Source organism: Cynocephalus volans, chromosome 4 (assembly GCF_027409185.1).
Source record: "Cynocephalus volans isolate mCynVol1 chromosome 4, mCynVol1.pri, whole genome shotgun sequence".
Lineage (NCBI taxonomy): Eukaryota > Metazoa > Chordata > Mammalia > Dermoptera > Cynocephalidae > Cynocephalus > Cynocephalus volans.
Window position 1 is genome coordinate 127,731,183 of NC_084463.1, and position 144,179 is coordinate 127,875,361.

Here is a 144,179-nt window from a genome sequence, read left to right on the forward strand (position 1 = left end):
TGACTTTTATTTTTTAAAAAGTGCGAAATAAGTTGTATTGTTTTTGCTGCATGGTCATTCTTTGACTGAACAATGCAATTGATACTCAGAACTGTCCTCTCAAACTGGGTATCTGAGCTCAAGAAGTCGGGAAAAATTTTTTTTTTCCTTTTCTTATCATTTTGATGACTGATCTTAATGATTCCAGTGTGACAGTCCCTTCACTAACCAAATGCTTAATGTCACATGTTTTGATATTAGCACAGAAAGCAAATTGTGCTAAAACGTATCACCAGCTTGTTTGCCTTATATAATAAATAGCTTTATTTTTTGCCAATCAGGAAATTTATCTTCTAGGATAAATCCTGTGATTAACCTTGAGGAACTCAAACTTGTATAAGTCATTGGATTGTTTTTGAGAAAGGATAAAAGTGGCCATCAAACAGATCATGGTTTATTAGGAAAAAATAATTCTCTAATTGTAACCTGCTCTCCAAAATACTCCATCCCATGTTGCTTTTTCAGATTCAATTTTTATTCCCAAATCATTCTCAAATTGCAGCTACCTATGATACTTTTTAAACTTGCTAAGTTGTGACCCTCTAGAAGTCAATTTGGAAATATCTAAGTGTCACAGATGTTGACAGAGTAACCAAAGCAGACCTGTGACTTTATTTCAGGGAGAAGTGCCTGATGGGAAAACCAAGTGATGTTTTATTTTGAAGGATTTAGTCAGAATAGTGAAAAATGTGGTGTCTGAAAGAAAGTATTAAATGTATATTTCCTAGTCTTTTAGATGTTCCCATTATGGCAAAAACAAATAAACAAATGAAATTACAATAAATTCAACCAAGCAGTCCCACAAAGAATCCAAAAAAGGAAATGTGTGTATGTACTCCAAAAACTGAAAGCTCCAGGGACGATTAGTAATAAAATGTCTGTGGAATTAAAATAACATCAGAAAGGGTTTTTTTTTTTAAGCATAATAATAAACCGTCAGAAGTATACCACCCTGCTCAAGATTCTGCTTGTTCCCTGTGAAGAATTTCCAATATATTCTGGAACATGAGGAAAGTTCTCGTTTGCAAAAGTACAGCTAAAAGAATGGATAGGAGGAAGGCAGAATGCTTTGTCTTTCCTTCTCTCTTCATTTTGGCTGTGATAAAAAGCTCCAGGGCCTCCTGTCCCTGACCTTAGTCCTTTGGAGAGGGCCAGGGGGTGCAGGCCTGGCTCAAGCTTGCCTTTAGTCAGTGATCTGTGAATAGCTCTCGGTCCCTTAATGACGTGAGCGCAGGCTCCAAAGGGAGTGGGTGACTCAGAGCGCAGGAGGCACGGAGATTGCCTAGCAGCCATTAGCACGTCATTGGTAATCCCAGCGACACCTCTCACATCCGCGGTATTTGTCTCCATGCTCTCCGCGGAAGGCTGCGAGAATGTTTTATTTAAGGGCTCTGAGCTGCCTTCTGCCTGATGGATTGCTTGTCTGCAGGGCTTTACTAACACTTGCAGATCTTCCAAGAGGAGAGGAACGGGGGCTGCAGAATTCCTAGTATAGTTACAGGCCATTTCCATGAACACAGACATGATGCTTCTGCGCGCTGGAAACTCGGCATGGCGAATTAAAACTGGAGCCCTAGTCCTTTCACTTCATGACAGAAAGAAGCAAAGGAGAGACTCAGTCATTGTTGTGCAAAGCAGAGTCTGTTTAATTCCACAAACATCTGTGAAACATCTATTAGGAAAGTAGTATAAAATAGTGGCTAAGAGCACATATCCTGTTATCTGATGGGGCTTGATTTGAAAGCCAGTTATGTTGCTTTCTATTTGTGTGACTTTAGATGAGTTACTTATGATCTTGGAGCCTCACTTTCTTTATCTGCAAAATGGAAATAACAGTGACCTTCCCAGAGAATCATTGCAAAGATGAAGTGATGAAAGTATATCTATTAGCACTTGGCAAATAATAAGCACCTAATAAGTAGCAGCTATTTTATGTCTATTGCTGAGCACTGGGCTAGTGGGGCACATTTTAAGACATAGCTCCTTCTTGGAGGAACTTAGTGTAGGAAGAGTCAGGCAAGGAAACACAATTGTAATGTGGCATGATTAGTCTATATTTGCACAGTGGTTCTAAAATTTTAATGTGCATTAGCATAACCTGGGCATTTTTAAAAATGAAGATTTTGATTCAGTAGGTCTGGGGTGGGGCCTAAGAGTCTTCATTTCTAACAAGAACACATGTGTTAATGGTGCTGCTACTCCAAAGACTGTACTTTGAGGAGCAAAAACCTACAGCAATGTTTAAGGTACATGGGGAACAAATCAAGGAGCTGCAGACTCTGAGTCTGTTCACCTCTGAGTTTCTGCCTGTGGATACTGAGCACTTTGCACCCGTACCTCCAATTTTTCCATCTCCCTGCTCACTGCCCAGGATCTCACTCGAATCCAACACCAAACATAAATGTAAAATGCTAAGCAAAAGAAGGAGTTCAATGAGAAGCATATTTAGCCAGGGACAATGTTTGGAAAAGGTAAATCTTGAGGTAGACCTTCAAAGTGGTGGTAGACATGAGTGGTCACCTAGAAAGGTTAAAGAAAAGAGCAGGAAAGTGTGCCTTTCCTGTCAAGTGCATGAAATTGTTAGTTTAATATATTTCAAGAATGAGGGAATATGCAACAGGAGTTAAATATAGTTGTTGAACATTTGCCACATTTATGAACTTCAAAAATGTTAAGAGAACATTTTTATTTTTTCCTTTTCACACGGGAGGCTTTGGAAATGTGTACAATTAGCAGAGATTATCAACCCCAGTGGGTGGGGAGTTCCATGTGCACCTCCCACGATTTCTTACGAGTGTAACTCCAGCAAGCAACACCAAGCAAACACGGCTCTGGCTGCGCGCCTTTTGACGACTAAAGTTTCATTCCAAATCAAACCTAGAGGCAATGCTTGGGCATAATCGCAGGCATCTCAGAAATGGAGTGGTTAGGTTCGCACCCAACCGATCTGCAAATCTGTATATGGAGCTCTGGCACTTTCTAGCACAGCTTTCCTGTATCATCTGTATTCTCCTTCTATTTGTCCACACCTCTATGACTCTGCTCACTTGGATTCTCCTGTCTAGGGTACTCTCCCAACTCCCCTCACCCAACTGAATTTTAAAACCTAGTTGATGATTCACTGTTCTAGTCTAGGCAGTCTTCATCCCACACCATGTTCTTCTTTTCTTTTCAACCAGATTGTCTAGCTACAACTGTATGACTGAAGGGTCTTTGAGGGCAAATTCTATGTGTACCCTTCATACTACATAGTTCCAAGCCATCTACACTGTGGGGGCCACTGACAGTGATGGGGAGCCTTTGCTTTGGACAGTCCTGAGTTTGAATCCCAGCCCTTCTATTCAGTAGCTGTCTAACCTCAAGCAAATTTGAATAGCAATGACACAACCACACTAACAGTGTTAATAATGAACATATCCTGAGTTCTTACTGTGTGCCAGGCCATTGTGCAAGTATTTTGCTTTATCCTCTCTTATGAGGTTGATGCTGTATTGCTTTGTTAAGTGTTAACTTCTTCATCTGTAAAGTGAAGAGAGTAATTGCTATTTCAATAATAGCCAACTCTTCTGTAAATAAGATGATATATGCAAAAGATTTGTCACAGTGTGTAACACTAGTGATCATGCATGTGTGAGCCTACATGCACACAGACACACACACAAACACACACCTATATGCTGAAACTATGTACTTGTACAGTCCAAGCATCTCAAACTCATCATCTTGAAACATCTGCTTCTCTTCTTTCCTTTCTAATCTTGGTGGTCCTTATTACCACCCACCCACTCACCCAAGCCAGTAACTTAAGGTGCATCTTAGGTGTATGTTGTTCCCATAGTACCTACTATGTGCTACACACTGTTCTAAGCACTTTATTATAACAACCATATGAGGTCTGTACCCTTATGATCCATACTTTACATTTTAATTAAACTTTAGTACTCACACTATCCTGTGAGGTGTGTTCTTATTTTACAAATTTGTAAACCAAGGCACAGAGTGACTAAGTAACTGGCATATGGTCTCAGCTTGGCCACAATGCTATGCTCAGACCAATTTCTAGTTGATCACCATGTCCTGTGTACTTTCTAAATGGCTTTCTAATTCATGCCCTTCTTTTAATTCCCATTACCATCTCTTGGAACTATCGCCATAATCACCTAATTGCTTTCTGTCTCCAATTTTCGCCTTTTCTAAATCACCCTCCACCCTACAACATTGAGCTTTCTAGGGTACACATTTATCATCATTCCTTAGTTTATAATCTTTCAATGGTCGTAATTGCTCTTAGAATAAAGTCTGAGTTTCAAGACCCTCCATCATGTGGCCTCTCATCTTTTGTCTTCTACTTTTCCCATCTATACTTTATATGTGAATCAAACTATTTGCAGTTACCAGAATTTCCACTGTAGAAAGTTAGCATGGAAAGATAATAATAGCAATGGAGCCAGGTAATATATTTGACCTTTACATATGTTATTAACTCATTCAGTCCTCATAATAACCTGATGAGGTCGATACTGCTATAATCAGCATTTTAAACACAAGGCAGAAAGTGGCTTACACACTGAGGCAGAGATTGGTTAAGGAACTCGCCCAACTTCACACAGCTTAGATTTAAATCCAAGTAGTCTTGGCTCCAGAGTGTATGCTCTTTGCCAACATGCTTGGAAAAGCAAGTAGGATATGCTGATAACAGCAATAATGTATTTAGAGAAAGACCAACTCTCCACCCAGTCAGGTGCCCAAGGAAGGCATAGTCTGGTCTCAATCCTTGCAGGTCTAGATTCTGATCACAGTGCTGTTCCCACCCATACTCACGATGACCTGATGTATAAAGCCAGAATGCCAATTTATTAAGTTACAATGAGATCTATAACTCTCCATTGGATTAGATGGACCACACAAACACAAGCGCAGTATCAGAGCAGGAGGAATAAGTTTTATGATTCTCATGTGCTTCATACTTCCAGCTATGGTATCCTATTGCATCCATCCCCACTGTTGGGATATGCCTTTGAGGTGGACAGAGTACTTGTGTTAGCCTGACAGCACCCTCCCCTCCCCACGCTGGGAGACAAAGCTTGGTGGGCATGATCTACTATTACCACTGCCTTACTCATCCTGCAGAAACACCCTATGATTATGTCTTTACACATGTTAATGACCTCATCTGGTTGCAGGTATGGGATCCATTCTTTCTCTTAAAGTTCATTTTGAATATCTCAACTCCAATTCATAATACAAAGGTACTTCAAAAAGTTTATGGAAGAATTGAATTAAAAGGTAATACAAATCCTTCCATGAACTTTTTAAAGACCCCTTGTATGTGGATTTCATTTTTTAATGCCTGGAGAATAATCTTATTTCTTTTCCTTTCAAAAATGCTGGTCACTCTTACAGACTAGGTTTCTCCAAGTTTTCTCACAGCTCTGTGCCCTTACATGTACTAGTCCCACTACTTGACTAACTCTAACTCTGTGAAGCATTCTCCAGTTTTGGTAAACTGGGTTGGGTAGCCCTCTTCTTTGTGTGCACTATGTTCCTATCTCCACAAAAACATTTCTCATAAGGTACCTACTTATTCACAACTGTAATTATGTATTTGATGTCTATATTTTCTCTGTGTATCTGGCTCAAGAGTCCTTCATGAGGTTGCAGTCAAGATAGCTGGGGCTGCAGTCTTCTAAATGTTTTACTGGGTCTGCTTTTTTTTTTTTTTTTTTTTTTTTTACTGGATCTTCTTCCTTATATTTCTAGCAAATTACTGCTAGTTGTCATCAAGAGGCCTGAGTTTCTTGCTACATGGCCCTATCCATTGGGCTGCTTGAGAATCCACATGAGACAGCAACTGGCTTCCCTTGAAGTGAGTGATCCAAGAGAGCAAGGTAGAAGTGACAATGTCTTTTAAAACTCATCCTCAAGAGTCACAAACCGTACTTTCCACAATTTCTTATTGGTTGCACAGATCAGCCTTATTCAGTCTGAAAGGGATTACACAAGGGTGAGAACACAGGAGGCAGAATCATTGGCGCCGTAGAGGCTGCTACAAAAGTCTACGCTTGTCTTTGTCTGTCTTGTTGATTACAAGCACAGAGCCCAGTGCCTGTCAGCAGAAGCTCTATGAATAGTTATTGGAGCCAAAAAAGAAAGAAAGATAAAGAAGAAAAAAAGGGAAGGAAGGAGAGAAGAAAGGAACAAAGATGGAAAGAAAAAAACATAGTTATTTCTTTACCTGTGTCCCTGACCAGATTATTAGCTACTCGAGAATAGGGACTGGGATGTTTTTAGAAAATCATATTTGCTAAAGCAGTTTGTTCTTAGCTTAACACACACTAGAATCGTAATGAATATTAGTTGATTGAATGTATGAGCAATTAATACATGAATAAGTGCCGGATTAAAGTGAATTTGTCTTGTCTTCTGACTTTGAGCAAATGCTCTGTAAGGAGAAGAACTGGATCATTTCCTTCTTTACCCTTATTATGCTTATTATGGTATTGGGCTCACATTAAGCCCCTAAAAAATCCATGTTGAATTAATGCATGGATAAATGAATTGGTCATAGAAATCACTGGCTAATGAAGCTTTACAAATATTTTTTCATGTAATTTATATGGTTGGGGAATATTGTATTTCAGCACAGAAGCCCAGTTTCTTTCCTTCCTTTTCATTTCACTCTAAACGGAAAGATGGTGGCTGATATGTTAATAGAAGATACTTTTTTTTTTTTTTTTTTTGGTAAGGGATTGTCTCTGCTGTTTCCAAAGTAAATGTGGTGCCCTTAAGGTATCTATAAATTGATTCTCAAACGTAATCTTCTAAATTCACTGGTATTACTATTGGAGATGCTTCTGTTAGTCTGGGCCTTTAAAGTTTATTTCCCGTAAAGGAAATGATGGTTCCTTATTTTTGTGTAGCACTGAATAGTTTACAGAATACTTTCATATTTATTCTCTCATTTAATCCTTATAGTAACATCATAGGATGGGTAATAATATCTCTGTTTTTTAAGATTAAGAAGTTACATTTTTGCTAGGCCACGATTGTCCAGGATTGCAGTATCTTGTATGCAGCAGAGCTAGGATTAGAACTAAAGCCACTCTCTTAATTCTCAATATTTTCTCCTGAACAGGAAAATTACAGTACGTGTGTGTTTGTGTGTGTGTTTGTGTGTGTGTGTGTGTGTGTATGTTTTTGTATATCCCTTCTTTCTAGATTATGAAACACTCAGAAGTTTCCATTTTATTTTGAAAATGTGGTCCCAACCTCTGTCATCCATAGCCTTGTTAGGAGAATGAATGAAACAATGGACAGGAGTAGTAAATCTAGGAAGTGAGCAGTTTCTGTTAAAAAGGTCTGGGGACAGATAAAAATATCTCACCTGGAGGGCAGAGGCTGCCTTTGGAAGGAAACTGTTACCATAGGTGGGAGGGGGGTTAAGACTGTTTGGCAGGACAGACTCTACCTCAAGACTTTGATTCAAAGACAGGACTCTTTTCACAAGTGGGAGTTAAGAAAGAAAGAAAGAGAGGGAGGGAGGGAGGAAGGGAGAGAGAGAGAGAGAGAAAGAAAGACTACAATAAACTGTTGAACTTTCAGAAGAAGAGAACAGACCTATTGTTACTAGAGGTGGGGAAGAGGGAGAAGGAGGGGAATTAGGGAGTAACTGAGGAAGGGACACAAATAATAATTACAATTTGAACATGCTAATAATATTGATTTGATCATCACATACTGTACACAAATACTGAGAATCAACTCTGTACCCCATAAATATGTGTAATCAAAAGTACATAAATATACAAAAAAGGATAGGACTCTTGGCCTGGGGTCTTGGGCGTGTTTGATTGAAAAACAAAAGAAGAAATATACTCATATAACTTAAGAACAAGGAAGTGCATTTTGTGGTCATAAGAAAATTGCCATAAATAAAATGCTGGAATTACAGTTGACCCCTTATCTAAGGGGGATACATTCCAAGACCTACAGCATATGCCTGAAACCATGGATAGTACCAAGCCTCATATGAGTATATACCATGTTTTTTCCTATATACACATACCTATGATAAATTATAAATTATAAATTTAATTTATAAATTAGGCACAGTAAGAGATTATCAACAAGCATAATAAAATGGAACAATTATAAAAATATGGCAGCAACATTACTCTTGCACTTTGGGGCCATTATGAAGTAAAATAAGTATTACTCGAACATGAGCGTTGCGTTATTGAAACAGCTACTAAGTGACTAGCAGGCGGGTAGTATCTACAGCGTGGATATGCTGAGAAAAGGGATGATTCACATCCTAGGTGGGAAGGGGATAGATGAAGTATTGTGAGATTTCAACACAATACTTAGAACAGCATGCAATTTAAAACTTATGAATTATTTCTGGAATTTTCCATTTAATATTTTTGGACCACAGTTGACTGCAGAAAGCAAAACCATGGGTAAGGGGGCACTACTGGACAGCCAAGCATCAAGGAGCCTGGAAAATCATCAGCCATCTACTTTCTCTGTTCTTGCTTTGTTTCTGGAGGCCCACTGGCTCTCATCTCCCTCATCTCTCCTTTTCTCAGGAGATTTTTTATCCCTCTCTGTAAGACTGATCTTTCCTATTTGCTCACTTATAGTAAATGATTCATATCAACAGCCTCTGCTCTATATGACCGTTCTGCTTGGCTTGCTACAAAGTGTCACAACATCTTAGTGTTCAGATTCCAAATGCACAGAAGAGGAAACGATTGGCCAGTCCTGAGCAGGTGTTTGCCACTGGTCCAATCAGCCACGACTAAGAAGTGAGACAACACGGTATGACTATCAGTAGTACAAGGCTGTCAGCTGGGCAGACCTGTAAGAAGAAATTATGGATAGTGAGAAAATTAATACAACTTCTAGTTCATCTAAAACTCTATGAGGCCGAAGCTAAGAGAAGCAAAACCAGGATTCAGTTGAAGGGCACTGAATGGAGGATTAAAGCATGATTATTGGCAGGATGACTTAAAGTTGAACTTCTAAGCTACTTATCTAGAGATCCTTAAGTAGGATGTAAGTAAGGATAGAATTGCCCCACCAGGGGCCGAGCCCGTGGCACACTCGGGAGAGTGCGGTGCTGGGAGCGCAGGCGACGCTCCCGCCGCGGGTTCGGATCCTATATGGGAATGGCCGGTGCACTCACTGGCTGAGTGCCGGTCACGAAAAAGACAAAAAAAAAAAAAAAAGATAGTGGTTTTAGCTGAGAAGAACAGAACGCCGCAGGGGCGGAAAGTCAAGCAGATCATTAGGCTCCTTGAAGCCAGTAGAGCCAATTTCTTGTCTGGGTTAAGGCTTCTCTAAGAGTAAGAATTTTGGCTTTCTGGTAGGCCCAATAGGGAGGCTGGCTGGCTCAATACAAACAGCAACATAAAATCCCCAGGCAGCTTCTTGTCTTTGAGGAAGGTGGAAAACCCACATCTGACAAGCCACCACTATGTGTCAGGCACTTTTCTTAGGTTACTTAATTCTCGGACAGCACCCCTCTGAAGCAGTCGTTAACACTACCCCTACTTTACAAAGGAGGAAGTGGGTTTGCTAATAAATAAGCAGTTTCCTGCTGCTCAGGCCACCAGCCAGCCAGTCTAAGCCCCTTTTTAGCTTCAACTCTTCCCTTCCCTTCTCTCTTTTCTTTTCTCCCCCTTGTCCTTCCCTCTTCTCCCTCTTTCCCTTTTATTCTTTCCCCTTCCCTTCTTTTCCTTTTCCTTTCCTTTCCATTCCATTTTATTTTTCTTTTTGGAAACTTTATCAGATTGTGCTTCTGTGCCTTTTTGGACTTCCGTATTAGCTACACTCACACGATCAGTCTGATCTGTGTTTTATACCCTGCCTTCGCCTGTCCCATCGATATCGGTGATATTGCACCCTCAGCTCCTACCCACAAACCCAGGATGGCCCGCTCCTAGTTCCTGCCTGTCCCTGTACAGCTGCCTATCCCAGCTTGAGAGCCCTGTTTGGTCCAAGCACCATTGTTTTGAATGTTGCCCATTGCTATCATGATCACAGTCACCATTTACCACTGTCATGTATGGTACCCCTTTAATTTCTCAGCAGTCAACAGTTAGCATTTCTTTTCAAACTAGAAGTGCCCAAAGCATTCCTCATTATTAGCAAAAGGGTCTCAATACTCACACTTTCACTCCAGTCAGATTTGGGTTCAAACGTGATTACAGCAAGAGCAATTGTGATGATAAATCTGGCCAGCTCCTCTGTAACTCAATCAGTTGGACCTTAACAAAGGGAATTGTAAGGGCTTCGGGGAAGAGCCAGGACAGCAATTAAGGGGCTGGCCTTTAAAGGAGATATTGGAAATATTTAAGCCTTTACATTTGGGCCTGGTGGCAGAGCAAAAAAGGGTATGATCACATGTGGCACGCTGAAGCGTACTTTCTTACATGCTGCTGGAGTCTTCGTGATGTTGGGGTAGGAGACCATATTGGTGCGCTACGTAAGATGCTCTTTGTGAGTTTTTTGTTGCTTCCCCCTTTGTCTTCTTTGAAAACAATCATAACAATGTTATTACAGTGGTTAGGAAACAGAGACAACAAACCAGAGTTCCCTCCTTATCCCACAGCAGTCTTGCTCCCATGCCCTCTACTCCAACATCTCTGTAACATAATCAAGTGTAAATGTTCCAGTCCTCATTGTGTATAAACTTCCAACACTATCGATACTCTTATCTACTGCCTTTTTTCTTTATTGTCCTAGTTTTTTTTTTCCTCCTATTTCTTTGACTATTCTTTTTAAGGGTCTTCTGGGAGATTCTCATCTTATATCTGACCTTCACATAGCTCTTAATATGTGCCAGCCACTCTTCTAAGCTCCCTATGCATATTTTCTCCCTAAATCCTTCTAATATCCTGTGAAAAGTTATCTCAACTTTACAGATAAGAAAATCAAGACACTGCAAACTTAGATAACTCAGAGCTGGGGATCTGAACCTAGGTAATATAAGTCCACAGTCTCTGCTCTTGACAACTACACTACTAAGTCCTCTCCATCTTATTCCTAAGCCTCATCTTCTTAGTGTGTACTTCTCTAGGCAGTTGTGGCAATTGCTATGGCTTAAATTACCATTAATAGACTAATAAGCCCCACAATTATATTACTAATTCTAACTTTTCACCTCTAGATACCTATATTTGACAGTTATTAGACATTTCTATTGACCATCCAAAAGAGACTTCGAATGAAACATGTCTGTGTTCTTATGACTCTTTGTACATCTCATTCACATCACTTGTCACAATTGCAATTAAATAATTAACTTTGTAATTATCTGCTTCTGTCTGTCTTCTCTGTTAGAATGAAAAGTTGCTGAGGGCAGGAAACCTGTCTTGCTCATTGTGATGACCACAACTCCTAGTACAGTGCCTGGCACACTCTAGGTGCTCAAAAGTGTTTTTTGAATGAATGAATAACTGAGGATAGTAAAGGAACTTTTTAAAAAATTTATTTTTTATTTTTTAGTTCCACTCTCACAACTCCACTAGGTGTGGCCTTGGTGGGGTTTTCCTGACGCAACTCTGACCCTACATTTCCACTTGGCATCACCCTAACAAAGTTTCTATGTGGTGACTCTCCCCCTGCGACACATCTCTTCCTGGGCACCTAAGATTTTCCATACATCCTTTGAAATCAGGGTTGAGGCTCCCAAATGCTCTCTGGCATTCTGCAAGCCTGCAGACCTAACAATACATGCACGCCACCGAGACTCCTGACTTGCGTTTTCCATTACAGGCCCAGAGGCCTAGTGAGACAGAATAGTCTTGGGGATCAGGCCTGAGGTGCCCTCCACAGGTTCACTACCCAGGGCCACCTCAGGAAGCCGCTCCCAGCAATAGCACCCCAGCTGATTTTGCTGCTCCAACCATGGCTAAATTGGCCCCAGGTGTGGCTGGACCCACAGCTTTGGTAAAGGATTTTTTTAAAGGAAAATAAAGTCATTTTAAGTCTTATCATACTTTCCATTTCACAATACACAGCACTCTAATGTCAATCAATCCCTTGCGTACATTTTAAATAAATTGAATTCATAGTGAGTTAAAACTTAGTATTTTGTTCTTTTCACCTAACATAAAATCTTTAGGTTCATATGAATTTTAACATGTTAATGTTGCATGTGTTAAATAAAAATTCTCTATACTGTTAAACAACAGTATAGATCTTCTACATGAAAGGGAAAAATTTCACTAATTGTTAGAACTATAATCATTTTAATTTCAAATGCTTATGTCTGCTCTTTACAATAAAAAAAGACAGTTTATACTCTCTGAGTGTACATAGTACAGAAAGGGTATCAAAAATATGCAACATATGTGCCACTGTGCCTCCCTCCTGCTCCATGACAGGCATCTCTAATTGATAATTTCATTTTAGCTGATGAGCCTGGACATGCCTCTGACCAGTAGGCAGCCATGCCATGGTCAGTCAGTGGCAATTGACAAAATTCCATTGCTATGTCTGTTAGAGAGGAGCCTATATTGGGGCTCAGAGTCAGCAGTTACGTGTTTGGGGACTGATTCTTTCTTTAGCAAGTTAGGAAACTTTTAGTTTCTTCATCAAGAAAATGTTATCAACATCAACTTTAAGGTCTGTTGTTGGAAAATTAAATATGGTCAAACGTGTAAAAGGGCACAGCTCCAGTAACATAGCAGGAGCTCAATAAACAAGTTTAGTGAAAGAAGGATCCCTGTGACTTGCCTAAATCTTTCTCTTCCATCCATCTCTTCTGTCCAAAGGAGCCAGCCGTTCCTATTATTGCCAGTGTTGCTGCCATTCTTCCTTGCACCCAAAGGAGAAAACTGGGAGTCATCTTCTACTTTTCTCTCTTTCAACATTTATCACTATATTCTGCTAATTTCCCCTCCTCTAAACTGACCTCGTACCACCCTGACACTGGTGGTAGTTCATCACTATATGCCTGTGTTATTTCATTAGCTTACTGTCTTTCCTTCTTCTCTTCCAAGGTTTTCAACTTCTACACTATTAACATTTTGGGCTGGATGATTCTTCATCGTGAAGGGCTGTCTTGTGCACTGGAGGATGTTTAGCAACATCCTTGATCTCTGCCTACGAGATCCAGTAGTACTTTTCCAGTTGTGACAACCAGAAATGTCTCCAGACATTGCCTGATATTCCCTGGTGGGTGGAAGGGGAGATAAATTGTTCTCGATTGAGAACCACTACTCTAGTCTTATTCTTTTAAACTATTTCACCAAGCTGAGAGATAATTATCTATGAATAGTGTTCTTGCCATGACATTTCCTCATTTCAAGAACTTTCAACAGATTCCTATTTCCCAGAGATGTTAAAATCTTTGCCTAGCTGCCAAGTTCATCAATAATTGGCCCTAGTAATCTTTGTTTGTACCAGGGATTTTCAAAGTTTAATGTGCTTATGAATCATGAGGATATCTTTTTAAAATGCAAATTCTGTCTTACTAGATCTGGGTAAGATCTGGGACTCTGCTTTTCCAAAAATGTCCCAGGTGAAGCTGATGCTGCTGGTCCAGAATACTTTAAATAGCAAAGCTTTGAAAGGCCTCAACTAAGTGCTTTAATACTGGTACTTCAAAAATTTCATGGAATGATTTGTATTATCTTTCAATTCTATTTTTCTATGAACTTTTTGAAGTACCCCTTATATCTGCTGAGGATTCATAGAGGACCAGACTCTGCTAAAGAAGAGCTCACAGACTGGTAGGACAGAGAGAAATAAACAAATAATTATAATAAAAGTTGATACTTGTTATCATAGGAGTACGGATTCAATGATATGGAGATGCAAGTAAGTGAAAAATTCATTCTGCCTGGGGCTGCTGGGAGAGGGGTAAAGAGGACATACCCCCAGTGGTCAACAGAGAAAGCTCTGATGTGGAAGTGGTCTTTCATTTGGGCCTGGAGAATATGTAGGTGGTCTACCAGGGGGAGAGGAAAAGGAAGTGCCTTTCCTGGAAATGGGAACAGCATGAGCAAAAGCAGAGAGAAATAAAAATGCATAAAGTGTTGAAGTAACTGTGTTCAGTGTGGCTAGAGCCAACGTTGGGTCTAAAGAGGGTCTCTCAGTAAGCTGCTTTCAAATTAGGAAGTGCCTTGCCTGTTACACTATGTATTTTGAGATTTATTATGTTAACCAGAGGGACTCATTGGAGGTTTTTAAGTAGGGAGACAACATGAGCAGGTTTGTTTTTGCACGATCATGCTGATGGCAGTGTGGATGGTGGTTATAAAGAGGAGCATCCAGAAGTCAAGCCAGGCTTCTAGAGGTGAGAATCTTAACTAGGATGAGAGCAGTGCATGTCGTGGTGAGCTGGAGCTGACTCAGACCAGCTGATGAGAGTCAATGGTGGGCATCTTTTCCCAACTCCACGTGTAATCATGGTGGTAGCTTGGAATTGGCCATAGTGAGAATATACACCAGGAAAATTGGCAAATGCCAGAAATATTTCCCTGAGAGCCAGTTGTTAAACACTTACCAACATACCACCTGAGCAAGACAGGTGTCACAGCCACCTGGAGACGGTTTATCACGTTTCAGAATGAAGAATAAAGCTACATCACAGATAACACGCTCTCATTGGGCAATTGAGTAGACTCATTTATTCCAAACAATACATATTAATTGAGGTCCTACAATATGCCTGTTACTGTTCCAAATTCTTGCCTCCATATATTCCAGTAACAGGGTGTCATTACTAAGATAGGAAAGTTGGGGCAACGGAAGATACCTAATTTAGTTTGGGATATGGACAGTATCCAGATGGAGTTTTTCAGCCATAAATGTACAGCCATATCCTGTGTTATACTTTGTAAAGCATTTCACATGCAATTTTAATTAAATGTTTATAATAATTTTGTAGGGCAGATGGGAGGCATATAAGTATTGCCCAGATGAGAAAAAACTAGGGCTCAGATATTTGAGGAGATTTGCTCAACGCCACAGAGCAAGTTGGTGTCAGAGTTCAGGATTTGAATACTGGGTTTCTGACAACTAGCCTAGTCCTCCCTCCACAGTGCAGACTCCACTGTCTGCTTAATCACTGTTATACAAATGATCACTACAAATGACATGATGAGGCAGTTATGGAAACCTTCCCTTGCATGCTAATGCCATTTTCACCCTCAAAGTGCTTCCCCAACTGTGATCTCAGTTACTGCTCACAGCCCTAGGTGCTACTCCGTGATATTCGTTTGGGCTTGTTGCTAGGTGCAGCCGAGTTGAGGAGTCACAGGCGCCCCGCTCCCAGGGCTGCAAGCTGTGGTTGTTCTGATTATGCAAATAGTAGTTTTGCCTTCTGTTGCTCTCAGAGACAAGCATCTCTAGTTCTTGTTTCTGCTTCTCTTGTATCTGCTCTCGATTCCTTTCCATTTCATTCATTTCTGTCTCAAATGATATGCCGATATCTCAAGGGTTTACTAAGTAACAACAGTGAAGAAAAAACAGTAAAAAACAAGTGGCAGTAGAACAGATATTTGTTGAATCCTGAGTACAGTATCCATAAAAATACCCTTAAAACAGGAAATGTTCCAGACTGGTCCAAAATATATTCCATTATTTAAAATACTAAGTTCTTAATATTATGCTATAACATTACAAATAGAGAAATATAAGGTCTAATGCAATGGATTTAGGAAATGGAGGCTACGATCGCTTAAGAGCCAGGGATTAATAAAACCAAATGCTTCTCGAGTCTGGGATTATTAAATGCTTCTCTATAGGCACCTATGTGACACCCAGACAGAAGAGGAACTATTTCCCAAATGGCATATCACGCTAACTTTCCAAAGTGCAGCTACTTTCACATAAGTAGCTTTTCCTTTTTCTTTTGTAAAAGCATTTTTGTGTGCACATGAGTATATGTCTGAATATATATTTATATATGAGACTATATATATAGATATGAGTGTATCTAAAGCAGCTACAGTAGTGTTGCTTGGCTGAGTAGGAGGTGATACAGGACTGTGCTATTAGTGAGCGGGAGGTAGGAGGTGGCTATGGCTGATGGGCAGGAGTGTGAGGTAAGCGCAGGGTAATACTGTCTGCAGGTATTTTTAGATGTCACCAGAATGAGAAGATGTTGGTTGGTGGTGATGGTCTTTCTTCTTCTAGAACACAGTGATGAAACATGCATAATAAGAACATAAGGATTACCAATTTGGAGCAGACCTTTTGCCCATCTAGCTTAGAGCTATCGATGACAGAGGCATCAACAGCTGTGTTGTAGGAGAGTAGGTTTTTCATCTTTCTTGGCATCCACCGTAAATGTTAGAGACTATGACCTCAAAATCCTGGGTTTCCCTTAATAAGTCACTGTCAGTGTGTCATCTCTTCATCTATTTCAGTCTTTTAAATAAATTTTGGCCTGGGCTATTTCTTGGGGAAAAGTGTTTCTTGGATTGGGAAACTTAGCTATTCACTGCATTCAAGTCTCTAACTGATCTTTAACTTGCTGAGTTTTTTCCCCAAGCTTAAGGGGGCACACAAATTATAGTGCTCCAGTGTTCGGTACATTTCGTAGGATTTTAGCTTATCATCTTGTTTTCCCTGTAAAAGAAATCCAACTGTAATCAAATGAGATTATGAAGATGAAAGAGTTCTAGAAACTGTAAAATTTCTATAAAGTTACCATCAGCTTTACAATTTCACTGTTGCTTTACTCATGATCAAAACCTTAGGAGTCCAAACATTTTCTAGATCCTAGTCATTTTGTCAAATAGCTACCTAGTTACATGACATTGTTTTAATATCTAAATGCTACATTCAATGGAGGAGGCTCTTTCGGACCTACATCCCCAAGAGGAATAAGATAATTTAAAATGTTCATTGGGACAAACCAATCTTAGCTTTTTTCAGATCACATCTGACATTCCTCTGAGAAACGGGCAAGACCAAATCTCTTTCATCTGGAAAGCTGATATCTGAAATACAGTGTTTAAAAGCCCTTTCTTCTTTTCTTTCAGTATGGGAATATTCTAAAGTGTCCTAGGAGAATTTAAACAAATAACCATGTTAGAACAGCACTTTGAAAAGCAAGTTACTCATAAATATTAGTTGTCAAAGTACCCTTCAAGTAATTTAGTGATGTGTTGATATGCTTACTCCTTTTACTTTCACATTCAAGTATTGCTTGTTTTTACATACAATCTTTCTATATCTTTGTTTGCCACAGTTGTAATTTACATATGTGTGTGTGTATGTATATAACTTAGTTTTTCAAGACTTGTTTTGGGCCCTGTATATCTCTTCCTGTGTTTCCCATTTCAGTAAATGGCACCTGCCTCCAAAGAATTACTCATGTTCAAAACCTACAAGTCTTCCCCCTCATATGCAATCACTTTCCAGGTCCTGTAGAGTCCATTCATTTTTCTCCATCTGCTCATCCACAACTTCAGTTCAAACTCTAATAATCTCTTGTATGGTCTCCAGCAATAGCTTCCAGCTGGCCTCTCTGCATCCACTCTTGCCTTTCTCAATCTAGTCTCCAGCTGGAGTAATTAAAAACAAAAATACAAATCTGCTGATGTTAATTTCCTCCTTAAAAGGTTTCATCCTGCTTTTAGGTTGACATCCGTTACTCTTACGATAGGCTGCAAGATTGGCAGGATCTGATCCATATCCTGCTCTCCACCTTTGCTCCCCTGTGTCACCAAGTCATTAATCCAGCCTCATAGACCTTCTCTCTTTTCCCCATCATGTCATCAAACATTGATGTTCCCTCTTCCTGGAATGCTTATCTTCTCCTCTCCCCCATGCATGCCCTGACACATGGGCACACACACATCCCTGTAATCTCCACCAAGCTAACTCTTTCTCAGTGTTTTAGGCCTCTCCTTAGAAGGAACTTTTCAGGGAGGCCTGTGTTGACTACAAAATTCCCCAGGCCCCCAGTGTAAGTATGTCTTCCAAGTCTTATCTGCTAATAGCTCCTTTCTAATTTCTCATTAAAACACTCAACACAATTCTAAATATATAGCATCTCTGTGATTCTTTTATGCCTGTCTTCCCTACTAGACCATGGGCTCAAAGAGAGCAAAAAACTCATCTGTCTGGTTCATGTTTATATCCCTAGCACTTAAGATTGGTCTTCATACATTGTAGCCTTCCACTCAGTAGTTATTTCTTGGACTACTAAATGATTGCTCTGTAGATCTTACAGTGCCTTTTCTAGTGCAATCTTTTTCTAACCTTATTGTTAGGCACTCAGTAGTATCAAGTTAATCAAGTGGTTTCTCTTCCAGGTAAATACAAAAGTCATATGCCTCATATCACACTACCATCACACTGTAGGAAAATAATATAAATATCACCAGCTTACACTTGGAAAACCTCCATCCTAATTGACTTTGTTTAAAGATATCTCAGAAATCCATAAGAACTATTGCATACTACCATGGAGAATTTTTATAGATTTTTTAAAGACCATTTGGCCTTCTCATTCTACTGTTTGGTCAGAAAAAGAAATCGAGTTTATCTACATAATGGTCTTTTAGCTAAGAATTATAACATTATTTAACATGCATGAATCAATCCCTAAGACTCTAGCACTTATAGCACTGGAAAACATATTTGGTGCTGTCTTTTGGAATTAACTCATCCTAGCAGGCCTTGTAACATAAGTGAGTGAATAAATAAAATAAGGAATGTGTAAATTTAGGGCAAAAAAGGCAAATTAGGAGGCAAAGAGTATACTCCTATCTGGTTGCCAAGTTATGGAATACCTAATGCCCCTCCAACTCTAAAAGTCTATTGGAAAAATAAATGCCACCAGTTTCCTGGCCAGACCTAGATGAGGGACACTGAATAGAGAGTTCATTACCTGGCAGAACTTCTTTGCCCCCAATCAATGAAAGGCAGTTACAAAATTATGTCTACCCCAACAGGACTTGGTACTGTGCTGAGAAGGGGTATATTGACAGCAATAAGAAATATAGAATTACAGAAATGATGATGAAGCTCTTTAAGGAAAAAATAATTTTAAAATCTTCCTTAGGCAAATTTAAGAAAATATTTAGTCTGTATTATATGGTATCAAACTCTGGCTTCTCAATAATTAGTATACATGGTTGAGAAGAGGCCAACTTTCTTTTTTACAATAGTCAACAAGGCTGTCAGGATCTGGTCCACATCCAAGAAAACTGTATTTCTGAGTAATCTTTTCTCTTTTCATCTTCTTTCACCTTGTTGATTAAAGTTTACTGAAGTAAAAATTTCATCTGGTCCTAAACTAAATCTGCCTATTTCATAAAGGAATTATACTTTGGGTTGATATTTAACTAGAGGTGACAAGAAAATATGTAGTGGAAGAGACATCCAATTTTATGACAGAAAATCTGGGTTTGAATTCTGACTGTTCCCACAGATACACCATCTTGGCCTATTAATTAATAATTTCTGAGCCCTCAGTTTTTTTTCCCTAAATGAAGGCTGATGCTGGAACCTGTCTCACAGGGTTATAATAAAACTTTAATGTGATAATGAATGTAAAAAGTACTTGATAAACTGGAAAAGAGCTCTAAACTTGTTGGTTAGTGTTGTTTTCAATTAGCAATATAGAGTTTATACCACTGGCAATTACTAGGGAATCTGAACGTAGATTTAGCATCAGCCACATGCTTTCTTAAGACAGCTGACATTCAAATAAACATGTCTATTATCAGTGGAACTGGAGACTTTACATTCTATCTCTGTATTAAGTAAAGCAAAGTATTTGAATTATATTATTTCTGTTATTCTGCAGAAGTGTTCTAAATGACTTTTAATTTAATGATACTCTCTGCTTTTGTAGAGATTTGATGTGAAAATTATCTGCTTACATAGACTTTCTCCATCTTTTGTTAAAGTGGGGTTAAAGATAGCCCCTGGACGATTGTTAAACAGCATCCTTTTTACTAGTTTTACATGATAAATTCCTCCTTCATTCCAATTCTAGGGAAAGTTTGACTCCACCTGAGTTTGAAATCCTTTCCTATGACAGGAAATGAGCTTCTATATAACTCAATGTTTTTAAATTTTTGTCAAATTTAGTAGGCTGTTTAGAGCCAAATTTTGTGAAATTTATCAGGAATGTTTTCCCAACTTCCTCATTTAAGTGTACAGGAACATCTTTGCCTTGAAACTGCTCTTGGTTAAGGAGAACTGGAGATTGCTTTATGTTACATTCTGTATTAGCCAGTAAGTTGTCTTAAGTCCCCTTGAATCAATGGGGGTATACATCTTAAATATGTGCACGAGGATGTTATGAATCAGATTTCTTTTTTTTTTTTTTTTGTCTTTTTTTGTGAGCGGCCGCACCGCGCTCAGCCAGTGAGTGCACCGGCCATCCCTATATAAGATCCAAACCCACGGCTGGAGCACTGCTGCACTCCCAGCACCGCACTCTCCCGAGTGCGCCATGGGGTTGGCCCAGGTTTCTTATATCTTAGTGAGTGATCGCATTGTGTGTATTCAATTCACTATCTCTTCAGAACTCAACCTGATACAGAGAAAATTGAATGTACTGTGTAGTGAGTAGCTTTACAACAAAGCTTTACTACCTAACAACAACAACAACAAAATTTGCCTACATTCCAGATAAATTTCATGGTTGAGCTCTTCTATCTCTTTCAATTGCCCTTTCCACCCTGCCACTTTAAAAAGCCACAAACATTTGGTTTTTCTTTTCTACTTCCACAGAAAATTCACATTTGATGTCTCCCATATCTCTCAGCTCTGGACAGAGGTCTCCTGACTGGGCATCCTATGGGAAACCTATGACAGGTGGGAGGCAAAGCAGAACTGGGCTTATTCTACTCGTCCTCTCAAAAGTCAGCATCTTTAGCTGGACTTTCATGTCTTGCTAACAATCTCCCAAGGCCATATTCTTTTAAGTACTTGTGTTTTAAGTAAGATAAAAGAGAATTTGATCCATCTGAGTATGCCTAGAGGTTTGCATCATACTGAGGCCAATCTTGTCAACTTTTTAGATTCTCCTTTCTTGTGTCAAAGGATTCAAGGTCTAATAAAGACCTATCTAAAAAAGAAGCTACATCCCATGTGGTGTTTAGAAACAATAAAAAAAGGATGTTTTAATATGTAAGAAAGTTTTCACCTATATTATTTAAATCATTAAATATTTCAGAATAAGGTACTAGACACTTAGGTAACAAAAGTATATCAGTCATATAGTCCTTACCCTTAAAGAGCTCACTATCTCATGACTGTCATAGCTATCTGTACCTAGTTCAATAGTTGCCACATAATAGGCACCCAAACAATGCTTGTTCTCTTTAACAAAATAATTAGATGTTTAGATTTGTATAAATTTGAGATTAGCATACCTATAGTATTTTATAGAAAAAAATTGAAACCTACATTCCTATATATATTAAGTCTCCAGATGTCCTATTAGGGAGTTTAATAGTTGACTAGAATTTGCATTCAGTTTTAGATTAGTCCCCCAAACAAAGAAGTATTCACACTATTCCATTAGTACAAAGTCAAACCCTTTTGTTTTTTCCCTGAACAGAACGGATATGATGGAAATAATTTGGGCAGTTAGTCTCTTTTGCAGCATGGCAAAATTTCCTCCAAAATGCTCAGCTGTTACCACAGATACTTTCTGAGTAGCCCCATCTCTATCAGTTAGTGTTGGCAAGTGCAATACAACTCTTGAGAGTGATTCTTGAGAATGTGTACTACTCCCTCATTCATTCAATCACAGGAGGAAATGGTATGATCTCCACGGTCACAGTAAGCACAGAAGAACTTTGTGAAGAATGTGCATAGTATATTTAGGAGACTGGTTGCATGTGCACGGAAGGTTTCTTTAGAGACATAATTCATTGAGTCATAAGTTTTGAAGATAACTCAAAAACTTGATAGTTTTGGAATTTATACAGATCTTTTCAGATTTCATGCTAAACTTTAGTAAATGTCACTAGTAGAAATAATCAGTAAAAGTAGGATGCTCAGTGTAAGTGTTCCAAGCACATTCAATTAATGGACTTAGAGAGCTAAGTACTTTATTTCAGTCACACTAGATTAGATTGCATTGTTTTTACATTCTGAGACAAAACTCAGAATGTAACAGCATTCTGAAACAGCATACTGTATGGGGTAGTTGCTTTCTTGGTTTTGCCCCATCTGGGCACCATAATCTTTGCTGTAATAGTTAAGCAGTAGTTCTTTTAACAATTTCAGATATAAAGGTGATATTATGTGGAGTGGTTTTGAACTCAGGACTTATGAGGACAACAAAACAAACTGTGTATAAATGAATAAATATACATGCTAGCCTGAAATTTATATCTATCTGTAGTTACATAGTGAACTTAACTAATACTTATATCTAACAGTTATGAAAACTGTTGAGTGCTTATCTCCTGTGTGCTCCACTGGTTTGTGCCTTCTCATACCAGAGCCCTAATTTTTATTCACAGAAATGATTTGGTATTTTTATGTGTGATTATTCAAAGTTTACTTTTATTTAGCAAGTCTGTATCTGGTGTGGTTAAGAACAGGGGCTTAGGTTTATTGCCTAGTTTGGCCATTTACTAGCTATGTAATGTTGAGCTAGTCAATTAATGTCTAAGCTTCATCCTACATGCAAACTGGGAATCCTTATAGCACTTAGCTCATTGTGTGGTTGTGAGAATTAATGAGTTGGTACATGGGCTTAGTACATTTCAGCATTCAATAAGTGTTAACTCTTATTATTATTATTTTCTGTAGAAAATTAATGACTTAAACCCTGAAAATGCTTTCCCAAATGCCTCCTTTTTGCTATTTATGACCCTGAAAATGATCAGAGCAGCCCAGGGGTTTTCTCTTTTATGGTTTCATGCCATGGCCATTGTTCCATCGACCATTCTGTGAAACTTCATTCTCATTTAAGGCCATCTTTGGGTAATTTAAATCTTTGCACAATTTATTTATAAAACTATGAATTTTTCTGAGTTCATTATGTTCTGTGTTCTGTGGACAAGACACTCTCCAGAAAAGCTAGACTTGGGTAAATATGTTAGTTATTTTAGGAAATTCTCATTTAACCCTATATCTAAGAGAGAGAGCCCTTCCTATGAAGCTGGACCTTTCAGCTGCTCTTTTATTCAAGTAATAGGTTTTGACACTCATTCTATAGTAGATACTCAGTCGAGGTAATTTACTTACCTGCATGTGGATGTCTTCTATTTTGGTGTCTGAGGCAGACTCTATTTTCTGTAATAATTTTCTAGGACATCACAGTGCTTCCCCAATCTCACTCCACATTCTCTAAGAACTCCTCACTTGTCCCACTGAATTTAAGACTGCCTTAGATAACCTCATTCTTCTTAGACTAAAGATGATTGGTTATTTCAGGGACTCCTAGTGTATATGGGAGGAACACTGAGGGTGAGTATAGAGACAGCTTATGTAAAAATTTTCAAGAACCTCCAACCTGCTCTCTTTCCCTCCTTCTTTATCCCATTATCTCTGTTATTTCTGGGATTATCATGGATGTCACTTTGTGTGTAAATAAAATATTGAATATTACGGTGATCAAGAGTTGACACATTCTGTATACTTACTGGGTCCCTTCTCTTCTCTGTGGAAATAGGGCCACTGAGGGAAGGGGGGGCCAGTGGTCAAACTGAAGCCCCTTTGCAAGTGAATTTAGACTCTCAGAATGAGCTAAAATTTATTTCTGAAAGCAGAGTTGAGAAACACATGCACACTTATGGTACAGTGACTTGTCCTGGGCCAGATACCCACTGGAGTCATTCAGGGCATATAATGCCCAGTTGTCTTTGAGATGGAAGTCTGTTCAGGGGTTGCAAAGTCTCCAGGCGAACATGTTGAGTACGGGTTCATGTAAGCATTATAGAACCAAGGAGAAAGATCACCTTTTGTCTATGCTTTCTGAAGTACTAAATAGACAAAAGCCACATCCACAAATTTCTCTGAGATAAGGCTTTTTCTTCCCTTGTCTTCTGTTGAGATTGCTGAAGGTCAAAATCCTTAAGCTGCTAGGAACTCTTTTACTTGACAAAATGGTTCTTTGAGGCACTACCTTGGATCTTTCTGATCTTGGACCTTTGGCTTCATCTTTAGATTATGTCTTCCTGAAAGTGTCCTGGATTTGATCTTTGCCCAGAAGCTATTTCTTAATTTTAGTGTCATAAGTTGTCTGGAGAGGCTAAGAAGTCTCTAACCCAACAATTTTTGACTCCTTTTCAAATCGTTCCTTTAGCTTTTCTTTCTCTGTTTGCATTTTACTGTAAACAGCAGAAGAAATGAGGCAGCATCTTCAGCACTGCCTGGAAATCTCCTCAGCTAGATCACCCAGTTCTTTAGGTACATTTCCTATTTATCATTTTACAAAAGCAGACAGTGCTTATAAACTTTCTGCCATTACATAGCAAAGATCCCCTTTCCTTCAGGTTTGAGTACTATTTTCTTCACTTTTCTGTAAGCCCTTAGCTCCAGCCTCCGCAAAGGCTTCTACTAACAGATTCTTCAAGACCCTTCAGTATTTCACTGACATTTTTCTCGAATTCCCTCCACCTTCCATCCACTGCCCATTTTCTAAGCCACTCACAATTTAGACCTTTGTTATGGTAGCACCTCACTCTTGGTACCAAAATCTGTGTCAGTTGTCTGTTGTTGCATAACAAATAACCCTAAAACTTGGTAGCTTAAACAACAATAATTATTTATAGTGTCATAGGGTTTCTGTGGGTCAGGAATCTAGGAATAGCTCTGCTGTTTGGTTCTGGCTCGATCTGTCATTAGGCTACAGTCAAGATGCCAGTTTGGGCTGTGGTTTTGTGAAAGCTGGATGTGGCTGAAAGATCTGCTTCCAAGCCGGCTCAGTAACATGACTTGTCACTGGAGGCATTGGCTCCTTACCACATAGACCTCTCCACAGGGCTGCTCGAGTCTACTCATGACGTAGCAGCTGACATCCCCCCAGAGGGAGTGCTTCAAGTGAGAGTAAGGCAGAAGCCATTTTATGACCTAGCCTTGGTGGTCAAGCATCATTATTTCTGCAATAATCTAATGATTACACAAGTCAGCCCTACTCGTTCTGATAGGGGATGACATAAGGGTGTGAATACCAGGGGGCAGAGATAGTTGGGAGACATCTTGGAAGATGGATATAACCGGAGGTAATCTAGAGATTAGTAATAATAAGAAGCCAAGCAGTGGTGTGCTGATAAACAAGCTCTCTGAAGAATAAAGTAAAAGAAAAATACCCTGATTTGTAGTGTTTTTCATGATGTGAATACTTCTACTATGATCAATTTTAAGCTACAATGGTTTAACAACAGGCTTGCAAAATTCCCGTATACTTAACGGTTGACTGTCATGAGTTAGCAAGAGCCAACTCCAGCATAGCAAGGCCAGAGAGGCAAAGGAAAGAGGCTATGTTCTTGGTAGCTAGGTATCGAGGCCACCTGAGAAAAGCTAAAAACCCAGTAGCTTATGAAGTATAAGTTGGAGCCTCCATAACTGCTGGAGAACCTGGTGATACGGGGGCCTTGAGAATGTAGCCTGCAGGGGTAACTTAGAGTAGAATAGGGGAAAGATGTCTGAGGGCAAGCAAGGTTAGGACTGGCTTATTTAGGTGACAAAAAATGGAGAAGCTGGGACAAATCTATAGAGAAAGACAGCACATTAGTGGTTACCTGGGACTGGGGGTCGGAACAAGAATTGACTGCAAATGGACATGAAGAATCTTTTTGGTTAATGGAAATGTTCTAAAACTGGATTTTGTTGACGGTTATACCACTCTGTAAATTTACAAAAAATCATGGATTTTAGTTGAAGGAGCAGGATTCCATCCAGACTTCTCTGATTCCACCACATCATGTAACTATGGAGATCAGAAAAAGAAGAGGCTACCCTTTGTGCTATGTTTGGTATTTTAGACCTTAAAGTGGCCTCAATGATACCCACTTCCTCATGTTTGCACCTCTTCTTGATTGTGGGCAGGACCTGTGACTTGCTTCTAACCAATAGAATATGATAAAGGTGATGGGATGTTAATCCCATTTAGAGGCTATGTTATATTATATAAGACTCTATCTTGTTAGAAGACTCAGTCTTTTTCTCCATGCTGGCTTCAGAGAAGAAAGCTGCCATGAACCATACAGTTACAAGGAATACATTTTGTCCACAACCTGGCTGAGTTTGGAAGTGGATTCTTCCCTAGTCAAGCCTCCAGATGAGAACACAGTCCAGCTGACACCTTGATTGCCTCTGATACCCTGAGCAGAGGACCAAGTTAAGCTGTTCCTGAACTTCTGACCCATAAAAATGTGAGAGAATAAATGTGTGTTGTTTTAAAATGCTAAGTTTGTGATCATTTTTTATGACACAATAGAAAAATAATAAACTCCCCTTTGTATATAGTTATATCAAAACTTATGGTTATATTTGTGTTTCTGTTGCTTATAACAGAATATGTGAAGCTGGATAATTTATAAAGAAATGAAATTTATTTCTTACAGTTTCAGAGGCTGGGAAGTCCAAAGTCCAGGGAACACTTCGGCTGATGGTCTTGTTCTTGGTGGTGACTCTCCACTGCAATGCAGGATATCGTATGATAAGAACGGGCAGAGCAAGAGAGAGCTAACCTGCTCACTTGCTCTCCTTATAAAGCCATCCATTGAACCATCAACCCATCCCTGAATGAATAGACCAATCCATTCACTAGGGCACAGTCCTCACAATCTAATCACCTCTCAAAGACTCCACCTTTTAATTACCCACCCTCTTCACAGTTACAATGGAGATGAAATTTCCAACACATAAACTTTTGGGGGACACATTTAACCCATAGCATATTTATGGTTAATATTTATGCTATTATAATTTTATAAACACATTTTGCACTAGAAGGATGTGGTATTCTATAATTAAATTTTTTTCTTTCAATTTTTTTTTTATTTTCCAGGATAAATGATTGTATTGATTTTCTTTGATTTGTTTTCCTATATACCAATCACTAATTCATGTACAAGCCCTCTGTAAATCTATATCTATATAAAATCTATTATCAACATGGTCAAATACATCAGGCAAACTATCAACTTAATTGTTCTTCCATTTTCATTCTCTCTCCTCAGTTTCACCCCAGAGAGCTTTCCAGTTATCATCAACTGCTGAATTCTGAAATGTCATGAAGATGTGTCAGGTAGTATTTCTCTTTTATTCATTATGTTGGGCACCCAGTAGGAACTTTCAGTGAGGAAACATGTCAGTTCTGGGGCATTTAGTTTTTATTCTTTCTCTCTTTCTCTCTTTTTTTGGGGGGGGGGGTAATATCTTTCTCCTCATTTTCTTTTCAAGTGGGAAAACCTTCAAATTCCATTTTTGCTCTAGATCTCTCTCTCTCTCTCTCTCTTTTTTTGGCTTCTCACGGATTTCCTTCCTACAATTATATTCTGGGGTTGAGGAGTGCAAATTAAGTTACTTATCTGCTTTCCTCTTTAGGTTTCAGTATTTTAGGATCTGTTGAATCAGTTATCACTCATCCATCTGCCTTCCAGCTTCCAAAATGTTGCTGTTTTCTTTTTCTTTTCTTTTTTTTTTTTTTTTTGGTTAGCTTAGCCTTTTTTAAAAGATCACTTTGCTGTCATTTCAGTGTATTTTTGGGAATAGAGAAGCACAAAGTCTTTGTTCATTCTAATATCTTTAACCAGAATCTGACCTCTCTACATTTCACTTTCCTGTTATCCTCTAATAATAATCCTATGAGGTAAGCAGGGCAGATCTGATTGTCTCCCTTTTACTGATAAAATACTTAAGATTCAAAGAGCTTAGGTGACTTGTTTGGGGTTACTAAACAGGCTGTGTAATGTTCAAGTTGCAGTAGTTGTAATTTGTTGTTCTTTTCATCTTTAACACATTGCTTCTCAATTCTGGCCAATAGACTCAAAAGCTAGTAAATTTGGAAGTGGTGTTCTATTCCAGGGTTTCCCAAAATGTACACCACAGAACACAGGTCCCAGGAGAAGCTCTGTAAAAAAGAATTCCACAATCAACCTCATTTGAGAAACACTCTACACTAATGGGTTTCCTTAATTCCATGACACCATTAGTTGTAGGAAATAATTATTAAGGTTTAATAACATTTTGATGAAGCAGCAGATAGGATGAAGAAAAAGCATATTATGCACTATATTATAAGAAACACAAAGAATTTGAAAAATGTAAAATCAATATATCTTCTTTCCATAGCCTTTCTATAGTCTTTCACATATTGAAGACTTTGAAAATGGTCATAAAGACACCTGTTATGAGTAGTTAATTCATTGTTTCTCACTTAACTCCTAATAATGTTCCCCATAATTTATTTACCTAATAACAATGCTTTAAAATTCTGCTCTTTGCAGGCCACTGTGCTGTGTGCTAGATATTGGCACGATGATAAATGATTCCTGTCCCTCATGGAGTTTAAGTGAGGTAGGTGTGTCTAACAAAAGTCTTAACCTAATCTGATAAACAGTCAAGTTTACTCTGAGGAATTGACGTTCCAATTAACACCAGAAGGAGGAGTTAGCTCTTGGGAGGTTGTGAGGTTGGAGCGGGCAGAGAACAAAGAACATTCCAGGAATAGGTAGCATTGTTTCAGACTCTACATTGAGAAATGCTGAGCTAGTCCAACCTCCTTTACAGACAGTCAAATATAGCCTAGAGAAATTAAAATTAAAGAATGACAATGGTGAACGGAGTCTTAGACATCTGGTTCAATACTATACCCAGTACACAAATTACCACATCCTAGATAGATGCTCTCCCCCTTTTGAACCACAGAAGTGATAGGGAATGAGTACTTCTTACAGATTCAGAAAGATCTCAGCAATATTTCTTTTCAAGGTTTATAAAATGTTGAAAGAAAAAAATGCCAAGCCAGGGTTATTTTACATTTGTAATATTCACATAAAATAAGTTAATATTTTGGTACACATAAGAATACTATGAAGGTAACACAATGATTAAATATATAATCTCATCTAGAATAATGTCAAAAGTTTTGAATTGGGGCTCTTGTGAATGTGAGACCCAGGCCTGAGTCCCACCTCACTTGCCTACACATTTTAAGCTTTGCATGAAGTTCACTAGCTCTCATTCCATAGCTTGAACTGATAATGTAGCATCCATCCCCTGGGCTACCTGTTGGAGGTGTGTGGAACAGATCTTCTCCCTCTTACATTGGAAAACCCTTTAAATATTTGTACACATTCATTGTGGGCCCCCAAGGCTAAAATATCTCCAGTGGCTTCAGCATTTCTCAGATGCCACAGTTACAAGGACCTTTATTCTCCTGATTCATTTGAAAATATCCCTGGAAAATTTAAAGCTTTGTACTCATTTGGTTCTGTGAAGCATCTCCGTAAATACAGGGTCATGACAACTTTTACTTATTTAAATGCAAAGTCCTCACTGAACCATTTCAGACCTCTTTGCCTCATTTCATACTAACTGACAGAGAATTTCCCCCGTTGCAGCTCTATTCTGTCAGCACCTTCCAATTGTACATTCTTTCCCTGAGTAGAGAGGGTTCTTTCAGCAGAAAACAAAATTAGGTTTGCATGTTACTCTGCAGTGTGGGGTATTCAGATGGAATATGTGTACCCTGATTATATATTTCAGCCAGGCTGACTTGCCCACGGGCCATACACATACCAATCACTGAAAGTGAGCCAAGGACGCTTGAGAGATGTTTTTTTTTTGGCATTTTCCAGAACTCCCCTCACTCCTGCCCAGATTCCACTTGACCCTATCTCCTGTTGGAGGCTTAGTTCTTTTGTAGTTTTCACATGGCTCTGAATCTCAATATTCCTGTAAGTGCTTTGAGTGGGCTTGTTCTGTTCAAAATGACCTCACCTAAGGTATCCTCCCCTTTATTTTGTCCTTTTGGAACATTCCCTGCAATATCCTTCTTGTTACAGTGGCAAGGCCCATTTTGGCCATTATTGAAGACAAAAATGTACAGTGTGAGTACCTGGGAAAAGTACTCTTCCATTAATTCTAGAGAGTTCTCCATCATACCTGGATTCCTGAGACATTTTCATCAGAGACACATATTATTGCATGGTATAAAAAAAAGATCTCCATATGTAAGAATTTCATGAGGGCTTATAGAAGAAGTTCCCAGTCAAGGTCTGTACCTCTGAGTTACTTGGGAAGTGTCAGAAGCCTAGGAGACATATTTGGTGATAAACTTTGCAGAAAATTGGATCATTTTTCTCAATTCTTTATTTATTTTGCCATGTGCCTCCCACTAGAGTGGGCATAATATCTTTCCTGGATCCACTGGATATTAGGCTAGATCATTTAAATTTCTCTGGCCAATAGAATGTTAGCAGAGGTGATGCAAGCAGAGGCTTTCAATGTGTTTGTCTGGCTTGCTTGGCCTCTTATATTTTGGCTATCCACTATGAGAAGATAGTAGGATCCCCTGGTCTTATAACAAACGACTTGAAGAAGGCCTGAACCTGATCTGCCACTTGGAGCAGAACTGCCATGGCCAGCCTGCAGAACCCTACCAAGAAAATGTTTATTGTTATAAGTCATTGAGATTTTGGGGTCGTTTATTATGCACCTCATTTATTATGCACTAGCCGAGACCTGACTAATAAAATGCTCTCAGAATTATTGCCTTCAAATATTCCTTTTATTACCTCCCCTGGAAAACTTTCTGTTTTGGGTTGAACTGTTTCCGAAAGAGATGAGTTGCAGTCCTCACCTTTGATATCTTGAATGTGACCTTATTGGGAAACAAGACTTTTAGAGCTCTCTGTTAGTCCTCTCTGATGAGGTGATATTGGAGTTGAGAACTGAATGATGAAAGCATGCCATTCATGTGAAGAGCCAGGAAAAATCATTCCAGGCAGAGAAAAAAAAAAAAAAGCCCAAAGGTCTTGTTGTGAGAATGAGCTTGGCCTAGTCCTATGAACTGACAGAAAGCAAAGGAGACCAGACCGAGTGAAGTGGACTCAGATCACATCATTTGATGTTTGAGAGACAGGTGAGGCCAGATCTTCCAGGACCTTGCAAGCCATGGTCAAGAGTTCGAATTTTTATTCTCAATTCAATAGTGGAACTATTGGAGGATTTTACGTAAAGGGGTAACATGAGACTTGAAAAAAATCTCTCTGGCTTCTGCTATGGACTAGACGGTGGTGGGAGTGGGAGGAAGAGCAGGATGAGCAGGAAGGAGGCTGTGGTGGTTAGCTGGGTGAGAGGTAGATGATAGCATGAAGCAGGGTGACATCAGTGACGATTTCAGTAGCTCAGATTAGGGTAGATATTTTCAAAGTATAACTGATAGGTCTTTCTGGTTGCTTAAATGAAGGGTTGAGAGAGAATTAATGAAGACTCCGAGGTATGAGTTTTTGTAACTGTGTGTTTGATGGTCCCTTTTGTTAAGATGCAGAAGATGGTTTTGGGGGGGATATTTAAGAGTTCACAAGAAATTTTGCTCCATATTTCCCTTCAAATGTCAACTTTGGGCCTTAACAAAAGGGGCAGAAATTCTATCCTAATGTACATGGAACTCAGGTGTCAACTGGTCCTTATGGTTAAGAATAGGAGTTGATAAACTGGCTCAGTCAGTTCAGGCTGCTATACCCATGCCATACCCATACTATAGACTGGGTGGCTTATAAACAACAGAAATTTATTTCTCCTAGTTCTGGAGGCTGAGAAGTCTAAAATCAAGGCACCAGCAGATCCAGTGTCTAGTGAGGGTACTCTTTCTGGTTTGCAGATGTCTGTCTTCTCATTGTATCCTCACACGGTGAAGAGAGGAAGCAAGCTCTTATGTCTCTTCCTCTTTTATAAGGACATTAATCCCATCATGAGGGCTTCATCCTCATGACCTAATTACCGCCCAAGGGCCCCACCTCCTAATACTAACACACTAGGGGTTAGGATTCAACACACGAATTTTGATGGGGACACAATCATTTAGTCCATAGAACAACCTTTTTCTTAAAGGGCCTGTTAGTAAATATTTTAGGCTTTGCAGGACAAGAAACAAAATACTGGATATTATATAGGTACTTAATATAAAATAATTTAAAAATGTAAAATACGTTTTTAGCTCACAGGGCCACAAATAAAACCAACAGCTTGCTGGACTGGTCTCTGGAAGGTAGTTTGCTGACCCTTGGTCTAGATCAGTGGTTTAAACTACTGTCCATGAACCAAATCTAGCCAGCCACTTGTCTTTGAAAATAAAGTTTTATTGACACATAATCACACTTATTCATTTACATATTGCCCATGGGTACTTTTCTGCTACAATGTAGTGTTGAGTTGTTGCAACAGAGACCACATGCTCCACAGCCTAAAAGATCTACTCTCTGGCCGGTTAGAAAAAAAGTCTGCTAACCCTGGTCTAGATAACAGTGTTGGAGCCCCTGTCTCCTGTCTTATGGAAGGCTATTACCTTCCTTAAGTTTTCTGGAAATTTCCAGGGGGATTATAGTCTCATGGTCCTTTCCAGATCTGAGTCCTTGTACTCGCAAATAGATTATTCCACCATCTCACACATGCTCTACATGTTGTGTTACCTTACAGGGAGAATTTGATCTCGACTCCTTCATGTCCATAAGCTTTCTGCAACAAAATTCGAGTAACAAAGCATTCTTCCAGAACTTTGGGTGAGAGTTAGGCCTTGAGGATATGGAGGGGGTTTATATCACAAAATAAGAATAACTTAAAATTGATTATTGGACATTTTTCATTTCTTTTTTTTAAAAAGTCCCTTGACCACATTGGCTCACATAGACTCCAATCCTTCACCGTGATGCTCTGCTCTCTCCATTTTTCTCTCTTCTCCTTTTCCCTCCTCCACTTTCTCCATCCCCAAATTTTATTTTCTTTATCTGGTTGATTGGTTAAACTCATTTTTTATTGATTTCTGCCATTCTATGTTAGGTTTAATTTTCTACTCTCCAAGAGACTTACCAAGATTTATTTTTTTTTAAAAAAACTACTTCCTTCTTAAGAAAAATTGTTTCTAACCTTAACATAATACTCTCTTTGTATCTTTTTTTTTTTTTTTTTTTTTTCTCTCTCTCGTGTATTTTTTATTCCCACAAGGCAGCCAGGGGTGGGGGTCACTGAGCCCAAGCGAGCTGGGACACGGGACCTTCATCCGGCAGGGGGCGAACTCCGGGCTCTCGGGTCTGCCCCACCAGAGGGCTGGTTTGCAGACAGACCGTCATAGGTGCCGGGTGGAAGGCTCCGGGTGGGGGGTGGGGTGAGCACAGGCAGGGAGCTGGGGCAGGGGGCACGGGCTTGTGGAGCTAGAGAGAGCGGGACAGGTCCTTCTCTATTACCAGCGGCTCCTCCATGGGGCTGAACGGCTTCACCACGCAGCAGCCGTTCTTGTTGATGGAAACTTGGTAAAGTTCAATTTGGTGGCATTTCCGAGCACGCCCTTCCCCTTGGGCTGGATTTTCATCCACTTCCACAGCGGGTGGGCGTCATCCTTATTCACACGGATCTTGCTGCACATATGGAACTTGACATTGTAGCCAATGTCTGCACACTCCCTGGCTCCTGCCTCCGGAACTGGTTGCAGGGGAAGGCCAGGGTATCGGGAGTGCAGGTCGACAAGCTGAGTATAGTTTCCATGGGTTTTGCCTCATTGCGAGGCCACGTTGGGGACGATGCACACCAAGCCCCGGTACTTCTCCAGGCAAACCACGAGCTTGTCGATGTCCTTGGCTGAGGACTCGTGCATGGAGCGCGCACAGCGCCAGTCATCGTGGCCACACATGGTGTGGGCTGGGCCAGGTTAGGCCCCGCCAGGGCCCTGCAGAGCAGCTCCGGCTTCCGCAGGTGGCTCAGGCGGCTGAAGCCTTTCCTTATATCTTAACACCAAAATATCATGGGTGGTGCACGGCCATCCTCTGCACAGAAACTTGCTTTTCCATCTTGCCACAGTATGACATTTCTATAACTGGAGACACGGTTGGCTTCCTAATGTGTCACAGAGTGTTCGATGTGTGACCTACAGTGCACTCTGCTTTTTAGATCTTTGCGTCTCCATTTTGCAGACAAGAAAATCGAGGTTCAGACAGCTTGTGTCCAAAGTCACGTCTCTAACAAATGGGATTTGAATCTATCTTTCTGCTGCTAATTTTCAAGCTGTTTTTACTGCACCACAGAGTTTTGAATCTGGCCAGTCTTTTATAGAACACCAGATACAAACAGAGAAAATATATCATTTTCTGGGGAGCAAGAAAATAACGAAGTATTAGTTGGTATTTTAAGACACTTTCAACTGTTGAGCCAGATTGTGGAGAATGGGGAAAGGACAAATACCATATTTCTGTTCCAAAAAGGACAATAAACCACGTAAGCAGTTCTCCTTAGGTTAGTGTACAAAGCAGGTGTGGGGGAAATATGAGAAACAACTTTGTGGGCTCCAGTGAGGAAACACTTCAAAAAATATCATTTGATTAAGAGACAGCCCGCATGATTCAATGAGGAGGCGGAGGTATTGCCTTGGAAAAGCATCAGATAAAGAAATACTAAATGCCTGTAGAAGTGTCGTGGGTATGGGGGCTAAAAACAGCTTGTGGAATGGCAAACTTTCTGAAAAACATGGCAACAGCAAGTGTCCATAAATGGCAACTTCACTCTCATGGATGAGTGGGAAACAGCAGAGGGTAATTTTTAGAATGCTTGTTTTTTACGTTTGTGGAGTGAAGTGATGCCATTGGAAATATTAAGAAGGATGAAAATGTGTTGGTGACGAAAGAACACTTATGAAAATAGAATAGCACCAGGACGTGATAACCTGATGGAGATCATTTGATGACTAAATAAAGAAGATTGTTGATACTTGAAAAACAGTGCTCTTAGCCAATTAACCAGAATAGACCCCCTTTCCTCTGTATCACATTGGTGTAAAACAGTGCTTTCTGAATTGGGAGGCCTTTTGAAGTTTCCTTCATTATCTTCGGGTAAGAAAAAATCTCAGTTAACCAAATGTCTGAAGATTGGGAGATTCTGGACAATTATATTTTCTGATTATTTGTTTTATTGTTTATTTTGTTTTACAAATGTCCAAATTTTATTTTCTGCCTGTCTTATGGATGCTTTAAAACCTTGCTATGCTGCAGGATTTCTTTGGGTTAATAAAGACTCCTTTGTTGATTCAGCAAATTTTCATTGAGCACTTACAGTGTAGCAAGTTTTATGGTGAGTGTGGATGACTTAAAGATGACTATGATGGGAATCCTGTCTTTGTAACATTCAAGGAACGGTAAAGGTGGCCATAAAAGCTGAAAGAGATTGAGATAACTGCAGGCTGAAACAAAAATGTCTTCTGGAAGCTAACCTAAGAACCCTAAGATAATATCTTTATGATGATAAGACTCTGTCTTCTAAACATGGAAGGCAAAATATGTCAGGTTGAAAGCTCTAGTTAGCTACATTCTGGTTGGCTGAGTTTGGCATATATTAAAGTATAGTTATCAAATCCAGGTGCAATCTTATCAATTCTTGGAATTTTTTTTATTACTTACTTGGTCCTGTAATAGTCTGTTTCTGTTACTAATAACAAAATACCTGAAACTGGGTAATTTGTAAAGAAACTATGTTTATTTCTTACAGTTTAGGCAGCTAGACAGTCCAGAGTCTAGGAAACACATCTGATGAGAGTCTTCTTTGGTGGTGACACACAGGACATCGCATTGCAACAATGGCAGGAGCAGAGAGATAGGGGCTCTCAGAACTATGCCCATGACCACCATTTTTAATTCACTCATTAGGGCATGGTGCTCAGAATCCAATCACCTCTTCAAGGCCCCACCTTTCAATTACCGTAATAGGATTTCCCAGCCTCTTAATAGTCACAGTGGGGATCAAGCTTTGAATACCTAAAACTTGGGGGACACAATTCAATCCATGTCAGTTCCAATGGTAATAATCCATTTTCTTGGATTATTAGAATGGAATGAAATATTATCACCATTTTCTGAATAAGAAAAAGCAAGCATTCTCTTACCAAATGATATGGCCTAGGGAAACTTCTTGAGGGCCAGTCATATTCTGGAGGGAAAGGTATCTGGGAATTTGAAATTAATATCTATCTAAAAAACACTGCAAATGATTTATTTTCTCATGAGATCATAGAATAAGTCATAGTTGATGATATAAAATTGTATTTGCATTGCACCAAGTGATTTCTTTAAATTAGAAAGACTGAAATTGGTACTTTTAAATTATGGTCTATCAGTAGGACCACGTTGCATGAGGACTATTTAGCAAACTCTATATTCAAAGGACTTCACTCCCTTTTAAATTCTTTAATAAGGCAAGAGTACCAAGTTAAAGAAAGTTGTATTTTGCATTTTCTTCCCTCCCTCTTACCACTCTGTGCACTCATTTTCTTTCCCAGGAGTCTTAAATTCTTCTTCACTCAGGCTAATGCCTGTGCTTTGGACCTCTCATTTTCTTCCATTTTACACAATCTATATTCAGCTAATTGTCTTACTGGTACAGATTTTTTTTTTTTTTTGAAATCCCTAAGTTATGATAAAGTAAACTATAGCAGTTTACTCTATGTGAGACATCAAAAGACATTAACACCTACACAACACACTTAACTCAAACAAATAGGGCCTTTTGTAGAGTTTTACCACCAGATTCTATTGAATAAATGCTCATGGGATACCAACTACTTTGGGAAAGAAACCCTAAAAATGACTAGGTGAGAGTGGGGAGTAGGATCAAAAATGGATAAAATACGAACCCAGAATGCCATCAAGATGGGTATTCAAACATTTCTCTTGTGGAAGAATACAATGTTCAATAAGGTAGATGATCTAAGAGAAGATCCAAAAATTCAGTTGGAATTCAAAACTAGAAGAAATCACATCTAATCGAAGGGATTATCAGGCATGATCTTGTGGAGGAGATCATGTTCAAATTGAGCTTCGCGGTTTCAGATTTTAACAAGTGAAAAGAAGGTGAATCATTTGGATGTAAAGAACGTTGTGAGTACAAATACGGCATCAGACTTCAGGATATGCTTGAGGAACAGCTCATGGTTCAGTTTGTCCAAAGCCTTGGGTTTGGACAAAAGAAAAAAACTTTTTTTTCCTTCTCCAAATGAAAGATTATGCAAAACTTCAAAATATAGTATAAATCCAAATAACCAAGCTGCTGTAGTTAAAGGGTGTGTGGGGGTCTAGTTAAAGGGTGTGCGTGCATGCGTGTGTATGTGTTTGTTAGAAGACAACTGGAGGGAGTGTATTAGTGTCCTAGGGCTGCCATAACAAATTATGAAAAACTTGGTGCCTTAAAACAACAGAAATTTATCCTCTCACAGTTCTGGAGGCTTTAAAGTATGAAATCAAGGCACTGGCAGGGCCATGATCCCTCTGATGGTTCTGGAGAGAATCCTTCCTTGCCTCTTCCAACTTCTGGTGACTGTTAGCAAGTCTTGGTGCTCCTTGCTTGTGAAAACATGACTCCAGTCTCTGCCTCCATCTTTGCATGGCCTTCCTCCTGTGTCTCTACATCCAAATCTCCATTTCCTTATTAGGACACCAGTCATATGGGATTTAGGGCCCACCCTAATCCAGTATGACCTCATCTAAACTTAACAAATTATATTGGCAAAGACCCTAATTCCAAATAGGTCACATTCACAGGTACCTGGGGTTAGAACTCAACATATCTTTTAGGGGGACACAGTTTAACACACAATAGGGAGGCTTCTTGAGATTCTGAGTTCCCCTTGCTGCAACTACTCCCCTCCCCTAAAGTGATCATTCAGATACCCCAACGGAGCCTTAGGGCTGCCCGCCCAGAAGAAGGAAAACCACTGAGCTAGTGCCCTGTTCCTCATTGCCTGATCAATAGAATCACCTAAAGCATATTTCATATGCAAAATGAGCCCCACCCCAATCTGCTGAACCAGAATCTTGGAGTCTGTGTTTCTATAAAGTGTTCCAGGGCAGTCTTATGATTGATTAGTCAAGTTTATAATGAACACAGAGCTAGAGCAGAGGATCTTTTTGGAAAATAGACTTAGAATGCAGATTATGGAGAACCTTGATAACAGGCTGAGGAACAGTATCTTCGAGAGGTGTTTGTGATGATTGTCTTGCTGTTGCTCATTATGTCACACCGTGTTCAGGTCTTCCACTGTGTCAATACATGGGACAAGTCCCAAGAGCTAATTTCTAGGGATTCCTCCCCACCCAGGAGGCAGCTCTGGTGCCTTTGGGTTCTAAGAGCCCAGCCAAGAGCTGGGTTCCCCATGCTGTAGGAGGGCTCCAGGGCCCAAGGGTGAGGGCCGTCTGTGTCTGAGGGGTGACCTGCAGGGCAGTGGGGCTGGGAGGGCCCTTCATGAGAGGCTGCTGCGGGCCTCATTCTGCTGGCTGAGGAGGAAACGCCTGCTGCAGCAGCTGCCTCGTGTCTCCTCTTTAGGGTTGCCTCCACCTTGAGCCCACGTGTGGGAGCAAGCAAGGGAAGTCGGCCTAAGAGGAGAGCAGCCAGGCCTGATGGGCGGATGGGCCGCAGGGGAGGGAAGGCATGCTGTCGGTGACTCAGAGTCAGCAAGAGGTGGATTTCACCAGCAGGAAGTTGGATTCAGGAGGCACTGCCGGGTACTTTTCCATCCTCTCTCCCTCCCCTTCCCCCCATGATCCCATGGTCCAGGATGCCAAATGCACCGGCCAAACTCAGCTTGTTTCCTAGAGCTGCACAAACTGTTTCTACTGACTGGAGCTGGTCAAAATAAAACAACTGAAGAACCTGTCAGAATCCAATGAATGATGTGCAGCCCTGTTTGTGCAGGTGTTTGTGTGGCTGATGGATTAGAAACAGGTGTTTGTGACAAGCAACCACTCGCTCTTTCCTACCATCAATAATCCTCTGTCCCAGTCAGGAAAAGAGAAACGAAATTGTATGACAGGTGCTCTTTCAAAATATAAGTTGTGCCACCAAAATCTCACAACAAATCTTGGAGGCCGTTAAATCATTTTATAGATGAGGAAACAGAGGCTGGGGAACTTTCCCCTTCTCCTGTACTGTAGTTAAGTTGCAGAGCTGTAATTTATATCCCACTCTGTCTGTCCCCAAAGCCCATAAATGCTCAGTTAGTCCAGGTTCCCTCCCAATCAAATCCTTCTCAGTGTTGTCTCTGCTGTGCCCATCTCAATTAGGTGGTTTTTTTCTCACGTATAGTGGTTTCTCCTTTTTTCTCCCAACCTCCATGTTTTTACCTGTTCTTCAGAACTCTGTGCAATAAGGGAGCAGACATGAGAAGTCTGGAATCATCCAGTTAAATTTCATCATCACCTTGGCTATGTGAGTCAGAAATGTTTAATTTTTCTAATTCTTATTCATATGGAGGGAATAATAATAATTGTTTATAAGGTAGTTATGAGTATGTAAAAGAATACACGAAAAGTGTTTCACCTATAGGTAGCATGTCTTATTACTCAAGTCTCTTTCTTGAAAGTTCTTTCTATGTTAATCTCTGGTCCGTTTGATAGGCAGTGAGTCCCTTTGCACTTCCTGCCTGTAGGACATCCGTGCCCTATAGTGGGCACGCACTCATTTTCTGTTTGTGTCATGTGTGTCAACTTTGTATCCTAGAAGAGAACTTAAAATACAGGCATTAGTCATTGTTATTTATTTATTTTTCTCTACATCTTGTGCTCTATACTTGCTTAGATGCTCAGTAATTACAGATTGAAGGTCTTTTATCCAAGTCAAAACAACCGAACTGTTTTCTGTATGTGGGCCCAACTTCCAACTAGTGGATTATTGTTGTTATTTTCACATCATCTATGATATAAAAAGTTGGTTGCTCCTTCCATATCTCTCCTTTCTGTCCTGTTCCTCCTTTCCTTTCCTCTTTTTCTTAAGCACTTCTTGGGTACCTTCTAAGTTATTAATACTGGGCAGACTGCTGTGTTGGATACTGTCAGCAACATATACAGGGGAGCGAGAGAAGAAATGATCATACCTTGGGCCTGAACACTCGAATAGCACTTCCAATAATCCAACTAATTTCATGGTTCCCAGGGAAGATATAGGAGAAAAAGAGACCTGTAAAAGTCATACTTAACTGTTTTTTTTTCCCTTACATTGTTCTATAGTACCCTTAGCTGAGCTGTAATGCTTGATGTTGCAAGGAGTCCTTTGGAATAGACCAGTTTCCCAAAGCATGGCAATCAGATCACCTCCATAAGAATCACATTCAGAAGATATCACAAATTATGTTAACCACATCAGTTCCAAAGAAATACTATAGGGAATGCATATATATAAATGTGCACACACACATATGTGCGTGTATATATATTTATATGTGTGAGAGTTTGTGTATATATACATGTATCCAGCAATCCTTGCCCTCCTCTTGCCTACCCTTCCCTGTCCTTCAGATCCATTTTTCAGAAGGATTCATGTCAACTCTCATACCTGTTTATTTTTGTATTTATCTCCAAATTTCTAAATAACATGCTTATACTGCTATTTCTTGGCTTGTTAATTTTAGTCATTAGCTATTAACTGCCTGTGTTAAGGTAAATAAAGATTTACCTCTTTTATAATTCCCTCTTCCTTTTCTTTCTGGAGATTCATGTTTTATAGTTGTGGGAAATTTCCCCAAATTCCTTCTCTGATAAATTCATCACTTCTGTACTTTTTGAATCTCCCAGCTACCTACATTAGAGAGATATTGAACTTCCTGTTTGATGCTCTACTTCTCTTTTCCTGTTTGTTTTTCCTTCTTCTTTGCTATTTTCTCTTTGTTCTTTTGCATACTTTCTTAGAGATTTCCTTGACTCTTCTAGACTTCCTATTAAATGTTTTATTTGGGCCACTTTTAATTATCAAGAGTGCTTTCTTTTTATCTACTTCTTCTTTTTTTTAAATGGCATCCTTTCCTTGTTTGATAAAAGCAAAATCTGCATATCTTTTCTAACTGTGAGGATGTTATGGATAAGTTTGTTTGTTTCTGTTTGTTTGCCTGTTTGAAGAATCTTTTCTTTTTTGTGTGTTGGAAGCTTTTCTAAAATGCCTGCTATTCCTTAGCTGTCAATCTGTGCTTAAGTGTGAGGCAATAAGACCAATTGAAAGTTCTGTTTAAGAATGGATTGGTGAATGATTATTGGATCATTTAATGGTGACTTCTTTACATAGGAAGATCCACCAAATATCATGGGTTTTCTGGGGGTTATTCAGTTTTATAAGGGAAACAGAATCATACAATATTTTGTTTGGAAAGTAGGTTTTATAGAGTCTTATAGGCCATGGCAAGAGATTTAGGTTTACTTTCATCCTAAACATTGGCAGTCCCATGAGGGTTTTATGTAGGAGAGAAATATGACCTGATTTATATTTTCATGTGACAATTTTAACCGTGGCATATGGGAACAAGTGGTAAATCAGAGAAATCGGTAACACCAGGAGTAGTCCAGTTGAGACTGGGTGCTCCATTTCTTACCACTGTGGCCCAAATATTCCTGAGGAATCAATTTTGTCCTTTGCGAAGAGACTTGGGGGTCTATAACAGAACAGAAAATTAAAAACACAGCACAAAAGAAAACAATAATTCCTCCTTGCCCCAACTCCTTAAAAAAATGTCTAACAGATGAAGAATTACTATTTGTAGTCCTTAGATTACTTAGAATCCAGTTGACAATGCAGTCTGTTGAATTTGTTTTTGGTATTTGGAATAGGCTAACATGAAATTACCTACCTCTGAGCTGCAGAGGCTGACTTCAATGTCACGTGTATCTAATTTTGCCTGGAATTATACAAGCTAAGCTTTTTCATTCATTCATTCAACAAATAGCTTTTATAGAGATTACATTCACTATGATTGGAAGTTCTATATATCTGGTTAATTAAAAAATTAATTTATTATTACCTAATACAATTAGGTAATTCATAGCTAATTAGTTTATACAGAAGAGTGTTTCAAAACAAGGTTTTTATGAAGAAAAAACATGATTAAAAATAGTCCTTGAGAAGTGGGAGAGGATAATAGTTGAGAAGATGGAGTGTCTGACTTCAAGCCTGATGTGTCTGTCTACTTACTAGCCAAGTGCCCTTGGGGAAATGACTTAATATCCCTGAGTCTTAGTTCACACTTCTACAGAATAAGAACAATAATAATAGAATGTACTTCAGGAGATTGTTGTGAGTACTTGGGTGAAGTTATTATTATTACTTTGAGGATAAAATACTTGGAAACTCACTACTTTAGATGATATGGCTTGAGAAGGGGTCTAGTTGAGGAGGCCAGACAGGGACTTCTAAAACAATTGGAAAGCAAAAAAAAAAAAAAAAAAAAAAGTCTGTATTAAAGTAATCCATACTGCCAGTACTGAGAAAGCAGAACTAAGATGTGCTCAATTTGATATGGGGCTCATAAAGGGAAAAGTCTTGAAGGGGCTACATCTTGGCTTTGGTCTTTAAAGTATAGAACTTTAGAGTAGAGATGAAGGTAGAAAACATCCAGTTCAACATCCTTCATGCAGCCTTTCACATTTCTCACCTAGTGGGGAAGGAAGACAAGGAGGGGAAGGAAGACAGGGTAAGACTGATTAATGAGAAGGTTCCTGCTGTGGTCACTGGGTGCTTGGTTTTGTAAGGGACCTCAGGGAGATCCGGTGGAGTTGCTTTAGATTTGATATATTTGAGAGGCCAGGAAATTGAGATTTTCTGCCCATCCTTGTCAAGGGGTGCTTCTGGGGTTGGGGGTTTACTCTCCAGCTATTCTATTCTGCCTCGCGTGGGTCAGGAATACAACTACATTGAGAGAAAGCCTTTATGCAAAAATCACAGGAGCTTGAAGTAAGAAGCTATTGGAATTTTCAGGAACAATGAGTGTAGTCGGTGTATGGGCAGAGGACAAATAACATTTGCTACAGACCATCCCTTTCCTCTCTGAGATCCACTAGTTTCCCATATGAAGTTTATTGTATTCCCTTACTGATTTTTCATGGTGGCAGATGGTCACCATTTCTTAAAAAATTAAAAAGAGGATTAACGGCATAAGCTACAATACCCACTCCTGTACATGTTCATATAGCTACTACTGATATTTATCATTTCCTTCCTTTACCATCCACTAGATTCCCCTCATCCTCAGTCAACACGTAAGCTTTTCTAGGTTGCTTGCCTTATCGGGTAACTCAGACCTTTATTCCTGAGTGGTTCAAGTTTTTTATTACTGGCCCTTGTAAATGTGTAGTTGCTGGAATTAATGGCTCATGTTTATCAACAGTCTGGAAGTACCAAGAGGTACCCTGGTGAGTCTCCTGAGATCCGTATATATAGTCTTTACTATTTCAACTATGTAGCAGTAATCTTATCTTCTCATAATAACCGGGGTTAATTACTGCAGAGAACACTTGTATAGAAATGTCCAATTGTCCATGCCCATAGAAAGCCTCAAATGAACAGGCAGCAGGGATAGGTGTAGGGTTAGAAGAATTTTACTAGGTCTGATGGTAGAAGTGTCTCCCCACCCTGGAAACCAGCAGAACCTGAAATTGTGGAAATGAGAAACACAAATTCCCCTTATTGCTTACAGTCCCTTGTTGCTACCCATGGGTTCCCAGATTCTTATTTTCTATGTATTAGAAATATAGCACCATATACTGGCCATTGGTTACAAACATTTACTGCATCTTGAAAAGCAACATTCCAATTCTGCAAGGGTGGGTAGTTCCCAAACTGGTGTATTAGGTACACCTTTAGAGGCTATTTCAACATTCTATTAGGCCAGCAGCTTCCAGATGATGCAGCAGATGAAAGAAAAAGTTGATCTCATCATCATGTGCCCATTTCCCGTCTCCTTTGTCTTAAGGTGAGTCTCTTGTCTGAGGTAATAGTATATGGGGATCACAAGTAAGCAAAAAGACATTCTCTGGGCCATCAAATATTGATGCTGTTCAAGACACTGCAGGAAGGAAGGAAAATCCATATCTAGAATATTTTATCAATTTCAGTTAGTATGAATCACTGCCTTTTCTTGAATGAAGTCTGTATCTAATTGACTTACCAACAAATGGCTGGTTGGTATCATTGACGAATGGTTCTATGTCAAGGGCTCAGAGTTGGTATCTAATGCTAACAAGTTGGATATTCAGCAGTGAGGATAACTACACCAGCTTTGGTGAGTGGGACACCATGCTTTTAGGTCCATGCATATCCTCTATCCCCACCATATCACCATACAAAATCCTATGGGAACAATGTGGAGGGACCTAGATAGATGCTGCACACATAGTGAGTTTGCAACACACTTGAGGAACACTGAGCTTAGATAACTACTGTCTTTATAGCAAGCAAAAGCAAGCCTTCTCTTTGTCCACAGATAGACATAGCCTCATTTCTTTTTCTCAACATACTTATTTTGAAAGTTATCTATGTTGTTATGTATATTCATGGTTCATTCCTTTTTATTACTGAATATATTCCATTATAAGGCTATGCCATAATTTGTTTATTCACTCAGCTATTGATGGACATATTGACTGTTTCTAGTTTTGGACTCTCATAAATAAAACTGCTCTAAAAATGCACATACAAGTCTTCATGCGAATATCTACTTTATTTTCTCTTGGATAAAAATGTAAGAGAGTATGGTTGCATGACATGATAGGTGTGTGTTAAACTTTTAAGAAACTGCCAGTTGTTTCCTAAAGTGTTTGTTTCATGAGAGTTCCAGTTCTGTCACATCCTCTCCAGCATTTGGTATGGTCAGTCTTTTTAATTTTAGCTATTTTAGTAAATGTGTAGTAGTATCTCATTGTGGCTTTATTTTGCATTTCCTAATGACTAATGATGTTGATTATCATTTCTTGTGCTCATTTGCCACCTGTATATCTTCTTTGGCAAAACATCTTTTCAAATATTTTGTCCATTCTTTATTGGTTTGTTTTGGAAGTTATTGAGTGTTGAGAGCTATATTTCTGTTTTGATATTTTTGCTATGTAATTGAAGCTTTATCCTTGTTAGCTGTCAATCTGCCTTGCCTCTGGATCATTCATGGTCTCCTAGTAATCACCTTACATTTCTAAGGCTCAAGGCCCATGGTTGACATTATTGTCTTGCTTCCCATTTCAGTAAGTTTCTGCTTGGGCTATGATGAGACTTGGTCCTATATATCCTATATATCTAGAGTCATGCAGTCCAAAAGAATTTTCTGTAATGATCGAAAGTCCTATGTATTTGACTTTAATACACTATCTTATTTGAAAAATAAATTCATTAAGCCTGTGTTTATTTTTGCCCCTTTTTATTTTTATTAAATAAATAAAACACAGGGGCATAAATCTTTGTAATAAAATGTATTTCAAACATCCAGCGAGATCATACAAAATGCTTTAAAAGTATAAGGGTTCTTTTAACTGTATAGATTTAGAGGCAAAATGATGGTAGAAATTAATCTGACGATAACTCTTCTAATTAGTCAAATACATTTTCTATACTTCTCAAAGTGATGAGGGGAAGGACAGATCTTGAGGAAGACAAGATCATCTTGCAATGAGTCTATCTTAAATGAGGGCTTTGAGAGGTTTCCAGGCCACAGAAGCCTGCTTTTCTCTATCCACAAGGAAGTAGCTTCTTCTGCTAGCCCAGAGGGCTGAGGGGAATCTCAGGTTTGAATATTCTCAAGTCGATCCACCAAAATATCCTCGTTCCTGTTCTCGGGGTCCCACTCCCTTCCTTTGGGCCCCTGACTTTTATGTACGGGACTTGCGGGAGCTGTGAATTCATCTCAGTTGTAACTCTGTCATTCTCAGAATTACATCTTGGGCCTGATCTTCACCATAGTCTTCCCTCAAGCTGCAAGAAATCAAGTCCCTTTGCATGCTGCGATGGAGACCCTCTGCCTTTCACATCATGCCCTGAATTGATAGTTGGCTGATCTGTCATTTGAAGTTTCATATTCTCTATTGCCATTAAAACAAGAAACCCAGCTTCCCCATCATTATGCTTAATATTGCTTCCATATCTTTAAAATGCTAAAGCTATTGTGTAAGCCTTCCACCTGTATTCCATCCCAACCCTCAGGAGGCGAACATCTCTGTGTTGTGATGCTGCACATGCTGTGAATATAGCCAAATAAATTACTTGCACTGAAATCTTTAGGGGAAACGGGAAACCCAAAGTAAGACAAAAATTTCAGTGCAAGTAATTGTTTTATTTGGGAAGTGGTCCCAGGAAGCAATGTTAGGCAAGTGGAGAAGTAAGACAGGGAAGGGAAAAAAGCTAACATGTGTGTTTATGAGCACACTGGGAACCATAGTGCGCTTTGTAGAGACTGTCTCAGAGGCTGAGTTTGTTGGCTGTTTATCAGCAGTGTGTGGCTGCTCTTGGTGGCTTTAATGCCTCAGTACTTGAATCCACCCTGAGAATGAGAGGAATATGCTCCTGAAACAAGAGAAAGTACCCACCTAGTCAGAGTCACAGGTGCTGGCAGAAAGAGTAGTCAGGAGTCACAGGCCTGGCAGCATAAGGTCCAGTGTTCTACCCCCTGCCTGTTGTTCACCCTCATCCCGCACCATTCATCGCACCCTTAGTTCTCCTGAAGATCTGCAGCTTCCCTCAACATCTGTTTTCTTACCTCAATGCTGTGGCTCATACTGTGCAGTTTGCCTGGAACATCCTCCATATCCTGAGGCCCACCCACTGCCCTGGTGAACTTCAAACTCTTCTTTCAAATCTCATTGCAGCTGCCACTTCCTCTTGGATGCATTCCCAGCCTCCCTCGGGCAGAATTGTGTTGTCCTCCAAGCCCATTTAATAACCCTGCACATATTTCTGGTATAGCGCTGATGGTGCTGCTGTGTCGCTCTTGTTCTTCCTGTTTATCTCTCCAAAGGAACTTGGAGCAACTCAGGGGAAGGGTTTCTCTTATTTACCTTTATTTCTGAAGATCATAGCAGGAGGCCTGGTGTGGTGTAAAGAATCAAAGGCCTTTGAATGAATAAACAAGTAAATATCATATACTATAGCTCAGATCTTTTTCACAGTCTTGTGGCAAGTTCGTAGCAAAGTTAGGAGTAGAATTAATGTCTTTTAACACCCAGTCCTGAAGAAGGTGACATCCTTAGAAACTAGATGGCAAAAAAGCACAGACATGGATGTCATGAACGTAGAAATAATGTCGTTTTGTTTACTTGGTGTAGGAGATCATAGGGTTGTCTTCATGAGCTGGAAAACGTGGTTTCAGGGCCATATTTGGAGTGGGTGTTGGAACATATACAAAACTAGGCAATGGCTGAACTCTTTAGAAAAAAGTGGTGGGGCAGAGTTGCATTAAGAGAACAAGGTGTTTAATTTTCAGAACTTGCATTTGTACTTCATTATTCACAAGTCCCTTTCAGTGCTTTTATGGGTGTGGTTCGCTTATTGGCTACATTTCACATTTTTTAGCATACAGATTTCTTTCCCAATAAACTTGGCAGAACCTCAAAGTGACTAGTTTTATTTCCTTTCATATAAATGCCTTATTTATTACCTTTGTCATCACCCAAAATAATGACCCTTATAGATGCTCATTTGGGGTTCCCTAAAGAAAATCCAGAGTTGTGAAACCATTGCATTTCAACACGACCTCCCATTCCTCAAGGTCACACCAACTAAGCTTAGTTTACATTGCCTCAGAGTTCACATCATCCATCAAAGGCCTGGTCCAGAACGAAACAGTGATTTTCTGCTTACTAGCCGAAAGGTTTGAATGGAGGACAAGTTTAGGGATTGGGGATTTATCAGGACAAACTTGCTGCAGGGCTGCCAAGGTGCTGCATGTTGGACATTTAACTTGGCCTAGTGGCTGAGGTCCAAGGACTGACCCTCAGCTTTACTGCTTTAGAAATTCGGCATGTCAGCTCACAGAGGTAGGACTCATGTCACAGGAGGGTCTCAGAGAACCCAAGTTCAAAGAGACCAATGGATGACACAGAATATGCATTTACTACTTTATATTGATTGCTGTATCTCTCATGTTCATTCCAAAGCACATGTCATGGTCTCTGTCAAATTCTAGAAAGACAAATTCTAATCAGAGAGTTTGGTGAGCATGGAATCAGAGAAAGGGGAGTTTGCTGTATGATTCAAATGCTTTATGGCATCTTGACGACAGCTCTGATCCGCTATCCAATAGGTACCCAGGATGACATTTTAAAAATGCAAATCTGAACATGTCATATCTCAGCTTAGAAACTTCAGTGGTTTTGAATTGCTTTTGAAATAAAAGAAAAAAAAAAACTTGTTCCAAAAGTCAGACATGATTTTGTTTTATCTCTACTCCAGCGTCACGGCTTTCTTTTTACTTTGTAAGGCCTTCTTACCTGCTCTTCTCTTCCTCCTGTGGCTTTTCTCTTCCTAAGCCTAGTTAACTCCCACTACTCTTTAAAAAATTCTGTAAGGGCCGAGCCTGTGGCACAATCGGGAGAGTGCGGCGCTGGGAGCGCAGTGACCCCTCCCGCCGCAGGTTCGGATCCTATATAGGAATGGCCGGTGCACTCACTGGCTGAGTGCCGGTCACGAAAAAGACAAAAAAAAAAAAAAAACAAAAAAAAAAAAACCCAGAAAACAAAACTTATCCAATAAAAGTAACAGAAATTGACCTCACCGTAGGTCATTAAAAAAAAAAAAAAAAAAATTCTGTAATACATACTCTTGGATCATCTATAGTTTTTATTCATGTTTTTAATAAACAGGTATCAGTGTCTACTATGGGTACTAGGGATACATCAGAGAAGTGAACAGGACAAAGCCTGTGTTCTCATGGAGATTACATTCTAGATTTCTATGAAGAGAGCCACACAATAGAGAACAAAAACTAAAAGAAAATGTAATGTCTGTACATATACATATTCTATTAGTCAGGGTTCTCCAGAGAGACAGACCAATAGGATACGTATATAAACATATGAGAGCAAATTTATTAGGGGAATTGGCTCATACAATTGTGAAGGCTGGTAAGTTCCACTATAGGCTGTCTGCAAACTGGATGCCTGTAGTATGGCTCAGTTCAAGTCTGGAAGCCTCAGAACGAAGAAAGCCTATGGTGTGAGTCTCAGTCCAAGACCAAAGATCTGAGAGCTGGAATTGCTGCTGGTATAAGTTCTGGAACTCAAAGGCTAGAGAGTCTTGAGTTCTGATATCCGTAGGCAGGAGAGAAGAGTGTGTCTCAGCTTTATGGACAGAGTGAGAGATTTGCCTTTTCCTCTACTTTTGTTTTCTCTAGGCCCCCAGCAAATTGGATGGTGCCTGCCCATACTGAGGGCAGATCTTTCTCACCCAGTCCATTTCTGGATACATCCTCATAGACACAACCAAAAAGAATGCTTTACCAGGTTTCTAGGTATTCCATAACCTAGTCAAATTGACACCTCAAATTAACCATCACACATATATATGTAATAGCTGAAAGTGATAAACATGATGAAGAAAACTAAGTGCCATAAGGGAGATAAGGGAGGAGGAAGTTGTTGTTTTATATACAGGGCTATCAGGGAAGCTCTCACTGATAGAATAGTGTTTGAGCAGACTCCTGAAGAAAGGAAGCAGAGAGCCTTAAGGACATCTGGGGGGAAATGGTTCCAGATAGGAGGAATAGCAAGTGCAAAGACCCTGAGGGAAGATCGTGCTTTGTCTGTTGCTTTAGAGTATTTACCACATGTATTACTTACATCAATTATATATATATATATATATATATATATATATATATATATATATATATATATATATATATAGCATTATTTTATGAATACCTGCCTTCCTCACTAGACTTTTATGCTTCCTGAGAGCAGAGACTATGTTAATTTTTTTCAACATTTTATTCCCATATCTATTTTATTCCCTGTTCATAGCTTAGGGCATGATGCAAAATATACACTTTATACATATGTGTGGAAAGGAGAAAGGGAAGATGACAGAAGGGAGGGTAGTGCGGGGAGAGAAAGAGAAAGACGAAGTGAGGGGAGAGAAAAAGAGGGAGGCAGGGAGGGAGAAAGGAAGGAAGAAATCCCCAAAGAGAAAAGCCAAGCCCCTTGTCCTGAGCATCTTCTCCGGTTTGGGGAAGATGGGCACCACCAATATTAACCCCCCACATGTTCCCCCCTCCTATGTTTTTGTCGCTGAGCAGCCTTTTTGTTGCTGGACACATTTTTTCCCTTTAAATGTGCTAATAATTTTATCTAGTTAGCGTCAAATCTTACGAGCCTGGAGGAGCTCTTCTAAATCTTTAACGTGACTTCTCATATTTTTATTCTGATTCACTTTCTGTTGATTTTATAGTTTAACTCTCAAGATGCCTCTGCTTTTTCTTGTGCCAAAGCCCGAGGGACACCTTCCTTTTGCCCCCATTCCTCCTTAACATGCATCCTTCCTAATTTTCTTTTGATCTCCATTATCCACCAATCCAGGCCAATGCAACAGGCTAGGAGACTCTGCAGGCAAATGTCTCTGTTCTGGGGCAGATCATATTTTGCAGGCAATTGAGCAGGGATTTACTTCCCATGCTTTTGAGGTTCTCATAATTTTATGACAAGATTGGAATAGACATTATTTGATCTGAAACAAGGATTCTCAAAAGGATCAGCTTTTTATCAAGTTAGGTGAGCCACACCACAAAGTCTGATCTTGGTTCCAGGACAGATGAGAACAACCACACACCCACAGGTTAGTGCTGCCTTTGCTTGGGTTTACTCTTGAGCCAGCACGTCAGTTGTACACAGGTTGCACCCAGCATCAAGGACATACATGTGTTGAAAGAGATTTGCACTTGCCATGAATTTCATGTAAGCTCTTCTGGCTCAGATTTCTCAAGATCTTCCTGCTGGCCAGATAATGTGGAAATTTCCTGGGCAAGTCCAGTCTCTCTTCTATCAGGAGAATTTGGGAGGACTTTATGTTCCTTCTAAGCAGTGTCCTGGCCATTTGGATTTCAGCATAAAGCTTAAAGGGCAGCTTTAAGCCTAGGCTCAGAGTCAGTGAGACACCCACTGACAATGGGCAATAGATTGCTGGCCCCCGTAACAGGGCATAAAGTCCTTCACTGTTGTTCTAATTGAACTATACATTTCAGGGCATAAAGTCCTTCACTGTTGTTCTAATTGAACTATACATTTCATGGTGAGCAGTCCTCCATGAGCTAACATGGGGGAAAAAGTTGATTACTGTTATCATTGTACAAATTTTATGCACTGTAATCTTTTCTCCCAAGGATTCTATTATCTAATATGTTTAATAAATAATCTGTAATGATAGATAAGAGTTACTTCAAGAAAGTAAAAGGTGTCCTAGCACTTTGCTGCTCAAAGTGTGGTCCATGGACCAGCAGTATCCATGTCATCCAAGAGCTGGTTAGAAACACAGGATTTCAGGAGCCACCCCTCTGATCTACTGAATCAGAATTTGCATGTTAACATGATCACAAGATGACTCATGTTTATATTAAAATTTGAGAAGCATTGTTCCAAGCACTCAGCAATGAATGCTGTGTCTTACAAGCAGCTTCATACTGCAAAACCTAAAAGATGGAGTGCAGATTTCCAGTAATTCCCTAAAATAACTGTAGTAATAGGTTCCAAATTTTGTTAGTTGAAGAGACTCCTATGGGAAATTATTGTTATATAAATAACTGTATTAGTCTGTTTCTGTTGCATAACAAAATACATGGAACTGGGTGTTTTATAAAGAAAATGAAATGTACTGCTTACAGTCTCAAAGACTAGGAAGTCCAAAGTCCAGGGAACATACCCGATGAGGGTCTTCTTTAGTGGTGGCTTTACGCAATGCAGGAGTATCACATGGCAGAAAATGGTAGAGCAGAGAGAGAGAACTTCTCTTGTGCTCTCCTTTTAAAGCCAGAGAATCACACCCCCGACCACCATTATTAATCCATTCACTATGGCATGGTCCTTACAATCTAATCATCTCTTCAAAGGCTCCTCCTTTTGACTACTGTAATAGGATTTCTCACCTTCAATAGTTATAATGGGAATTAAGCTTCTAATGTATGAACTTCGGAGGACACAATTCAAACAATCCACTGCATTCAGCCTCTGGCCCCCAAAGTTCATGTCCTCACATGCATGTACTTTCATTCCATACCCAAAGTCTTAACTTGTTTCAACTCAATGGTCCAAAGTTCAAAGTCCCATCTGTGAAATCCAAACAAGTTGTCTACTTCCAAGATAAAAGGGGGGACAAACAAAGGGTACATATTCCCATTCCAAAAGGGAGAAATAGGTAAAAAGAAAGGTGTAACAGGTCCCCAAAAGGTGTAACAGGTCTGAAACCCAGCAGAGCAGGCATTGAATCTTACAGCTGACGAATCATGTACCTTGACTCCATGGTCCATGTTCTCTGCATGCTGGTATGGGTGTTGGGTCCCCAAGTCCTCAGGCAGCTCCACTTCTATAGCTTTCCTGGCCTGAGGCCATGCTTTAGCTCTTGCAGGCTGGTGTTGCACACTGGTAGCTCCATAAGTCTGGGGTCTCCATGGCAGTCCTGTTTTCAAGGATCCACTAGGCATGGCACTGATAGGATTTCTCTGCTGCAACTCCAACCCCACATTTCTGCTCAGCATCGCTGTAGTGAAGGCTGTCTGTGGTGACTCCACCCCTGCAACAGATTTCTTCCTGGGCCCCCAGTCTTTTCTATATATCTTTTGAAGTTGGGGTGGAGGCTCCTGAGATTTCACAACTCTGGCATTCTGTGAGCCTGCAAACTTAACACCACGAAGATGCCACCAAGGCTTCCGGCTTGTATCTTCCAAAGCTGTAGGTGCAGCCACACCTGGGGTCAGGTTAGCCATGGCTGGAGCAACCAAAGCAGCTGCGGTGCTGGTGCTGGAAGCTGCTTCTTGAGGTGGCCCTGGGCAGTGAGCCCACAGAGGGTACCTCAGGCCTGTTCCCTGAGACTATTCTGTCTTCCTAGGCCTCTGGCCCTGTAATGGAAGGGTTGGCCCCAGAGGCTTCTGCAATGCCTTCAGGACCTTTTCTCCCTTCTCTTGATAATCCCTTTCTTTTGTACTAATCTTAGCACCATTGCATTTTTCTCCTGAAAATGCTCTCTGCTTTTCTACCACATGGCCAGGCTGCAAATTTTCCAAATATTTATGCTCTTCTTCCTTTTTAATTATACATTCTGGCTTTATGTTGTGCCTTTTCTGCCATAACTCAGCATAGGCTGTTGCAAGTAGCCATTCAGCTTTCTGAATGTTTTGCTACATAAAAATTTCTTCTGCTGTCAGCACCCTTAAGTTCCACATTCCATAATACTTTTGGGAATGAACATAATGCAGCCAAATTACTTTCCAGTTCATAGCAAGGGTGATCTTTACCCCTGTTTCCAATAAGTCTCTTTTCATTTACATCTGAGATCTCTTCAGTATGGCCTTTACTGTCCATATTTCTGTCAGCATTCTGCTCACTACCATTTAACCAGTCTTTCAGAAGTTCCAAACATTCCCCGGTTTTCTTGTCTTCTAAACTCCCACCAGCATCTAGGTTTTTTTCTAGCCTATTCCTTCAAATTCCTTCAGCCTCTCCTCAACACCTGGTTTCAAAGCTACTTCCACATTTTCAAGTATTTGTTATATGCAACACCCCACTTCTCTGGTACCAATTTTCTGCATTATTCTATTTCTGTTGCTCATAATAAAATACATGAAACTCAGAGGTGAGGAAGTCCAAAGTCTAGGGAACACATCTGGTGAGGGTCTTCTTTGGTGATAGGTTTACAGCAATGCAGGAGTCTCATATGACAGAAAATGGCAGAGTAGAGAGAAAGAGACTCTCATGTGCTCCTGTTTTAAAGCCCTCAGAACTACACTCCTTACCACCATTACTAATCCGTTCACCATGGTCTTTACAATCTAAGCACCTCTTCAAGGCCCCCCCCCCTTCAACTACCATAATAGGATTTCCCACACTCAACAGTTACAGTGGGAATTAAACTTCTAATATACAAACTTTGGAGGACACATTTCAATCAGTCCACAGCAATAACCATCCATTTACATATCTGTTTTGCAAATGATTGATTTTCACACTATTCTTGAAGAGTCTGGTGCATTCCTGCCTTTACACCTTGGCTTTCTCAGTTTCCTTAGCATAGAATGACCTCACACTCACTGCACTCTTTCACTGACTAAATCCCATGGATCCACTGGGGCTCAACTCGAGTCCCTTTTTCTTTGATGTGTTTCCTCCCTTTCCAGAACTCCCATTGTCTGGTCAACTGGCCAGTTGCTGAGCACAAGTTTTGGACTGCAATCTCTCTGAGAGTGAAGACCTATGTCTTTGTCCTCGAAGCCTGAAAGGCTTGTAACATCTTTCCTTGAAATTGTAGGAGCTGTAAATGTTATATATTGATTCCCATATCACAGGAAAGTAGACTCACTCATACTTGCTAAATGAACAGAGGCCAAATTCTTTTTCTGGAACGATGGACACCTCACTATGACTTAAGTAACCTACATTTTGATCCCATTTAAACCAGATAGGAACTAGTAATGGTGCTCTGGGGATAGCATTGCAGATTCTGAACTACCTGTAAACATAAGAGGACACAGATAGACACAGCATATGATATAAGATTCATGGAGAGGCTCATATTTTCCAGCACCTGATCCAGTCTATCAAATGTCATCTGGTTGAGGGTGAGGTAAAGATCTGCCACTGATACTCCAGTGTTTTCAGGTCAGGAAAAGCTGATTCCTGTAGGAAACCTTGCCTGTATCCATTTAGTAGATTTCTCTATAGTGAATCTTTCTAAGAATGAATGAAGCAGACTTGATTTATTTATTCATCTGCTGAGTGATTCTTGATATCTTAATCACAAACAGAGCTGTGCTTAATGCTAAAAATATATAAAGGACATATAAAGAAGTTCACAACATGGTCCTTGCCCTTTTAATCCAATTGAGCAGGTAAGTCAAGACTTGCTTCCATAGTTAAATAACAAAATGCACAGCAATTTAGCCAGAGCAGGTTGTGGCAAAGTGGTCAGTACTTAGTACCACAGAATGTATGGTCAGTAAGTGCTATGGTAGTTGATAGAGAGCCAGAGATAGTACTGTAGACTGGAGAGCTAAGGAAGGCTTAATTGAGGTCACGGGTTTAGGGTAGACATTCGGCAAAGGGCACTCTTTGCATAGACTTGCATGGAAAGGCTTGTGTTGCTCAGATCTGGCATGAGATTAGCTCCCAAAGGACCCAACCCCTCCACCCCCTTCCTCTTTGCAGTGTCTGGCCAGGGAAAGTCTGCCACTCTGTCATTCCTGGAAGCTGCACTGCACCACTGGCTGGGGTTGGTCTATTAGTCTTCCTTCCTACTCCCCATCACCCAGCAAATGCGGCCACTTAGCAGTCTGGGTGGACTGACAATGTGGTGGAAAATCCCCCCTTCCTCATCAGAATGCAGTTCATTCACTCAGTGCCAAGTTGTCTTTCCTCTAGGGTCCCTGAGGAGGCCGTGGAATAGACTCCACAGCAGCCTGAGCCTACCTGAAAGAGAAAGTGAATTCTTGCTGCAGGAAAAGAGCAAGGAGCTGCATATGCTGCATCATCTGTTCCTGCTTATTTTTTCCCTCTGCTGCAAGGAGACCTGTTCTCAGCTCTGGAGGAGGCAGCAGCTAAGGTTGACTCCCTTCTTTAGGAGAAAATATTTATCAACTTTCAGATAAAATATTTTTTCACATTACTATACACTTTCCATGCAATCAACAGATACCTATCAGTCATTAATTTTGTGCCAAGCATTGTGTCAGGTGCTGGGGATATGTCACTGAATAAGACACAGTTCCTATCTTCTTGAAGTTTTCTGTATACACAAGAAACAGAAAAATTGAGCCATGCAGTCATAATTCAGTGATAAGTGCTATGAGAGAGGTATGCTCAAGATTATTACGCACTGCCCAGGAGGAGTATGCCTCACCCAGACTTTTGAGGTGCAACAGAAAAGGCTTCCACTTACATTAAGGTCTAAACAGAGTTTTAAGAACAAGTAGGAGATGTTAGGTGGGGTTGGATGGGGAAAGGATGAGAGAGGTCATAGGGCATTTAGAGGATTGACTGTAGTTCAGTACGGCAGGAGAGAAGAGTACAGCTGAGGGGAATAGTTAGCAATATAGCTACAGAAGTAAATAGAGATCTTGTATGTGGGTTAGCTTTCAGATGTTATACTATAGGCAACAGGGGGATATGGAAAGATTTTAGGAAGGCAGTAATATAATCATATTATGCATTTTAGAAGAATCATTTGGGACACAGTGTTGAGATTGGGTTGGAGAGGAGCTAGACTGGGGCAGAAGGTTGAGGCAAAAGTCATGCAACTTCTAGAGTTGTTTGTGGCCAAGAGGCTTGCACTCGGTACCAATGAATGGTAGTTAATAGGAGAGAGATCCCCATAAACTGGAAGAGTTAGAGGAAGTTAATAGAGGTGGTGTCTCCAGTTTGGTAATATGATCATATTGTGCATTTTAGAAAAATCATACTGATTATAGTATACAGATTGTCTTGAAGAGGGAAAAGACAGGGGCAGAAGGTTGAGGCAAAAACTTAGTAAGCAATGATAGTAGCACTTCCTGTGGATGTGGAAATTGGACAGATTCAGGATATATTAAGAGGGTGCAATTGACTAGTTTTAGTGATGCATTGGATAAGAGAGGGAAAGTCCATGATAATGCCACAAATTTCTGTTGCAAATGACAGAAAACCCAACTCAAGCTGGCTTAAACAGAAAGGGAATGTTTTGACTCAAGTAACTGAGCAATCTTTAGGTATAACTTCATTCAGGTCTCAAATGTTATTCTCAGGACCATTTCTCCACCACTTCTTCAAAGTTGACATCATTCTTAGGCTCAGTGTGATGCCCCTAGTAACCTTAGGCTAATATTATCCCAGCAGTCAGTCTCATAAAAGAGAGATTCCCCTTCTCCAATGGGTCAAACAACATTCCCAGAACTGAGCCTTATTGACAATGTATGTCTAACTTAAATAACTGTCCTTCCTGGAACCAATCACTGTGGCCAGCAAAATAAATAAGCCTGATTTGGCCTAGACCAGGTCATGTGTACCTTCCCTAGAGACTGTGTTATCTCAAAGCACTTGGGCTGAGAGTTGGCCAGGGGCAAGTTCTTCAAACAAAACTGATGGCGTGGTTATCCAAATGCAAGTAAAAAGCTGCTTGGCAGATAAACAATAGATAGATGTCCACCTCATATGATGTTTGATTTTTCTAGTTTGGGCAACTGTGTGGGTGGTTGGTGCCATTAACTGAGATTGGAACCACAGAAATAGGTGTATATTTATAAATTTTGAGTGGAAGAGATTATCTTAGTCAGTGTTGTGCTGCTATAACAGAATATGTGAGACTGGGTAATTTATAATGAACAGAAATTTATTAGCACATGGTTCTGGAGGCTGGGAAGTTCAAGATCATGGGATCAGTATCTGGTGAGGACCTTCTTGCTATGTAATCCCATGGTGGAAGGGCAAAGGGAGGGTGAGAGAGCAAGAGATCAAACTTGCAGCCTGTATTAGTCCGTTTCTGTTGCTTGTAACAAAATATATGGAACAGGGTAATTTAGAAAGAAAACAAAATGTTTCTTTTTTTTTTATACAGTTTCCCAGTCCAAAATCCATCTGGTGGTGGTGACATTGACCCTGGGGTCTCACATTGCAAGACGGTGGAAGCAGAGAGAGCAAGAGAGAGCAGAGAGAGAAAGACAGAATCTCCTCTTTTTTTAAAGCCCTCAGAACCATGCCCTTGACTACCATTATTAACCAATTCACTATGGTGTGGTCCTACAATTCAATCACCTCTTCAAGGCTCCACACTTCAATTACTATAATAGGATTTCCCACTCTCTTAACAGTCACAGTGGGGGCTAAGTTTCTAATACATAAAAGTTGGGGAACACTATTCAAGTTTCAATGAGTTTTGGGGGGACATAATTCAATCCACAACACAACTTTAAGCCCTTTTATAATTGCCATTAATCTTTTCTTGAGGGTGGAGCCCTTATGACCTAAACACCTCCCATTAGGCCCCACCTCCCAACACTGTTGCATTGGAGATTACGTTTTCAGCACATGCTTTATTGTGGGACACATTCAAACCATAGCAGAAGACTTAGTAATTATGTTTAAACCACAGTGGCTTAGTACATTTGAACTTTGGGCATAGGAATTTGATATTCAGAGCTAGGCATCTATAATTAACATTAATTTGCTGCATGTCATCAAATGTCTAGAAGAGAGGAGATCAAATGTCCTCAACACCAAGAAACAATTATGTTTTGTAATGATGATATGTTAATTATCCTGATATGATCATCACACATTGTACACAGATACTGATATTCAATTCAGTAAACCATAAATATGTATAATCAATTAGGTTTCAATAATAAAAAAAGAATTGATATTCAGTATGGGTAAAGTAGGGATTACCTGTGTCCCTGGATTTGTTATTTATTTATTTATTTTTGTTGTTGTTGTTGTGTTTGTTTGTTTTTGTTTTTCTGACCGGTAAGGGGATCGCAACCCTCAGCATGGTGTGGTCTGCACCACACTCAGCCAGTGAGCACACCGGCCATCCCTGTGTAGGAAGCGAACCCACAGCTTCGGCGCTACCAGCGCCACACTCTCCCGAGTGAGCCACAGGGCCGGCCCTGGATTTGTTATTTAAATAAACATTGTCCCTTGGCTGATTATGCTGGTTCAAGAATTCTCTGTGTTATCCAAACTCCACATGGCCATTGTCCCAGGCAAAGTTCTAGGTGCCAAAAATACAAAGCTAAGTGAGCCACAATGATCTCTGTCCTGAGGAGTTGATAGCATGGTAGAGAAGGAAAAACATAAACCAGAAACTACACTATAGTGAATTAGGTATTATTAGAGAAGAACATAAAGAAATAGAATTAATTCAAAGAGAGGAATGAGTGTTATACTCTCTTAGAGAGTTGGGGAAGTCTTCAGAGAGGAGGCAATTTTTGAATAAAGTTTTGCTGCAAGTGGGAAAAAGAATGAAAACCCTAAATAGTATGCATGTATTTGCAGAAGTAGCTGTGTATAATGAGAACACAAAGTGGAGGTATTGGCAAGACGCTTTTCCCACTGATAATTCTTATTCTAAGTAGTGGCATGGGCAGCTATCCATGTGGTATGATTAGAGAAAGAGCAAACTCTTTATTCTTCCATAGTTCGACCTATCCAATATCTTACAGTATTTATCTTAGTTGTAGTGCTAGGATTTTGAACAAATATTAAATACTAATCTTCAAGCAAGTAGTCAGTAAGATCCAAAAAAATCAGGACTTGGGGAAATGGAATACTGCATTTCCACAATCTCTTCCTTATACTTTCCCATCCCCGCTAAACACATATTATGATCCCAGTCAATGTTTGCATGAAAAGCTCAAGAGCATTGGTTGCTGCTACAAGAAAAGCTGTGACAATTCACCAAGAACTACCAGACATAAATTCCTCCCCCAACTTTCTTCTAACTTCTTTAATAAGCAAACTCTTAGTCATTCTTCAAACACTAAATTGCAACACAATATGCCATGATATAAATTTGCTTCTGCTCCAAGAACAATTTGTCCAGATATTGGCACATTGTATCACAATTCTTCTACTCACTTATCTGTCTTACCCATCAAATCTTAAGCTCTTTCTTGGGAACAGGAAAGGAGTTTTACATATCTTTATAACTAGTGTGTCTAATGTCATATGTGTGTGTGTGTGTGTGTGTGTGTGTGTGTGTGTATAGTATGTATATAATGTGTCACTCAGACTGAAGTAAGCCTTTTAAAACACAGCACTCTATGTAGTCTAATCACCTTGCAGCTCTAGAAGTTTCTCTATTGCAGTTCAGAAGGGGCCACCTACCTAGAAGGTTTAACACAGAAATTTCTAAAAGAAGACAAAATTATTAGTTGATGATGGTAATCTTAGTCTGTTTGAGCAGCTATAACAAAATACCTTAGACTGGGTGGCTTATAAAAATAGAAATTTATTTCTCACAGTTTGGAATGTTGGGAGGTTCAAGATCAAGGTACAAGCAGATTTGATCTCTGGTGAAGGCCCAAACTATGGTTTGTAGATGGCTCCTTCTAGCTGTGTCCTCACATGACGGAAGGTGCAAGACAGTTCTCTGGACTCTCTTTTATTAGGACACTAATTCCTTCCATGAAGACACCACTGACATGACCTAATCACCTCCTAAAATGACCCACTTTCTAATTCTATCACCTAGGAGGTTAAGGTCTCAACACGTAAATTTTGAGGGGACACGATCATTCAGACCATAGTGATGAATGAATCCAGTCTGAGTTCTATTCCTATTTTCTGTCATTTCTGACATGTGTACCCAGTACTCTTCTTATCCCAAGCTATTTTGTTAGGGGTGGTTAACTTTATTCTGTAAGACTTTAATTCAACTGCATAAAGTTGAATTATAATCTTTGAGTTATAATCACATTTTACTATAAAACTTTATAAAACTTTATTGTTTATTTTTTAAGTTTAATAAATAATATAGGATTGTTGTAGAACATTCACAAAATATGAAAGAATATTAAGTAAATATTTGCCATCTTTTGTTTCTCTCTGTCTACCAAGCTCCTTGGCCACAGGTGACCACTATATTCTTCCAAAACTCTTTTTATGTGTTGACAAATTTACTCATTTACTTTTTTATTTCAGTACATAATTATTGAACACCTACTATATTCCAAAGTGTGTTCACAGGGTAGTGATACAGCTATAAAAAAGAGGCAAGTTTCTTGCTTTCTTGAAGCTGAAATTCCAGTGAGAGTAGACAGGTAAATAGAAAGACAGAAAAAGAAATAGTGTTTAAAAAGAAAAAGAAGTGATAAGTATCATAAAGAGAATTTAAACTGATAGTATAGAAACATTAAATATTTATCGATTTATACACACACAACATGGAATTATTTAATACATTTTTTCAGCTTGCTCTTTTCACTTAATGATATACTATAGACCCCTTCTCTTGTCTTTAATATGGATCTATTCTAAACAGTTGCAGAAGAGTTCATGGGACTAATGTTGCATGTGAGATGAGGGTGCCTCTGGAGTGGGCATGTGCTAGCCTTGTATAGAAATTCACTTTAAGCACAGTTTTCATTAGGTTTCTGTTGAACTCTGATTTCATCCCATATACTGAAAAAAAGTGCTAACCTGTCTGCTTTCCTTATTAACTTGAGGATGGGTGGCTCAGGTGGTGTTTCAGATGCCATCTCTCTCTAACCTGAGCTTTCTGAGTTGCGTCAGTCTCTGTTCTATCCTGCAATCAGCACTGAGGGGTCAGATGGGGATGGAGTGGGATGTGTTCTTTTGGCAGAATGCATTCTCTGCTATATTTCTTTCATGGGAGAGGTCTTTCCTTTTAGTAAAAAGAATCTTTTGCTGAAATAAGTTTAAAAAAATGGATGTTTTCCATTTCAGAGTACACATCATTTCCTAAGTGAGACTGCTTGATAATCTCTTAGCAGCAGTAGCTACAATAATGCTACTGTCATGAAGTTTCTGGTAGCAGAATGTCTTACACACAGTAAGTACTCATTAAATACATGAATGAATGATTGGTGTCAGGAACTACAAGGGTGACACCCACAGTCATCAAAGAATAAGAGGATACCTAGTACCTTTCAAGGATGGAAGGGATTCCTGGAGCAAAAGAGCAACCATTCATTGATTTAGAAAACTTTTACTGAGCACTAATTTTGGGCAGGAACTCTTCTAGGTATTGGTTATAAATGGACCCTGAAGGTAGAACTTACCTGCTTCTAAGATTTGTCTGAGACCTCCCCAGAATGATCTGTAATTTGCCTTAGTCACTTATTTCAAAACTGAATGTTATAAAACTCTCTATGGGAGGGGGACATGAGGATGGGACAACAAGAAAATTAGGATTGTAATATTATTAGAGTGCCAAATATGATATATTTAAAATCATTTCAAGTATGTCACTCTGGAAAGAGCCATTCTGTTTCTGGAGAGTCTTAATCCTCCCAAATAATTTCCTCTAATGTGCCACTCCAAACCCAGTCCTCTTTTTTCTTTTTTCTCCTACTCCTTAAGCCTCATCAGAGGCTGCTGAGCAATCTTTTTGAACACAAGAAAGAAGATCATTATCATCATTATGCCATTACCCTTGAAGAAAGCATGTAAAGAGGCTGACAGAGGCTGCATAATTTAAGAAAACATGGACACTCAAGGTTGTGTAATAGCCTCTTGATTCCCCAAACTGCCACTAAATCTAATTGGGACTAAATCCATGTATGCACACAAACACACAAGCCTATTGTGGAACAGTTTTGACATGTTCCATCAGACGGTAAGCTTCACGATACTAGGGACCACATCTATTTTTTCACCATTGTATAATCTGGTGTTTGCATATTACCTAGCACAAAGTAGGCACTTAATAGATATCAGATGAATGGACAAATAAATAAACTGTGTTTCTAACCTCTCTTCTCAGGTATTTCTTATATATATCTTTTTTTGTTTGCTGTAGATTTTATATTCTCATGATTTCATTTCAGGTACTTCTCTCCCCGCCTTCCTAATTATCCTCATTAGTCTATGGAACTCCTGTATTACTAAAGAACTACTTTTCATCACCTACGTCTCTATCTGGTTTATGAATTTAGGGGAGAGTCAGCTCTTTGATCTTCCCACTCCTCATTTTTATGTCCCCCCCCGCCCAAACTTTTCCTTCCTTTTCACCACTGGGCTGCCTACCCCATGATATCCATAGGCTCTACAAAGCCCTCTTAAAGTCCTGGCAATATTACAGTGGCCCTGGGAGTCTCCTTTTTGTGCATTGATTATGATTCAATATCCACACTCCTGGGGTTCAACTTCATCTCCAATTTCGAGTCAGGGAATTTGTACTGAACGAAGCCACTGTGACATGGGGAAAGTAACACTGGGAGTCAGACTCGGATTAATGTTGGCACTACCACTTACTAAATATCAATCCTGGGAAAGTCACTTAAACTTTGAGCCTTGGTTTCTTCATCTGTTAAATGGGATGAGGTACATTAACAAATATAAATATCTCAGCACACCGCTTAACTGATGAGAGATGCTACAGATTCATTGCTTTCCTATACATTCCCTGGGTTCCCCACACACCTCTAGTTCAAAGTTTCTCAGCTTCAGCATTGTTGACATTCTGGGCCAGATAATTCTTTGCTGTGGGGTCTGTCCTGTGCATAGTAGCATGTTTAGCAGCAATGCTGGCCTCAGCTCTCTAGAAGCCAGTAGCCTTCTCTCCCAGTTGTAGTAACCAAAAATGTCAAACGTTACTTGGGGGGATAAGTTGTCCCAGTTGAGAACCACTGTTTTAACCTTAGACACTGAATTTGTTAAACTCACTCTGCAGATTTAGTTTATTTGAGATGCCTGAACTAATACTGGCCAGATGGGAGAGTTAAAATTTTTGTTCAGTAGTTGTTTATTACCTATGCATCTATCTTTGATTGTTCACTTACATGCTTCATGAGATTAGATTTTTTAAAATTTATTTTGTACCCTGCTGCATACTCAAGAGCCTAGAGTTGTATCTGACACAAACTATGCTCTCAATTTATACCTGCTGAATGAATGAGAGGGTTAATCAGTCCATCCACCTATCAATGCATCTACCCAAAATTTACTGAGCATATCTGCCATGTTAGAAAATGAGGTGACTCTGTATTCAGGGAGCTTAGAGTCTAGTAAGGGAGACAAACATTTACACAAAAGTAATAGGGTATCTGTATTAGTTTCCAAGGATGTGATAACAAAGTATCACAAACTGGGTGGCTTAACACAAGAGAAATGTATTCTCACACAGTCCTGGAGGCTAGAAGTCCAAAATTAAGGGTTGGCAGGGTCAAGTTTCCTCTGAAGCTTCTAGAGGAGGACCCTTCCTTGCTTCTTCCAGGTTTTGGTAGCCCCAGATGTCCCTTGTCTTGTGGCAACATTACTGCAATCTCTGTCTTCACATGGTCATCTTTCAATAAGGGTAAACGTGTCTCTGTGTCTCTCCTTTTCTTATAAGGACACCAGTCATTTGTATTAACAACCCACTCTACCCAGTATGACCTCATTGCTTTAGATTAAATGTCCCCCCAAACTCACTGAAGCTTTATCCCCACTGTAACTATTGAGAGTGGGAAATCCTATTATGGCAACTGAAAGGAGAGCACCTGAGAATCTCTCTCTCTCTTCTCCACCATTCTGCCATGTGAGACCCCTGCGTCACTGTCACCACCATCAAGGCCTTCACCAGATGTGCTCCCTGGACTTTGGACTTCCCAGCATCCAAAACTGTGAGCAACAAATTTTGTTTTCTTATAAATTACCCAGTTCCAGGTATTTTGTTATAAGCAACAGAAATGGGCTAATACACTCATCTTAACTAATAATATCTGCCAAGACTCAAGTTCCAAATAAGATCCATTTTAAGGTACTGGGAGTTAGAACTTCAACACATCTTTGTGGAGGATGCAAATCAACCTACAACAGTATGAAATTTGAAAATAGAGGTATGAAGAAAGTACTCTGGGACCAAGAGGAGGGAGAGAGTAATTCTAATTGTAGACAAATAACAGTGAGGAGCGATCAGGATTGGCTTTCTGGAGAAGCCTTACATGATGAGTAGAATTTGAGCAAGCAGGGATAAGATAAGGAACAGCCACGTCATGCTGAAAAGACAGCATGAAAGGTGACAGACCACTGGGTTGGCGAATAGATGGCCACAGGCTATTACCCTCTGTCCTTGCTCAATCAGCCATGACCTGTTACCTTACCCTAGTTCATTATTCTGGCTGATTCCAAACATTAATATCAAAGTCTTCCTCAAAGCAGCACTCCAGGCAGCTACGGCCACTCATGAGGTCCACATGTGGTGAGCAGAAGCAGCAGCTGATTCAGTTGTAAAAATTTTACAAGAATTCAGGCTTTTAAAATTTTTAAACTTTTTTTGTCTTTTAAAATCTTTAGTTTTTGTTTTGTTTTTGTCCTTGAATTCTATGTGTTTTCTATGTCTTTACAACAACTACTCCCCCCACTCCCATTTCCTTTTCTACTCAAGCTGGTTTGAAAAAGCTTCAGTTCCTTGAAATCAGAAGAGCCCTACCCAGATAAGTTCTTCAGGAGTGTCTTAATTTTCTTTTGCTACATAACAAAAACTACTACAAATTTAGCAGTTTAAAACATCACCCATTTATTATTTTAGAATTTCTGTTTAGAAATTTAGATCAGAAGGCCAAACACAACGTGGCTGGATTTTCTGTTCAATGTCTCACCAGTCTGATATCAAAGTATTGGCTAGGGCTTCAGTTCACACCTAGGGCTCGGGTCCCCTTCCAAACTTACTTACTTGCAGAATTTATTTCCTTACAATGGAAGGATTGAGCTTCCTGTTTTCCTGTTAGCTGCTGGCTAGAGACTGCTCTCAACCTTCGAGGCCACCTGAAGTTCCTTGCCACATGGTCCCCACAGGCAGCTTACAAAATAGATGTTCGCTTTGTTCTAGGCCAGCTGAAGCTCAGCTTCCTGACTCTTTTCTGCAGCTAGCCAGAGATCAGCCTTTAATAAGGTCAGGCTCACACAGGACAACATCCTTTTGGCCATAAAACGTAACATAACCTCGTAAGTGATATCTCATTATATACACAGGTGCCACCCACACCCAAAGGGGAGAAGATAATACAAGAAAGATCATTTGGGGTCATCTCATGATTCTGCCTACCATAGGGCATGATAGAGTTTAGATGTGTTATCCCCCCAAAACTCATGGAAATCTGATCCCCAATGTGGCAGTCTTGGGAGCTGCTTGAGTCATTGGGTGGATCCCCCATGAATTGATTAATGCTCTCCCTGGGAGAGGGGGTAGTGAGTGAGTTTTCACTCGATTATTTCACTTGAAAGCTGGTTATTTATAGGACCCTGGCACCTTCTCTCTTTCTCTCTTGCCTCCTCTCGCCATGTGATCTGCTTGTACCCGCCGGCTGCCCGCCATTTTCTGCCATGAGTAGAAGCAGCCTGAGGCCCACACCAGATGCTGCTGTCCCAGAATCATGAGCCAAATAAACCTCTTTTCTTTATAAATTACCCAGTTTCAGGTATTCTGTTATAGCAACAGAAAATGGACTAATATGGGGCATATTCTAGTGGGAGTATTCCGATCTCATGGCAGAACTGTGACTACCTGTAACCTTGGGTGATGTGCTTTCACAACTCTAGGTCCCAATTTTTCTCACCTACAAAATAAGGAAGATGTTATTGACAAGGCTAAGGTTGCTGCTGATTCTTTGAGCCCTTAGGAAACATATCTGTGTTCATTTCCTTCCGAAAGCTCTTGTAGGTTTTTCTGGCCAGTCTGATTGGGGCTGGAGGGGTGGGCCACTTTTGCCTCTTTTGTACCACATGAGGTTCAACAAACCCTCTGATTCTAGCTACACTGCCCACCTTCCATTTGTTCACCATACCCCACTCAGAGGCAGGGAGACATGTGGATTGTTGTGTTCATCCATGGCTTTCATTCCTCTAATCCTGACAACACCCACCATGGTTAGGGCATCTTGGGAGTCATTCTTTTTATGTGGATGTTATGGTCTGAATGTTCGTGTTCCACCCAATTCCTATGTTGAAACCTGATCATCAATGAGATAGTATTAGGAATTAGGGCATTTGGGAGGTGGTTAGGTCGTGAGGGCTCTTCCCATGCAATGGAATAATATTAGTGCTCTTATCAAAGAAGCCCGATGGAACGTGTTCACTTCTTCTACCATGTGAGGACACAGTAAGAAGGTGCCATCTCTGAACCAGAGAGCAGGCCTTCACCAGACATTGCATTTGCCGGCACCTTGATTTTAAACTTCCCAGACTCTAGAACTTGAGAAATAGATTTCTGTTGTTTATAAACTATCTAGTCTTTTGTTATAGCAGCCTGAATGGGCTAAGACAGTGGAATTGACATAGTCTCACGTGACTCGACTCTGATCTCCTACCACAATTCTGACTCTTTACAGCTTTTCCGAGGCAAGGCCTAGATGAATTAAATCATAGTTAATTTTTGAAACTTTCTGAACATTACCAGTACTGCCACTGGTGAGAATGAATAACCTGCTGAGCACCACATGACTGTTGTAAGTTGTAAGCTGCTTTATATTTGGCTCAGTGTGAATCACCCCATATTTCTACAGACTGTACATTTTAGAGATTTTTTTGTACCTTTAATTACAATATAGATGTTTTCATTGGTATGGACTAAGGTCAGGAATTTCTATTTGATCCCCCTATCTTCTCTGTAGTTTCTCATTTAGGGAGAACTAAATTAGAGGAACAAATACCGCCCCCCCCCCCCCTTTTTGCCACATTTCATGCTGTTTATTGCCCCAGAGAGCAGAGTCTGCAGGTCAGCTGATGAGTTATGTTTGAGCATTCTACAAACAGCGGGAAGGATAAGTCCTCCGAGTGTATGCATTCCACCCACAGGGCATTCATAAACAGAGCCAGAACATTATATTCACCCATGCATCTTTCCATTTCCTGTTTCAAATCCTGTCTGTGCATACTTTTCATGAAATATACAAATGGATGGAGATGGAGAAGAGATGTACTTACGCAAACAGTGTCTCCTCTGTTGCACTCTCTTTGTCCTCACACGGATTTGTCACCTATCTCCTCTGGGTGATGGAGACACAAAGGATTACTCAAAGCTCATTTCCTCTGAGCAGTGAGACACCCTGAAGGGTTTAACCGCCTGGAACCCTCAAGAAAGAGGCATTCCTCCTTTGGGAAATTAACACTCAACTGGGGTTCTGTCTCAGTATTTATTCTCCAAACCAGAAAGTTACAGAAAAAGAACATAGGTGGAGTTACGGTAAAGTATAGTTTAACAATAGAAGCTGGTAACATCAGTGAAAAACAAAGTGACATTCCATAATGCAATTTGCAAAAGGTTAAGCAGGCCACCAACAAAAGCTTGTTTTTAGCAAATACTGTGTTTTCTTACAGCAGTTTCCTTAGTATGTTTATACAACAATAAAGCAACTTAACATATCAATTAGTAGGTTAACCTGTTCCAAAGACATCTGTCCTTGCTGTGCTACAATTTTTGTCTATATCAGAGACTTTAGCCTGGGCAAAGTTTCCTGTCTTTTGCAAGGTTAACATTTCTATATGTAATTTTAAAAAGTTAGGCTAAACCTGAAACTTCAGAGCTTTGGAAACTAGGCCCTGTGAAATTCATTTGCTTTATAAGTGTTAGTATACTCCACACTCCTCCCTCCAGTCCCTTCTTGGAGAGTCTGCCCATGTTCCCTTCTATCATCCTTGCTGAGTAGGCAGGGAGTCATGTGACTGTGACCACTTGCTGGCTCGATGTCTTGATTGGACAATAGAACTATCCAATCAGTTCCTTGGATTCTCTGTTCTTGGACTTTAGAATCAGAACTCAGAAACTTCATATTTCTGCAGACACTAGACTTCAAAAGGCAACATGGGCATGTGGGGTGGGAGTTTGGGTTGTTTTTACAAAGATTCAAATAAAACCAATGGGAGAGAGAAAGAGAGTGAGAGAGGGCAAGAGTATTCAAATGTGACCAGAGAAGCAGAGATGAGACTCTTTTCATTGTGTTCACCTCAGAATCTAGCCCAGTGCCTGGAACATAGCAGGAGTTCAAAATGTTTGCTGAATTGCTGTCTGAACCATCTAGCCCTGGAGAGATGGAACAGAGTAATTACAGAGGTCCCTCCTCTACACCTCCTTTCCTTAGGTCCCTCAAGGTAGTCGTTTTTGTTATTTAGCCCATTTGAGTGGGTTTCTATTACTTGTGCCTTGATTCACAACCAAGACACTGGCCAACATGAGGTCCTAACCCCAGCTCCTCCTTTCTCCTACTTCCTACCTAGACACCAGCTCAGGCTCTCAGAATGGGTGGATATTGGTTTCTATTGCATGTGGAAGGCATTTCCTGAAATTTGTGGATATTATCTGTATCTCCCAGTTTATATGACATTTAAAATTTATAAAAGTATTTAACACTGAATAAATAAGAAAGCTAGCCCCTCTTTAGAAGCAGCTTTCATGTCTGGTTTTCCATTCTAGGCTCATGACTGTCACCTGGTTAGAAGTCCTCACTGAACCACACCTGTGTGACATCTGTTCCTCTGATGTCAGTCTCATGTCCTTCTCTTTCACAGGATATATTTTATTCATTCGCACATATTTGTCAAGTGCTTAAGGTATGGAAGGCAATGTTCTAGATGGTGGGAAAATGAGGTGAACAAAACAGAAGAAGGGCAGTACCTGGTTACTCTTTGTTTACTTCCACTCCCAGATTCATTCTCTGCCTTCTCTGCCCTGCTCTGTGTCTGGGAGTCTGAGTACTGAAGACTATGCCTGTGCAGAAGATGGGAAGATGGAGTGGTGAGAGGTTGAAGTGTTTTGTTCAGGCTTCCTTCCTGCCCCAAGGTCATAGCACGAGAGTTGGTTGTCTCCTCCATGACCACAGTTAGCAGCCAGCCCTTCCACCATGATCCAGCAATTGCTGATTCCAGGAATAACATTTTCTCCCCTTGCACCTCCCTCTAAGCCTAGAGTTAATTATGGCTTCTGTTTCTTGTTCATTTCTAGATGCCCTAACATTCCTTATTGTTTGCTTTTTTTTTTTTTTTTTTTTGTGCTGGCTGGCTGGGGGAACCGAACCCTTGAACTTGGTGTTACAAGGCTGTGTTTAACCAACAGTAACCGGCCAACCCTCTTTGCGTGCTTTAAATCTTCCTCCATACCTCTGTAAAATGTCCACCTCCCTTTTTAAATGCTGTCAGTTAAACCATCAGAGTGAAATTCATGCCCTAATGTGACCTTGCCTGATATAGTCACTAACTTACCTGGAGCTTACATTTTATAGGGAAAAAGATAACAAACGAATATCAAATACAGATGGTCCCTGACTTAGGATGGTTTGACGTAATGGGTTTATCAGAACATAACCCCATTGTAAACTGAGGAGCATCTGTACATTATCATGTAGTAATAAGTGGTATAAAAAAATAAAGCAGGGTAAACAGAGTGACAGGCACCATTATAGTGAATGTGGTCACATAAGGCCTCTCTGAGAAGGTCACTTCTGAGTAAACATCTGAGGTAGAGACAGAGCTACACAGACATAGAGACAAGGCAAGAGGCTGAGATGGGGATGTATTTGGGGTGTTTGAGGAACACAAAGGTCAATGTGGAGCCAAGTGAGCAAGGTATAGAGTGGTAAGAAATGAGGTCATAATATTCACTATATAGTTTATCTGTGAAAATCTCCAGTGACTCCCCAGTGGTTGTAGAGAGAGGATGTGGTGTGATGAGAAGAATGTGGATTTTGGAGTCAGGAAGTTCTGGGTCTGAGTCCAAGCTCTTCCATTACTGAGTAGTCCTGTGATGATGGACAAATCGCTTCACATTCCTGAGTCTCACTTTCTTTGTTCACAAAATGAGATAGCAACGAATACCTCAAAAGGCTGAGACAAAATGTGTAAATTCAGAGCACGGTGCCTGGTGTACCGGAGGCTGTCTCTCACTTCCCTTCCTCTTCATCACATGGTCTTACTCTTAAATGTTCAATTAAACCTAAACTTCCTGGCCCTGTGGGCTTTATCAGATACCCCTGTTGAATGCTTTCATAGTAGCCCTTATTCGTTTATTCATTTAACCAACATGGAAAATGTTGGGAAAATAGAATAGTTTAATCAGGCCCCCTCACCTTAGGCCTGGTTGGGGGTGGTGCAACATATTCCTTGTAAATAAGTTGTGTTGGGGTGGAGTGAGTGTGCATGTGCAGTGCCGTGACTGGGCTGGCATTGGCTTCCTCGGGCATTCACCCACGTGGCCATGCTTTCAAACTTGTGGCTTCCAAGGACCTTTTGGCCAGTTACCTAGCTCATAGACCTGCATATGAAGGGTTTGTGACCCAGTCTGGACAATGGGCTTGAGGGGTCTGTGAGCTCGAGACCCAGCACTAGCTCAACAGACAATCAAAATGTTATCACAGTTTGTAGTTATGATTTCATTTTGGGGATAATCTTTTAATATGTCTCACTCCACTGGGCTGTAATCCCCACAAGAGCATCTCCTTTGAGAGTTTTGTTTACTCTCAGATACCCAGGCTCTAGCACAGCACCTGGCACTTGCCAAACACTTCCTAAATATTTATTGGATGATAGGAAGGAAGAGATGAAGAGCATCTATATCTTCCCAATAAGATTTTATTCTCCTAGAGACTTCATTCTCCTGAGGAATTCCAATTTACTCAGTGAATACTAGTTTAATTGAAATGAGGTGTATGTAAAGTTTTATACCAATTTCTGTGGGGTATATAAAGAAGAAAACTCTGTAAAGGCAAGGATCACTTTATCTTTATCTTTATATACCTAGTACTTAGCATAATGCTTGGCACTTAATGATAAATACATTTAAATATTTGTGAATAAAAGTAAGCTAACAAATGATTTAAAATCTGATGAGTGTCTGAGTGTGTGTTGAGAGTAGGAGGGAGATTATAAAATAGAATGATCTTAGATATTTTTGTAAAACCCATAGTGAGACTTTTAGAAAACACTTTTCCTTTCCCATCCAGCACACAAAAGAGGGCTCTGAAAAGAGGCTGTTCTGGAAACTGTCTAGACCATGTGTCACTTAGGAAGGGGCAACACTATGAAAACTTCATTTTCCTCTTTCCTGTTTGGAAATAGTTGATGGGGCTATGTGTAAAAGACATGAGAGGAAGTGATTTGATTGCCCTGGGGGGACCTTGAAGCTGGGGATGCCCTGGGGGAGGGGTTCAGTGAAGATCCCTCCTCCCACCTGGTACTGGCTGCCCGGAGAAAGCACATTCCAAGGTTGGACAGCATCTGACAGCCCACTGAGAACAGAGCTCCACAGGCATGGGACATATGGTTCTGGTTATGTGGAAGGCTGTGTTTTTCAATGACAATAATACTTCCCCTTTAGAAGGGCCCTATTTCAGAAGGGCTCTTGACCCTTCCAAGGCATGACTCCTGTCCAGGTGGCAGAGCCGCCTGAAAGGCACAGGTACAGACAGAGTGATCCCGGGGTCTAGGGGAAGCACCTGTGTGTTAGGACCAGGGCTGGGTTCCTTAGTGCCATGCTTTTGCAGGGGCTACTGAAGTACCGTGGGTATGTGGTGCTCATTGAAACCTTGTCTCACCAAAGTCCCTATAACAGCCTTGCCCAAAGTACTCACTTTCTCTGTCTATAAAATTCTTTATAAAGGCTATGTCTGAGGAAACCCTACAGCCCATCCTAGTTGGCAGATGCGACTGTAGTCAGTTGTATCTGTGCACCCTGCATGTTATTATCCCTGGATGAAGTCTAGACTCGGACACCAAAAAAACACCTGAAATATCCAATGCCTTGCACTTATGCATCTGCAAAAATGCAAGTTTCCATGAGAAGCAAGAACAAATATGGCTTTCTGCCTGCTTTCTTGTGTTCTCAAGGTATTTGGGTTAAAAATGTATCCCTGAAAAGTTAGGATAACTGGGTTTTGTTTTAAATTGATTATGACAAGAAATGCCGTATTAATTTGACTCTGAAGAATAGATATTCCTATCACTGGCAGCAGAACATCATAATCTTTGCTATGCTTAGAGAATTCATTGCTGTGTGCCTCTTGGTGGAAGCCAGGGTTCACTACCTATGGCTAGGCACGAAAATCCAGACACTCTTCCTTCTTGCTGGCCCCTGGGGATAGAGTTGCCAGATAAATTAAAGGACGCCCAGTTAAATTTGAATTTCAGATAAATAACAAATATTTTTTAGTATAAGTATGTCCCAACTATTTCATGGGGGTATATTTATACTAAAAAAACATTATTACTTATTTGAAATTCTCAGTTGTGTATTTTGTATTATTGTTTGCTAAATCTGGAAACCTTATGTGGGGGCCAGGACATATGAGTATAGCTTGACCAATCGGATGCTCCTTTCCTGAACTTTGAAGGAAAATCAAGTGATAAAGAGAAGCTACAGAAATTTAGATTTATTCAGCCAGTGGCAGTGGTGGCAGTGGCATCCAGTGTCCAGTCGTGGTAGTAGTTGCGCCAGTGGTGGTGTCATGTCCACTTCCTAGTGAAAGGGTGGAGTCTGGTGTCCAGTGGTAGCAGCAGCAGCAGCAGCAGCGTCCTGATCAGGCTTCTGAGTCATTCCTTTGACTTCTGCCCATTTCCTAAGCCCTTTCTCTAGCTTTCCCATAAATCCTGCCATCTCCCAAATACCTATTCTCTTTTTTTGTTTAAGTTAGCCAGAGTTGAGTTCTGTTTTTTAAAACTCTGAGCTCTGACTACATTTGGGGATTGTGGAGGCTATGAAAATGAATTGTTCAGCTCTCCCACTTTGAGGAACATAGTTGACTATGGCTGTATCTACTGCCCCTCTGAACCTACCACTGTGTTGGCCCCCAGGCTATGCTTCCTGCAGGTTGCTCCTAGATATTCTAGGATGTGGAACTCCTCCAATGGACAACTTTAGCTAAAGACTTCCTCATTGGCCTGGCTCAAACATTCTTGAAATTGTGCTGCAGTGTGAGAGTCTTTCTACCCGATTCTCCTTCCTTCCTCTCTCCTTATGTAAGTGTCAGACCTACACCCTGATCTGAGGGCTACTTCCACCTTTTCCTGCTCTCTTCCCTAATAAATCTCATTTGCATCTAATATCAGCTAGGTATTTGTTTCTTGGCTAGCCCGAAGTGTAATACAGGGTGGCTTAGATCACTCAAGCCTCCTACATAGCTTTGGTTTACAAGGTCTTCCCAAAGACAGTAAAAGAGGTAGATATGGAAATATTAAGGAGGCTCACAGCCTCATCTTTGGCCCCTCTTTCTTACCCTCTTGAAGTCTATGAAGATAATCTAGGAATGAGTGGCTGATGGTATAATTAAGTGCCTGAAGGAGTTCTGTTCTTTCTTTCTCTTCGGTTCTCTGGCTCAGAAGACTGCTGTGATTTTGGGTGTAATGTAATATCGTAAAAGTTTCCTTCATTTTTTAACATAGAAATTAATTTCTCATAACTACTCTGGAGCTGAAATTTAACTTCTGGTCACATTGCCTCTTTCAGATAAGCTCTGCCCCACTGCACCTGCTGCTGGCATTTTTACAACAATGGCCATGATGCAAGCCATTCTTCACTGCCATTTAGCCCATGGTGGCAGCTGTTGAGAGGAAAGTGAGTCACGTTGCTGTGTTTTGTAATTCAGCATAATGGGAGGGGAGCTGTACATATGACCAGATACACTCTGGACCAGAATTAGTTTTATGGAGAATGTTTCTAGGCAGTGGCTGCAGCTGTGGCATGCCCAACTACCTGCTCTAGAACTCTGTTGCAATAGCCTGAAATGCCAAATTCTTCCTATGGCTCTGACCTGGAGACTGGACACCTGAAGAGTAGGGATCAAGCAAGGGAGCTTTAGAGGAATTAGAAGATGTGGTTAGCACTGACTTTCTCTGGATGGATGCATAACCTGGTTGGAGTTATTGAACTGTCTGGGAATCAGTTCTATCAGATATCAAGGATAGAAGTATTAATAGTGTATACTTTATAGGCTTTATAGCCTCTGCTTGTTGGGTGCTATAAGTTTATTTTTCTTAGGAAATCTTGCCATTGGTGGCCACTTGGAAAGTTCCAGTTGGTCTTTCTAGTGGCCTCAGGTCACAGTCCTTAGATGAATATTCCTCTTTGTTCTGTGATATTGTTGCCTCCAGCAAGCTTTCAGCTCCAAGGAATGGGGCTAGAAACACAGGCAAAGACTTTGGAAGCACCTGAAGGTGCTGGGGCCTCAGCGTAGGCTGGTGCTTGAATTGCACCACTCACCCTTTTCACCTGCAAGTCCTGATTGAAGAGTTAGATGGGGCAAGGACCACCTTTAAAGAAGACTTTCTGAAAACAAAAGAAAAAGGTAAAGCCTGTATCTTGTGGTCACATAACCCAGATTTCCCCCCATCTGTTTGTAAGGGATAGAGCTGAAACAGAAAAGTGGAAATCTCCTCTTGGATTCGAGGTCCACTGCCAACTGGTCAGTGGGGTGACCTCACTCTCTGGTTACAGTTTTTACCAATTGTATTAACATGTCATCAGAGAGGGAGAGCAAGTGTTCCTCCAATGTTACGGTCTTTTGGAAAGTAAATCAGAAATATGTTCACATTTTTTATAGGGACTTAAGGGGAGGGGAATAACTATTCTCTCTTAATGATAAGAGTTAGGACTTAATTCTGTAGGGAATGGGAGATTTTGAAGTTTTTGAACAAGGACATAATACCTTTATTGCTTTGCATTAGAATTTATAGCACTAGTATCATATATCACTGCAGTATTTTAGTGTTTTCAAAGGTTCTTTTTCAAATAAATGATCTCATTTGATATGTGCTTTAGCAAGTAAATGGGTTAAATCTTGACCTACATAAATAGGGCGGTGTCTCGCTGGCTATACTTCATACTAGAAATTTAAAGATGGGTGGTGTATCTGCAGGTGAGGCAGGGACTTCCTGTGTTCACCTCCGAAGCACGATGTTATCTTTTCTTTTGTTTTCTTTTTTTTTTCCTCCTGCTGAGGTGAACATGTTTCTTGATAAGGTAAACTTGAAAAGGTCAACCTGTCTTTTTAGGCTCTGGGTGTTTGGGAAAGCGCACGGCTGTGAGCATTTGTAATGGAAGGTTATCTCTGTCTGGGATCAGGTCTGTATACATTATGTCAGCTTGACCAGTTGTCCAGTGATGAATGTGGTGCCTACTTCAGCCAGCTTGGCGGTTCAGGAGGCCCTCCGTCTTCCAGCTGATGGTGGGATGATTAATAAACATGACAAAGGGTGGTGAAGAGACTTTTGCATGGAGAATTCTGTTCAGCTTTGCCCACATGTCTGAATGATTGTTCTTGTACTCTTGGGGGCAAATCCTCTTGTTCAACATGAATCACAGCAACTATAGCCTCTTAGTTGGAGTCTCAGGTCACATGTAAAGTGATGAAGCTGGAACTGCTCACTCACGCCTTTTCAATGATGGACATGAAATGGAAAGGTAAGGCAGCCTGTGTCTTTTCTTCCTGAGAATTCAGTGGCGACCCCTCCAGCTATCCACCAGCTCACTGATGTAACAACTTTATTAGATTTCATCCTGCATAACCTGAAAGAGTCAGTCTCCTCCATGCCATTTCCATCTGGGGCCCACTGTACCCCTTATCCATCCTTTGAATTTGGTGCCCCATGGCACTACTGCATGCATGTACTCATAAATAGACACACACACATACTCACAAGCCCATCATTTAGGCTAATTTGTGGAGTTTGTATGAGTTAAATCAGTGAGTAAGAATGATTTCTAAACAATGGTCAGTAAGAGACCAATTCCAAACAAGGGTTAGTAACAAGCAACAGATTTGACATGTATTTTAATATTTCTCGCTATTCTAAGCCCAATGAAAGCAGAAACTATATCTACCTAGTTTTTATTTATTTTTTAAATTTTATCTTTTCAGCTAGGAATGTGTTCCGCTCCAAATCACAGAATGTTGTACTAAGGTAGATCAACCAAATAGGAGTATTTTTCTTCTGGAACGCAAGCAGTTTGGAGAGAGGCAGCTGCTGGCCTGGTTTAATTACTCAATAATGATAATAAGGACCTGGGCAATTCATATGCTTCTGCTCTCCCTTTCTTGAGTTTTTCTTTCACAGTGATCACCTATGATCTCAAGATGGCTGCAGCAGGTCCAGAAGTCATGACTGCATTCAAAGTCAGAAAGCAAGAGGACTGCCACAGTGGTGAGAGCCCTTGTCCTCATTTACCATTTATTTATGTATTTAGATCTGAGAGGCAAATATCTTTTCCGGACAGCCACCATTGCACTTCCTCTTCTGATGGCTCATGGCCACGCTTATAAGGAAGGCTAAGAAAACACCCGTTAATTGGTTTTTCCAACTTTATAAAAGACATAAAAAAAAAAAAAAAGATATGAGATTTTGGGGATAAATGACCTAAGTATATGTCATAAAACTCTTGTCTTTTATTGCCTGATATGGGGCTTGCTCAGTAAACAATTGTTGAAATAAAGCAATTCAGTCCCTCCATAATCATTGGCCCTGATGACTCTCTTTTTCATCAAACTCAGCAGTTACTCGAAAGCCACAGCATCCAAGGAATGGGGACCAGAATTTCTTCTAATTGGATCCCTGGTTATTTGGATTTAAAGCTCATCTGTTTTTCCAAGACAAGAGCCAGAAAGGATATTCTCACTGAGTACATCAGATGTTAAAGTTGCTGCAGCTTTATAATAGGTTTTAATATCTGATAAGGCTACTTTTCTTAGTACTCTACCTTTTAAAAAATTACTGAATTATTGTTTATTTTCTTTAAAAATATTAATTTTTTTCCTTTTCTTTTCCCCCAAAACTTTTGTTGCTTTTTTAAAACTTGGAAATACACGAAGTTTACTGATTAAAGGAAAATTGACGTATGTGATGTTGGATTTTTCATCCAAGATCATGACAAACATTTTCATTTCTTTGTCTACTACTTCTGAGTCTATGATTAGCATTTTTAAGTTTTATTCATGCTGATTTTACATGTATTTCCTTAAATTTGGAATTTATTTATTTTGTTGCCTTTGTAAATGTGGATATTTTTATCTAATGGTTTTCAATGGTATATATTAAGGCCATTGTTTTCTATACAGGAATTTTGTATATAGCTCATCCTAAATTCTTTTTAATTTTCAATAGTTTCTTATCTATCCTTGGGTTTTCTACAAAATCATTTTTGTGTGTACAAATAATAATGATTTTACTTCCATATTTTAACTCTCTATATTCCTCTTTCTTTTCTTTTCCTAGTTGCATTGGTTAATTCCTTTATAAAATGTTAAGTACTAATGATAAAGACATTTTTATCTAGCCTTTTACTTTTTAAGAATGATCCTTTTGTTTCCCCATTAATTAAAATACTGGCTTTGAGTCTTATTTCTATTTTATTAAGAGATATTTTCAAGAGTGGGCGTGAAATTTTATGAACTGCCTTTGCCACAGCTATGGAAATAATGATATGTTTTATCCTATTATCTATTAAATAATGATTAATCATATTTTCCTATGATTCATTTATTTCGTTCTTTCTTATTCATTAACATCTTTTTAAGATTATGACTTTTTCTTTGAGCACTGTTTCAGCTTTATTTCCTAAGTTCTCTGTTGTTTATCCTTACTTGGTATGCCTTTTCCCATTATTTATTTTTAAACCTTCTTAATCACTTCATTATATTTCTTATACATGACACATAGTTGAGATTTGATTCACAGTCCAATCTCTAAGTTATTTTTTTTATTAATAAGTGATTTAACTCATTTTAATTTATTGCTATGATATACATGTTTGTTCTTGGATCTGTTCTTATATTTTGTAATATGCTTTCTGTTCTTATTTCTTTTGTAATTTTTTACGACATAATATACACTTTCTGTTTTTTGTTGTTTGGGGTTTTTTTTGGATAATTCATAAGGGTTTTATTTTAGCCTACTTGCTAATTTTTAAACCATAATTTTCTGTAATAAAAACAAATTTCCTGATTTTTACACAGTATCTATTGAATCCTTATAATAAACGGTGGCAATATATGTCTATTTTTCTCACATCCCTATGTCACCTCCACTAGACAATTTAATTTATGATATTTTGAGATTTATTTTATTTATGTTTAAACCTTTAAATAAGCTAAAATCTCTTCTGCTTTAGCCATTAGCTTATTAGCTCTAAGTCATATATTTTTATCTAGTTATATAAAAAGAGAAAATAAGTGATTCTATACTAACTCCCACCGTATTTCCTCCTTCTCAACTGTTGTTAGTTAATTTTTTAATATTTATGTTATGTTCAGTGTTATAAGCCCTAATGTTTTATTCGTTGTCCTGTCAAGACATACATATATTTTTACTGTGGCTTCTCCATTTATATTTTGCTTGGCTCAAATTTATCTTTTAGTGCTTTCTGAAAGTATTCATAAAACATAATTCATGCATCTTCAAAAAAATAGTTTTCTTTCTGTTGTCCTTATATTTGAAAGAAAATTTGACTGGCTATAAAAATCTTCATTGTAGATTGTTAAAGATATCAAATTCTTAAGTTCTATTTTTAAATGTGGCTGTGGAGAAGTATAAGACCAGTCCATATTTTTTCCCCTTATAAATGACTTTATCTTTTTTCCAGATATTCAAAGGAAAACTTCATTATTTTTGTAGTTCAAAAATCATACTGGAATATATCTCAGTATTAATCATTTTGTTTCAAATTTACCTGGGACAGATTTTTTTTTTTTTCCCAAAGAGTAATATTTTTTTTTTTTTTTGTAATTATGAAAAATTTTCTTCAATTTCAATTGTAAGGGTTTTTTTTTTTTTTTTTTTTTTTTTTGTCTCTGCTTTCTTCTCTGGGATCATGCATTTGTCATATCACCATACCTTTAATTCATATTTTTATGAATTATCTATGTATAATAATGCATATGTTATATAATATATATAATAATATATATGTAAAATTTCTCTCTGATACTTTTATGTCTTTATTCATTTCCATTTTATATCCTCATTCTTCTTATTCCTGTACTCTGTGTCCCTAACTGTGTTTTCAACAGTGTTGTATATATTTTTTTGCTACTTTTCGTTTGACTTGAATTTTTCTTCCACTTCTTTTCTGAACTTTGTATGCTGATGTTTCATACTCTCTTACCCTATTACAGTATTCATGAGCTCCTGCATATATCCTTTGTATTCTCATTTTATAAAAGTTGTTGCTGTATTATGTTTTTAAAATTTATAATGCTATATTTGTTACAATTTTTTTCTGCTCTGGGATTTCTGGTGCATGACATTTGTGTGCCATTTTTTTTTTCCAATTTATTTTCTCTTTTTCTCAAATAATACCTTTAGATCTTTTTAAATGGAAAGTTTTGCAGGTGGTTAACGTCAGGGAGAGATAAAAGCTCTGCTGCAGAAAAGAAGGATGAGTGAATTTGCTTAGCCTTAAATTTATATTCTAGTGTTGTTTGTAATATAGAATCCATCTTTTGTACTATGCCTTACTGACAGTTTGCTTTCCCCAAATTTTATGTTGGGTCCTATCTTCCCAGGTGATCCAGACTTTTTGCTTAATTTGATTCAAGGAAGCTGCCACCACCACCTATTTGCTCCCCCCTTCTCCCCCATTTTCCAAGATGTGCCATACACTTTGGAGAAGAAACCTATGCTGGGTTTGTGTTAGTTCTAAAGCCATGGATATTCTTATTTGGTATCTTTCTGTGCCTTATGATTTTTAACGTATCTGTCTTCCCTGGATTGCATTCTACGGTCTACAGTGTAGCAGCTACAGTTTTGGTGAAGAAGGATTTTGTGTTCTTGATTCTTGTTACACTTGCCGCTTTGGAGGTGATTTCTTAAAGAATCAGAAAGCAGCTGCTATATATTTTCTACAATTTTAAACCCTGAAAACAGTTTAGTTTATCTTACATTTAGCAATATTTGAATCATTATTGCAACTATGTGCTCAATATTAGAACAAAGTATACTCAGTATTGATTTCATTCTGCAATATATTTTTTTCTGTATAATTGTATGATATCATGATATTATAACCTTTCTTTCACATTTGACTTTCATTACATGATAATTAAGAGGGTCATTTTTACAAAAATTTTCTGTAATGGCACTAATTTTCCCTGGGACTACTCTAATCTTTTGGTATTCAACTCCTTTTATTTTGGAATGCATATTTCATCATCCTTGCTGATTTTTCTCCTGCATTAATTAACTGGTCTAATTTTACCAGATTCTCCTGAGTCGATGATTTTAAGAGGATTTAAAAAGTTCTGCATTGGGAGGGCATTTAACATACACCATAGAACCATACATCTCTCTCAAGATTTGTAATTTTATTTGTAGTTATTGTGTTTGCATTGTTTCCTCGGATATTTAATATCTTATTAACAACAGAAAGTGACTAACATAGATAATGTAAAAGGTAGGAAATAACATCAATAGTAAGAAGGAAGGGATGTTAAAGTGGAGAAAATTTTTACCTGTGGTCATAAGAAATTATTTTCATTTTATGATGACTTTCCTACACAGTCTGGTAATTGCAGGGATTTAAATTATGTATATTGATATGAAGAAAAATTTCTACACTTTTCTGTGCAGGTATCATGCAAATTTATAAAAGTGCAGCATAGATAAAGAAAATAAAAATGCACTCAAAATGAACTAGTCTATTCGGATGAGATCCTGAATAAATACAAATTGTTATATTTTGGATGCAATATTTGTTTATATATCTCACAGCTAGTTCAACATGATTATGAAAGTAAGATGATGATGATCTATTTCCTACTTAAAATAATTGTTTCCCAGACATTTTTAAGGAATTACATTTAGCCATGTTTAGAAGTTTTAATTTCATGTTTACTTTAGTCTAAATGGTTCTTTAATCCATATTAGTGGTTGAATTCTTCTTAAGTGGAAAGAACACTAACTTGGAGATTATAGGACACTTGTGACCCAAGTCATGTGACATAACCTCTCTGGGTGAGTCTTATCTGAGGAGTGTTTTGAGGTTTAACTAAAATATTAATGAAAAATTAAGAAGTGTATAGAAATATAAAAGATTCTCTATTTGCCAAATTTCAAACAACAGCAACAACAAACATCTTTGTGTGATATCTAGATAAAATGAGAGAATCCGGCAAGCCAGAATTTGTTTGGTCATATCGATGCCAAAGTAGTCACTTGTGTAATTACCATTTTTGTTTTTCAAGAATGGATTTGCCTCAGTTTCTAACCCTTCATTGCTACGTCTTCTCTTGGCTTTCACATTGCTCAGTCACAAAAGTCATAAAATAATATTCTTAGTACATTTAGCACATGAAACTAATTTAGGGCTACATGCAAAAATATGTTCACTAGTAGTGTTGTAACACCTCAATGTCTTTCCCATAGATGATAATTGACTGAAGAGCACCAAAAACAAGACTTACTTTTATTCCTGCAATACTGTTTCTGTTGTTATGAGTGTTCAAAGCATGCCACATCTCACTTAACCAGAATGTATTACTGAGATCCAAATCTGACAATCACTTATCGAGATCCCGATAATTCAATTAGACACATGTAATTTATTACAAATATTTACTGAGCATTTTAGTTATTTATTGTTTGTTGGTATTATGCTAGGCCTTAGGAATGTGGATGCAGATGGTGCTGTCTTTCCTTTCGAGAAGCTTAGATCTTGGTAAACAGATGAATAAATGGACCATTATATTAAAATCAGATGTATGTGCCATTTCCTACCACTCTTCCCCTTTTTTGCTCTACTCCAGGCTCCATGACCTCCTTCCTGATTCTCAAGCATATCAGTGGCTATTTTCTCCACCTGGAATGATTTTCTCCACCTGGAATGTTTCTCTAAGATTGCCATCTGGCTTATTACTTCACTTCATTTAGGTCTCTGCTTAAATCATCTGGTGATGACCACTCTATGTACAGTGATATTTTTTTACCCTGCTTTCTTTTTTCTTTATGGTACTTATCAATTCCTGATATGTTATATTATATTATGATACATATTTTTTTTTCCTTTTGTCTTTCTCCCCCATTGGTATGTATCACAAGAGCAGCAGCCTTGGTTTGATTAGTATTTTACCTACTATAGTGGATTGAATTATGTCCCCTCAAAACTCACTGAAGCTTGAATTGTGTCCCCCAAGTTTTACGTACTAGAAATTTAGCCCCCACTGTGACTGTTAAGAGGATGGGGAATCCAATTACGGTAATTGAAATGTGGAGCCTTGAAGAGGTGATTGGATTGTAGGACCATACCGTAGTGAATGGATTAAAAATGGTGGTCATGGGTGTGGTTCTGAGTCTGTCTCTCTCTGCTCTGCCATTTTTGCAATGTGATATCATGCCATCACTGACACTACCATCAAGACCTTCACCAGCTTTGTTCCCTGGACTTTGGACTTCTAGCCTCAGAAACTGTAAGCAGTAAATTTTGTTTTCTTTATAAATCAACCAGTTTCAGGTATTTCATTATAAGCAACAGAAACAGACTAATATACCTTAGCATCTAAAATAGACCCTGGCTCATGAAATAGACTTAGTAAATATATTTTGCATGATTTGTTTGCTGTGATAGAGATACACACAAGATATTTCATATCTGATACTGGACCCAGGCCTCCATGTTCATATATAATTTTATTTAACTCGCCAAATTTCTCATGAAATAGCTATTATTATCTCTTGTTAGCAATAAGGAATATACATAAAAAGATTAATGTGATGTTATTTAAGGTTACATTGAGTTGCAACATAGTAGATGATAAAGCCAGGGTCTTCTGAGTCTACTCCCAGTAGTCTTTCTACTACACATGGACTATGCCAGAACTAGGAAAGCAGGTGACAGGTTAAATATATAAATTCCATCACTTGAAGTGTTCTTTTATTAACAGAAATTTTTATTTAACATAGATCACCTGTGAAATGCTTGACTGGCACCTTCACATTGAGTTTTTATGATTCAGTAGCTCATCCTTTCCATTTATCTCTGAATGGGATGACAGAATCTAAAATTTGGAAAGAAACTGCAAGAAATCACATGATTTGTCATTGTGGCCAGGTCTCTTTTGGTTGCTAGTGAGAGAACCCCAACTGGAATGGTAAGATAATTTATTGGCTCATATAACTAGAAAGACAAAAAGGTAGATATTCATGTATAGCTGGATTCCATGTTCTTACAGGATAATACCAAGGCTTTCTCTCTTTCAACTCTGTTAGATTTTATGTGGCTTTATTCTTGCATATTCACATAGCAGTCTCTCTCTCTCTCTCTCTCTCTCTCTCTCTCTTTCTCTCTCTTTCTCATTAGAGAAAGGCCCCATGCAGTGCCAAGTTACCTGGTCTATAAAATGAATGAGTCAGGGGAAAAAAAAAAACAAAAAAAAAACTTTCCTGAGGGTGCCGGCAGAATATTGGGGGAGAGCCCTGATTGGCCTGGCTTAGGTTACACACATTGACCTGACTTGGGAGGCCTGGGAGGGAGCTAAGCACTTGCAGGTCAGACCTCATTCATATCCTCACTGCCAAGGTCAGTGTGGGTGAGGTTTATTCCCACCTGAACCTTTTGAAGTGAGAATAATTATAGAAGAATTGGAAAGAGATGCAGAGATGCTTCCCTGAAGGAAGGAATGTGAGACAAGAACTATTGGACCTTCTCACTGAACAATACCTGTTCCCATGAAACTTAGTCTTTCAGTAAGCAAATATTTGCAAAAATGTTCTTATGTGAGGCTCTGGGATAAGCCCTAGATATTATCTTTTTAATCAGTAATCTTTGTCCTTGAAGATACAGATATGAAAATAAACAACCAAAATGTTGAGAGATAAATACAATCACAAACCATGGTCCAAATTGCTTTGGGAGCTTGGAAGAACTGAAAAAAATATGGACTTGCTACTTGACCACTCCCCTCTGTATCTTTCCTTGACAACTACCAATAATTTTAAGAAGACAGCCTCTTTGCAAAATCTAGTACATATATACTTGAACATACTTCACCCTGCATCCTTTCTGCCATCAAAAATACTCTCTAAGTCATCTCAAACAGCTCCAACAGTTCCTTTCCAAAGTCATAGTTTTGCAATATTTTAGGATGTTATTGTCTTCTCTTCATTTCATGCAACTGGCTTCAGTGACATTTTGTTTTTAGAAACCAGAGACTGTTGCTGGGAGTGAAAACAGCTAGAGAGGACGGGGGAGGGTTAAATCATGCTGGAAAGTGAAGAAGGGGTTATCTTCAAATTAGATTTATTTATTAGCATGATGACTCACAGGATAATAATGCCACTTTGCCAGTGGCCAGGATAGAAAGCAAGACTATAAAGGAATAACTGGCTGATACTTAGAGGCATCCAAGTTGTTATATCTTTAGGAAGTTAAAAAAGTACCTTAGTGTCTGCTTACTCATCCCTGGGCCGGATGTTCTATGCTGGATTAAAAAAGCAAAAGAAAAAAAAAAAGTTTTTCTTTCCTCTGATTCTGATTGTCAAGGACAAAAGGCCCAAGCTCTCCCACTAATTAGGTTTGTGACCTTGAGAAGTCACTCAATCTAGCTTAATCTCTCCTTTCTTATTAAAGAAATGGGGAGAAAATTATATCTATTTTATGGGTTGTATCATGATATCTATATATCTCAGTATCATGTCCACTAATATATAATATATGCAAGGTTACTTCAAAAAGTTCATGGAAAAATAGAACTAAAAGATGATACAAATTTTTCATGAATTTTTCTTGTATGTAATACATATCTATTATATATGTATATATATGTATGTATGTTTATGTGTACACAGTATATATATGTGTATGTATGTTTATGTGCTCACAGTATATATATGTGTGTGTATGTGAGAGTGAGGGAATATTAAGGTCCTCTTCAACAATAGAACCCAGTAGGTATTGAGTAACTCAATTCCTTTGTTGTTTCCCCCTCCTCCTACTTGGTGTCAATTTTTCCTTTTATACAAGACTGGACTGAATCTACTATTCACTCAATAGCTTCCCCACTCCTATTTTATGTTTTTCTGAAGATTTTTGTACCTTTTACTGTGAGAAAAATGGCATGTAACTTCTCAGAAGTTATAAGTAGCACATCTTCTGGTCAAAAGCATTCTTCTGCTCAGTGCTCACACACATTTTTTTGCTACCATAAATACATTTCAAAAGTTATTACCACTCAGTTTCATCATAGGGCTTTCCAAGAGAAGCAGTGAAGGAGTGTCAGCCAGAGCCTTTTGGGAAGATAGAGGCAGCTTTCCAGGGGGACAGAGCTCAGCTTTCACTGCTTTCTCCAAGAGGCTCCTTGGGAATCAACTCTGGGTCACTTTCCATGTGTACAGAAACTGCAGAATCTCTTTACTCTTCACCTTTGTCCTCACTCGGAGAGGAATGACTCAGTGGAGGCTGGGACAAAGCATTTCTTCTGATGCCATCCTACCCATCATCACATTAGCACTGAAGTCAGCTTCATGTTCCTGCCAAACCCGATGAACTCAATTTTCATATCCTTTTCTGGGGCTCTGCAAGAAGCTGTCATGACCCACAAAGAGGCCACAGAATAACAGAATGACAGAGTTGGAAACAACTCTGGAGGTCACCAGCTCCATGTATCCCCTCATATTAAGAATGAAGAACTGGACAATCATTGAGGTTAAGTGACTTACTCAAGGTCTCACAACGAGTTCATGACAGAGAAAAACAAACATACAAATATCATTGCCCATCCCTGATTAGCATTTATTTAACACATTAAATCTATAGAATGCCTCTTCCATAAGTCTTCTTTAACTTTTGTTAAATTTGTTTGAATTATTTAGTATTTTTATCTCCATATACAAAGAAAGTAGTTTGAGGTTAGAAAAGATTAAATTAAATTTTGAGACCATATATCCAGGCCACAGTGGAGCAAAGATCTGCATTACAGTTGTTTTTATTTATTTGTGTATGTTAGTTTTCTTCATCTTCCATCTAATCGGGGAATGGTCTGCCTTCCTTTGTCAAATTTTAATTAAGGGAAAAGGCAAGGAAAGTTATCTGTGAGTTAGACTCTGACAATTTAAATAGAAAAGAAATCTTTCATGAAATTGGTGGCTTTAAATTTACAATAGACTTGTATTTGATTTCTGCAGAACCATGACGTTTAGAAATAAGCATGTCCTAGTAAATAAATACAGACATATCCACTTCTCATTTGATTTCAGTGGAAGAAAAATTAATATGCATTTTATTAAGGAAATTAGTGACTTTTATCAAAAAGTAATAATTATTAATTGAGGTAATGTTGAAAATATTGATAAGAAAAGGGAAGAGTATAAAAATGACCCATCCACACCTCTATAATCTGGATATAACATTTGGTATAGGCTTCCAGAATTTTAAAATTATCTTACACATATGTCTAATTCTTCAAACAAAAAAATGATTATATCATACATACTCTTTTTAAACTATGTTTAAAAAATGATAAATTATGAGCATGTTCTCTATTAATATATATATATATTCACTTTTTAATTACTGTTTAATATACACTTTCTGGATCGAAAATTTATTTACTGTCCTTTTGCTACCCATTTTAGTTATTTCGAGTTTGACATTATTATAAATCATGCTCCAGATGAACATCCTTGTTTATAGATATGTGTATATTTCTCTGATTATTTTCTCAGAATATATTTCTAGAATTGAATTGCCAAGTCACAGAGTATGCATATTTTTATAGATCATGCAAATTGCCTTCCAAGGTGGGGACAGGTGGTACTCTTTGTATCACACCACTCTGTTTTAATGTCTGATTTTCCTGTGCAGATACGGGTTTTTTGTGTTTAAAGGAATGGGTTTGACCTACCTTAAAACTATTTACCACCAATGACTTTAGAAAAAAAAAAGTCTTAACATTTAGACTTAAATCACATATTCTGACTTCTAGACAATAGCAAAAAGAGCCCTAGCTTCTAGATACTGGAACACTGTGAATATACCTTGCACAAGGGTTAAAACCATGGTTTCTGGCATGAGATAGATGGGGACGACCCTCACCAGCAGTGTGACCATCCGCAGTATGCACAGTGGTTAAGGAGCATAGATTCTAGAGCCAGAATGTATGTGTTCAAATGTTGGCTCTATAACTTACTAGCTGTGTGGCTTCTGGCACATTACTGAATTTTTCTGTGCTTGTTTCTTTACCTTTAAATGGGAATTATAATAGCCTCTAACTTACAGTGTTGTATGAAGATTCAATGAGTTATACACATAAAGCCCTTGAACAGTGCCTGATACATAAAAATACTAAATAAATGTTGGACATTGTTATTGTTGATGTTGTTATTACTAAACTGTGTGTTGTGGGAAATCTAATATGTAGTAGATGCTCAAAATGTTTGTTGATGAATAATTAAGGAATGTTGAATACATTAAGAAAGAGTTAGTTCCTGGCTTGAGACTAATATTTGGGAGTCACCTACAGAGCTATGGTAGTTGAAGTAGGTGAGAGACTGAAGGATACAGCAAAGACAGATGAGGAATAAGGGCCTGGTCTCAGGACATACTATTCACTACTCAGTAGCTGGTCATGGACAGCACAGCTACCACCCCTAGGCCTACAGAGGAGGAGGAGAAGAGAGTAATTAATGACAACTGGCAGAGAAGACTGTTTCACAAAGCAACACTTAGCAGGCACTGTGGTCCTTCCTGGGAACATTCAGGCACCTTGAGCCCACAGAGAGGAGGCTGGAAAATAATAAAAACCTTGACCTTACTAACTCCCTTCTTCCCTCCAATCTCCTGCTTAGATTGGCTGGACGAAAAAGGAAGCCAGAGGGTAAGAGAGGCTGCCAATGTAATCTACCAAGGTCAGGTGTAGAAGGATGGACAGTAGACCTGGAGGGTCAAGTGGAAGATCTTCAGTACAAGTTACCTGGCAACCAGAAATAACTTGTGTTCTCCAGCACTGAGGTCTTCCACTTATTGAGGGAAGCATGCAAATGAAAAACCTCTTGTTCTTCTCTTTGGGTAGTCTGATCTTTTCCTTCTGTTTTCTTGAAAGGGTCTGGGAAGCCTTTTATTGACATTTTTCTTACATTGGAAACACATTGTTTAATTTGTGCCCGAATGGATTTCATTTTGCACTTGGAGAGCCCAACATTTTTGTACATTAGAGAAATACCCATCAGATAGACATTAAAATATGCAATACAAATCACAAGCAGCCTTGGGCATAGCCTCAGATGACCAAGGCTAGCGGGTGAGGGAGAAAACCCTCTTGATCACACAAGTGAATTCGAGGTGTGGAGCCTTGTTTTTCTCAAGGATGAAGAAAATGTGGGGTTAAGTAGGAAAACATCTGTTTCCCTTTTGATGTCTGGATACAGTCACCAGGCAGCTTGGCTTTTTGAAAGTTATATTGGAAGAGAAATATTATATGTTTGGTTATTCAACATGGTCTTCTCACAGACAGATAATTTCACACTACTGATATTTTGATAACTGATTCAAATCAATTCAAGAAAAATTCATATTCAGCATAAGACCACCTCCCAACCCCCACCCACCTAAAACTTGTGTAGCTCTTTCACTGTGTGTGGCAGGTATTAATATTGTCTCATTTTGGAGAAGTGAAAACAGACTCAGAGAGTTTAAGCAAGTTGGTCTGCGTCATACAGGTAATTGGGACTGAAACTCTCAAAGCCTTCCTATAAAAGGATGGTGTTCTTCCAGTAAACGTGTTCTGTCATATATATATAAAAAGGGGGATATCATGCTCTTGATGAAGAAAAGATATCTCTGTAAAAAGAAATATCATTAATTTATTATTTTGATTAAATTTTAATTGAAGGGATAAAATTTACAAACATGAAACAAGATAATACTATACATTTAAATATATTGAAGACATATAGTACCTTCTAACCAAACTCAATTTCTTTTCCTCTCAACTTGTTTCTCCTTTCAGGTTTTCTGTCTTGGTTGCTCCTATAATCTTGTGAGTCACACAAGCTAGAAATCTTGGAGTCATCCTAGATTTTCTCCTCTATCCCAGCTCCTATTTCCGGTCTGTCCTGTAAGACAGCTAAATATCTATCCACTCCTCTCCAACCCCACTCCTGGACGGTAATTTGGATCTTATTACCTTCTCACCAGAACTGTTCCAATAGCATCTTCACTGGTCTACCTAGCTCCTGACTCACTCCAACCTGATCCATTTTCCAAGGTAGTCCCTTACAAACTTTTCTTGAAGCCACATCTTAGAATGTTATTCCCTTTACAATAGTAGTAATTCCCAAACTCCGGCAATTTTAATGTTGATTACAGTATTTTTAATCATAGCTGCAGATTATCTATACCCAGGGATAATCCAGCTGGTGCAGCAATATGGCCATAATAGTTGTTAAATAATCTGAAATCATTCACTCTTTGTAATTTGCCCTGTTTTAAGCAATACTAATTGAAATCACAACTTGGAATATACTGGTCACATAATGTTTTTGTAAGAGATACATTAAAATAAATACATAAATATTAACTTTAAAAATCATCTTAGGGTAAGTCTTTCACCATTCCGGAAATAATAGACTCTAGGAAAAAATCTTAACTCCTTAATATGATACTAAGACCCACTAAAATCTGATCCCATTATTTATATCTTCTCTCATTAGGTCCGATATTTTTTCTCTCTGTAATTCTAGATAATTATATATCCTAAAAACTAGTTTATGTCTTGGTGCATAGTAGATATTCAACAAATATTCAGTGAATAAATAAATGAAAATAACCTGCCTGCTCTACTAGATGTTAAGCTCTCTTAAAGGAGTGATCAATGTGTTGGTTATTTCTCTCTCTTTTCTCCAGAACACTGTGCACATAATAATGTTTGTTGAACTGAAGTGCTAGAAAGTATGTAGATAACATGCACCACTGGAAATAAGAAAAATGAAGGATCAATATGGGCTAGTGTGTTCAAGGAACATTGTGAAAGAGCTGGTGTGACTGGAGACAGGCCTTGAACTAAAGGTAAACAGAGAGAAGGAGGTAGGCAATTCCAGGTGGGGAATGAAAAGATCAAGGTGGGGCAGATCTTGACGGACTTGGAATAGACAGTGTGCAATTGAGAGTAGCTTTCTATATAGTAAAGAATTTAACCTTGCTCAAAGAGAGGTCTGACCTTTTCACTTGGTTTCTGGGAGGTAATGTCCAGGCACTTGGAATGCCATGCCTGATAGGAATGCCTTTGCTTGGGAGCCTTAGACCACACTGGATAGTAAAACAATGTGATTCAGGGTGTGGAAGTCCATACCAGATAGGAATTATGTATTTAGGGTGTGGGTTTTGGGTCACACAGTATCAGCCCACCTCCAGAGGTGCTGAAGACTGACATCAGCCACATGCACAATTGGGCATGTCTATGTGATGGAGCTGCAGTAAAAACTCTGGACACTGAGGCTCAAGGTAGCTACTCTGGTTGGCAGTGTTCTGGAACTATTGTCTCATATTGATGCCAGGAGAATAACACTGCCCTGATTCTGCAGGGAGAGGATAACTTCAAGCTACACATTTGAAACCCTCCTAGAATCTGCCCTTTGCACTTATTACTTTGGCTGATTTTAATCTGTGTCCCTTAGCTGTAACTGTGAATATAACTGCTTTCAGTGTGTTCTGTGAATCCTTCTAGTAAATTATTGCATCTGAGGATGGTTTTGAGAACCCCCTGGTTTGCATTTGTCAGAAGTGAGAAAAGTCTTTTGTGTATGCTTCCTTCTAATTCAGTGGATGGCTAACTTTCCAATTCATTTTATATCTCAAATTATTTTTTAAAACAAAATATTTTGCAGAATCCCAACACATAAAGTAGATGTAAAATGAGTTTCTGTAGTTGCAGCAGGGCCACAGGTTCAGTACCTTGCTGTCTGTCTTTCCTCTCACTTGCTATGGTAGTCCTGAGGCCTCTCTGCAGAAAGCTAGGGCTCCTACATAACACCCTCAGGAAACCGTCACCTTGGCTAGGTGCCCTGTTAGAGAAAGGAAAGGGAAATAACGCTTTTGAACAACTACTGAATGTGGCCTTGGGAACTATTTCACATTGTTCTTTTTAATCCTGCAATCACCCTTTGAGGCAGGTATCTACACCTTTTACATGCATAGGATGCATAGAAAATAGGCTTAGAATAATTAGGAGCTAGCCCAAGGCCATGCAGTGAGTACAAGACAGAGCTGAGATTAAAAAGTTAGCAGAAGTTCAACTTGATCCTTCAATAACAGGGACATAACTTGGAGGCTTGCACAGGGCAAGGATTTCACACAAGAAGCATTGGAGGACTATGTGGTGTCAGCGAGGAGCAGAGAGAAGAATGGAGATGCTGGGAGATGGTTAAAGGCGAGTAGAGCCCTAGATGGCTTGGGCTTTAACTCGGCTGCCACAGCTACAGTGTACATACAATTTAACTTCACAGAGTCCTGGCCTTTAGGTCAACATGGAAGAAAAGAACCTCCTGGAACATTGCTCTGTGCCCCACCTCTTCAAATAATAAAGAAAAAGAAACATCCTTCTGTGTTAAAATTTTTTAAAAGAGCTGTTTTATTTTAAGTCACTCATGGTTTTACCTGCCAAAGGATGACCGGCTTTTTCAGAACTGCAGAAAAAAATGAATAAAACCTGGAGAAGATCACGAAAGAACTCTCAAACTTGAAAGTGTTTCCATGAGAAAAAATGAAAATCTTGGTGACCTCCACCAAATCGGAGTCAAAACCCAACTCACTTTGTAAGATGAAATTTCTTTAAGTATTTAACACAAAGTGGTAACGGGCAAAAAAAAAAAAAAAAATGTAGGGAATGAGGAAGCTGATATGATGATATAATAGCTAATAAGTGTGAAGCACTCACTCTGTTACATCTCCAACGTGCATTCACTCACCTAATAATCATGCTAACCCTGTGTGTGGGGCAGCTGTGTGTAGACCCACACAGCTGTTACAACACAATTGTAATGAAATCATCAATTGGTAATTTGCTTCTTTTCCAGAATGTAAATTCTATAAGGCCACAGACTTGATGCATTTTACTCACTGCTGAATTCCTTGATACTTCCTATGCCTTATAAGTAATTGGTGCTTGCTAAATATTCTGAAAATAAACCTTTACTATATATATTGCAGCCTGAAATTCAAGCCCTAATCCTCTGACTCTCAGGTATAGTTTTAGGCAATGCAATGGGGACCCAGGATGAACATTTAAGCCACTATAAACTAGCCCCTTGGCTTATTTCCCCATTGACCTTGGTTGTGTCTTAATTGCCTGACTAATATGAACCCCAATTTCCCATCTGTGAAATGCAATGCTTGCAAGTAATGACTCCTGTGGTCCCATGAATCTTTGTAAAGCTGTGAGTCTGTGAATTTCATTAGTTGGTGTTTTAGTTGAATTCATCCTTAACAGAAACAAAGCCTATCATATTTGATATTGGCTGTGCTGCAAGTGCTTCTTGCAATATTATGAAGGTTTTTTTTTTTTTTCCCTGTTTGGGGGCCAGAGGATACCAATAAATCCGGTAAAATTAGGAATCTGTTCCCATTAGTGAGTTTTACTGAAAATAAGGAGACCTGCCTTCATGTTCTGATTCTGTGATCACCTGATGATATTGGGCTTCTTTGGCTTTCAGTTTCTCCATCTGTCAATCATAATAATGAAATCTAGTGTTTATGGAGTACCAGGTATGGTGCAATCACTTTATATTTTTAATTCATCTAATTTTTAAAACAATGTTATGAACCCAATATTTTTATTGCCACAAATTATTGTGAAAACAGAGATTTAGAAGTAACTTGCCCAGGGTCTCACATCTTAGAAGTGGTGGAGAAAGGAATTGAACTAGATTTCTCTGACCTATAGATTTAAAGACTTAGCCATTACATTCCGGATTTTGTGTTTTTTGAAGTGCCTAAGTCTTCATGACAATCTAATGAAAGTTATGGTGTGCTCTCCCTAAAAAAAATACATGATTACATCCCCCAATATTTTGGAGACAGTGTCAGATATTTCATAGACATCTGAAAATGTAGTTAACTAGAATCTAAGGGGGGGGGGGAAACAATGAAAAAAGAAAACCGCCAAATATTGAGTTAGCTTCCAAAAGGACCTTCCAAAATGGACTTTCAGAAGCCCATGAGGAAAATCTTAAAGAAAAGTTGCAAGGAGTGTGATGAACCCCTCTCACGGGAAGTTTAGCTATGTTCAGGGCCAAAACAATCTCCTTGCCAGTAGGCTAGAAAATTTAGCCTGGTTGCTGATTACCACCATTGTCACGAGTTTCCATGTTTGCTCCAAGTTCTCAGATTTCTGTTTTTCATGTTTAATTTGCCCGGGACATTGCAGGAAGAGAAACCGTGGGGGCATGATTAAAAGCATATGGCGCATGAGGTGGGCAGGGGGAGCAGTGAGCACAGCAGGAGGGAGGAGGATTGCTAAATTGAGTGTTTCTAATAAAGGAGAGTGGGAGAGTATTTTCTGCTTTTGCTTTGGCTAAACTGCAGTGTGTAATACCCCTCTGTCTTGCCCTCCAGGCCGAGAGTGTAAGGTAGAGATGAAGGTTAGGGAACTGTGATGTTAGAGGGTTGGCGCATCTGGCTGTTATTAGAGAATATGTAAAAGCACACAAGGGGAATGCATACATATATATGAGGGTCCCAGGTACTTCAAAAAGTTCATGCAAAGATTCATATTATCTCTTAATTCTATTTTTCCAAGAACTTTTTGAAGTACCCTTGTGTGTGTGTATATGTATGTGTGTGCGTGTATAAAATCTCCTGCTAAACACATGGAAGGACAGTGGTGGCTCCTAAACCTGACCTGGCATCAGAAACCCCTCAGGAACATTCTGGAAATACACATTTATAGGCCCACCCAAGACATACTACGTCAGACTCTTTGGGGGAACCATCATTTGCCTTTAAGTAGACACCTCCCCCCACCCCCTTGTGGGCCCACGAATGTGTATAATAAAGTGCAAGTGGAATCTCAGGTTGTTAGCACTGTAAAGGAACTGGATGCCCACTGAGGTGGATCTATTGGATTTTCAGCTGCCCGGAGTTCATCCTATCTTCTTTCAGTTACCGTAGCCATGCTTCATTCTGCAGGATGATCTCGCCTCGTCACATGCAGATTTAACTAGATTTATAGAGCACTGCTCTCACTCTAGCCAACAGGCAGGCAGAGTCATAAACCGGGTCAGGGGGCTCTCCCCCTCTGGACTTTATATGAGGTGATAGAAAAACAGCGACATGAGAAGAGGAAGAAAAAGCAGAGCCGGTGCTCATTCGCTCTGACATGGTTGCTCCTGGTCAGGCTAAGCAGGTTGCCTGCTCCTGAGGTCCCCAGACCCTCTCTGGTCCCTGTTTCTTCCTGGTGTGGTTCTCCAGGCCTTCTCTGAATTCTGGTGGGCAACCTGCATTTTTCCAGTAAATTTCTTTTAGACTTAATTTAGCCAGTGTTCACTTCTTTCACTTATCCCAACATCTACTTTTTAATCCAACATATTTATTTTACACAAGAGGTAACAGAGACCCACAGACCCTAAGAGATTTGCCTAATGACAAGGGTAAATAATTGGGGGCATTGGGACTAGGATCTAGATCTCTTGATTACAGGGATGAGCAGAGAGTACTGGTTTGCCTTTATCAAGTGGTTCCTCAGCTCTCTGTTTAACCCCAGTGTGGTCTTTTAGATTCTTTTCAAGTTTAGTCCAGTGGGAATAAGAAACACCTCTTTCTCTGCCAGTGTCACATTTGTAAGCATAATTTCCATCAGTTCTCCAAATATTGCACAGGCCAGTGGGCTTTGCAGCCTGGTGCCCGGCCTCTGGCAAGTGCCCATTTTAGATGTTTCTGAAGATGAGTCCTCTCCTCCCCCAGTGCACCAAGTGGCCCAAGATGTCAGACCTATGAGAAGACACTTTTGCCCACAGCCAGTGTCATCCATAAGCCCCAAGCATTGATTGAGGATGATTGGGATAAAGAGGTGGGTTAACCATGCTATTTTAATCCTGATTTTCCCCCCCAAAGACACTACTGTACACATTATGTAGAAATATTTGTGCAGGTTAAACCTCATCCCTGGAGATGGAGAGTCTGAGCTGTTTAAAAACTGTTAGTTGAGTAGGACTGAAAAGACACAGACACTGGAGATTTGGGGAAGTGTCTGAAAAAGTCACTTCCAGTCATGATTACTTCTTCATTTCCATATCACTCTATATGCTGTGTTATGAATGGTTCTGTTCTAGCCCATTCTTTACCATTTCACAAAGGTGTTTTCATTTATACAGTGCCTCACATTTCACTTGCATTGCATGCTGCCAAGTTTTCCCACCACCCTGGAAGGTAGATTCTAATAAGTGAAGGGACACTTCTAGAGAGGTTAATATCATGGCCAATGTCATTTATGCCCCATAACAGCCGGAGTCCTGGCCTTATATCCCTGCTGCCCCTTGTTTTATTCTTCATTGCTGTCCTCATGATGTCAGTATCTTCAGGAGAGGAATAAAGGAACAATTGAAAAAGAGATGTTTTCAAGTTGGATGTGAGAGTTTTCTGACTGCAGTTAAGATAACTCTCCTTTGTGCCTCTGCCACTCATTAGCAATTGAGTAATTTGCTAACCAATTCATTCATCAAAACTTCTATTACTCTCCTACTGTGTGCTTAAAATTCTGAGAGGAATAAAACACAGCAGTAAACCTCAAAGATTTTGCTGTCTGGTGAATCGGTTCTAAAGCTAGGGTCAAGGAAAAGGGAACTTACAGTTTGGGAATAGCCAGCATAAGCTAGTTATGTATATAATTTCAGATAACACTTCTTACAGTTCTATAAAAACATTATTTTTCCCCACAGATTCATAGATTACTACTACAAAATATTAGTGCCTGACATTTTAGTAAGTTCTCAGTAATGGTATCTGTATTAGTCCATTTTGTGTTGCTATAACACAAAACTGAAACTGGATGATCTATAAGAAAATGACACTTATTGCTTACAGTTTCTGAGGTTGGGAAGTCTAAAATCCATCTGTTGGTGGTGACAGTGACCCAGGGGTCTCCCATTGCAAGATGGTGGAAGCAGAGCAGAGAGAGAGAGAAAGAGACAGACTCTCCTCTTCTTTTAAAGCCCTCAGAACCACACCCCTGACCACCATTTTTAATCCATTCACTATGGCACAGTCCTACAATCCAATCATCTCTTCCATGCTCTACCTTTTAATTACCGTATTAGGATCTCCCACCCTCTTAACAATCACAGTGGGGGCTAAGTTTCTAATATATAAAACTTGGGGGACACAGTTCAATCTCCAATGAGTCCTGGGGGGACATAATTCAATCCACTATAGCATCTATTAAATAATTACTTAAATACATGTGTAATAATCTTATACTCTTAATTTTTTTGAGAGCCATTATTTTATTGCACCAAGGCCTATAAGTTGACATCTGAATTCCTAAGTATTGTTTATGATAAGGGCCTTAATGATCTAACCCCCCAAACCTTCCCACACTTGCTATTTTATGTTCTCCATTGTCCAATTTAGGGCAAATTATTCTTATTAGCTGGAATGGATTAATTCCTATTTAGCATTCAGTATCCAGTTGAAAAGTTTTTCTCCTTTTGGAGGGCTTCTCAATCCTTCCCTCCATCCAGTTTTGCTTTTTATTATGTTTCATAGAGACATCCACTAGAGAACCTTGTCAATTATTATAATTACATATTTTTAAATCTCCTTCTCACTAGACAGTGAATAATTCAAAATGAGAGACTCTTAATTTCTTTCCTTTTAATTCTGGTGCCTGATATAGTACCTAGCATGCAGTAAGGGACTCAGAATATGTTTGCAAAATAAGTGAATAGTTATTCATCTATTATAAATTGGAAAATTTTGAGGTCTTGCTTTTAAAAAAAATTTATATGTAGGTACAAAATATTTCACACTAGGCAGGAGCATTTTGAGAAAAGTGAAAACTGTGATGCTATGGCTTTTTCAATTTTTTCTTTTCTTTTTGCTAGAAAGGAACGTTGAAATCATCTGAAATCATCTAGTCTCTATCTCATTCAAAGGTGAGTAGAGTATATTAACTCCCAAGCTGAAGTGGCAATTCTTAAATATTTGCTAATTTATTCCAAAATGTTGTAGTGGGTCTCTTTCATTTGATATGCCTTAGTACATGCTGAATGATTCAGTGATTCGACATTTTCAACCAATATTAGTTGAGCACGTGCTATTGTTAGGCACTATTTTAGACATTTTAGGACAAAATTATGATAAAGTAGAGTCCCTGCCCTCAGGAAACTCATATTCCAACTGGAGAGACATTTACAATCATATATGTTGGGTTGCTTTGATTGCAAGCAGTGGAAAATAATTTGATCTGGTCTAAGTTAAAGAAAAGGCATTTATTTATCTATTTTATTCTAATTTGTCAATACATCAATTGATTTTGATGTCCTTTAGCAGTTAGAAAAGTCATTTATTAAAACAAACAAACAAAAAAACAAACAAAAAGATTGTCTTACTGAGGCCAGAGGCAAGAATATAAACTGGGACTAGAGAAGAGACTGGAGACAGGATCGAGAAAGCCATCTCTAAACCCTCCACCTTGGATTCTGCTCCTCCCTCCCTGTCTGATTCTTCTGCTCTTCCCGAACATGGGCACTTGTACTCCTTTGATACATTTGATGGAAAAGTGGTGGCCATTTCATGCCACTTTCAATTCTATATCGCAGTCAAATGTCTTACTGAGCTTCTGACTTTCTTCCCCCTTCCATTCTCCAGTCTTCCACCTCTCCATCTTTCAAGTGCTTTTTCCCTCTTCTCCCCACTCTTGTTCTTAATTTCAAATTGTTAGGAAAGGATCTGCTTGGCCCAATTTGTCAGACAGCTACCTCTGAACCAATCAGTTAGACCAGGGTGAGTTACACTGTAAAAGGTACATCTGGAATCCCCCTCTGTGGTCTGATAATCTTAGTAAGGAGTTGGGTAGACAATCCAACAGATGTCTTTTACATGACAAGGCATAATATATTATGTAAGAATATGATAGAAGTGGGGAAGAGAGGTTAATTCATATTAATTCTGTCCATAAAATAAAGATTTCATGGAGGGAATTGGTATTTGGTTCGGATCTTTAAGAAGAATATGGTGCAGCAATCCCTGAATTTAAGTACTTTAAGGGCTATAACAGAGCAAGTAAAAATTAATAGCATGCAAGCAAATCACCTAAGTACTTGCAATTCTGAACAGAATTCTCTGGAGGAAATGCATTCTATAAATCTCATAAAAATAAATGAAAAATAATATTGGTTATCATAAACTAAGTGGGAGAGAGTATATTGTATACCCAGGAGAGAATAACCTTTTTTCCTTCTCCTAGCTCTGTTACAGAAAGTGTTAACACATATTACCAGCCAGGCTCTTGATTTGGAAATGATCCATGAGCCATGAAATATTAGTGGGAGTGAGTGTACTGATGCTATGACCATTCTGGGATATTAAAATGCCATTGACATCCATAACTACCAATGGATAAAAATAACAAATGCTAATGAAATGGCCCGAGTGCTGAGAGCTTGCAGTTTGGCCCTTGTCAACATTTCGCTTCATGAAATATAGGCCACTCTGCTTCCCCTGCTTGCGTCAGACTGTCCAGGAGAATATCCACCTCATTATTCCTCTGCTACTCATCAAACATTCCATGCCCAAAAAGCATTCGGGGGAAACAGTTCCTTCTCTTTCCCCCCGTTTTGCAGGTCTGAGCGCTTGTTGAATAGTGCAGTTAAGATTTTGGATTGAGGAAATGGTTCCCTGGATCGAGGTAGTGTGATTATACTATTTGGATTTATCAATGAATACTACTCTTCCCCAATCAAGCCTCAACAGTACACTCTATAATTAGATGCAAATTTGACATTTCTATCAATCAAAGCATGTGACTATGGTTGAAAGTCACGTGCTGAGCATTACAAAATATTTATATATTTGTATATCTGAACATATAGCTGAATATTAAAATCTGGAAAACTATTTATTAGAGTGGTAAAGAAAGCATTGCTTCGGGTACTAAGAATTGTCAGGAATGGCTGCTAAGGTATTATGAGACAATGTTCTTGTTCATACAGAAGAGGAAACCTATGGACTAAACAATGTAAGGCTAAGTATAGAGGAATGCCTCAGTGCCTGCTAAGTATCATCTAAGTACAAACTGAATACATAGTGCCAAAGGAAAGCATTGTCATCGTGATCAAGACCTTAATAGACGCATAAGCAAAAAGCATGAACAGACAATTCAGAAAAGTAGAAATGTTACTCATTTAAAAGATGGTAGGATGGTTTTTTTTCACTAGTAAACAAGGGAATGCAAATCAAATTGACAACACCGATGTACTAATCAAATTGGCACCTTCTCTATTTCTTTTCTTTCTTTTTTTCCATTTCACTAAATTTATTTTTTCTTAATTGACACAAAATAATTGTATTAAAGAAGAGACTATCTCATGCCAGCAAGGGTGTGTGGCCCATTGGGAAGTTAGTTTAGCAATATGTAACAAGCATCCCCAATATTCAAATGCTTTGACTCTGGTAATTCCTATTCTGGGAACCATTCCCCTGAAGAAATAGCTAATTCCAAATAACGAAAGCTTTTTGCACAAAGAGGTGCACAGTGGTGCCTCTTCTAATGGTGAAAAATAGAAAATAATGTAAATTCCTGAAACTGGGAAATGATTTAAGTAAATTACAGTAAATCTACTTAAGCGCTAACATTTATTGAGCGCTTACACAGTGCCAGACACTGTTCTAGACACTTTTGGTATCTTAATGCATTTAATTTTCATGAAAATTTTATTACTATTTCAATTTTATGGATGAGGAAACTGAGGCATAGAATGAATAACTTGCCCAAGGTCACTCAAGTAGCATGTGGTAAGGCAGGGATTCAAATTTAGGTGGCCCTAGACCAATGAGATATTTTACAGATATTTAATAATAAGTTTATGCAACATATATAATATATAAAAAAGCATTTGAAAATATTAAATTACAGTAGCCCAATAAAATATAAAACTATAGTGTGATTAAAAGCTATGTTCAAAACCAAGTATATGTATAATAGATAGGTAGATAGAATATATGTTTTAAATTTTGCTGGCCTTTATGGCCTTCCTTTTGATTTCACATCATTCTCATATTTTCCACTGCTTCAAATCATGGCTGTTGCTCTACAGTTTAGGCTGTCTCCTTGTTAATCACCATCCCCTCTGCCCCCTCCTTGCTCACATACATCATGTAAATTATAAATGACTTCTCCTTCTTTGCTTAGGCTGTCACCTGCCTTCACCCTTGGGTAGATATTTTGCAAAGCCTGTGTCAGTTCTACCTTGTCCGTGACCTGTCTACGATTGCTCCAGCTCATGCTGACCCCTTGGCTCTCTGACATCCATTTCACTACAGATGACCCCTCACGATTTACCACTATATCCCACATTGCTCCATTTCCTCATTGTTTCACATGTATTTGTGTAATCTCTCAACTGACCTGCAAACTCCTTGTGGACAGGAGTTACTTTATATGTTTCCTATTTCCAGCAGCTCTTATCAGAGGATCGAGCACCAAAAAGCCTCTAAATATACATTGATCCATTGAAAAAAATTTCAGGTTCAATAGCAAACCATTATTTTAAAGGTTCATTTTTTGGTGTATGTACTTTTTGCTTTTGCTTTAAAATAGAGAAAATTTGTCTAAATAAACAGGGATTTATTTCAAACACTAAGAATTACAGAGAAAACAGGCTTCATCACTTAACATATAATAGAATAGTCAAATTGGAAAAGATCTGTAGGGTCAGGCAATTCAACTCCTTATTGGACCAGTGAAGAAAACGAGATCCAGAGAAATGCAGTACTCGACCCAAGACTTACAGGAGGAGCAGAGTAAGAACTACAATTCAGGGTTGGCACTTCCCAGGTGAGAGTGAGACAGGCTGGATGACAGTGCAGTTCCTGACCACATTCAGATGACTCATCCCCTTCCCTGGGGCTCCACCTCACACCTCCCCAGTTCTCTCTCTCTCTCTGTTTTTTTTTTTTTTTTTTTGGTTTGTTTTTTGTTTTTTTTAGTCCGAAACACAGATCTCACAGCCAAGTCCTCCCCAATATGCAAAGGTCCTGAAATAACCTCCTCCTTCCACCCCCAGAAGAGAGAGTGAAGAGAAGAGAGAGCTTTTATGGAACATGTTGCTCTTTCCTGATCTCTTCTGGCCCCTCCCGATTTTCTGTACACCCTGGCACAGACTGCCCTGCATATCTGTGGACAGACAAATACTGCTAGATTCTGCATTCAAAAGTTTTAGGTTTTGTTAGAAAGAGCTGTAACATTTTGACCACAGTACATCCATCCCTCTGACATGCAACCACATGGCCAACTGAGAGCCTTTGAACCCAACATTTGATCCTTGTTTGTGTTTTTAAAAATTCATTAATCTTCATTAAGTATCCCACTCTCCACCCAGGTCAACAATGGCATTTCCGGACCCCATCATCTCTATTGGAAAAAAAAAAATTCATTTCCCTGATCACTTGGGTGAATGAGTGCACACACTCACAAGAACATGGTTTCTAAATGATGTTTATTGTGTAACATATGGCAGAAAATTAAAAAGGCCTGTGGCAGTCACTAAAATGCACTGGCCAGCAGCCCCTTATTGATAGCGCCACCTGGTGGTCCACAGTGGTGACGTTGCGGCCCCTGGTAGCTCACATTCCCTCCAGCTCAGGACAGCATGCTCTGAAAGCTGATTGAATGTGACTTTTCATGCTTCCCTGAAGCCTGCTAATGGGACCTCGCATGATGATGCAGAAGGCAGCTTGCCTTGTGACACGCTGTAATCTGGCTGGAATTAAATGAGTTTAAATAACAAATGCTCAGATCGTGGTTACTAATTAAGAGTGATGCCAGAATGCCTATAAATTTTACATATGTTCCTCATTTGGCTGAAATTTTGACAATGAGTAATGCAACACAGACTTGGTCACCTGACTTTCAGCTGGTTGGCTAGGAGCTAAGATCCCAGTGAAAACCTTGAGGCTGTGAGTCAAACTGTGCCCTAAAGACCACTGCAGTGACCAGGGGTAACCAGTTCAGGCATGAATTTGTGAATGTGTGGTGGTGGCGGGGAGGGGCTGGAACTTTGACTTGCAATGAGATCAGAACAGATGCCAAGGCCAGACACTAGGATGGGTAAAAATAATCAATAAAGGCCTTCAGCCACTAGCAGCTAAATATATGTGCATCTCACAATATTTTGTACCCAGGAAATAAGAAAAGGTTGAATCTAAAAAAAAAGAAAAAGCTCCTACACCATGTGACCACCCATCTCCAGCGACCTTCTTGGGAGATGCTTGTCAAGGCAAGATTGTAAAGTGTGCAGCACAGTCCCACTACTTCAGGTGCAGAACCAGCCACTCCAGCATAGCCAAAGCTCACTACTGGTGAGATGTATTCCCTTCACCAACTTCTCAGCCTTTCTCCCCCTTCAATGTTGTCCATAATCACTCTTCTTTCATTCCTTGGTCTAAACCCTGCTTCTTGGTACGTGCTGATTTCAGGCAGGTAACACTCTTCTTTCACTTGGCCTTGGAACCTAGTTCTGGGATATTCCTCAGCATGTGGTCAGCACTGGGGCATGATCTAGCTTCATGAGACCCACTTCTTCTTCACAAGTTGTGACTCCTCCATAGTCCCCCCCCCAAGTTGTATCACTAGTATTAAGACAAACTGTCAATTGCAATTAATCATTTTTCCCTTTAGAGTTAGAGATGAGAAAAATAGTTCTTATAGCTACAACTCTATCTTATTCTCAGCCTGCTTCTCACTGTGTTATCTACCTGGTCCCATAGAACCCTTCCCCTAAAAGGACTTTTCAGAGACTCTGTTATCATAGTTTGGTGACAGAGAGCACAGGCAAACTTATGTTCTAATTTTGGGCTTATCCCTCTGGAACAGATGACTTTTTCTGAGTCTCAGTTTCTCTTCTACAAAATGTTGATAATTATACGTACTGTACAAGGTTACTGTGAAGATTAGAGGAAATGATATACACACCACATTTAGCACAGGGCCTGGTACAAATAGGCAGTCAGAAATAGGAACCAATAATATTATTAACATTTCTCTCCTTTTTCAGGAAAGTTACTTTCCTGATGACCTGAATTTTGGGTGTGAGTCAACAGTATTGGGTGGCAGGGAGCAGAGATGAATGCTCCAATTTGGTGGCTTGTTGAATACTCTGAAGCTATTTTAGAACTGTACAACAATTGGGCCAGGTTATACTCATCCAAAATTCAAACTTTGATTAAAAAAATTGAAATACATCACTGACCAGATAATCTACTTCCTTGACATTGGACAAGCTAACACAGAATCTCTATCACATTACCAGAATAAAGAGAGCATAACAAATGTTGACAAAAAATAAACACTATTATTGGGTCAGGGGCTTGGGAATTCCAAAACCAAATGGCAACTCAAGTCAGTGGACAGTATACAAGACAGATGTAAAGGTCCAACAGTATAATTTCCTTCTGTGCAAAAGCTGCTGAACCATAGAAGACAGCTTTAACTAAAGAGGAAATCTACCAAGGTCTCCTGCAGGGAGTTGTATTATATGAATGGACTGAGTTTTAATTTTAGTCTGCAGATCTGAGCTCTGTAACACAGCACCACTGTCACCAGCAGGCCCCGGCTTTGTCATGATGCCTCTACATCTTTGTAACCCTAGCAGTTTTGCGTCAGAATCTCGAATTTCATTGTATTAAATATTTACCAACAACATATTGGCCATATGTCATTGGAGTGTGTGTGGTGACAGACTCACTATTCGGCACTTTGTCAAGTGGATTCTGTAGGATCTGCAGGGTTCTGTAGGCTCACAGATTCTTTTTAATAACCAGGCCTTTTGTTCTTTTTTGTCCTCTGGTTTGCTAAGCTGCTATCAATATCATATGCAGGGTTCTGAGGGAGTGAACTTATCCAGTCATTCCCCTTTTATATTCTTTCTTCCTGGGGTGCCATGAGCAATATCAGTATTCCCTACTCATTGCTTATTTATCTGACAGTATTTGCTTTAACTAGTGTTCAGGTGCAGAGGCATTCTCTTTTAGAAATGAAATTATTCCGAGAGTTGAATTCTGCTTACATTGCTTATTTGCCAGTAAATTCTGGTTCATTTTATGCTGTTTTCAGGAAAATTCACCTGAAATCATAAGCTTTGGATTTAAACTTTTGGGTTTTTGTATTGAAAGTAAGTCCTTGGAGAAAATGTACCTGTATATGACACTAAGAACCACTTGAGAAATGTTATGAAATAAATTGCAAATGTGATTAGGATTGATTAAACCTGTGGGAAATCAGATATCCTCCATTATAATACCTCTGCTTCAGCTCATATCCACTCAACAGATGTTTTCAGAGGACCTACTATGTGCCTCTTCCTTTGCTAGATGTAGTGGATTGAATTATGTCCCCCCAAAACTCCCTGAAGCTTGAATTGTGTCCCCCAAGATTTATGTATTAGAAACTTAGCCCCCACTGTGACTGTTAAGAGAGTGCGAAATCCTATTATAGTACTTGAAAGGTGGAGCCTTGAAGAGGTGATTAGATTGTAGGACTGTGCAGTAGTGAATGGATTAAAAATGGTGGTCAGGGGTGTGGTCTTGAGGGCTTTAAGAGAAGAGGAGAGTCTGTTTTGCTCTGTCTGCTTTCACCATCTTGCAATGTGAGACTACTGAGTCACTGTCGTCACCACCAGATGGACTTTGAACTTCCCAGTCTCAGAATCTGTAAGCAATAAATTTTGTTTTTCTTTATAAATCACCCAGTTCCATGTATTCTGTTATAAACAACACAAATGGAATAATACACTAGGAATGGAGTTAAAAAGATCAATAAGACATAATTTCTGCTCAAGGGTTATGGGATCAGTACATCAATTTTTTGAAACTGGTAGTTTCTCTTGCACACCTTGACTCATGCAAAAAAAACCAACAGTCTTTATTTCTAAAACAAACAAACCAAAAAACCTTAAAGCAAACATACTATTGAGTTCATGAATTCCTAGAATTATCAATTATAAAGCCAACATGAGTTTTCACTCTCTTACTCTCTTTACAGTCTACAATCTTTGTATATCTATAGTAAAAGATCTACATTTGAGTTATCCACTTATTGTTGGTATATGAGATATTGACTTTTGATTCTGCAAAGAACCTGGATATTGCGTCATTTTCTGTGGGTTTGGAGAAAAAGAAGAATCTTGATCTGAATTTAAGCTTATTACAGACTTTGATATTTACTACTCCTCAGCTGATGCTATTTTACTAGGATTGTATGAGATGAAAACATGTTATAGTTCAGAGTTTCAATCTCTTCTGAATTTGAGCAAAGAGAGCCTTAAATCGTTAAGTGCAGACCAGATGTCGGCCATGACATCAACATCTACTTTCCTCGTAGTCCACTACCAGGATAGATAGCAAACTCCTTATCTAGATTGTAATATTAAGAAAATGTGTTTCAAAAATATAGAAATACCAATAAGGCAAGTGATAATAAATGATGTGTTATTTACTAGAGAAAATAATATATTGATCATAGCCAATCACAATTATTTAATGCATATGATAGGAGGCACTGGTTTTGTTTACCAGCCTAGATCAGGTAAAGGTAAAAAAAATCACATGTTTCAGTGTTAATAAAATGGTATGTACTTGTTGTGTATGTGTGACACTTTATGTTGTAATCAGTTTCAGTTTACCATGGGATTTATATATGCATAACATTTAAGTGCTTAAAAAATGAGATGTTCCAGTTATTACAGGTGTAATATCAGTGGAAAGAGCTCAGACTTAAGAATTAAGTGCTAGTGTTGGTATTCCTGGTCTTACTATTTAACATTAAAGACTCTTTAACATATTTAATTTCATTATTTTGTTATGATCAAGATTAAGAAATTGTTCAGATATTGGTGATTTCAAGACAGCTGGTTAATAACAGGTAATAGCAGTAATAGCTGACATTTATATTGTGCTTACTATCTGCCAAGCACTTTCTAAGTGTTATCTGTATTTTTACTTGCAACACTTCTAGGTAGGTACTGTTATTTATCCTTCTTACAGTTGAGAAAACTGAGGTGAAAACTTAATTAATAATTTAGTTACAATTGATTCAAGCTTATGTAGGGAGAATTCAAAGATTCCAGTTTCTACCTTTGTGTACTTGACTACCATAGGCATATATCACTGATTTATTAATTTGGGTAATCCAACAATATTTACCCAGAGCTTGCTCTGGATAGGGCATAGCTATATGTGTGTGTACATATGTGGGTGCTGGGAAAATACAACAATTTTATCAGGCCCTCTCACCTCAGGCCTGCTTGGGGTTGGTGCAGCATTCTTTGTAAGCAAGTTGTGTGTGGGTGGAGTTAGTGTGGATGTGCTGCACCACAACTTGGCTGGCGACTGCCTCGGGTGGATGCTGCTCTGTGTGGCCATGCTCTCCAGCTTACGGCTTCCAAGGACCTGTTTGCCAGTTACCTAGCTCATAGACCTGTGTGTGAGGGGTCTGGTGACCCAGCCTGGCATGTGAGGGGTCTGGTGACCCAGCCTGTTGTGCGAGGGGTCTGGTGACCCAGCCTGTTGTGTGAGGGGTCTGGTGAACCAGCCTGGTATGTGAGGGGTCTGGGGACACAGTCTGGCATGTGAAGGGTCTGTAACCCAGTCTGGACAATGGGCTTAAGGGGTCTGTGAGCTCCAGACCCATCCATAGCTTGACAACTGGCCCAGTCATCAGGATTACAGGCAGGTAAAAGAGCTCTACAATTGGTGTAGTCGGCAGGATTCCGACATTAGCCCTAGCATAACAATTGGCATAGTCAGCAGGATTCTGAGCAGTTATAGGAGCCAAAAGCCCTTGGAAGAAGGAGCAAATGTGGCTACTTTTGAATATGCTCTGCGCTATGGCCACTTTCCTGTTGACTGGGATCTGGTTGCTGCACACTGTACTGCAAGGCAGCATAGACCAGGTGCTATAATGCAAAACCCCTTGGGAATGGGAGGAAATGTGGCTGTCCTTGAGCATGTGGTGCCTGGTGGCCACTTTTCTGCTGATCAGAGCCTGGCTGCTGTTAACTGCTACAATCTGATCAAGATTTGTGGCAGAAAGCAGAGTTGTTGGAAGCATGGATAAATGTCCTGGAGGATGACATGCAGTGACTGGCCACTCCTGCCTCTCACACCAGGGAAGACGACCAACCCAGTGGTGAGTTGGCGGAAACTGTGTGTCTACAGGCATGACCTGTTGTGCATGAGAAATTGAAATAGTAAAGCAGCAGAAACAGGGAGAGTCTGGCTGCTGCAGCTGTGGGACCTAGGGGAGGATGGTGTAACATGCTCTAGAGATAATATAATAAATGCATGTTGCATTTGTCTGAAGGCAAAAGGCTTGGAGGGCGCCACTTAAACCTGATGGCTGGATGGGTGCTGTATAAACCTGAGAAAAGAGTGCCACATGCAGATGTGCAGATGACTTGAGGACGAGTCAGAATTTTAAGTATGTTTTCACCTGGTGAAAAGGTGGAAAAGTTAGTCTCCATTACTACGTGACTGTCTTGGTGGCAGCAGTTATAAAAGAGCTGCAGATATGGGCAGGGCAGCCACTCCTTGACGGACTGGGCAAATGCAGCTGTTTGAACTGTGTGGGCAAATGCTACTGAACTGCCTGAGACTGAGTGAATAGCTGGTGTAAGCTGAGCTGATTGAAGTAATTCAGGAGCCAGGGATGGGGCAGCCAGATGCTAAGAACCAGGACAACGGGGGGAAAAAAAATCCCTAAAGGCATTTGAGAAGTCTGGGAGGGTGTCCCACCCATCACAGTCCCTGAGGCCTAGGAGAACTGAGTTGTCTTGGAGAGGACTGACCTGAGGTGTCATTGCCCTCAGCAAACTGTTCCCTGCATCCCAGCTGCTCTGGCTGGAGTAATCCTGCCTCAGAACCTCCAAAGAACATAAAGCCGAAAACCTTGGTGGTGTTCACCTTGTGTTAAGTTTGCAGGCCAGCAGTATGTGAGAGCAGTGGAGGCGTGGCAGCCTCCACCTAGATTTCAGAAGATGTATGAAAAAGCCAGGGGACTCAGGTGGAGACCCTGGAGAGGGGTGGAGCCGTTGGAGAGGTCATCTGTGGAGCAATGTGGAGCAGAAAAGTGGGGTCAGAACCCCCACAGAGAACCCCCACTGAGGAAATATCTAGTGGAGCCAAGGTGGTGGGACTGCCACCAGGAGCCCAAAACTGTGCGGCTGCTGGCAACGTGCGGCACTGACCTGGAAAAGCCACAGGTAATAGGGCAGCTCAATGGTCTGCACCTGGAGTAGCTGTAGGAGCAAGGTTGCCCAAAGCTTTAGGGGTCCAGGTACCCCAGTGTGCTTAACGTTTGCCCAGTTTGGGTTTTGGATTTGTTTGGGGCCTGTTTTTCCTTTCTGTTCCTCCCTTCTGGAATGGAAATGTGTGCCCAATGTCTGTTCCACTGTATTTTGGAAGTAGATAAACTTGTTTTTGACTCTTCACAGGTTCACAGTTAAAAGGAGTTTTGCCTTTAGTTCAGGTGAGACTTTGGACTTTTGAGTTGGTGCTGCAACAAGCTAAAGACTTTTGGGACTGGGATGGAATGTATAATATGTAAATGTAAGGGTCATCTATCCTCACTGAGGGAACGTCACAGAAGATTCTGAACACGTAGATTGTTTGGCGAGGGATCCTGAAGGGGTTGATATTGTCTAGCTCTTTTACCTGCCTGTAATCCTGCTGGCTGGGCCAATTGTCGAGCTAGAGCTGGGTCTGGAGCTCACAGACCCCTCAAGCACATTCCAGACTGGGTCACAAACCCTTCACACAGCAGTCTGGTTCACCAGACCCCTCACACGCCAGGCTGGGTTGTCAGACCCCTCACATGCAGGTCTATGGGCTAGGTAACTGACAAACAGGTCCTTGGAAGCAGTAGGTTGGAAAGCATGGCTGTGCACAGCTGCATCCGCTTGAGGCAGTTGCCAACCAAAACTATGCTGCTGCGCACACCAACTCCACCCACCCACACACACATGCAATTTGTTTACTGAACCACCCCCAACTGGCCCTGAGGTGAGGGGAGCCTGGTTAAATTATTCTATTTTCCCAACAGTGGGCATAGAAAGTGGAGGTATTATAAAGCTTGGGAGGAGAAGAGGTAGAAAGCAAGAATCTTCCAGGCTAAAGAAACGATATTGTCATGCTGTTTCTGAGTCAGTAAAAATGATTTGTTTTGTTTAGAGCAGATTGAGTGGTTGAGAATGAGGTAAATGAATGAGAGATGCAATGAGACTGGAGAAGTCTACAAAGGCCAGATCGTGAAGGTCTTTATTTTAAGTCATGCTAAGAAACTTGGATTTTATCTTAAAAGCAACCTCCTGTCCCTCCCCATGTCCATGCCATTTATTATTAATCAACTATGTCACTGAGCTTCATAACCCTTCCCAACATAGCTCTCTAGGCAGCCACTAAAAATTAATAGAAGTTGGTAATGAAGTGGAATTTTAAAATATTATTGTTGTCAATGCCATTCCAGCAACATTCTTTAATTTCATCCCTATTTTGCAGATGAGGATATTGAGGTTCACTGAAAAAGAAAGATTACATTTCTTCCACTTAGACCTGGGCTAAGAAAAATGTGCCTCTGCTTATTCTCCCAATATGACAACTCTAAATCCTTGGGTTTATCAGTCCCAGGCAGGGGTCAAGCTCCACAGCTCCTGCCATCTGGGAAATACCACATCAAACTCCATCCTGGTGTCTGTCCACTACAGATTCAGACAGAGGCTTTCTTTTATTTCAACTAATGGTTGTGCTATTTTCCTTTTCAGTTTCTAAACACTTTCTCTTGTCCCAGATAAGAGATCTTGTTGCCTCCAATTTGGGTCCTTAAGGAGCTGAGTTTGTTCATAGCTGGCTGTGGGGAGTTGGATAACACATCTATTTTACAGCTTCTCCTTCTTTTCCTTTAAAGATAATAAATAGCTGGTTAAGTTCCTCTTGTTTAACAACAGAAATTGAATGAGTCTGAAGAGGTCCAGAGCTTTAAAACACAAAAGGTTTATCTGCAGGAGTGGAGGTAAGATAACTTTCATGCCTCAAATGTCATTCATTTCTTCATGAATGACAAGAGAAATGTCTGCAATCTTTGTTGCTAAAGTTTGTGACAATAAAATCAAGCTAAAAGCTACACAGATGAAGAAATTGAGGTTTAGATGTTGAACGACTTCCCCACAGTCACATAGTTAAGAAATGCATAGTCTGGATTTGAATGTTTGTCTTAGTGCCTCCAAACCCTGTATTCTAGCCCTAATACCTTGTGGTTGCTGGAATACAATTGTTCTGTCTTAGGAAAAAGATGCCATTTTCAGTCATGATCATTATGGTGTTCTGGGAGGCAGCATGGACATAAGCCAAGCTCAGTGGCCAAACTGGCTTAAATCTGAGTCCTGGCTTTGCTATTTGTAAGCAGCATGACCTCAGGCAAGTTGCTTAACCTTTCAGAATCAATTTCCTTACCTGTGTAATTCTAATCCTGCTTACCTTGTTGGGAAAATTGCATTATATTAGTGGTTTTCAATGAGGGTTCACAGAATCACCTGGAAGACTTGTTAAAAATAGAGTGCTGGCCCTATCCTAGAATTTTTGATTCTATGGGTCAGAAAGGGGGCCTGAGAATTTGCATTTCTTACAGGTTCCCAGGAGATGCTGATGCTGTTGGTCCAGGGATTGTACTTTGTGAGAATCGTGGCATTAGATAATGTATATACTATGGTGCCTAGTTTAGTGAGTACCTTACTCAGTGTGAATAATCCCTTTCCCCTCCCTAACACAAGACAAAGGGCTTGAGGGAATGGAATAACAAACAGTTAAGTTTTGATCAGGGAAGAAAAGGAAGAAGGGAAACCTTCTCACTTAAGTACATTAAGATGCTATCACCTAAGGCAAACCCCAAGGGAAACCTGCAGGGGCAGTAAATCCTGAAAGAAGTGGGGTGTAGACAAGTGGGGGAGGGTCACAAGAAGGGAAAGTGAGAAAAATCAAAATTAAAGTTTTGCAACTTCATCTGTCCTTAAACACAGACCTGGCTGTGGCTTTGGACCTATTTCCAGGTGGTTTTCCAGGCAGCTGCTTTATTGGCTTTCCCTGAATGCCATGAACAGTCTTAATACACCCCTCCCCGCCCCCCAATTTGCAAAGTGCAGCCACATAATTATCTCACTTGTTCATCTCAATAAATCTGCCTGGTAGGGGCTAGTATTTCCATTTTATGGTTGTGTGAACTGAGGCTCAAAGCGGTTAAAGGATTGTCCAAGTTCAAACAGATAGTCAGTGAAGATTCAGAACTTAGATCCTGAGTACCAAGTTCCTTTTTTTCCCTCTGTAAGCTGTCTTCTTATTTCTCATTCTCAAAGTGTTATGTTCAATCTCTGAGCAAAGAAAGTAGCCCCAAGAACACAGGCTGATGTGTTCAGAACGTGGCCCTAATCCCACACATCTCTTACACCTCGAGGTGATAAGAATACTTGAGTTGATCCTTTTACATTGAGGCCTGAGCACTGGGCGCCTCTCCTTTGCACAGCCCTCTACCCAGGGAGAGCCCATCCTGACAGCCTGGGCACGCCCCAGAGCAGCACTGGGATTTTCCCGGATCTGGTCGGCCTGCTTTCCTGCCTTTTCATAGCACTCACTCTTTGAGGATGTACATACTGCATTCCCTTTGCATTATTTAAGAGATGGTTTCCAGTAAGGGAAACAGTTGAATTCTACGTCTCCCTGTGATGCTGGCTTTAGGATTTTCTAACTTAAAAATAAAATGGCTTTTTTCTCCTTCACTCGCATTTATTTGCTGAAATGCCAGTAAACGGTATCAGTGCTTTTCCCAAACTGAAGCCACTGCTGTGAAAACATGGGGAATCATCTACCAGGGTGGACAAATTCTTTGTGCAGCATCTCCTGTGAGAAAATACAAGCTGTAGGCTAGTCTGCTATTGTATCACAAGCAAGGTTGGCCTAGTGAGTGATGGATTGATTGATTGCTTCCCAGACTCCTTCAGTACCTGCCATAAAGATGGGTAAGAAACCATCACTAACCTTGGAGAGAAGATAGTCTTGAAGGGGCAGGTTTGGCACCCTCTTTATGTTATTTGCAAAAGATCTTAAAAATAAACCCTTTACTGATAGCCTCGTAGTGCTAGAAAATGCACCAATAGATCATCAATTTTCAGGAAAATAAGTAGTTCTTCTGTTTGTGAAAGAGCCCATGCCACTTTTTGCAGGTTCCCTGTAACTGTATTCTTTCCTCCTCAAACTCTTAGGATTTCAATGGCTACTTCTTTTTTTTTTTTTTTTTCCCAGAAATTTGACAACCTCTCCTTGATTTTCTTACAGTTTATCAGGCTCACTGAACATTTCGCTGCCATCTCAAGATGATCTCTCTGTTTCCTGTGTTGGAATACAGTTGGGAGATACTGTAGACATCCTTTTCCTGATGTTTCCTCCCATGTAGATGGAACTTCACGAGTTCAGTCCTTCTACCCCTCACTTCCCAAAGTGGAGGGGAGACTTGATCTGGTGGGGGAGTTCAAGTAACACAGCCCCTTCCTCTTCTTTTTCTTCAGGGAAACCCATCTGCTTGCAGAGGACATGAGTTTAGTTAGAAAAACCCTGCTCATGTAGACAGATGACTACAGTTTTCTAGAACTATCTGTAACTACATAGATGTCTGCTAATTCTGGAGTTTAGCATAAAGAAGCTCAGTCACCAACAGGTGTAAGCTACATTCTCCAAAGTCAGCTTTATCAATTATAACAATGATATTTTGGTGTCTAGCTGTCTTATTATTTTGTCTTATTTTTCAATATGTTCAGAACTTGGATGTGGAAGAGTGGCATTATATATTGGACTCTTTAAAGTCTCAACAAACAGAAACACCCTAGACCTTTGCATTTGAAGTGTTTATTGCTATTTAATATGAGAAAGTCTCATGCTATGTAAGACATACATTTGACATATGTTTGTCGAGTGCCAAATCTGTGTCCAGCATTATGCCAGGTCCTAGTGATACAAAGATAAGATTCCTTCCCTCAAGGAGCTTATGGTCCCGTAGGAGGGACCCCACATAAGCAGGAATTGCCTTGTACTGTGATGTCTGCTATAACAGAAGTTTGTCCTACATACAAAGTGTGAAGGAAAGTTAAAACACAACAAAAAAACCAAACACGGCATAGTAGAAACAGCAAGGCTGGGAATTTATGTACATTCCAAACACTTCTAGAAATCCTGTAGTCAAGGTTTTCACTCTATAATTTTCTTCTTCCCAGTTTGTAACCCTATACTCCTTTGCTCTCTTTTTTTCCTAGCATGGCAAGTAAGATGTTGAGCTAAGCATTCTTAATTCTGCAGTTCAGGTTCTAATCCTGGCTCTGCAGCTTTGTGTGTGGGCTTTGGAAGTTTGTCCTTTGTAAAATGGGAATCTAATAGTACTCATCTCTTGGGGTGACTGGATAACCCATACCAGGGCTTAGCCTAATATCTGGGACAGAGTAAGAACTCATTAAATACTAATATTAAGTTTTACTAATAGTTATGTTATTTATTAATATTATATTATTTAATATATTATTGCTTATTGAACATTTATTCCACAAATTTTCATTGAACATACCTTATATGGCGTGCACAATTCTAGAGTCTGGGAGTCCTCAATGAACATAATGAATTCTTCCTTCTCCTTCAGGAGTCAACTCCTTCCCAGTCTCTAGAAAGGTTATTCATGCTGAAAGTTTTTTGAAGGTAAGTTTAGGCAGAGTGTGAGGTGTGAACTTGAAAGCTATTCAAACAGATTCTAATCAAGTGTCAAATTTCCATCTGGGGGGACTCTGCCTGGAAAACTTCTATCTTCAAATGTCCTTTATTCCTTTGAGGGTAAGTCTTGTAACCACATTTCCCAAATATAAATCAAGACCAATCACCCGACAGTGATGAGAACCAAAACCATCTGCCTCCACACACCTTATGTTCTATGTTATCATGACTTTTTCTTCCACTGTCTTCTCCAGCATAACCTAGTACTCCAGAAAACTTTTACGTAAGAAGTTAAAAGTTCCAAAGAATGACTCCTCTTTCTTTTAGGAGCCTCCCCCAAACTAGCTTTTTCAGTAGATATCATGAAATGACTGTTGATTCTCCAATACTTCATGAAAGCCTTGATTTAAAACCCTTACTTTTCTCTATCCACTTTTCTCCTCCCACTTTTCTCCTCCACCAGTCCTGAAGTATTATGTCATGATCTGTATCCAATTAAATCAAAAGACCCACCTTATACCAGACCCTCCTCCCAAACCTCATAAATATCCTAGCTCTGCCCTCCTACTATGAGCTATTACTGTTATTTCTGTGAAGGTAGTGAACTCTCACAGTGTTGAGCAATAAACTCAGTTTTGCTTGACCAATATGTTATTTTGATGATACTTTAACAATAAAACAGAATATTTAAAATTTGGCTTTGTATGACTTTGGGCAAATTTCTTAATTTTTGTTAGCCTGCGTTTTCTAAAGGGAAATAACAATAACGGAATAAAATTATAGGATTGTTGTGAAGATTAAATGACAAAGTATACAAAGTTCATTTAGCTCTGAGCTATGGTTAGCACTAAATTACCTAATTATAACAGTAGACTTTACATTGTGGCATCAAGAAGGTCATGAATACAATGCACTTTGGGGTATAATGTTTGATTCTTTAAATAGATACAAAGTTCAACAATGGCAGAGTTGAAACATTCCTTCTGATCTTTTCCAAGCATTTCCCAGCTCAGCAAATTTGGCCAGACTGGCAAAATGTTAAGGAAATATAATTTCAGGAAAAATAAGCAGAGGAACCATTTTGACATGAGAAAGCTGTTCACACTGGTAGCAGAATGGGTTGCCAATTGGCTTCATTTAACTTAAGTCTTGGTCTCAGACAGACAGGCTCCAAGGGCTGGGGGTGGGGTTACTCAGCAGCCTGGGAGCAGCCTCTGACTTGTGAGATCACACATTTACAGCTCTGGGTGGAGGAAATGGGGCTTTGACTGGGAAACTTTATAGTTCTAGGGACTTTATCTCCTGCTCTGAAGAGGAGAACTTCATAGACTATAACAATTTTGACTCATTTTTATTGTTCAGAACTTGGTTGGGATTTCACAAATCTTTAATGAAGTGGACTGCCCCTCTAATTCTATTTTGGTTTATTGAGTATTTGATGGATCAATTTATTATTCAACATATATTATTAAGCCCCAATTCCATTTGAAGCATGTTGTTCCTTGACATATATCAAGTTATATAGGATAGGTAAATAAAATTATTAAAATGTATTGTGAGAAATGTCATGAAATATCATTCCTAGGTGGACCTGAAAGCAAGGAGCTAACCTGGAAAAGACAAATACCCTAGTGCCATATTTTTAATCTATGATGTTTAATTTTATGTGATAACTTGACTGGGTTAAAGGATACCCAGATAGCTGGTAAAACATTATGGTTGTGTGTGTCTGTGAGGGTGTTTCTGGAATGAAGAGATTAGGCTTTGAATCAGTAGGCTGAGTAAAAAAGATCTGCCCTTACCAACATGGGAGGGCATCATCCCATCTGTGGAGGGCCCCCATAGACCAAAAAGATGGAGGAAGGGAGAATTCTATCTCTCTCCTTGAGCTGGGGCATACATCTTCTGCCCTTGGACAGCAGAGCTCCTGGTTCTTGGGGCCTGAGTCTCAGACTGAATTTCACCACCAGTTTTCTTGGTTCTCCAGCTTGCAGTCAATGGTGAGTTCTCTTGGCTTCATAATCACATAAACCAATTCCCATAATAAATCTCCTCTCTCTATATATACATATATATAAAGAGTAAAGAAGTATATACACTTTATTGAGTATATGTACTATATTGAGTATATAGTATATAGTATATTGTGTGTGTGTGTGTGTGTGTATATATATATATATACACACACTCAGTAAAGTATGACAAATAAGATAATTGCCAATGTACAGCTGAGCTTGTGTAACCCCTCTGTTATTACATGTTGTCAGATAGGCTGCAGCTACATTGTATTCCTAGAGTGTAACACCAGCATGTGACAAAGGTCTGATTAGGCAAAGTGAAGCCTACTGCATTTTCTTGTTTGAATTGCAAATACCTTCATAGTTTAGCACATGTCTATACTATGGAAATTAGTTAAATTCTGGGAGTCATGATTTTGTTGTGGTCTGACCACCAGATTGGAAGACATTTTGTCTGGCAGAAAGGCCTGTGTTGGGTAAGAATAGAAAGGAGCCAGGGAGGCTGGTGTATGCAGTCTTTATGCTAACTGATTTCACATGATCCTTTGTTATACTAGATCAGTTGTTTCAAGTGTAATATCACCTATAGTCTGCTTGTAAGTGCTGTCAACATATTCACTAAAAAAATTAATTAAAGTTTTTTTCTAAGCCCATATAATGTCAAATAATGAATTTGAATTAATTTTTTTCCTCTCAGATTTATTCAGTTGACTGATCTGAATCTACTGATTAGCTGTTTTGACATAGGTAGTACCTGGGTGTGGATTCTACTGAAAGAAGAACCTAAGACAGGGACTTCTGAACCTGGGAGGTGGTCCAGGAATCAGGGATGAAGAATCCAGGAGAGAGAGACAGGGAAAATGCAAAGGCCAACAGTAAATTATTGAGGTAGCTGCTGAGGCCCTGAGAGGTATAAGAGTGTCCCCCAGAATTGTCATCTGAGGGAGGGAGGCCAGCGCATTTAAGTCGCCAACTCCTGACCCCTTTGGTTGAAGTTTACCCCCCCCCCCCAGGCAAATTCCCCTGCATTCCTGAGCTGCTCTTTCAGCTGAATGGACTCCTGTTGCCTCACAGAAAATCTGTAGACAGAACTGAAGGCAGGGGATACTCTCAGAGGGAGGTGAGTCTCAGCTCTCTTGAAATGTCCACTACAGGTGTAGTTGAAATCAAATGTAGTCTGGGGAATGGAAAGAGGGGCACCAAAGTCATCATGGCCTTTCCTCTTTTGTCATCTTATTTATCTTCTTTCCCTCCAAGTGAGTGCCAAATTGAACCAGGTCTTTTGAAAGAGACCATGTTCATTGGCCTTACATAAACACCCCTGTATTCTCAGAAGTGGATGTGAGGATTCGAAGAAAAGAATTGCTATTAACATGTGTTTCTTGAAGCATTTGTAATTTAATACGTCTTCATCAAGGGACGTTTATATCACCTCAGCTTCTCTAAAAAAAGACCAGGAGAAAGAAGAAGTAAAAGTTTGTTCATGTTGTGGAAGTAGAAAGTGTATTTTTATCATTTACACAATGACCATAAAAAGAGCTTTGGAGGCCATCTTCGTAATTGATTTAGCAACCCCCCCCCCCCCCCCCCAGGTTGGTTTCCTTTCTCTAGAAGGAAACAAGTAGCCACTGGCCACAGAGCTAAGTTTCACCTTTTCCCGTCTCTGCACTGAGGACATCTGTACACCTGGGCATTTTTTCCAGATCTGAAGAACTAGATAACCTCAAGACTAACTTCAATGTCAGTAAGATCCCTTGCAGTGAAGAGTTTGCTGCAGATGGAGTTCAATGCTAGCTACCCTCTGGTGGAGGGACTCTGGGATATCAGAGGGGATAGAGGACTTGGTTTACCTAAAGGCAAGGAGCAACTGCTTCTCTTTACATTCTCACTGGCATAAAAGCCTGAGTTGTCTGAAGGGATTTTTGCAAATGATTTCAAAGACTGCAGAGCTCAGAAAAAAACTGCGCAGCAAACGATGACAATTTTGACATACTGAAAGTCTTATGTGGTTCCCTGATAGATTTATCCCTAGGCTGGTGGGAAAGGTGACGTGACTCAGAGCCCGTGAGAGCGAAAATGGAGGATTTCCAGACATATGTCTTCTGTAGAGCTACTCTGCTGTTATGACATCGGAAATGGTCTGTAGGGAGCAGAGGAGAAACTAGGGGCAGAAAAACCCACAAAATGATAAATGACCTCAGAATTGATGGATTTCATCCCGGCGTTCTCTTGGACCCAGAACTAGCAACAGTTTCACAAAGCCCCAGGCTGAAAGATAAAAACATTTCATCTCATCCTTTTCAAGATTTTGTTTATTTCCTCCCACTGAACAAAATTGTAACCCTTATGGCTAGGACCCTCAACCTCAGCAAAACATAGAGTCTGCCTGGTCCATGATAGGTGGTCAATAAATATTTGTTGAAAGATTAGATAGTATATTACAGTGTAGGGTAAAGACAAGTGGACTGGGAACAGGGAAAAAATAACACAGTTCTTGCCCAGACTGTGTGAGTAATAACTTCCCTCACTCTTAATTTGTTTATCTGTAAAGCAAAACATCAACTGAGCCCCTATAGTAAGCAAAGCTCAATGCTGAGAAGGATATAGTGAAGAAATGAAAGTTTAAGAAGTTGTCTTTGTCTTCAAAAAGGTTGATAATTTCCTAGGAGAGACATTTGTGAAAAGTATAGTGATGGCGATCTTAGACACTGGGTCTTAGACACAGTGTGTCCTGGGTTCAAGATAATAAAAGACACCTCGAGTGTTTTTTGCTTTTAGTTGTGATAAAAACACTTAACAAGAGATTTACCTTCCTAACAAGTTGTGTGACCGGTAAGGGCATTGCAACCCTTGGCGTGGTGTCGCCGGCACCGGCCATCCCTATGTAGGATCCGAACCTGTGGCGGGAGCGCCGCTATGCTCCCAGCGCCACACTCTCCCGAGTGAGCCACGGGGTCAGCCCTTCCTAGCAAGTTTTTAAGTGTACAATACATTGTTGACTGTAGGCACAATGTTGTACAGATCACTAGAGCTTCTGTATTTGCATAATTCAAACTTTATGCCTGTTGATTAGCAGCTCTCCATTACCCTTTCTCCCCAGCCCCTGGCACACTTCAGTCTTTGGTTCTATGAATTTGACTATGTTGGATACCTCATGTAAATGGAATCATGCAGTATTTTTCTTTCTGTGTTAGCTTTATGTCCTCAAGGTTCATCTATGTTGTCACATGTTGCAGAATTTCCTTCGTTTTTTTAAGGCCGCATAGTATTTCATTGTATGTCTATACCACATTTTCTTCATTCATTTGTTGGTGGACGTTTAGGTTGTTTCCAGATCTCGGACATCGTGAATAGTGCTGCAATGAACATAGGAGTGGCCTATAATAAAATAAAATAAAATAATGCCTATGAAACATATACCAATGGAATATAGCACTCAATCAATATTAGCTATTAATAATTAATTATAAACAAATGATTATAATAAAATCCTGATGTGGCCGACATGTTAGTGTGTTCTTCTGGAGTGATGGGGAGGATGGGAAGCTTTGTGTGGCCCCTGTGAATAGAGTAAGGTATGGTGTTTGCAGATTTGTTTTTGCTTTGACTTATGAAGCATGAGACATATTTCAACAGAGAATATGAGGGAAATAAGCCTTTCTGAGAGGAGGGAGGCAGTATCATGAATGTCAAGATAAGAGAAAAGCATCATTTAGTCATTCTGTTTTGAAGAGTGGGTTGGTATTATTGGGGATCCTAGGGAAACTTCACAAGTGGCATTTATACTGTAACAATTTGTCCTTCCTACAGGAACAAATGGATCATTATTGTTCTTAAGTGTGTCAGATACTATTAGCTGCCTACCTAATTTCATTATTCCCCCCTTCTTTCTCCTTCTTTACCACTAGAACTCTGTTTTGGCAAAGGGTGTCAACATGTCCAGTTAAAAATGTTCACCTGTCCTGATCTCTTGCATCCATGGATGGCTATATGCCCCTGTTCTAGCCAACGAAATTCATGCAAAATTCTAATGAGTGTGGAGATGTTTCTGGGCAAGTAATTATATTCCTGACAAAAAGGGACAGTTTTGTTTGGCAAGCAGCTTTTTCCTCACCCCTTCCCAGCCTTTTCTGTTTCTGCCTCACACACAGCCACCATGCCAGGAAGGATAGCCATCTTGCTTAATGAGGACAAAAGTCACACACTAAGGATGGTTGAGCCAGATGCTACCATGGGCCTGAAGGTTTGGTGAGGTCCTGGAAGTGTCACACAGGCACTGACTGGACTGCCTACCTCACATGTCTTGGAGAAAAAAGAAAGTCCTATTTGGTTAAACTGCTGTAATCAGGTCTGTGTTAGGTGCAGTTGAATACCATCTACGGAGATACATTCAGATAGACTGGCCATGATTGTATGTCTTTTCCAATCAGGTCTGTGTTAGGTGCAGTTGAATACCATCTACGGAGATACATTCAGATAGACTGGCCATGATTGTATGTCTTTTCCTTTACGATATGCTTATAATGACACTAAAGGGGAATGTGTAACATATTATGTTTCCCCACTTGAGGTATCTTTGTTTAGGCTCTTTTTTTAGTATGTGTATTTCCTTAAGTAGATTAAGGAAAAATCAGTTTCTTTGAATCCCAAATACACTAAGAAATTAGGTGAAAGGGAAGTTGTAATAAAACTTTGTTATAGGAGATGAAAAACAAATTTGGTTTATGGGCCCATAATCCCCACCCCAAGGAAAGTTTTGAAAAGGCCTAAAACACCCTCTCTCATCTATTTCTTCATCAGTTATTTATGGAGCCTCTAATATGTGCCACATTAAGTCTAGAGGGGAAGACAAAAGAGCATATATGGCTAAGTTTTCTACTTGGCTGAATACGGTCACCTCAGTCTTCTACATACTGGGATATAATCAACTGCTTTTTAAGAAGATCACAGAATCTTCCAAGAAGCCATCTAGCACCTCAAGACATAAAATGATATGTGCTCAAAATACTGAGTATTAATTCTTATTATATTAAAGAAATACAATTTTACCAATATGTTTGAGAATTAATTGTTGATAGAATGTGTGTTGCTATACAATTATGCTGAGTAATTAATAGGACGTCACTTATTCATTTTAAAAGTTGTTAAGCATCTACTATGTGCCACACCATACCACATGATACAGTACTGATGACAGAGATTTGTGCTGCAAAATCCCTGATATCAAGGTGGTCACAGTTAACTGAGGAGACAACACATCCAGATAATTATAGTGACATATTTTAGGTATTATAATAAAGGTGTTTTTAGTGCACTTTGATTATTTCTGCCTTAGAAAATCAAGGAGTTCTTCCAGAAAAAGTGACATTTAGTCTAGCCCTTGAAATATGAATAGGAATTTTCAGGGTTTGCCAGAGAGCACTGTGAGTATGTTGAGGGTGGAAGCATTATATATCACTGCAAGAGCAAAATCAGAGAGACGGGAAGGTTTGTGATAGTCTGGGAAGAAAAAGGAGTGTGGTTAGAATGCAAATGGCATGGGCTAGTGGTGGGAGGCAAGACTGGAATGGCAAGTCGAGGATGTATTTTGAACAAGTTCAAGTTCCCTTTCACCTCTGCTCTTTTCCCACAACTTCCTAAATCTTTAATGGATGTTTTTGCTTTTGTAATTTCAGGAAACCAAATAAAGGCAATTTATCAAAGCAAATCCACAATTGACAGCCCTCCCTAAAATTATTTGTTTTTAATATCTCTGTCATTTTCTTTTAGTAGCACTTTACTGGAATAGCTGACACCCTCACCATGGACCATCTCAGCAGAACTGATTTGAAAAAAGGTCCTCACAACACTGAGAAGACAGTGTTCTACTTGTGTGAAGACTTAGAATTTTAAGCATTAATAACTTTAAAAATACTTAACCAGTGTTTTTCTGAATGTCTGGCATGGTTTTCTTCTTCCAGAAGAGCTAAGATGCTCTAGCCTTGACTATTTGTTAAGTTTGGAGAGTAGAGAGAAAAATCATTGCAGGCTTTTTTTAGAATGGAAAATTTTATTTTATTCATTCTGATGTAGCTGAAAAGAGGAGCTGAATGAATTCACATAAAAGTTTTAAAATAAATTCACCTTAGATGAAGTGTGGCTGCCTTTAGGTTAAGAAAGACTTATTTTTAAGAAGACAATGGGAAAATTTGGAAAATAGGCCTGGGATGAATTATCTCTTTTAATTCAGCTACATTATTCCTCAGAGGATTTCTTCTCCTCTCTCTCTCTCTCCTCTCTCTCTCTCTGTCTCTCTCTCTCTCTCTCTCTCTCTCTCACACACACACACACACACACACACACACACACACACACACACACACACACACACACACAATATCTCTATTTTTCCCTCCCCTCCTCCCCCTCCACGCACATATACATACATGTTGAATCTTAGTTCAGCGAAACCCCACTTAAATAGTAAACTTGGCATTTGGTGTGTTCTGGATAACAGAAAGTTCCGTTCTTCACACTCAATAAGTTTTTGCAAAGATTGACTGCAGCTGAAAATATTTCCAAAATGTTTGGCACACTTCTCTGCCATTTTAAAGTGTAACGAATATAATTTAACCTTTCTAGTTCCATCACTAAAAGGTTCTCTGGGGCACATCCTTAAACTGAGTTTCCGTTTTCTTATTTTTTTCTTTCTCTCTCTGCAATGAGATAGCTACAGTGTTCTGGGTGCCCCAAATCTCTACTCATCCTTCATTCAAGAGTGCATCCTAAATTCCCAGCCTCAACTGCTATTTGCTGCCCCCTGCTGGCACCTGGTGACAGTACCTTTCTACTTTTGCTTGGTTGGGGGAGGGGTGCCCTCCTTAACACTGTTGGCTGCATTAACCCCTCATAATCTAATTTTATATTACTTCTCTCTACTGAGTGAAAAATAGATTCTAGAAAGTATGAATTAAATAATGTCACACTAATTCCCAACAAAATTCCCAAGTGGATTATTCAAAGTGTGGTTTGTAAGCACTTAAAACAAAACAGAACAACCCTAATCATTATACAGAGTAACAGATAACTAAATACACAGGAAACATATGAACCCACACTAACTGCATCTTCTTTTACATTAGAATCACTAGCCTGTATTAGTGAAATGCTGCAGATGTTGATTACACTGGTCTTGCATGGAATTTAGACTTTGTTGATATCTTTGTGACCCTTTACTTTTCTTCATAACTTTTCACTTGCTGCATCATCAATCTCTTCTTTATCCACGCTGAAACAGAGAAATGTTAGCCAGAGGATTTTACAGTAGTATAAATGCTCAGCTGAACAAATCTGAGCCCCTTGAGGGTAAATATAGCATTTTACTTAAAAAAACAAACAAAAAAACTCCCCCAAAATCATCTTTCTCTATCTAACATGTATACCAGTATGTGGTATATATTTGTAAAAGTTTATTGAATTTTATTAACTGACAAGACGGTGTTTGGTAAGATACTTATATCTCTGGCCTTCATTTTTATTACCTATATAACGAACCTGGTTAAAGCAGATCTCCAAGTTCCTATCACACTTTAAAATTCACTGTACAAAGGTATGACTTTCTCAAATATTTCCAAGTAGAGCAGAACTAATTGTACAAATGCTAAATGACCTGAGATTTGAGTGATATTTTTTAGAGTGATTTTTTTAATACTTGTATCTCTGTTTAGTAATTCTACTTCTGTTTCCTTTGCAGTTGATAGGCTGTGAGCTCTCCATTCTCATTTCTTCAGTGCTAGTCACCCCTTTCACCCTTATTTGCTGATGCCAAACCTCTGTGAATGGGAAACTAATATCCATGCTTATTTTACATAATACTAAACAATAATGTTTAAAATCCTGACACCCTCTGGCCCATTATGGTAATATAAGGTTGGATCCACTTTATTCTGTGGCAGAAAGCACGTGGCATTTTTGTGAATTATCCATCCCCTACTCCCCACCTCACACCTTCACCGATTTCTGCTTTGTGGCTCTGTTTCAGATAGAAGATCTAGCCGTAAATCTGATCTTTAAATAAGTGGGGGATTGTTGCATAACCACCAGTAGACCACCTCTATATTCAGAACATAATCTGACTCCATATGTTGACTGACTTGCGAATAGATCAGTGTGTAAATCAGTGAGCAAATATTTAGTGAAATTTCCCCTCACTATGTGCAAGCTACTCATCATGACATGGAGATTCAAAAGAATGAAAGACAGAGTCCCCAGTCTTGGGGAGACATAACACAGGTAATATCACTGTTAAACAAAAACGTAAGCATTGGAAGCCACAGAGCACTTGTGTTTAGCAGTCAAGTGCATAGTTCAGAGATTTCATACCTTGACTTCAGAGCTTACGGAGCCCACAGTGGATTTCTTCAGTCAAGAAGCTTTCGGGGCAGCCTACTGGGTATGTAGGTTCTGACAGAGAGCTCTGTCATCTTGTTAACAGGATGTGTTCACTGTTTTTTGAGAGAGGTTTTAGCTGCCATCCTGTCCTGTGTCCCTTCTTCTCTGAGACTGCTTGATCCATTGCCCCATCTTTATTGCTCTATGAGGCTTCAATTTTTCCATTCTGCAGCTTGGTGCTTTCCTTCCTTTCTCTGTAGATGGTGAGCCTGTTCAGAAGTTATAGGTATGTTTCCTCCAAACAGCTAAAAATTGACTCCCATATGCACATTACTCCTACAAGAAATATGACCTGGTGATTTTATGACCTTTTGGGTCCAGCTTCCAAATTGAGGATGGAAGTGGGAGGAAGACCATGTGCTCAAAGTCAGATGAACTTGGCTCTGAATAGTTCTCCACCATTTCTTAGTTGTGATACTCTTACCAATCTTCTGAAACTCTCTAAGCCTCAGTTTCTTCATCTGTAAACACAGAATAAGAAGAAGCTATGCTTCAGGGGAATAAATTTGTCAGAAGTAAATATGATAAACTAGAGGGGAAGGTGCTGGTGGTGAGACCATTTGAGAAACCAGTGTATGAAAAAGGTGATAAAGATCTAAGCTAGGACATTGACTGAATGGCCTGACCAAGGGGTTGGGTTTTATTTTTATTTATTTTTATTTTTATTTATTTTTTACTCATATACTTTATGATTTTATTTTCTTCTTTTTCTTTTCTTTTATCAATATACAATGTAGTTGAATTTTGTGTCCCTTTACCGATTCCTCCCCCAAGGGGTAGGTTTTTAAAATAAAAACTGACCTGAAAAATCCAGGGTATATGGTGCTGCCAATAAAAAAACAACAACAGCAATACATGGTTTAGGTATTGAAAGTATTGATGGTGAAGACTAGCAAAGGTGTGATTCTGAAACTTTATGAAGGCAGGGACTAGCACCTGTCACAATGTGTGGTTCCTTGTAGATAGCCATTTGATAAATGTATTTGATAAATGCATTCAATGAATGAAAATACATCACATTCTAGCCTTGCTGCATCCTAGCTCAGTGACACATGGGTATGAACGGAGGCTGTGAAATTTGACTGGTAACCAGTGATAATTATGCCAAAGGTGAAATCCAATATGGCCTCGGTGGCTTTATCTCATGGAATGTTTGGAAGATGAGACTTTGAGTCAGATAGTCCTGAGTTAGAATTGTAGGTTTCTGGGCCGGCCCCGTGGCTCACTCAGGAGAGTGTGGTGCTGGTAGCGCCGAGGCCGTGGGTTCGGACCCTACATGGGGATGGCCGGTGCGCTCACTGGCTGAGCGTGGTGCGGACGACACCAAGCCGAGGGTTGCGATCCCCTTACCAGTCAAAAAAAAAAAAAATTTGTAGGTTTCTTATTTATTAGCTGAGCTGAATGAGTTGTTTTACTTCCCTGAGCCTCAGTTTAATCTTCTATAAAGTGAGGATAGTATCATCAACCCAAAGGATTATTGATAATGTATATAAAGTGGTTAACATACTGCCTGGCACATAGTAGCATATAAACAATAATATTTAGCTATTTATTATTTTTATTGCTGTTAGTATGATTACATCCAATCCTTCCTAGCCATTTGAAAATGGTCAGCCTTTTTATATGAGGTTAATCAGTTTTAAAAGCCCATGAAAAATTAAAATTAAAAGATAACACAAATCCTTCCATGAACTTTTTGAAGACTCCTTGTAAGCTGAACTATGTGAAAGAATTCAACTCAGTGCCAAACTCATGCAGTGAGTCAGCCAAACACCTGGATCTCAAGAACCAGACTCACTGATAAAGCCTACATCTGGATGGGGACTTGGCATAGGCAGGCGCTACCCTTTGTTGGGCTGCCCTTTTACCCTCTTATCAGGACAACTAGGGAGTGACTGAATGAAGACCTGCCTTTCTTGTTGTTAGTGTGAAGAGTAAACATGCTGCTGAAACGCATGGCTATCTCCTCTACCCTTCCTCCATGATGCTCTGGCAAAGCCACGGGCACCGCACTTAGGGCACAAGGTATATGCCTTCCTCCAGCAGTATTCCATTGCATTATTCCATAGAAATGTTAGGGAGAGGATTTGGCTATAATGAAATTTAATTGGTGGAAACTGTTCTTCTAATAGATTATGAATAAAGTAAGCTTTTAAGGGCTAACCTGGAAACTGTTATCACCACTACACCCAACGCCAGTCTTAAATCCCCCATCGCTGCTGCCACAACCCCTACCACACACAGCATGAGTTCTATAGGGACAATAGATTAAGTTCCAACAACCAGCATACAAATGGTTTCTGGACTGCAACTGGTTGGGATGTTTTCATAGTTAGTGTAATTGATACGAAAGGCAGCGTGGTACAGAAGACAGGTTCTGGGGATCTTGGTTCTGTGTTGAACTCTGCTACTCACTTGCTTTCTGATCTTGGACCAGTCATACCCTCCTCTGGGAACTGGTTTCCTCATCTGTAAAATGAGGCATTTGGACTAGATGTTCTCTGAAGCCCCTTCCAGCTCAAAAGGCCTGTGATTCAGCAAAACACATATTACTGTAGCCATGAGAAAGGGCTTGTGTCAGATTGATTGTGGTGGCTACCACTTTCTTGGCCTGTCATGGTCCTCATTTCTTCCTTTTCCCCTCACGTCCCTGTGGCATTTTGGCACAGGATGAGTCACCCTACCGGCTGTGGCATGCATCCAGAAATGGACTGCCATCCTCCTTCCTGGCACAGGGAAGGAGGAGTGTGACTTTTTATATCCCCTCCTATTGATTAATGACATCTACTACATAAGAATTATGATTACTCTGGTCTCATCAGGCCACATCTATGAATACAAATCCTATGCGTTACTGCAACCTCAGGATGAGCTTGACCTCGGAAAGGCTTTGGAACACTTTAGAAAACATCTCTTTCTACCACTGAAAGGTTCACAAGTATTGTTTTCTTCCTCTGAGTCATCTTTGAATCAGTAAATTAAATATGTATAACTTGTGAAGGTTTCATTTTTATTAAAGCAAGGTGCTTTCCTGAGCAAAGTCAGGGTTTAGACTATTCAGCTCTCCTTTTCTCTCTTCTCAATGATTTCATTTCCTTTAGTTTGCAGGAGGGCTTTCAGAGAGCTTTTCCCTCTGTCTCTCTGTGGCTCTGGCTTTTTCCTGTAACTTGGAGAAGTTAAAAAGAGTTGACTATTATCTACTGTCTACTGTCAAGACTTGAGGATCCAGAGGCTGTTTGTCAAGTAAGTGTTGGCTATTGTGTCTTCTGAAATACGGAAGACTTTTTTTTTTTTCTTTATTAAGTTGTTTGTGACATGCTCTGGAATACCCTTTCATGATGATCTTCCCATCTGGAATGTTCTTACCTTACCCTTCCTCCCCCATCTGCCACCTTACCAGTACCTGACAACCCCCACCTTTTTTTTCCCAAGGGGGCTAGGTTATTTCATTACCTAAATAAAGCCTTTCTACCTACATTATTTTTTTTCTTACATAAATGTCTATACAACTTGGCTTTCTCATGTTTTTAACAATTTGATTGGGTCATGTATCAGATTTTTCTATAGGTTTTTCTTGTAGTGTGTAATGATTGCCTTCCCCACTGGATTGGAGGTTTCTTGAGGGAAAGAGACTACACATTTTTAAGTTAATAAAAACATATTTATTGAGCTGTTTTATGGTTATGACACATATTATAATTTATTTCTATCTTTTGTACTGTACTTAGCATAAATTTTAAGTGTTACCAAAACTCTTTGTTAACAACTAATTGATGTAGTATATGACATCATCTGAAAATATGTAACTCTTACCTGTTAAACACCCATAGTAGTGGGGATCATGGAGGTATGAGTTAATGATTTAGACTGAATTGTCAACTTTCTTCATGTGTTTTAGTCCTACTCAGTTCTCAAAGCATGTACCCAGTGCCAACCAGGCTCTATCCTAGATACCAGATATACCAAGAAAATGATCAGTATCCTTGGGCTCAAGGAATGGCTACTCTATCTTTGAGCAAATCAGTTATCATTCACGCCTATTTTCTTACCAATAATTCTGCCTTGAACAAGAAAAATTGAATAATTTTGTCTTGCAAAAATACAGAAAGCTTTTTGAAATTGAGAAATGCTGAGTTACTTTTTATCTTCCTTAAAGTGTTGAGAGGATTTACCTTATGAAAAGTCATCTGTTCTTGATAGTAGGAGGCTTTCTTGTCTTCATTTATGTCATTTGTATTTCCAGGGAAGGGTATACCTATGTGAACGGTAGTTTTAGGTACCTACAGTAAGAAGTATAAGTGACAATGAGTTGCTTGTCTGACAGTCTCAGTCTTTCTCCTTTATCTTCACTTATTTCCATAGGCCACGTAATACTTAGGATTTTTTCCTTGTTCTCTTTCTTTTTATTTATTTTTTCTTCCCTTCCTTTTCAAACCATTGTTATCACCACAGTTCAAATTATTATCAATTTAATAATTTTCATTCTTTCAACTATGGTCACCGCTCTAGACATTGGGATACAGTAGCAAAATAGGTGATATTATCCTGCCTTCATGAAGCTTACTTTCTATTGTAAAGTCAGAAAATAAAATAAGTAACTGGAAAAAAAAGTATGTGGGGCTGATTAAGAGTCATTGGGGGGGTGGGGGGTGGGAAGAGCCGGAAAAGTGAAGAAGAAATTCTGGCAATGAGGGCTGCAATTTTCAGCGGATATTATGGGAGATAATCTCTGCATAAGGACTTAGAAAAGGTGAGAAGCAGGTCCTGTGGATGTCTGGTGCAAGAACATTCCAGGGAGAAAGAGCAATTCATAGCAAAATCTCTGAAGTGGGAACAAGTAAGGTAAGTAGGAAGCAGGAGATGCAGGGAGAGGGGCCAGGCAAGGCAGGGGCCTAGGGGCCATTAACTTTGACTTTTATGTCATGTGAGATGCACAACCATTGGATCATTTTGAGAGGAGGAAAGACAGGATCTGACATATTATAACAGAATTATTCTGTCTGCTGTGTGTCAGACTCTAAAAGGACAAGTAAAAAAGTAAGGAAACCAGTTAGGAGGTGATTGCAGTAATGTGAGTGAGAGTTGATGGTGGTGTGGACCAGAGTAGGAGTGGTGGAGGTTGTGAGAAATGCCAGGGGGTCCTGCATGTGTTTTGAAGGTAGAACCAAGAGGATTTGCTCATGGATTGGGCATGAGGTGTTAGAAAAGTCATGTTCAAAGATGATTATGAGGTGTTTGGCCTAAGCAGCTGGAAAAATGGAGTTGCCAATTTGGAAGAGGAGTAGGCATGAGGCACTTAAACGTTAAATGCTTATTACAAACATTAAGGAGGCAGCTGTTTATAACAACATGGCATTCGAGGATGAGGCTCAGGTGGGAGATCTCAGTTTGGGAGTCATCAGCATATTGATGGTATTAAAAGCCATCAGACTGGCTGAGATAATAAAGAGAGTTACTGTTGACAGAAGAATGCAGAGGTGCAGTGACTGAGCTCTGGAGCATTTCAAGGTCGAGACTCTGGAGAGATGAGAGGAACCAGGAAACCAGACCAGCTGGTGAGGTGGGAGGAAAACCAGATCATAGTGTCCTGTAAGCCATGTGAAGAAAGTGTATCAAGAGATTGACTTTGGGGCCGAGCCGTGGCGCACTCGGGAGAGTGCGGCACTGGGAGCGTGGTGACGCTCCCGCCATGGGTTCGGATCCTATATAGGACTGGCCGGTGCACTCACTGGCTGAGTGCTGGTCACGAAAAAGACAAAAAAAAAAAAAAAAAAAAAGAGAGAGATTGACTTTGTCAAACACTGAAAAGATGACGAGTGTTGAAATGTTCTTTGAACAGAATCCTGGTGTTTCTACCCCAATTTTCTCAATACTGTTAAGTTTAGCTTCCTAAAACATGATTATTATCATGTCTTACCCCAAACAGCTTTTGCTGGCTTTAATTACCATGTGGTAAAGCCCAAAATGCTCGAGTTTGCCATTTAAGGCCTCATGAAACATCTCCACTTACCACTCTCCAGTAGGAGATGGCTGGTCTCTTAGAGGCTCCACACTTCGCATGTTCTATTTCTGCTCTTGCATCTCTACTTATATATATTCCTACTGCATATGGCTTTCCCATTCCTCTCTTAGAACTCTAGCCCTTTCCCTTCCCCAGCCAGCTGAAGACCCTCACCATGTCAGGCCTTGAGTTACTCTCCCGTCTCTGAGATCCCATATTTCCCCACTCCACCATTTACAGTGGCGCTTGTATAGCCTTGTGATTTTCAACAGTCACATGGGCAGATGTCTCATCTTCTCTACGAGACTAGGAGTTCCTTTAGAATAGAACCATGTTTTCAACCCCATAGCTTCTGTAGCTCCCTGAAAAATTAGGTCTTCAGGATTTGGCACCAAATAAATCTCCAAGGAATACTTAGTATCATCAAATTAGAATAGAAATAGAATCCTGTCATTATTTGGCTGATTCAGAGATTTTCTTATTTTCCTTTATTTCACATCAGTGTAATTATTTCTTTACAAGAAAATCTTGCAGGAAATGTCAATTTGTAAAGTAGGTAAATGCAGAGCTGCTATGAGGATAGAGAGTAGGAGACCAGAGCTTTGCCGCTTGTCCATCCTTCTCTTCCAGACACCCTACCCCTTCCCCTAGGGCAGCCTCAGAGGCATTTGCATGGGACCCAATTTTACAAATAAAGAATTTGAAATTCAGAGGCAGTTTATACAAGTAGTAAATCTGTTCCCAAATATTGCACTTTGCTTGCATTACATAAAATGAATGAATAAATGAATGAATTAGCTAATGACCGAATGCAAAAAGAGAGAGCAAGTAGAAGGTAACAGATATTCACCATGGACTGTGAACTAAATGCTCCCATGACTTATTCTAATCTTCTTAACGAGGAGGAAAGACCACAACACCCATTCTAGAGATGAGGCTGGTGGGGAGGGGAGGGGGGTTAACAGAGTGCCTCAAGTTAAGAGAAGGTGGGATTCAAATAGGGGTCTCAAGAGCTGAAGCTGGCATTCTTTCCACCATGTCAGATCCATTTTGGAGCAGAAATAACAGAGAAAAAAGAAATAAGGAAATACGTTCAGAGGATTATTTTCCATTTATGCACCAAGAACTCTTAGCTCTTGTCTCCTTTCTCTTTCCTCTCACCTCCCCCCTCCCCCTTTGTGTTACTAGTTACAATGTCAGTACAAGACAACTCTAAGTTTATTAGCAAACAGCTACAGAGTGACCCACCAGAAGCTAATTTTGCACTGCAGAATTGATTTCCATTGAAAGCATATTTTGTAAACTTAAAAAAAGCATATTGGGTGGGGGCACAAGACAACATCCACTATTTCTCATTTTTAGTTTTACCTGCCAACAGGATCTCTCAGCTTAGCAGAATTCTACTATTCCCTGTGTGAGAGAGGGGATATTTCCAACTAGTGTCCGTAGTATTAAAAGGAATCAGTACAAACATTACTTTGGGGAGGGTCTTTGCAGAATATTTTATGACATACTGCACTTTTTTGTAACCCAGTTTGGATTTGTCTAGAAATGCTGCAGACTATTAAAAATTAAGTGAAATGCTTTCTTGAATGTAAAATATGTCCATTCTGGGAACAGCTTAAGTGCTAATTATAAGAAATTCTAGAGTCTAAATTCTCTACTTTATAGAAACTGGATATTCAGGTACATCGAGAGAATAATTATGTCTTATATCTGTGGAATCTTTTTCAGTTTTATAGCTTGCTTTGACCTCTCATTTAATTCTCATAATAATCGTGAAATGTAGGTGGTAGTTTCCCCATTTTAAAGATGAGGAATTTAGGGATCACAGGATTTATCCAAGGTTATAAAACTTCAAACTGGTGTGTCATAAGTTCTACATGTGATGGAAAAAGTGATTCTTTATTATATTATATTACTTATTATAATAAAAAAGAATTTTTTTCCTTCCCAGGTAGAAATTCCCTAGGCCTTACCAATCTTAGTGTTTTCTAATTAGCACCTGTTATGGAACCATTAGAATCTGTAAATGGTTTTCCAGGTACTGGAAGAGAAATGATAACCAAAATAAAACAATATACCGTGTATAGCAATCTGTAGCTGACAGAGTACATTTACTTACAGTATCATATTTGATCTTCCCAGCAACCCTGAGAAGCAGGGTGGATGGGTATCCTTGCCCAGATTTTTAAGTGACCTAAGAAAAGTTGCATAGTCACAGACTGTGAGAGAATAATCAAAAACTTGGTCTTTGATGTCAAGTCCAGAGATCCTCCATTCAGAGTGATGAGGACATATTTGGCATATGGTAAGTGCTTTACACATGGCAACTGTATTTTATTACTTTTATTGTTATTCTCTACATAAAACTCATCTGTAGGTATACCTCTCCTTGGCCAACTTGGCTCATGTCTACAAACTTAGCTAGTGAACCCATTCTTTTAATCCTCCTGATAAACCACTCGACTGCAAACAATTAAACAAGAGTCTGGATGCTGGAGGCCAAATTTGAGTAGACCAATTATTGAGTGGTCAGTTGGTAAACTGACCACTCACAAGTGGAGTGGACTTTCTTTTACCATGTGGTGAACTCTGCAGGTATCATTTTATGCCTCCTAACCAAGGTAGTCTTGAGGTTTTATTAATTTTCTCAAGAATGCAAGGTGGGGCAAAGATGCCACAGTGACCACTAATAATCATTGAGTCTTCGTGGTGATATAAAATAAAAGTTTCAGTGATACAGACACAAGCTCAGACCACCATTGAATCGAGTAATTGGGAAATTATTCTGCCCTGTAGGACAGAACACTGTGTGTTTTTGTGTAGTCCAGAACTTTCAGACCTTAATTAGGAGCAATACTAACCATTATTTATTGTGTGCTTACCATGTGCCGATACTGTGCTAGATAAATTTTATGAAGGGGAACCATAAATCCAGGTGTGCCTGGGAGGGTCCTAATATAACCTGCCTGTCCTTGCATAAATATTAATAGTATCTCTTTTCACTCTCAACAGTGTCTCAGAAAAATAAAAAAATAAAAAAAATAGGGAGAGACTGATGAATAGACAAGTGATAATGAAATTTAGCAAAATTTTAATAGAATCTAAGTGGGTATGTATATATAAGTATGTTGGTGTGTTACAGTTCTTTCAACTTTTCTATACGTTTGAAAGTTTTCGTAATCAAAGAATGATTATGTTTTGTGATGATGAATATGTTAATTGCCCTGATTTGATCATCACATATTATATGTAAGTATTGATAGTCAACTCTGTACCCACACAAGTGTGTATAACCAATTATGTTTCAATTAAAAATAAATAAAATGTTGGGAAACAAGTGTCCTCGTTTGGATGACAAATTATATGGTTGCCCAGCATGTACATGATTGCATTTAAGACTTAAAATCACCCTGTATGTTAGATACAATTATTATTTACACTTTGCTGGTGACAAAAGTGGGGCACCAGAAAGTTAAGAAAGTGGCCCATAATCGCATGCTTAGTAAATGGGATGGAAACCAGGCAGTGCACATCCGGAACTCAGTTGGAAACAATGGTAAATATCCCCCAAGTTTAGTCTACTGCAGCAGTCACAGTAAACACCTTTCCTTGTAACAGCTATTTAAATTCCACGGAATTAGCATTTCCCAGAATCCATTTTAGGAAACACCACCATAGAGCACAGCAGAGGGGAAAGGAACTCACATTTATTTATTTGTCTTTTTTATTATTAATAGCTACCTTTTATTGATCAACTTTCTGTCAAAGACTTTATGTACGTAACTTCATCTACTCCTCACAGTGCTGTTATGAATAGATATTAATCTTTATTTCATATTTAAAGATGAACACAGAGCCATGACTACTTAGCTTATTCATGGGGTCACACATCTAGCGAGGTTTCAAGCTGGGACTCAGGAATATCTGTCTTCTCCCCCCAAATCCCCCCACCCACCCCAGTTGCTTTTTATTAACTCATCCACTCTTCCTCCTGTGATAAGCTTAGACTAAAAAAAGAATTTGAAGCCATAAAGAAAGGCCCTGAATATTATGGGCAAATATTAATTTCAGTGTGAATGTCTAGTACCATTGGGATAATTTATAAAATTTTCTCACAATAATATAACAATTTTTGAAACACATGAGGGTATAAATTAGTCATTTTTTAGTTTTATTAAATTCTATGATACTTTATTTATCCCTCCATTGTTTTTTGAGAACTCATTATGTAGGGGCACCGAAACCTTATTACGCCTATTCCCTCCTCTTAGGAAAGGCATAGAAATTATGTTTACTGATTTTCTTTTCTTTTTTTTAATCAAAATAATGTTTTTATTTTTGAGAAAGCATTGAAGTGAAAAATTCTTTTTACTTTTTAAAAATTGAAACATAATTGATTGCAGATAATCTGTGGGGTACATTAACATTGAATATCAATACCTGTGTGCAATATGTGATGCTCAAATCAGGATAATTAGTATATTCAACATTATACAATGCAATAATTTTTTGTGGCCCTTCACCCATCTCTTGCCAAACCCTCCTCCCCCTCCCCTTTTCTTACTTCTGGTGGCCTCAGTTCTGGTCTCCCCTTTTGAAAGTTCAACAAATTTATTGTGATTATTGTATCTTTCTTTCTTTTTAAATGTATTTGTTTGTTTTTATTTAGCTACCGCTTCTGAGTGAGGACATGCAGTAGTTCTTATTTCACTTAACATAATTTTCTCTAAGTTCATCCATGTTGCTGCAAAGGGCAGAATTTCATTCTTTTTTATGGCAGAGTAGTATTCCATTGTGTATATATAACACATTTTCCTTATCCAGTTGTGTCCATCGATGGACATTTAGGTTGGTTCCTGATTTTCTACTTTGGGCCAGTTACCATGTTCTTCTCTGTTTTCCCTTATGTGCAAAATGGACATAATAATAGTCCTGTAAGTATCACAATTATTTAATCTTTACAGAAGCTCTACTAAGAACATCTTACTAGACTCATTTCAAAAAATATAGAGTTGATGCCCAGTAAAGTGGCTTATCCAGGGAAGTAGTTCTAGATTGTTTGGTTCCTAACTCCAAGAGAGATCAGATGCACTGATTGTTACAAATCACATTACATTAGTCCCCCTTTACTGAGGTTTCACTCTTTGTGGTTGCAATTACCCGCTGTCAACTGTGCTCTGAAAATACGTCAGTACAGTAGAGTATGAGAAGTTATTTTGAGAAGGAGAGTTATTCACGTAACTTTTATCACAGTGTATCGTTATATTTTTTGTATTTTATTATTAGTTGTTGTTAATCTCATACTGTGCCTAATTTATAAATTAAACTTTATCATAGGTATGTACATATGGGAAAAGAACATGATATACATGGGTTTGGATACTATCTGCAGTTTCAGGCATCCATGAGGATTCTTGGAACGTATCCTCCCTGGATAAGGAGGGACTACTATACTTCAAATCTTCTGATTTGGTGATTAACTGGATTCTGATATACTTTTAAGTTTTACATCACATAGGCTAAATTGCTTTAGCAATAAGTAAAATTTCCAATGTAGAATTTTTAAAGAGCGTGGTGTAAAATCACTAAAAAAGAACTTGAAGCTCTTATTAAGTGTATCAATATAAAATTACCACAGCACCACTGCTGTCCATAAAATGTAAAAATTACGGCTAAACTTGGGCCACGTATATCTGTACATCTGCATATCTGGTCAGTGCATGTAGCCAGACCAGTGAAATGAATTGGAGTTTCGTTTTAATATTGTTAAGTCAATATGAAGGTAATAACCTATGTTTTTAATATATATAATAATGTATTATATATTTTGTAATATTACATATTAATATATTATACATAATATTGTAATATATATTAATATATTACATTTCATATTATTATATGATTAATATAAAATTATACACTATAGAATACAATAATATTAATTTATATGTATTATATATAAATAAATATATAAATATAATTCACTTAATAAATATTTTTATATTTTATGTAATATATGAAAAATCTATTGTTTTAAACCTGTTGGGAAAGTTCCTTAGTAGCTATAGGATTCTGGACACAATGAATTATTGTTTTTTTAAATTATGGAGGGACTCTCACTTTCTCACTATTGCCCTTAGCTCAACATTTAAAGCTTCTGTTATCCTCATCCCTCCTTCCTCTCCAGCTTTGTCTAACACCACCCCTCCTTCTTCAGTCTTACCAACCGTTTGCCTCCCAGAATTTATCCTTCAGGTTTATATCTTCGTATACTCACAAATGCTCTTCTCTTTCTCTAAAACATATTTCCCCAACCTCCATTAACCTCAATGAAGTGCTGCTCATCCTTTAAGACTCAGATGAGGACCGTCTCTTTTTAAAAAGTCTTCCAAAACAATTTCTCCATTGAGGGCCTGGTATCTCTCCTCTGGGTCCTCCCAGCACCTTTAGTATACTTCATTTAGCAGTTAGCATCCAGCACTGTGATCGGCAATTTATTCCCTATCTCTTCCACTCGTCTGCCAGCTTTTGCCTCCATATCTCAGGCACCTAAGCAAAGTGTTTACCATGTCTAAAGAACTGAGCAAATTTGTGTTGAACGGATAAGTAAAGTTTTTTGAGGAAAAGTCCTCACTGGCATTGTCTGCAGATGTTGAAATAGGAAATCTAGAACAGAAATAGCAAATGCATTTCATCCTTTATGCCAATATGGTCAGTTGGTAGTATCAGCTTTGGAAGTCACATATCAAGGGTATTCTGAGGTTCTTTCTACACTTGGTTGGAAGAGAGAGGCATGGTTAATAGGTGATGCCAGATATAGGAGAGCGGAATGAAGATATTCATTTTAAGTTATTTGACTTCCCTGGCTGGGATACTGGGCTGAATTCATGTAACTCCAAGGACTTGTGTCGGAAGTTTATTTCTGATTAAATGCCTACTATCAACTTATTTATAAACACGGTTGCTACTGTGATTCAGCTCAGGACCTATTGCTAATTTCATTGCCGAGCAAGTTTTTCTGCTTGACTTGTAATCTCTTGAAAGGGTTTCTAAAGAAAATACAAACTGAGCTCTTGCTTTGACATAAGTCCAAGGTCTCTTAAATAGTGGCAGGCACACCTGGAAATATTATTTAATATTGTTTTAGATTCTCACTGTGCTTTTGGAGGCCCATTTACAAGACTTTATGGGAAACATGGAGATTTATCTTCAGTGATTTCAAACTTTTTCAAACTTTTTCTGAAATGAAAGAATATAAAATAAAGAAAAAGCTTCAGAAAGGCAGGTGATTTTTAAAATTATACCAACCTTCTCCTGTTAGTGTTATATCTGTTATTTCTTCTTCTAAAATGTGAACTGTGCAAAACTTAATTGTAATAGTTACCGTTTTATCAAACACTTTCTAGAGCTAGAGACTGTGCTGCTGTGCTCTGTGTGTGAATGTGTGTGTGTGTGTGTGTGTGTGTGTACTTATATACCTAGAGAACATAACTATACATATAGACTCTATCTACATATCTAATCAGTATAGTGTTATTAGCTAGCTTATTTTACGAAAGACTCTTTTTTATTCTGACACTGTATCCTTCCCATTTTTTTCCTTGGTTTTAAAATGCCTTTTCTTTCACTAAATAGTGAAGATAGAGAAGATAGCAGAATTTTTTTATTAACATCCTCATTTGGCAAAACAAAGTGTGGTCAAACCTACTCCTCCACTGTCCCCTAGTCTTCTTCCTTTAATCACCACCATTGTCATCATCATTTTTAGTCTGACTTGACTGTGAAAACTGAATTGTGCAGCTGAACGAAGACATATTTAATTGATCAGTGAGACTGGATACCCCTGTGTATTCCCCTTGCTTTTTTTCTGTTAACCAGCATGGGTCAACATATTGGATTCACATTTCAGGAATTATTTATTGGATTTTGAATAACATATAAAAATCAGTTTTAAAAGGTGATAACCAATGGGGCCGAGCCCGTGGCGCACTTGGTAGAGTGCTGCGCTGGGAGCGCGGCAACGCTCCCGCCGCGGGTTCGGATCCTATATAGGACTGACCAGTGCACTCACTGGCTGAGTGCCGGTCACGAAAAAACGACAAAAAAAAAAAAAAAAAAAAAAAGGTGATAACCAATGTATCAGGGGAGCTAATCTGAGGAGTGTGTCTTTGCCTATATCTTTACAGACCTTCACGTGAGCCTTTAATTCAAGGTCTCGGGGGCTCACAAGCACAGAAATTAAGTGAGTCTTTTTCAAACATAAATTATAAAATCACTTCAATGGTCTCCTGATCATCTAATGACTTCACCTGGCATCTAAGTGGGATACTGTGGTTCTTTGCTGCGATGGGAGTTTCATGTGGAAAAAAAAATTAAATACAGTCAATAAAGGAGCTTAAAGATAGGATTTATAAAACCTCTATTGCCATGTTAATAAAGATGTTGGTTGCATTTTGGAACCAACTGAAAATCAAATGTAGCCCCTTGGCCTCCCATTCAAGACATCTGTGTAAACACTGGGTACGTTTGTATGTTTGTTCATAGATTAACACACAGAAATAGAACTAATATCAACAGTATTGTAAAGGAAAACCTTTTATGTGGATACTCATAAGGTAAATGCTTTTTAAAATAAGCATTGTGTTTATTTAAATGGAAGCCTTAATATGAGCTGTTCCCAGCCTCTTTACAAATAATAGTTATTCATCAAATCACAGTTTTATTGTTCACTTTCCAACCTGTTGTGAAAGCTTCACATAACTTTTGTACTTGAAAAAATTCCAAAATTTTATAATGCTCCAATAAACATCTTATTATTTTATTCTAAGTCAGTTAAGAGATTATTTCATTTTTTAGATGAAGAATCTAATTGAGCCTGATGATATCTCTATTGCTTTGGTATATTTGGGCAATGTTTATCAAATGTTTTGGTTTCAGGTCCTTTACACTCAAAAATTTTTGAAGATCCCAAAGAGCTTTTGTAATGTGGGTTATATACACTGATGCTTTCTATAATAAAAATAAAAACTAAGAAATTAAAAAAATATTCATTTAAAATTATAATAATAAACTCATTACATGTTAACATTAATAACATTTAAAATAAAATATATATTTCACAAAATAAAAAAATATTTAGTGAGGAGAGTAGCTCTATTTTAAATTTTTCTAATTCTCTTTATTGTCTGGCTCAATAGAAGACAGCTGGGTTCTCATATTTGCTTCTACAGTCAATCTATTGCAATATATGATTTTGATTGCATAATAGAAAATGCAGCATCAGACAGATATAGAGCTAGAAAAGAGGAATACTTTCATAGACTTTTCAGATCGTTGAGCATATTCTTCCTAATGTCTAATGTTATATTTAAGCTGACCCTACTGTGTGGTTCTTCTGTTCCATAAGTGCTGTAATTGGACTTAAATATTTTATATATGTAATTGAGGATATTCTTCTTTGATACTACACCAAAACTTGGCAGGCAGTACTTTGTATACTAAAATCTATGGATGTAAACCTTTGAGTGAATCATTTACCTATGCATAATTTTGTAACATCTTTTAATGGTCATTTGGAAAATACTAGTTCACTGAGTTATGTACCTCCGAGTTCTTCTAAATATTGACTCATTCCATTATACAGAATGAAAATTACATCTATAAATATTACTACTTCTTTCAACTCAAAAGTCTTTAAGTTTGGGGAGGCTGTCTATCTCACAGTGGTGGATACAACTTTTCTAAAATTCTAGTATTTGCTGGCAAGCTGAAATGCTTTTAATTGGCAACAATTACTGCTGGTTGTTTTCCTTGAAGTGACATGTTTGCTTCATTTATTTTTGAGAAAATGTCTGCCAGATACCCAAGTCTGAATAACCATAGTTTGTCAGTCATTCTTTCAGGTAACTAATGTTCCCCCCAAAAAGCTAACTCAACTTGCAACGCAATTACGCAAATACTTTTTCTTGAGAAACTTTGGTATTTAGCAGGAGAGCTTTATGCATATTTCTTATTTTATCATACGGAATATTAAAAAAAATACATATTCAAGGGTTGAGATTTAATAAGATTGATACATTTTACTGCTTCATCAAGGACATTATTAAGTAAAACTGGCTTCTTTTTGTGAGTTCATTTAGTGAAGACTATAATGACTACTGGTACAGATTAGTGTCATGTTAAAATGCAAGCAGTTTTACTCATCATTACTCTTGCTGCATCAGGGCAAGTGTCAACACAATGAAAATGTAAACAACATTATAGAGTCATCGTGAAAAGCATTTTGACATTGTTCCTGTAATGTTCTTAGGCATGGGTTCTTAGACCATACTTTGAGAACTCCCATATCTGAGACATGACTAGCTCTAGGCTAAATTCTGAAATAGGTAAGGACTGCCTTTGGTACCCAACCTCTCTACCCTGCTGCCCAGCCTTCTTAACAGGCCAAGAAGCACAGTGTCCCAAATAGGATCCCTGGGATGAATACTACCTTCAAAATCATCAGTTATGTGCATCCGCCCATTTCCCCCTTTCAGAATGGATTTACTGCGTATCTCATTCTGAGGGATGTTACTTCCCAGAAATTATCTGGGCATCCTGACATAAGACCTCACATAACATCTTCCTTTTCAGCTACTATATTAATCACTGATAAAACTTTGTATGTTATGCTTGCAAAGGTAAATTTTTGTTAATTTTTTTAACGTAAAGAATGAATCTCTAATGAAAAAAACTTCAATACCAGTGTTAAAGTATAATTTTCAATAAGTTAAAAACATGGCTCTCATACAAATATATAGTGAGCATGTTCCAAAGATTTATTTACCTCATTAATAAGAAAACCAGCAGGATGGTAAACTTAGTTCAAAGGAGAAAATGAGAAAAAAAAAATTATGTATATATAGACACAGAAAAAAGAATGCTGAAATAAGTCTGCAAAATTAGATTCAAAACTGATTAATATGCTGCAATACAATAAAATCTTAATCTTTAGAGTTGTATTTCTTACTGGACAGAAATTATTTGCATCTCTACTGGACAAAAATAATTTATAGCTTATCTGTCTTCTAAAAGTTAAGATCTAGCTTTATTTACCAAGCACAGTTGTCTTCCCTTAGAACAAAAATTGACCCTCACGTGGGCTTGTTCAACAATATCCCTGTATGACTTTGAAAAGGACTGCTGTAATCTTTTGGTCTTATTTCCAAGTTTTGGATTGTTTTTCTTAAATCGACAACAAAACTGTGGGGAGGAATACTTGGGGAAAAAATCTTCCCAGGCTCTTAAAATGATGGAATACAATTGAATGTAGAATATTTATTAAATATTTATTGAACATCTATTATGTGATGAACATTATATAAGGAGATTTCATGCACTGTTTTATTTTATCTTCACAAAAACCTCATGAGGTAAGTATTATTATTATTTTTTTTCTGTTTTACAGAGGGGGGAACAGGGATGGAAATGTTAGTAAGATGCATGAAGTATCACAACTACTAAGAAGCAGAGCAAAGATTCAGATGCAATGTCTGGCTTTTAACCAGTGTAGGACTGTGCTAACTAAATTGCTATGCTCACTTCTGATTACTTCTTCTCATTGTAGGGGATTATTTCTGCAAATAACACTCTTTTGTCTCTCGCAAGCAAACTTCCTTCATTTTATAAATTTTTTTTTATGATTTAAAAATATTCTGATTTTAAAAATATTATAAATTATTATAAACAATGTGACAAAAAGAAAAATTAAGCTTCAGAATCCCACTACCCAGACACAAACACAATTAATATTTTCATGGGTTTCCTTGCAGTTCTTATTGATTCTTATTAAGTTTATACATATATGTTGCAAATTGTACTGTGATCAGTAAGGTGAAAGCACCATTTTAATTATAATATAATGCATGGATAAACCATAGTGTATTTGATAGATCTCCTATTATCAAGCATTTAGGTTGTTTTCAATATTGAATAGTATAAATAATGTGATGGACATCTTTTAATGAAAGTATCATTTATTCTTCCTGCCAACTCAGAAAATAGATACTGATTATTTGTAGTTCTTATTTGAAGAAGGTGAGTAACTTACACAAGGACATAGCTGGTACGGGCAGAGCTCTGATTAGCTCTTAGAAAATCAAACCTAGATTTTCAACCACTGGTGGAGCAGGGACCTGGGTTTACTTTTTTTTTTCTTTCTCCACATTATTTTCCAGGGGCTCAGACTCAGAGGCCATGGGACGGTACAGTCTGATATTCATTGTAATGTCTACAAATGTTTAAAGTTGCATTTACTGTCATGATTTGTGAGATCTTGCTTTCTTGGAACAAAATTCGTTCTCTGCCTCCTTACACAGGGTTAGTCAGTATCTACTTTGCTCTTCTAAGGCAATAAATCATGCCCTAGGAGGTAGTACTTCATAAATATGCATGCCATATGCTGCCATTCACAATCCAGAGGTGTGTTTTATCAGATTATTAATACTTCCCAAAAGACGCAAAACTTCAGTCTGCCCAGTGCTGTAAAACTCTCTCTTTAAGAAGAAGGGTTTGTTTGTTTATTAGACCAAAATAAAAATTATCTTCAGTTTTGACATATACAACATATGGAATTGCACAGCACCACTAAGCAAAACAAGAACTCAACCCCAGCTGTTAACACACCAAATTCTATCAAATGTTCTAGATTTGGGGAAAGTTCGAAATTTCTTTAGTGCAAATAAAATGTTGAAATGATTTAATCATACCAGAGAGCTTATAAATTTCATATAATATTTTGTCCCCAGGCAATGGAGAGCAAGATTATCCATATGCTAAACCTAACACACTCTTTAATTATGTAAATAAATTTGTTTTCTTGTGCAAAGAGTGTTTCATATTTATTGTTTGTAGCCTTGGAGGATGTAGTATCAAACCGTTGTGCCACCTTCTGAAATTATATTCTCTAGGCTTTTGTCAATTTGACTCATTCTTGTTAGTTTATTTTTTTCAAAAATGTTTCCATAGTA

At 39.1% G+C, this 144,179-nt stretch overlaps 1 pseudogene; it reads right to left on the bottom strand.

The window, feature by feature from the left end:
- Positions 1 to 33,365: 33,365 nt before the first annotated feature.
- Positions 33,366 to 101,281, bottom strand: LOC134376421 (phospholipid hydroperoxide glutathione peroxidase GPX4-like; annotated as a pseudogene).
- Positions 101,282 to 144,179: the final 42,898 nt, after the last annotated feature.